Genomic DNA, 119,826 nt, shown 5'->3' on the forward strand with positions numbered 1-119,826 from the left:
AATTTTCTGCAGACAGGATCAACATCTGCAGGTTCTATGGACAATATGCTGTTTGTAAGCTGTGGAGTTATTTTATGTTTTGGTAAGTCATTGTAGAAATAGCACAGGAATAACAGGAATCCAACCTGTGACCTATAGGACCTTGGACAACAGCATACATCAAAAGCATGTGTTTAAATTCCAAGAAGCATTGATAACATCTGCATTGGTGTTACAGACTCCTAAAGCTGCTGCAGGCTTTTTACTGCTCTCTCTGTCTAATAAAACTACCATACTTGAGTCTGGTTGCAGACAGAATGTGGAATGACCGCAATACGTCCAGAATTTATTAACATACTATGCATGTACTGTTTTCTTTCAGCTCTGTCTAAACTATTAGATGAGCTGAGTCCTACATAAATGCCTGAAATCCTGGACAACATTTCTTGATGAAAAAAAGAGATGAGGTTCAAGCAAGACCACACACATCGCTCTTAACAGTTTATTTACCTAAATGAACATCAAGCTGCAACATATTCCTCTTTTCCCCTGTCTTCATAGTATTTATTATAACAGGTTTCTGCTCTATTACTAGCAAACAAGGTATTCACCATCATCATATAGCCCTTGTGGTTGAGAATGACTGTGCAGGGCTTCTGGTGAGCTAAACCCATGCCGTCAGTTACACCGCCCAGCGTGACCATTACTGTTGCTTTGGTGCTGGTCATGATTTCCCACCCTATTCGTGCCCCAGGTCTGACCACTGCTGATCCGAAATGCCAACAGCTTTCCTCATCAGGGAACTCTGTACTACTGCCTGTAACTAAGCACTGCAAAGATTCGGCTAGTACATTATATGCAAATATGTCCCTCACATATCCTGAGGCCCTTAATCAAATTCATTACGAGATGATATATAATGAATGCGTAATGAATTATTGTAGGCTTTTGACTAAACTGAAGTCTTAGGCATGACTGTTTGAATATTTCAATCCGCATTTGATCCACATGTTCTTATGATTGGCCATTAAACAAAATGTCTAGCAGCAGGTATCATTACTTAATCTTACTGTTTCATTATTATTGTTCTTGATTCTTCCAAAATTCTGGGCAAAGGCTGATTTTTTACATGTACACCTTTGTGATAACTCTGGAGTATTCTGACAGCATTTAAGCTTCATTCGTGTCTTTCCTACAGTGGCAAACACAAGTGAAGTTCAGCTATAAGGCATCTGAAAGGGACTCACCTCCATCTGTGGGAGCTTCCTTGGAGCATTGTGTTTTGCCTCTAAGGCAGGATGGATGCTGCAGACCTGCTCAGCTGTCAACACAGCCTAGAAATCTAAAGCAACAGTGGGGCCAAGGAATTTATTTCTTTAGTGCAATGTACAGATTTGAGTGCTTTCAATGGGGACGTAGAAGACACAAAACATTGTGAATTGTACAAAAAATTGAAGTCACCACATGTTCATTTTAAAAGCTTACTCACAGTGGTGGCCAGGATTGACAGCTTGTTTCATTTGCTGCACCCATTGCTCATAGATTTCGAGATGCCTATCACAAAAGAGGCACACGAATTTCCTTGTGGGTGGAAAAGAGCATTTTTCAAACTGTTTTTCCAAGCTGAATCTCCCCTGGCAGCTCAGCAGCAACGATGCCTTCATCAGACACACTTCACTGCATACTAGCATCTCAGTGCGAGATTTCTTCAAATCTCAGTGAAGCAAGCTAGTTTCTGGAAAGAACAAAGAAAGCATTGTTCATATGTGCTGCTTGTTGCCAGACAGGTGCACATCCAGTGTGCAATAAATCAACTTGGCAAAAGAGATGCAAGAGTGATTCTTTTTCTACAATGATGTCCAACGAAGGTTTCTTTTATACCTCCTGGCTGGAGCCCCTGAGACCTCCGAATGGTCTGCACTGCCATGCACTGCTCAGACAGTGCCCATTATTTGTTGTTTCCTGTGCACCAGCAGTACGTGTGTTTAGTGATTTAGTACTGTATCATGAAATGGCACACAGTAAAAAGAGCACCACACATCCTCCATCAAAGCTCTGAAGCATAATTCATCTACCTCTAACTCATCAGCTGAAGGATCAAATCCGAAGACTCCCAGATTTCATGAAGGTATATTTCCTTATGCCATTCTAAGTTCAGAGGTTAAGTTTTAGACCCTATTTATTGACTTATGAGGACCAGAGGCATTTGGAAACTTATCACTCCCAGTAAGGGAGAGAAAATAGGACCATAAGATTGTCTAGACTCAGAAATGTTTCTAGCAAACAACAGATATGTTGTAGTCTCTTGCTCGCCTGGAATTGGTAGATGAAATCTGAGGTGACTATGACGAGCAGTAACTCATCAGAGCCGGTTGCAGTAACAAGAACATTTAAACTAGCAGGAACATGCCCCCAAAAAATATTTCAAGAGCTACTACAAACAATGAAATTTGTTTCTTTCCGTACTTAAATTATGAATGATATTGTAACAGCAGCCATTGGATGAGACTATTGCTCACTACCAATGATCAGTCTGAGCTCTGGGCTGCAAGAGAATGGCAACCCTAAGAACTTTCTATCATCAATAACAATCAGGAGCCTGCCCAAAATTAGAGTAACACTCCATGGTAACTGGATGTCCCAGTCATAAAACCAGGCAGAATGAAAACACTTCAATCCTTTTAGGCACACGACCATTTTACATAGTGTATATGGTTTATGTAAGCATGTAATTTTAAGCTGCCTTTTTCCATACATTTCTATTCATGTGTCTGGTTATACAATCTAACAAAAATGTTTTCAAGATGCCCAGAATTTTAAGTTGATTTATTTTGCTTATAAATTAAACTGTTCAGTTGATTTAGTAACAGATTGTCCACTAGACTGATAGTTTTAACAGGGCAGTTGGAGTAAGTTTATAGAATGGCTTTGCATTATGTATCAGTTCTTCCAGAATCTAGAAACTGGTTGGATTCCCACTTCATGATTGTTCATATTCCTTCTATTCAGCCATACACCCTCAGAAACACTGAGAGAAGCCGATGGAAGTGTTGACATTTTGAATTCTTGGAGAGTGTAGGTGCAGGTGGAAGTCATCCAGGATTTACATGTGTCATTGAGACAGGCTGATCAGAAGTTACAGTGAAATTGCCAGCTGCTGGCCTCTTGGCATCATGGTGTTCCCGAGTGCCATTCTGTGGTGGCCTCAAGAAATGAACACTAAATCAGTAAATTCTGAAGCCAAATTAATACTTAATATAAGTCCTAGGTCAGGTTGCTCATTCTGAGGGTCTTATGACTCATTGAGCTGTGCCTTTTCTTGTTTCCCTGCACAAAGCTGGATTTCTCTCCATATGAATGGAAATCTTTGGTATCCTGTTATTTCTTTTGCTCCCCGATGACTTTGATTAATAATAGTAATGCAGAAGAAAGATTTATTACAGCACCTGGCCAGCATCCTGCATATGTATGAAATGTGGCTAGGTTTTGTTTAGCATGTTCTAAGAAAGTGAATCTCCCTGTGATACGTAGCAGAACATACTCCAGCTGTACAGAAATCACGAGAGACAATTATCTTTAGAACTGCCAAAGACACTTACAGACAGATGATGTCTTCATCTGCTTTGCAGGGTTTTGATCTTTTTGTTGGTTAGGTCACACCCAGAAGAGCTTTCAACTTTTCCAAAAACTGTAGATCAGTAATCAGAAAACATGAAAAAGAGAATATTGGTCAGTTCTATTGAGTTTGAATTCTGCACCCCTATAGCCCGTAAACTGTTCCCATTGTCCAAACTTGAGCAATAGAGAAGTTTCTATCATTCCTTCAGCAATGCCCATTTTGTTTTTCTCCTTTCATCTTACTATTCGAATTCTTAAAGACAGAGCTTCTACCTTTCTCTAAAATTTCCTCACATGTATATTGCCAGGGTGTCCTGGGTTCAGCAGTAGCAGTCATTTTTCTCCTTCTTAGTAGCTGTTGCAGTGCTGTGTTTTGACTTTCAGCCTGGGAACAGAGCTGAGACGTGTGTTGGTACACGTGAGGAGCTGGATAAATCAGATAGATTGTCCCTCAATTGTTTGAGATCCTGGGACAGACGTGCTGTGGTATGGAATACCTCTTTGGTCAGTTTGGGTCAAGTGCCCTATCTCTGCTTCCTCCTGGCTTCCCCTCCTCCCTGAGACTGCCTGGGACTCCCAGGTGCTGTAGGCTTTTAGGCTGGGAAAACCTCTGGATGATAGGAAAGTCTGAACATGGGGCAATAGTTCCCATTGCTAAGTCTCATCCTTTCCATCATCTCAGCTCTGTTCCCAGGCTGAAAGTCAAAACACAGCTCTGCACCAGCTACTAAGAAGGAGAAAAATGACTGTTACTGCTGAACCGAGGACACAGGGAAAGTAACAGTGTGCTGTTTATCTGGGCAGAACAAAGCTGGTGACTCCACAAATGTCATTCTCAATTAATTCTACAGGCTGTCTGAATGAAGAGCTGGTAACAACTCCTTGAGTCACACAGTTACCTAACAAGGCAACATTAGGAAGTCAATATTATGTTCTACATGGACTAGCTGTTCTCTCAAACCAGGTATTTCAGGCAAATATAAGAGAGAAAGGTATGATCAAAACGAATCATCAATTGATACCCCATTATCAAAGTAGAAGATTTATTACTTAGAAGCACTGCTCAGTATGCTGGCAGCCACCATGAATGGGCTTGAGCTACATGTTCCTGGAAACTGAAGAACTTCCATATCCACCAGGTCAGATACATATCCACTAGGTACTGCTGAGATCATATTCACTGGAGTGTTTGCTGAACTTGCATTCAGCACTTGTACTCATGAAGAAGCCTAAAAGACATGGCCTAAAAGACATGACCTAAAAGAGTGTAGAAAGAAAGAGCTGTTGGTAGATGTTGTTTGTGCTACTTTCTCCTTTGGGACTGCTTTCAGTTGTTCAATTAATTCTATTTGGAAGCAGTTAATTACTTGGCCACCTCTGACTTACTGGTCGATAGTAAATTACTGTAGCTATTTCAAAGAATAAAATTAATCCTAACTAGAGGCCAAATTTACTTCTTAGTCGTACCTAAGTAAGTCCAGAGGAGCTCCATTAGTATTGAACAGACATGTCATGAGAGTGCTGTTCTTGTATAAATAGGAGGACCTGAGGAGGAAAACACTCAATGAATAAAAATACATAGTTTTCAAATGCCAAATTCAACATTCATTTGGCAAGAGATCGAAGGGTGATATGAAAACTGGTGCTTGGTAGGAAGATGAGTTAGTTTTCATCTCTAAGTAAATCTTGTCTTGATTCCAGAGACTAAAGCCAATATACTAGCAAATATATTAGCTATACTTTTGCCAGGAGGAAGCAGAGGGCATATTCAGGTAAGTCATTCAGACATGACCCAGTATAATCAGCTCCAAACAGAGGTCTAAATTCAGACATTAAGGTAACATTAGTGCTGCAATAACAGGTATAAAATAATAAATAATAATTAAAAAAGAATGCCCAGTTTTTAAGGAAAGGGCTCAAAAAGCAAACAGCATCTGCCAGTTGATGAGTTTGTAATGATTCACCAAACACCACTAAATCTGCTTTAATACAATTCTGGTTTAGGGGGTTTGTTTCATTTTGGTTTGGTTGGTACAGGTTGTTTTTTTTTCATATGCCCCTGACTCATACTTCATCTGTTCTTCCAGAGGAAGGAGACATAAACCTGTGTGTTGTGCTTCTGGAGTGATCCTGGTTTACATCCATCTTCTGTTCTTCCATTGCCACAAAGACCTGTAAAACAAATTAGTGCTTGAATATCCTCCTGAAGAGCAATGTCACAAAAGAAATACGCAAGATAGCAGAGGCACCCAGCTAAACACTAGCAGCTTTTGAAAAGTGGAACTTTGCTTGGAAATATACTCCAGCTAGATGAGGAAAAACTGCATACTCAGGTTCTGAGAAGACTTTTTCAATACAATGGTAGGTCTTTGTTTTACTTTTGGTAATAAAATTACTCTGTTAAAATAGGTCTTTCCTCTATTTTTTTTTCTTTTTCTGCATAACCGTATAATCACAGAATGGTTTGGTTTGAAAGGGACATTAAAAACCATCTACTTCCAAGCCCTCTGACGTGGACAGGGACACCTTCCACTGGACCAGGTTGTTCCAAGCCACATCCAACCTGGCCTTGAACACTGCCACGGATGGGGCAGCCACAACTTCTCTGGGCAACCTGTGCCAGGGACTCACTACCCTCATAGTGAAGAATTTCTTCCTAGTATCTAATCTAAATGTCCCTCTTTCAGTTTAAACACTATAGGCTGTCACACACATAGAGCAAAGACTACGTTCATGCCTGCAGGAAAAAGAGGCAAGACACAAAATTCCCTGGAAGCTTTCACTGCAGGGAAGAATCATAGAATCAGCTACGCTGGAAAAGACCTTTCAGGTCATCAGGTCCAAAATATCCCACTAAACCATTTAACTAAGGACCTCATCAGCATTTTTTTTGAACACTTCCGCAGCAGCCATCCTTTGGAAAACCCTTTTACAAGGAAGAAGGCTGCCATAGCATATACATCTGTAGGGATCTGGCTGCTGTGCAGTATCCTGAAAACAGTCCCAGCTATTCTGGGAATCACACCACCTCTAGAGTGACTCTAGAAACCGTATCTCCTTCAGGCAACAGATGTAAAGGTAACTCACATGATTTAAGTAATATTCTGTTATCCAAACACACTCATTACATATAATTATTGTACGTATTATGGATGTATAGAGTACATTCCTGCTACAGATAATATTGTAATTCCTGGATTTTAAAATTCATCTTCACATCAAACGTTCTGGCTGACTGGAACAACCCTCCTCGTCTTTGGCACACACAAACCACCACAGAGTGCTTATATGGCCACACTCACAGACAGTTTCGAACATGCTGCAGGCTCTCGTTATACAACAAAGCCCCTTTCATGTGTCTGACTGTTGCTTGGAAATCAGTGTGAGACTTTCATGGTCCATTGGGAGCTTCAGGTGAATTAAGTGTACCATTTCTACACAGGGCCTGCTATGATCAGTGGCTGAGGCAGCAACTGATGGGAAGAAGCAACTTGATAGCAAGTCTTCGCAGTTCTTCCACTTGGTCATTATCACTTATTTGTCTTAAAACAGCTATTCCTAGTGGCATCGATAAGCAACTTTGGAAGTTCTAGTAGCTGAATACAACACATACTTTACGTGGATAGTGACATGTTTCTGGAGAAGTCTGTTCCATGTATCCTTGTTAAAGAGATAAGGATCCTAACACATCCTTTTCTTCTAGTAGAAACTAACAGTTAAAAAGCCCTGTAACATGGCCAGTCTTTATGTGTGACCCTGCATTGTCTCACTGCGGTAATGGCAATGGAAGGAGCAAGTGAGGCACCTGGATATCAGTTCAAAACCTCTAGGTATTCAGTGCCTGGTGGCTCTAACCTTACTAGGATTCATGCACTTTGCCTTCTCTTTTTTAACTCTTTCAAGAGAGGTGATGACTGCAGCTGAGGTTCAAAGTTCTGCTGCTCTTTCAAGAAAGGGAGCAGAGAGAAGCTCAAAGATGTTGGAACATGGGTACCAACAGCAGTCTTGAGACCCACAGGATTAGTTATGCCATTTGTGGTGCTAACAGGCAGGAGCCATGCATGCTGCAGCCGGTGACTATATTGCAAGGAACCTCTGCAAGCTGGAACCTGCTGAATTTCCCATCCTTGAAGCCGTTTTTTTCCATTTGATCAATTCCCAGTGTTGTATCACTCTTGGAAATAACCTACAGGAACAAACAATGTAATACATTGAAATGGAATGAAAACCAGGCAAAGGCATGGGTGAGGTGCGGCAGCTACCAGCAAGTACTGAGCTGCCTTGCTCAGGGCAGCATCTGAAAAAACTAAGGTAAAGGTGGAAAGGGGAGTGGAATTTATTATCCAGGTTCAGCTATGTCTACATAGATTGAGCACAGCAGTGTAAAATGTGTTGTCTCAACACAGTCTCAGCTATGGTTGGTCAAATTCAGATGAGGTGATATCAGGCGGTAGGTACTCATTGGTCCCCTTGGGGGAGAAAAGAAAGGTGGAGCACTCATGGAGCTTCCTCAAGTTGAAAGATTGAGTCACTCAGCTCTATTCTGCTACAAGTAGTCATGCAGTGAATGAGATTAGATATGTAATCTGTACTGATGCTGAAGTGGTAGATGAATAAAGGAGGTTGCAAAAGGAACAGAAATTTATTAAAATGAAATTGTGTCTGAAAGTGAGTAGAAAACACACTGCATAAAATAATAAAAGCTCTGAAGTTAAAGGAGCTGAAATGTTGCGGACTCAGTACTTCATTGCCAGAGCTGTTTGGTGGGCATTAACAATGTCTCCCCATTTTTGAGTGAATAGGAAGATACATGTAACATTTTCTAGGTAAGACTGACATATATTAGGAGATAACTTTGGAAAAGCTCTTAGCTTCCAAATTTTTCTCTCCTCTTTAAAAAAAAAATAAAAAAAAAAATCATTTTCTTTCTTGACTTTTCAAATTTTGGTGAAAATTCGAGAATTTGTGGGAATTTTTGGAGGTTGAGTCCTCTCAAAAAGTTCATCCATAGTATAAAGCAGGTACCAAAAGTACAAATATTCCATACTACAAGAGTAGGGAAACTCTGAAAATTCCTTATCTCTGAAGCTAGACCAAGCTTCCTATCTTCAAAAGCCCTATGCTTCTTTCCAAATAAATATTCAAATTACAATACCCATGGTATTGTTATGTCTGAAGAAACAAACTGTATTTCCTAGAAAGCGAGATACTTTTTTCCAGAGGTATTCCCAATAATTTTAAAATACATAGAAGTTAGCAGGATATTTTTAAAAAACCCTACTGTAGTTCTTGTGCAGAATGATTTAATCAAGAGGCATCAGAAGGGGACTGCTGGAAATCTGAAGATTTCTATTTGGTTCCTGGTTCAGTCACTGATTTTCTCATTTGCCCAGGTGTGAAATGGGGCTGATTTTTCCTCATCTCAGGTTGACAGTAAGAAAGCTGAGATCCTTACATTTTCAGCATGGGAGGACACAGGACTTGGGCTGCACAGACATAATTTAAACCCATTCACTGTTGTCCTTCACTATGCTCCTGCTTGCTCTGCTACAGAAGGTGTCAGAAAAGCCACTACCATCTTTACTCTGAGTTATTCAAACATGAAGTTCTGACACAATGACAACTGGTGCATTGCGGGAAAAGAGACGCAGAATAGAGCTCAGCTTTTTCATAATGACTACAGCTCCTAAAATGAAGAATACCAGGAAATGTTTTATTTTTCCTACTTAGCTTGACTCCAGAAGCACCAAAGTTGTACTGACCTAATTGACTCTAACTGCCCTGAAGAAAGCAATTCATAGGTAACTTCTGTCCAGTGAATGCTCTGTAGATATAGGACTGAAACACAAGGCTTAGTAAGTGCAATGAGAACTTGGATGCACTTCACCATAGACTTGTGGTTTCTGAAATTATGGAAAAGGCTGTGCATGAAATTAGACTCCAGATACATTTGCCTCAGAACCCGGTATTCCAAAATGTGCCTTTCTGGAGAACAGCCAAAATGACATAACCATGGAAATTAAAAGTCCCACCCTTTGGCTGAGACAGCTTTGAGATCTGCACTCTCACATTAGCCCACCTTCCAATGAGAAAGGCTTCACAGAGATATCCTTTCTCTCCTGATGCTCCACACTGTCCTGTAAGAGACCGGCACAATTGCATGCATTGCAGGAGAAAGGCACCCAGGAACTGATGAGATGAAGCATGCTTCCTTACAGCAAAGAGGCACACGTGAAGATAAAAGTTCGTCCTGAAAGAAAACAAGACAACGATGCAGCAGAAATCTAATGCAACCCTAGAGAGAAGGATGCAGCTCCAACACATGGGTCCAAGCGCTGACAGTCCTGCACTCAGAGATGTAACTCACAGCTCTGGAATTCTGGGCTGGAATTTGCTCTGGGCTATGTCACTGGCTCGCTGTGCCTGGCTGGACGGCAGCCACAGGAAGAGCAATGCCTCCCGGCAGCTCAGAGCGGCCAGATCAGCTTCCGGAAACAAGGTACTTAGGATTGGACATTTTCCAAGACATCTGGAGCAACTGGGCCTCTTACGCCAGGCCTCATAGTGATCTGGGACTGTTATACTGGTGTCCATATATTCATAACTAATTGCTGCAGCGCATGACTGCTTGGGACAAATGTGTGCTCCTAATTCCTCCTTTGCATCTTTTGACTTTCTTATCCCAATGAGCTCCTAATGGGAAGTGGTGTAGGCCAGCACACAAGAGGTCCAGTAGCTGGAACTCACCTGCACTTGTAGCATTCATGTATCTACCTTATTATTAAGGAGCTGGTAGGTGGTTTTCCACCCTGCTTGGCACCAGAATGTCTCCGTCTTCCAGCCTCCACAGGAGTTAGTATTGATTCCCCTTTTTACTGGAATGAATTTATTCTGCACAGCCCGGTGTTTCCACAGGACGTGCAGAGGCTGGAACTTCAGTATGAAGAACCTGATTCAGTTTTGCCATTCAGACTGGGTAAAATAAGGCTGAATCCTTCTCAAACACAGCTTGCCTGACTAATAGCAGCATCCCACACTCAGGATATTACATAGAGATCACAGTATTGTAAGTAGAAAAATAATGTAAATGAATATGCTATGAAGTACTTATGAGAGCCGTCTGAATACTGTCCACTTTGAAATATTGTGTTTAATGCCTGAGCTGATGCCACGCCTTCTTCCTGACTGCTAAAATCATTTAAACCCTGTGTAAGAAGACTTGGCCACTACTGACAAGCAAAAAATAGAAAAGCTATGCGTTAGGTGGCACTTTCCTCACTTATTGAGGGCTTCCATCTACATTTAAGCATTTTTGGTAAGTTAATTCTTCATTGCAAAGAAAATACTACGTGATATTAGATAATGGCAAGGGTCTATTGCTGTAACAACAAGAGAGAGTAACGCTAGAATGCCCTCCCCAAACATGCTCATTTAAATAAAGAGTACATATGAGAGTGACGGAAAAGCAAAAAGAGGCATTAGGGGAGTTACTCATAAAATATTCTCTCAAATATTCCAGCAATGAGATAATTACAAAGGGAACTGGCTATGTTTTCTCCAGGAACAGAACTATTGGTTTAATTTGCTAGAAATGCCTGGAGAAACTATAATTCATGAAAGTTCAAGTTTCTTCAAGTGGAACACCATGATAGAAAACCATCCTTCCTAGCCCAGAGCCACTGGAAAAGCGCATCTTGTGTATTCCATTTCCTCCAGCTTGAGTTTCAAAAACCAGCAAAGGTCAGTTGTCATTAGTTAGCTTTATGTTTTCTGAAATCTCTATTGTTGTAGAGTTTGGATTTCTCCTTTTCAAAAATACAGATGAAGTTTAATGAATAGGAAAGTATTTATTAGTGTTGTCCGTACATAAAAATATGTACGAGTTTGGCATTTCCAAAGAACACAGGAGCAATGCTGAGCGCAAGTGCTTTAGCTGCTTGAGTAAAGGCTTCGATCCTGGGCCTATGTACAAGCTTTAAGTGATTTTATCTCTGCAGCTCCGTTTACCTGACAGAAAATGTGTAATATGTGCTTCATACTATAGGAGAAAAGAGAGAACCAAAGTTTGCAAAGTTTTCTGACAGCCTTTGATGATATTGGAAAGCTGAAGCTCTCTAAAATTATGGAAAAAATCTGGAAATCTTGTCTCCCTTCTTTATCACAATGACAAAAACCTAACGATAATGTAGATCACTAGCAAAATGTTGCTTGCACTGCCTGAGAAAGCTGAAGGCCACAAAGCTGTGGAAGTCTTTTTAAAACTACTTTATAAGCAACACTTTGCCTGCATCCTGTGGGAGATCAATCTTTGACAAAAGCTTCTTAACACTTACAGAGAAACCAAGTTAGAGAGAGAGAATGTTTTGAAGTTTATTTTTCTTAACAATTTTTACATCAAAAATACGGTACATAACCAGGAAGTGCATAGCACTGAATTCATCACTTTGGCTAGCACAGCTCAAAGAGGGGCAAGGAGGTTACTTGTATGCTTGTGGGCAGCATGTGTAACATCTGTTGGTAACGCTTGTGTAGCAATCTATGCGCAAATAATATCCATAACATCTTCAACTATGTGTATATACAAAATCAGAAAAATATATTCATTTTTTTCTTATATACACTATATAACATGAGAATAAAATCTGTAGTTTGCAGTAACTTATATGATACCGGGCTTCCATGGCTCAGAGCTTTATAAACACTTCCTCAGCACTTTTTGTCTTGGACCATTGTGATAAAAAAGCTACAGAGAGAAAGAAAGCCTTCTGGACAGTATTCCTCAGCCACCTTTTTCTGATCAATATAATCTATGTCTTCTACACAGTCTTCAGGGCTGTGTTCTGGCTTTTTTTCAGTCACAGAGACAGCTGGTGGAGTCTGAACAACTTCTTTTGCATGATGCATTGTGTTCCTATTTGCAGGACCTGCTGATGTTAGTAGGCTTGAGCGGGTCAGCTTGAGATGAGCACTTCGTGGGCCTTTTCTGCATACTTTAGATTTTAGGACAGTTTTGGGGTCTTGGCAGATCTGCTTCTGCTTCCTTAGGGATCGGGAGACTTGCTTCCAATAGGATTTCTGGCTTGCTGCATACTGTGCACAGCTGGAAGGGTCTCCAGAGAATTCGCACCAGAACTCACCATCACCATGCTTGCATTCCACACGCACAGTAGAAGCATTCACGTCGGTCACTGCCCAGGTGCATTCAGCATTTTCTTTGGTTTTAAACTTGCCTTTAGGAGATGATTTCCCTCTTGATTTTTGCCCTTTTTCATTCTCTTGCTTAGATTCAGCTCGTTTTTTTCCACTGCCTTCTATGCCTTGTCTTCTCTTTTTTCCTTCCTTCTCTCTTTCACAGTTGGTCAGTAGCATCTGGGAGACCAGAATCAACGCACAAAGAAGTCCAAAGCTTTTGATCCTCATGGTCTCTGTGTTGCTTGTTACTGGCCTTCAAAACAAAAAAAGAAACTCCCTTAATGCTGGACTCCATTTGGCAGTTGCAGTATTTCAGACATGGTATTACACTGCTCTTTACACCCATTAAAAAGATGTTACCAGCAAAATCCTCTGTCCTTTGTTTAAATAATACCTGGTTTCTACAAGCATTACGTATTATCTTTGAGAACTGTAGATGGCTGTGGAGTAAGTCCTTCTGTCCCAGTTACTTAATTATCTATGCAATGTGGAACAAAAGGTAGTCACTCCCAGGACGTGTTACAGCCCAGTGACTAAGGTACCTTGATTAAAATCTCTTCTGCAGTCAGAGAAGGAATTTGAACCTGGGCTTTGTCAGTCATCTCAGATGGATATCTTAAGTTACAGAATACAAAGCAGTTGTGGTTTCCATGATCTCCCATTTTATAAGTGGCACATAAGTGATTTTGACTTCAACCTCTGGCTATTTTTCAAAAATATGTCACACAGAAAGGAAACCATTTGGTTCAAGTTAGGCAAAATTATATCTTAGGCATCTTGAAAATTGCTTCAATTCCCTGGTTATGCCAGCACTTCAGTTTAGTGGTAGAAAAAACAAGGTGGTAGTCTTTCCAGACACCAAAAAGTACCTGTTGATGTATTCTTTGCTGCCTTGACTGTTAAACAGAGTTACCTTTTGCTTTTGAAGCACCTGCAGTGTCTAAATCTCCAAAATTCAAGGGATAAATATGCAACACCAGTTTTGAAATGCAGCTGGTTAGCAAATAATTATCAAGCTGATCCCTGTGTCTGCACGGAGCGCATTTGTTTCTGTAGGTGTTTATGAAGCAGCTTTCAGGATCAGAGCATAACATAAGGGGGGGGGGGGGGGGGATGGGAGTGGAGTAAGGGGTGGGTTAAATTTGGCATTTAGTTGGTTAAATCTGTAAATGTATGTTTCAGATATTTCCATCATAGCCGTTTCTGTGGCCAAGTTTCTCTGTTAGAAAGCAGAAAATCGTGTGAAGGCATGCTAATAAGGAACCTGTTTCAGCACTCAACTATCTGCAAATACCTTTAGTTAGAAATTTAGAATCTAGGGTACATAGATAGCAGCAGATGTGAGCAGGTCCTACTCTTGCATTGCTTTTACTTGACTTGCTTCATGCCTTACACTGCACAGAGATTTTCACTCCATAAAGATCCTCTTTAGAGAACATCATGTAGTATTTACAGTTCTGTTGCTATTACAGCAATTAATACCATTAAAATAAATAATGATGTAACAGTAGCCTTCTGTTGCAAGCGGAACAGTGCAGAAGTAAGATAACTAAAAGACGTACCTTGCACAGGGCTTGGAGATATCCAAACGCAACTCCTGATACAACTGGTCTTCAAAAGACTCAAGAGCTAGTTGTAAAAGCAGCGTGGTATTTATAAAGGCAGAGGCACACCTTCAGGTCTCCAACAAGTCTATTACAACACAGTAGGATACTCCAGTGCAGCGTTCGTTTGCCTCTGACACACCTTCTTGGGAAAGTGCCAGTTCTTAGCATAAAAAAGGCAGAAAACCAGAAGAGCCCTGGTGGAGTACAAGGTATGCTTGCGTAATTTGGATGTTGCTTTGGCCAAGTCCTTCCCTCTTCATGAGCAATGATAAGAACTTTATCACATCCTGGGCTTCTCTACAAGAGCTTTTCCCAGCCACTGAGGGATGTATCTTGCAACGCCCTCAAGTTGCACCACAATGTGTTTAGCAGAGTTTGGGTAGTAGAGTTCAGTGGTTCTTTGTGAAATTAAAACAATTCCACAATGCGTTTCAAAACTACCTTTTGAACATTTTGTTACCTCCTGTCACAGCAACGTATTGGAGAACATTTAAAAATCAATATAAGTATGAAGTATTCTGCATTAAGGACAGCATTCATTATGGTGAGATGGTTATGAGTGCAAAGCTCAGAAACAAATTCAAGCTACCTGAAAATTAGTGACTCTCTGGGGTCTAAGAGCTGGGATCAACTGCACAGCACTGATTGATCTATGCTCCTCCCTCTCTCTGCCAGCTTTTGCATATGGAAACAAGCATGAGATTTCATTATGGGACTATATCTAATGCATATTAACCTGAAAAAGGTGGTGACAGTGAAAGAACAAGCATTAGAGAAGTTGGGAATAGGTATCCCTTAAAGAACTGATGGAGCAGCTAGTGCCTTTGTAGCTCAATTGCTTAAGGTGGTTTTACTGGCGAAAAGTAAGTGGGACATTTGCTACATATGCTTGGGAAATACAAGATTAAAAGGTGGAATGCCAGAATCAATAAAAGTAGAAATTGGTGTAAGATACAGGCAGGTCTTCCTCTTTGACTCTTTCCCATCAGACAGAAATAGAATGTGAGACAAAGGACAAAGCTATAGGCAAGGCATTGTCTAAACTGTTAACTTTCTGTAAAAAAAACCCAGAAACCAAAAAAGGAAGAAAAAGTGTAATTATGCAGTGAGTGCAGGACAGGGATGTGGGGTCTGATCTGTATGCTGGGATTATCTCCTTATCTATGTGTGTTCAGCTACCTTTGATGCTTTCCAGTTGAGTTCAGCCATCAGATCTGTCTTGTGCCCCTTTAATTGGCATGACTTAGTATGAAAATATTCACAACAGTCCCCTAAGTGGGAAAGATTTGTGATTAGCACTGGCAAAGGCTAATGAACAAGGGTAAAATGATTCAATGATCAGAAAATATTTAACTGTGTGTCAGGCCGGATGGGAACAGAGAATGAGGACAAGGTAAGAGATAAGCAAGGGAGGGACTATCTTGCTCAGGAATCCTGAACTAACATGACATAGTATGCAGAATATCATCTGAAATATCAGCATTTAGCAGGGATCCTCAAAACTGTGCAGCTGCCCTAACCTGGCTATGTGCCCTAGTTAATCAGGGCTATTACTTTGGGGACAAAGTGATGGCTACACTACCTCAGATTCTGGATCTAATTCAGGTAGGGCTTTATTATGCCCTATTGCCCTGTGTAAGCACATAAAAATAGACTTTTTTTGTGACATTAGGAGGGTAGTTCAGACATATCACAAAAGAGCCCCAGAAAACCAACACCAAACCACCAGCACACACCTACCTCTCTACTGTGGCTGAACAATATCTACAAGTAAGGAAGAGAGGACGGTTGCAATGTAGGGAAACAGGGTTACAGTGAGGAATTATGCATTCCTGTCCCAGCTCTGCCACAGACTTTTTCAGACATTCACTAGGAGATGCCAGATGTTCTTTACCTAGAAAGGCAATGTTCTTGTAGATAATGTTGCCATGATTTTTTGTTGGTGTTTACAAAATACCATTTACTGGTGAAACTAATCACAATGTATGGAAAATATTTAAGCCCTCCATCATTCATCACTTCTAAAATCACCTGTTTTGACAGTTTTGTGAAGCAAAATCGGTTTTGATGTCAGTCTTGGTTCAGGTGCTGATGCTCAGTTCAGCATTATTGGTGAGACATATCAGCCTAGCTTTCCTACTTCATAAAAATGAGGGAGGACAGGGAGAGAAAAGGCTGCACGAGAGAAGACTTGCCTTTCAGCTGCTTTGATATTCCTTCTATGAGGCCATGGCAGACTGGGCAAACATCAACTCTTCCTGTCTTTAGCATGCAGAAAACTCTATAGAGAATTCTGCAGTCAAATGGTTATTGATATGGGTGATTACATCTTTGAAATGATCCACCTTAGCTCAGCTAGAATTCTTGCTTACTCTACTTAGATTAGTTCAAAATCACAGTAAACCAGGATTTACTTATTTGGGTAAGTAAAGTATAGTCTCAGAAGAAGGAGGCTGACCTGGATACCCTGCAGGTTTTTTGCTATGTACCCAGAATATCTTTCTGGGGTTTTGTCAGTTAAACATGAACTGCTGTTTTAAGGATGTGCTTCACCTACCTGGGCACAAAGTATATATTCATACTGTACCCCAATAATTAATGCTGGGAGTTGCCTCATCAGATGATCAGAAGGTTTGTTTTCTTCATCGTGAAAAGGAAGTACACACAGTTAAAGTAGGACCTGCGTTTCATAGGTGCTTAATTAGCACTTAAGCATCACCAAATAATTGCTCCAAAACCAAAATGAACACTTCTCCTTCATACAGTAGTTATGTATGAGTGAAACTAACAGTTTAATCATCTTATTCATCATTTGTAGCCCTAGTTTGACTGATTACTTTCTTCATCTACAAATTCAGTAGTTTTTACTTGCAGTGTTATTCTTAATTTACTTGTTGGCATTATGTTGGCAATGTTTTAGTTAAAATAACCTGAAATTCATTGCTGCCCATGTGTTCTTTATCTTTACCAGATGAAGAAAAATCATGTAACACAGAGGGATGCTACACTGAAGTGCGTGTTTCATATTGATTTTTCCAATAACAGGAAGTACTTAACCTCAAAATCAGAGTTTTATGTATTTTCATTTAATTTTGGCTCTAATGGAAGTTATCATTTGTCTGCCTCAGTAACAGCTACAGACTGTACAAGCATAATCATTTCTTTGTCCTGTGGTTTTATTTGAGCAGGCTGCCTGCTTGATTTATTAGCATAGATATTCCCTATATTCAGGACGTATCAAGTTGTTTTGGCAGCCAGGGGAAGCAACTAATTGCTGTCTTAGCCTGCTAAAAATTCTATAGCTTAGAGCAATGCAAGAGTCTGTCTGTCTGACCAGAAAAGCTTCAGAAACACAACCACACAAAGGATTCCTCTCTTACAGAGAGACAAAATGAGTAAGATAATAAAAAGATGTTATTGTACATTACTGCCTGCCATTACACTAGAATCTACTCAGGGTAACAGCGAGTCATGCATATCTATAAGAAGGAAGAATTTGACACATGACATGAAATCGTCAGACACATTGCTAAAACACAAGGGACTCTCTTATGGGCAGTGCTGTTTACCAAAAAATTCTTTCAGTTGTCATGGATGCCTGATCTCTCTTGAAAGCATTGCAGTAAAAAATTCCCCATATGCTTATTCAGAGGAGTAGCTGAAAAAAGTCCTTGCATTAAGGCAATTCTGGTAGATTTGCTACAGGCAAACAGAGGTAAAAAATGAGATTGAACCCTCTTCAAATTCTACTCCACCTTCTCACAAAGGTAAGATATCTTTTCCTAGTGGGAACTTTAAAAGACTGAGGCACTTGCTCTAGGGATTTTTCTGGTGTATACGCAGTGCTCTCCACTGAATTACTTCCTCTATAAGTGACAAAGATGCTAACTGATCCTGGGAACCAAGATCAGCTGAGGCTATAGTGCGGTTTGGAACATCTATAATATTGCCTAGATCAGTGGTGCAATTCTGCTGCACCTTGGCGTGGTTGCAGACTGATACAGGATGAACATGAATGGAGTTGAAGACAGAGAATGGAGCTGAAGACAGAGTTTGCACGGGTAAAGATGTGGTATATTAGAAAGTCAATCTTTCCTAGCTGCTGACCACATTTTTGAGGTTGTGTCTGGGCTTCTGTAAACCACACCTGATCTGAACCAATATGATCAACAGTATTTTTCCCAAGGAAGATGCAGCAATTGTCTTTCCAAATTTACTTTAAGAAATCAATTCAACTTAGACTTCTTTTCAAGTTTTTCTCCAATGTAGACATGGTCAGAATAGATGGACTTTCAAAAGTCTGGTTTTAATATCAGTGATAGCTCTGGTCTTTGCCTGTTCTCATGAAGTTTAAAGCTCTCTGTAAATAAATTAAGCTGTACTAATAAACATACATGTGCATATATACACAGATATATACAAAACAGAATAAGCATTGAATAGCTTTCTCCCTTCCATTATAGTTGGATGGATCTGCCCTAAGAAAGTATGCTGTGTGAAGTCTTACGAGTTTACCAGTGCCTGGTAATTCTGTGGGGTTTAGCACTAGTTCCAAGCACAGCAAGATGTTTCTAGCACTTGCTATGAAATAAACACTCATTTCACGTACACTTTTTAAATATAGCGGGAAAATGGAAACCTGAACCAAGAAATTGTTCCAGGAAAACTGGGAACCCGGAATGGAAAACCACAGACTTTATGGTGTAGGAGACTGTGCTGGGTCTGGCTGGGATGGAATTCATTTTTCATATCAGCCCATACGGTGTTATGGTTTACATTTGTGACTAGGACAGTGCTAATAACACACTGATGTTTTAGCTATTGCTAAACAGTATCAAGGCCTTCTCTGATCCTCAGTCTGCCCCCTCTCCAGAGAGAAGGCTGCTGGTGGGCAAGAGACTGGAAGGAGACAGAGCCAGGACAGATGACCCCAGCTGACCAAAGGGACCTATGGGATATTCCTTACCAGATGATGTTGCATGCAGCAACTGGGGGTAGACTTTCCAGAATAGCTGTTACTTGGAGACTGTCTGGGCATCAGCCTTCTTGTGAGAGGTGTAGAGGATGTCTCTGCATCACTTAGCATTTTTTTCCCCCGTCCTCACTTATGAAGCTTTCTTTATCTTGAACCACATTTCTTTCTCTCTTCTGCTCTTCTGATTCTCTCCTCCATCCCACTGAAAAGGAGGGGTGAGTGGCTGTCAGGTGCTCCATTGCTGTTTTGGGCCAGCCACCTCAGAGACTTCAATCTTGCAAATAACTAACAGAAATCTTTATTTTTGTGGATTCCAGTTGGAAAGAAACCAACAGGGAGTTCAGTCCATGGGTAGAACTTCCCCTTTGCTAAAAATACTGATGGCCAAGCTACAGGAACAGTGCCTTGCTCCATGCCTCTAAGCCACAACAGTTTTCACAGCATGGACAAGAAGGCACAGTCACAGTTGTGACACCTCATTTGTTGATTTAGATTACTGTCTTTAGAAGAAACTATTCCAGCTACATGGAAAAGGTAATCTTGGGCTAACACAAGCTATTCCTCTCCAAGACATGTCAGCCATCATGGGCTGACTTATGCACTGACATGATTAGCCATAATGTCTATCCTCCATCATTTTATGGGTTATCCTTGAAACATAGTATAAGCATCATTTAAATGCACTTGGGCTGTAAGGCTCAAGAGCTCATATATGGAAGAGGCTCTGAAGAGTCCTGCTGAAAACTCAACAAGTCAGAAGAATGACTATATAGGTGTGCATTTCACAGCTATGCTGTGAACTGGCAGCTCTCAGCATTTTCACATCTGACATAGGTCTCTGAAGGCACAGAGAAAGGACAAAGAAAATGGACAAATCTTATCTACCATTTTCATTTTACCGAGATCAGCGTGTTTGGATATATAGTGAATAGAAGACATTAACAAAGAAGAAAGGTTTTTTGGCCTTTCCAGGTTCTAGTGCAACTTGTTATGGTTACCAAAAGCTGAAAGGACACGCATCCTTCAGCATTTATGATAGACTTGGGGTTTGACTAGTTAAGCAAGAGAAGATCTGCTGTCTCTGATTACATTGTTTTTTCAAAGCTTGGTGTTTTTCTTGGATCATTTCTAACTCTACAGCTCCTCCATGTGGAGATTGGTAACAAATAAGAAATCAGTGATCCTAAACACCAGGTATTAATACTCTCCTTACTTTTTAATGGGTTTGCAGAGGACTAGCAGTATTCTAATTGTTTAGTACATTCTTTAGAGGCATTCAACCCTGTTTAGCCAGAAACCCCATTTTCTGTAACGAGATGAAAAGTAATGCAGTAGTTCTGTAGATCATGATGCTACTGCTAATGCTATGGTGTTGCAATTCCAGTTCTGGTTTAAGTCATCATTTTTCCTCTGTTACCACATAAATTACACAAGCTAGCTTTTTACTCGTGTTTAATTCCATTTGTTCCTGTGTGCCTGTATAAGAATCTCACACCTATGTCCTACTTCATGCTATTGGGGAATTTGGGGATTTTCTCCAGTACTTTGGAAAGAGGACCTAAACCCTGGTTAACTAACCTGCTGGTTGCGAACAGAGCTGAAGGCTGTACTGAGTAAAGAACAGCCTTCCCATACCCCTTCCCACACTGTCTGTCCACAGCCTCTGGAAACCGAGTCCTAGATTATTCAGTATCTCGTATTATCTGTGTACTGATGATCACACAGTCCATAGGACTTCATTAAACAATAATAAGAACTAGGCTTGGGGCAAACTGTTGTTGTTCAGTAGTGTTGCATTAAGAGCATAGTCAGTCGCCAGTCACTATCAATAAGAACTGCCATGATTCTGGATTCATGGATAGTGCAGTTTATTGAAGCAACAGAAGCACAGATTCGAATTGCTGTTGACACATTCACTAACTGCGTTAGTGCTAAAATCCAAAGCTTGCCAACGACTGAGCTCATCTAGATGAAGAAAGCAATTGGTCATTCATTAAAATTAGTTCCCACCTAGTCAGAGGCACAAATTTTGCCAGAGGCATCCCTGCTTTGCGGAGGAGAGAGGAGCGAGCCCATCCACTTGTCTGCAGAGTGGGGCAGTATTCTCATCCACTCCCGTGGAGGAGTTCAAATGCCTAATTTATACTTCTGAGAGAAGTGGAGATAAGGCTGCAGTCGAATTACCTATTGGTGCCACCACAAATGGGGAGGTAAGGAGAGGTAAGGGGAAGGGGGGCAGCCACTGCCTCACTTGGTGTATTTATTATCTGTAAATGAGAGCTAAGAAGAGTTTCAATTACCTTTGGTCAGGCTGCTCCTGGGCTGTGGGACTTGTGAATAGAACCATGAAATATTCACATCACTCTCTCTTCCACCCCACTGAGCAGCCCATCATCCCCATGAGGGGTTTGCAACTAACACACCTCGTTAATCCCTTCACCACGTATCTCAGGACCTCAGGTCTCATTCCTACAAGCAGCACTCACCTTAATCAAGGACATTTGTGTGTCTCAAGCTCTGCCAGTGAGGAGGGGCACAAGGAGCCAAGAGAGAGCAGAAACAGGACGCCTGACCCGAACTAGCTGAAGGCATATCCACAGCATATCGGGCCCAGTATATAAACCAGGGGGAGTTACCCAGAAGGGACAGGCTGGTCATTGTGTCAGCAGGTGGTGAGCAATTGTATTATGCATCACTGCTGTTCATTGTTGCGTTTTTTTCTTACCCCCTTTTAGTTTTATATATATCTTTTATTTCCCTTTTTAGGAGTAGTAGAGTTATACTAAAATCTAATTATTAAACTCTTCTTATCTCAACCTGTGAGTTTTACATTCTTCTGATTCTTCTCCCCATCCTACCCAGGGGGGGAAAAGGGGGTGAGCAGCTGTCCAAGGAGCTGGCAAGAGGAGCCTGGAGCAGCTTCATGTGAAGTTCACTTTGGGCTTGGACTTGAGGTTCAAGCTTTAATCCAAAAGAACCATTTTCTGGACCACAGCTTCACTTCTGCCTGGCTTGTGAGGGACAGCAGCACAGCACCCACAGGCTCCATCGTTGTCTTGGCTGCATCCTTGCATATCTCATGATGGAGATGGTCTGAACTGCCAGGGATGCGACCCGGAGGTTGTCTCTTAGCAAAAGCCGTAGGGCTGCCACAGAAGGGAAGAGAACAGAGCTGCAGAGAGCCCAGGCGAGGGGGGACGGGTGTTCTGCGGGTACGGCAGGCTCCGAGACAGATTCCTCAGCTCTGCTCCTGTCCTGCTGGAGAGAGCACAAGGGCACAGGGATGGTACAGACCCACCCCGGTTGCCCGGACTGGTCTCTTCTCCCAGCACCCCACAGCCCCATTGCTCCGTAGGCCATTTCCATCTCCCAGCCAGGGGCTCTGTGGGGCTGAGGTTCAGAGACAGCCACAGGAAAAGTGGGGTCTGAAGGTCCTGCAGGGGCTGTCTGAGAGCCCCCCATGGATGCTCAAGGTCAAAGGGTGGGGCATGTGAGGGGTAGACTTTGTTCCCATGTGTGTACTCATCCAGTAGAGTTACAAAAATGTGTCAAATTATTGGTTTTGTTAAATACACACCTAGCACTGTTTAACAGAGCAGCTTCTGTCAAAACACCTGTGTCAGGGGTCCCCTCCACTCTTTCCTTACCTTTTTAAGGTGGATCATGACAGTCTATGTCAGAGAGATGCAAGAAAGTTACCTTTATATTTCTTTCGTAAACATCCTGAAATCATAAAATCATAGAATCGTTAGGGTTGGAAAGGACCTTAAGATCACTGAGTTCCAACCCTCCTGCCATGGGCAAGGTCACCTCACACTAAACCATGTCACCCAAGGTTCTGTCCAACCCGGTCTTGAACACTGCCAGGGATGGAGCATTCACAGCTTCCCCGGGCAATCCATTCCAGTGCCTCACCACCCTTACAGCAAAGAACTTCCTCCTTATATCCAGTCTAAACTTCCCCTGTTTAAGTTTTAACCCATTACCCCTTGTCCTATCACTACAGTCCCTAATGAAGAGTCCCTCCCCAGCATCCCTATAGGCCCCCTTCAGATACTGAAAGGCTGCTATGAGGTCTGCTATGAGGAAATGTACAAATAGAAGGCGATATGGAAACAAAATGTCTTGTAATATTAAACAACTACAACTGAGAAGCTAACTTCTAGCTGAGCACAATATTGCTGTTGTATTCAGTTTTCCTTTCCAGCTTTACAGGCTGACAAGTGTGATGCACTTACACAAAGCTGTTGTAGAAAGCACACTAGCAATTACATTGTTATATGTCTTTTTAAATAGCAAGGATTATTTTGGATTACATTAACTTCCAGATTAACACAAGAGAAAACAAAGACATGATGATGATGTGCAAATTAATTACCCAGGGGTTCCCTTCTCAGGTGGATTTCTTCCTCTTTCTTACACATTTGCAAAGTGCTTTTCTTTTCACAGATGCTGAAGGCAGTTTTGTACACCACTTTCTAGTGCTTGACAATTTCCTTTGCTCATGCAAATATTGCTGAGTCTGCAAAGGAGTCCTACACTGCTCTTTGCTACTGGAGTTCAGCAAACACGTAGATGTTTAAAAAGGGGCATGATATACCCAATAGAATAATTTGTCTGGTGGTAAGGATTTAAGGTACTATTTAATTTTGGATACTGGGCTCCTTCCAAGTAATAAACACTTCTAACACAATCCTCCCCCCAAGAACAGGAAGATTAATAGTGAGGAAGAAAAAACAAGTTTGCCTGTTCCATCAGATCCCTGTGATATATTTATTGGATTTCATTTGAAGTATGTTCCTGCTGAAGGACACTGCTGCTGCTGCTGTGAAGTATTTAGTGTTCAAGAAAAAGTTTTATAGTTCCCTAAGCTGAAGGAAAAATGTTTCTGATTTCTTTCAGTTGTTAACTCACCCTGAGCCAAGAAGATGTCCAGATGCCATGTGATCAGTATGAAGCAAAACCAAAGGTTATTGAATTGATTCCAACTGCACAAAAGACTTCAGGCCCCAAAAGGCAAGGGGAAGCAGATGGCTACAGGTGATGTTCCTTGTTGATGCTACTCCATGGCTCTTACCTCTTCTGGTCTGGTATCCTGTGAAAAACATCTCCTGCCATCCCGGTGCAGCCTACCTTCATGGCGGACAAAATACAGATTTCTATGGACAGATTTTAACAACAGCTCTTGGAACATCTTCCTGATAAAATGAAGTGGAGCAGGACAGGTTATGTGGATAGCAGTGCTCGAGGCAGGTGTTGGGGAAAGATGGAGATCTTGTCTGATGAACCATGTCTCCAGAGCCTGCTCCGGCATCCACCCCTGGGCAAACCCACCATCCCATGGCCTGAGTCCATCAGCATGACTTGAAAGACATTGGTGTCCATCCCACTCTGGCTGCAACCCCTGGCAGGGTCCTGCCAGCTACACCTCCCTGAGCACTGCTGCTCCCAGCTGGACTGGGACCCAGAATGCCGGCATTCTGCAGAGCAGTCAAAATGCCTGTATCTATCTGCAAACCACCCTCCTCAGCACTGCCCAGAGCCCCAGCCCAACCCCAGCATTGCTACATGGCCCCATCACACAGGAGCATGCACTGGGGCCACAGGCATCTCACTCAGGAGATGACCCTCACAGGGGCCATGCGACTTTTTCCCCATGGAAAAAACAGGCACTGCTCAAAAACTTGACCTCCAGCTTCTATGATGCTCATCTGAGGCATCAAAGACCTTGGTGGACTCAAGCAATACCTCTGGCACACAGACATGGAAACTCTTCTCCATGCTTCCTCCAGTCACCTTCCCTCACAGACCAGGTCTTCCACATTATTGCAAGGGCACTAGATAACCTTCCCCACCCGCACACATGAATTTGTGGATTCTCATGTTAAAATCATAGAATAGTTAGGGTTGGAAAGGACCTTAAGATCATCAAGTTCCAACCCCCCTGCCATGGGCAGGGACACCTCACACTAAACCATGTCACCCCAGGTTCTGTCCACCCTGGACTTGAACACTGCCAGGGATGGAGCATTCACAACTTCCCTGGGCAACCCATTCCAATGCCTCACCATCGTTACAGTAAAGAACTTCCTCCTTATATCCAGTCTAAACTTCCCCTGTTTTTTAACCCGTTACCCCTTGTCCTACCACTACAATCCCTAATGACGAGTCCCTCTTTGATACACTTGTAGGTCCCCTTCAGATACTGGAAGGCTGCTATGAGGTCTTCACACAGCTTCTCTTCTCCAGGCTGAACAGCCCCAACTTTTTTGCCCTGACATCATATAGGAGGTGCTCCAGCCTCCTTATCATCCTCCTGGCCTCCTCTGGACTTGCTCCAACAGCTCCGCGTCCTTAGGTTAAAGTGTTAACTTTCTGGAGTACAGAAGACAGGATCATCTTAGTGCCTTGGTGACAGCACCCATACAGCCTGTGCCTGCCTTGAAGGGGGTTGAGAGGGAAGAATGGTGGGCAGCACTCCTGCCTGTCTGCTGATAAGGATTTAGGCAGAGGAAGTGGTGAGGCCCCTCTGGCATAGTTTGAGCCAAATTCTGCTCACCATTTCCTTCGGTGGGAAGTCTCTGTCCCTCTTAAGCTCCTAGGCAAGTTCTTCATTTTATTCCTGCCGCATTTGTGGGGAGGGCCCCCTCACACACCACATTACGCTGGTATGACAAATACAGGGGCAACCTATTTCACCATTTGCACATTAATTTTTATGGATGGTGGCAGTAGCGACAGAGCCATGCAATTTTCTACATCTGCAGCCAGCAGACCTGAAAGCACACCTCTGTTTCCCCTCATGACTATGAGCATTGTAAGGCTGGAGGCAGCTGCATACCACGGGATGGATGCCTATAGTGAGCTGCTGGTTATGCAAACAGCTTTTGAGGGAGGTGAGGAGGGGAAAGTGGACTTCTACTCTGCATCAGGCATCAGCTTTGTTTTTCTTGCTCTATTCATACTGTATTATAGCTACTTTGGAAATTCAGCACCTGGCCTCCTGCCTAATGTTTATGCAGTTAACTTTGTATACAAGATGTGAAAGTGAAATAAACACATTCTCAGTACATTTAATACGAAGTGTCCATGAGATAACACTGATGTCCTGTCATCATACTAACTGCATCTCTTCCACTTTGCTTTCTTATTCCTGTTTTTGTATATATATCACATATTGTAATTCTAATATGATCTGTGAAGTCTCATGAGATCAATTCTCTTGTTTGAGAGCTAAAAGAAACCTCCTGTGCTGCATCTGACTCCTTTCAAGAGAAGAAAGCAGAGACTGGGAAAAGTAACAGCAAGAGAAACAGAAAAAAGAAAACAGCAGTCATAAAGTTCCTGAAAAAGAAGGAATGGCAATGGGCAACTTTGGGAAATTTTAGCTTTTCCTTTGTCTCTTATTTTTGTGGAAGATCTCTGTCCCTATAATCCAATCCATCTATCAACTACAACACCTACTAAAATTAAGAATGCAAAACCTAAGACTGCAAACTATGCAAAAATAACCAGATAACACACCTGAACAATTCTCTCAGAAAACACCAGAGTGCACTACTGCATAGTTGAGATGATTTACGGGCAGACTAAATGTTATTGACATGTGCATTTGGTCTACTTCACATACTGCAAAGGGTGATTTTCTTAGTTTTGGGTATTTGATTTTAAGGCAAAGAGACCTGATGCTCAGTGGTCCTTCACACCTGAACTTCTTGTTGTTTTTCTCTGCTGTCAAAACCAGGCTAAATGAAAATAGGTACAGTGGTACTGAACATGAAGTTATCCAAGATGATGCACTCAACTTAATGATGAGATCTGCCATCAGAAGATTCTTAAGAAAATTGTCTCTCATTTTTGATAGATCATCCAAGAGCATTTTTCATACTGTAAGGAGACATGGCAGCTAACAGAGATGTTCATTATTAAATAACCAGAACTTTTGGTTATACAAAATTAACCATAGAATTATACAAATTAAACATAGAAGAACCTTTCTTCTATGTTTCCATTGTAAACTATATAATCGTTCAGGCCAGAAGGCATCTTGTGAGGTTTGTAGTCCAACCTTCTGTTTAAAGCAGGGTCACAGTGAATTCAGACTATGCTGCTTAAACTATGTCTAGTTGGTCCTGAAAAACTCCACAGACAGAGATTTCAGAGCCACTCTGGAGAGCCCATTCATGTATTTATCCTCCTCACAATGAATGTTTTTTCTCACACCAAATCAGAACCCCACCTGTATCAAGTTGCAACCATGATTTCTTTTTCTCCTATCACAAAAGCCAGTGAAGAGGCTATAGAGATTTATTCTCTATAGCCTCCTCATACATATTAGGGGTTAGCTATAAGGTCCCCCCTAAAGCCTTCTCCAGGCTGAACAAGAGCCATTCCCTTGGCCTTTCCTCACAGGAGTGTGCTCCAGTCCTGACTGTTCTGGTGGCTTTCCACTTACACTCACTCCAGTCTTTCCTGGATCTTAACTATGCGTGTTACACACACATCCTTTTATGCACAGGTTCTCCAAATGCATAATCCTACTTTTCTTTGAGGCTTACCTTGTCAAAGTGGTCAATATTCATGATGCCTCTGTGGGAACCTAAACGTGAGGCTCTTGAAGGAGGTGGACTACCTCACATTGCACCAAATTAGCAGCAGAAGCAGCAGGCCTGGGTATTGGGGCTCCCTGGTTGCAGGAATCCAGACAAATGTTTTTGCCTGCTGTTCCTGTCAAATAAATAAAGACAAATTCTACCTCCAACTTGAGCAGATTTCCTGAGGTGCTTACGTATATGGGGACTAACAGGTTAAACTAAAATGAATGGAACAGCAGGTTTCATTCATGCATGAGGTACTTGAAGGTTGCATTAGACTCACCACAAACACCTCTCAATTCATCCTTTCATTAATGAACAGCACTTTCATACCTAGGTTACTTGAAATGTTGTAACTGTATGTTTCTAGTGCTAAACACAATTAAATAGTAATGTAGCTGATACAGTCACAGCACTGTTACAACTAAGGTGGGGGACTTCCCATACCATCCAGATTTTAAGCATTTTTAAAGCAAGATCATTAAACTGATTTGCTGAGGGTGCATAGTATTGCCCAATGAAATGCAGTCCAAGTCATGCATCATTATGGTACCAAAACCTTAATCTATCTGAAAAATTTAGTGCTTACATTTTGGCCACTGAATGTTCTACAAAAAGTATTTAATGAAAGAGGGGCCTTTGGTGCAAGTCTGTTCGATTTCTGGTTTCAGCAGTGAAGCTTCAGGTGGTCATTTCAGACTAGAGAGTGCCAAGTGCAGAGCCCTGTGCAGCAGAGCTCTGCTCCAGTGAAATAAGAGTTCCCCAGGAAATAGTGCACTAGCAGTGCACCTCTACTAAGTGGAATCAACAATGGCCACATATTAAAGACTGTATCATCACGAGTTCTACAAGTGTCAGACAACTTTGCTGCTTTCTATGCTCCATGCATATACATAAGAGTCTTCTGCTAGTAAATCAATGAAACCTCTTTGCTGCTGCTATCAGTACAGTGGGCGACTTACTCTGCCAGACTTCTCTAAATGCAAAGCACCGTCTCATTTTTGAGGGCATTACTGTTGTAGTGGATACTATGGCAAAACAGTCACTCTCCAGTCGATAAGCATCATACAAGAAACGTTTTAAAATGTTTTTGAAAGCACATCTCAAGGAAATCCTCAACCTCCCCTTAGTGTTTCCAAATAGTCCCCGTTGTAGTTGATGAATGCAATTGATGTTTGCAAATGGATTACATTATTTTCTATGACAAATAAGTGAATAGGTGTACTGCGACATTTTTTATATACCCACTGCACAAGAGCCTGGCAAGGCTTATCACTGAAGTTATAAATGAAGATTAACCACATTAGATTTAAGGCTGACAAAAATACAGACTTGAGTGTGCATGTTACCAGCAGCCAAGCTCTATTTCTCCAATGATCCCGTGTTCACTGCTTACTGTTCCTTTCCATATCTTTTCAAGAGGCTTGGGAACAGAAAATTATTCCAGTTTTGGTATAAGGTACAAAGTTTAATGATTAGACAATTACAATCTGGAATTATCAAGTGAGAATTACAAATCTGTGAGTAAAACTGGAGAAGTACTGAAGTGTAACACCCTGCAGAAACTGTTAACAGTAACTATAGAGCACCACTAATTTCTGTGGTATGAAGTTTTCCCAGTTATATCCCTGCTGTGAAGCTCCCTTGGGAATAGAAGGGATTACTCTTAAAAAATAAACTGAATATAAATCTCTGACAACAGGCTATTAGGTCTGCTTTGTGTTTTGATGAGATTTATGCAAGTGCCCAAGTGAAGAGATGCAAATTACCTTTCAGAATATTTACTGAACCCAAACAGTACTATTTCCACTAACAGATGCTAGTAACAGTGAACTCTGCAGATGCATCACAGACAAACACTTCTGATCCTCTTGTGTTTGGAAATGTATTCTTACATTTCTCTTCTACTTCTCCAATCCTTCCTCCCTGCTCTCTGTAACTTATCATTGCAATATAAATGTAATAACACTGAAAATATTAATATTAATGAAAACACATTCACAGTGGGAAAGTAATGACTCAGGCTTGTAACTTCTCTTACACATTCCACCAATAATCTCTTAAGAAACAAGCATCAAATACCATGACCTTATACAAGTAGCACCATTTAAAATTGTAAGAAAGCACACTGAATATGTTTTTATACATTTTATTGCTTGTAATAACTGTAGCATCATTTACAGCTTTCATTTCCAACACATCAAAGAGAATCAGCACAAACAAAAACCTATCCAAGCTCAGCACTGCTGAAGTGGAACCTTGGTTATATAAGCGCTGTACACCTTGGTGTGTAACAGACCTAAGAACAGTCAGTTCATCCAAACACTTTAAGTACAGTCACTCCAGCTTCATGCATTTTTCAGGGCTGTCCCAAGTTTCATTTTAGGGGTGCAAAAAGAAGATTAAGCTACAAGATTTACAGAGATGACTCACTTTTAAAACAAAATTCTTACGTCTAAATTATTAAACTACAGCAAGGGCCCTTCTTCAGCTGTAAAAATTTTGCTCTGCAAAACAAAGAAGAAAACAAGATTAGACACATTGCTGCATCAAGCACAAGAAAGATCAGCAGCAGCCTAAAGACTTGCTGGTTCATGCTGCATCTATTCTCATTTCTGTCAAAATTGTGCCAGATTCAGTCACCAGCTCCTGAGCTGAAATGGAAGTAGATATAAAACCAATCACTTCCGCAAGGGCTTTGTCTTTTTAAATCCTCGCTGAAAACCTGAGACTTGCCTGACAAGCGCCTGCATGCAATCCCCTACTATCTGCACAGAAACTTGCAGAGTCTCAAACCAAGACAGTCCATTTGGTTTTACTCATTTCTTTTAGTTGTTTATGAACTACTTCTTAAAATGAAAGTTATTATTAACTAGCCATTGTGATGAACAAGCTTTATCCTCTGATTTCTTAATGTAGGTATAAATCGTTCTAGCTGATGCATTTGTTATTTAGCTTACCTCACTGGCTTAAATACGAAAGTCAGCACAAGAAGGAAGGAGTAACAGAAGGCAGAAAACAAGCCCAATTCAAACAGGTAGAACTGAAATACCATAGAATTAATAATAGATAGAACAAACATCTCAGTACGCACTGAAGACCCCACAGGAGGCTGTGAGGTAGTCCTTAACTAGCAACATCACTGAAGTTTAAGTTGTCCAGCCACTCAGAAGCCACAGTACAGACTTTGCCATGTTAGATTTCAGTAAATGAGCCTAGAACCTCCCTCCCCCACCTCTAAAAGACCCCCAGGATCAAAATTAAACAAAATTACAACAGGATTACGCTTAGGTATATTCTGCTGTGCTTCAAGGTGGGAGTTTTACCTGAAGTGAACCCTTAACCTCTGAAGATTCCAATAATGTAGGAGCAGAAACCATGCAGGGATTCCCAGCAATGTTCCCGGGCCAGCTTCATTGCTTCTGTTTCATTTTCAGACCCTTGACTATGTTGGGTTGGTTTTGTAAGTGGTAGTATTGGAGGTTTTAATATTTTCTTAATAGAGCTTTTCCCTGCTCCCCTTCCAGAAGTGGAAGTTTTCTGGACTGATCTGACTTGGTTTGCTGCATCTCCTGGTTCCATACCAGCAGCTATTTGCTTCATGAGAGCTTCTGAGGGAGCCTTTTGGCACATGGTGATCTTCAACACTTGTGTGGATTCGCAGGCATGCGGGAGCTTTCTAAGTTCCATGGCGATCTGGTTCCAGTAAATCTTTGGGTTGTTTGTGAAAGCACGACAGACTGATGGCTTGCCAGTGAATTCACACCAGTAGGTCAGGCCTTGGCTTTTGCATTCAATTCTAAGTTTCATCTCCTCATCCCCACTCATGCTCATTGTGCAAACATCTTTGGTTTTAGTCCGAAAATTGATTACTTCACCGTTGCTTCTTTTCTTTGGCTTCAACTTCTGTCCCAATCCTCCCATGCCACAGATCACTACTAGGAAAAGAAGAGCAAAACTCTTCATGGTGAGAGGAGATGACTGAGATCCTTGGGCAACACGATCCAAAATACGTGAAAGCAGTAAGTGGCTGCTCACAATTTAAAGGCTTGGTGCACAAAGGAGCCTCTTACCAGTGGAACATGGGACGGAAGGTTTATTTTTTTTTTAATAAAAATAATAAATCACACTTCAGTAAGCATGTGCCATAATTTATAGCCTGAGGGAGTGTCAAATAACCTGTGAACCCCCAAGAAGGTAACAGGACAAACCTTGTAAATGCAGTTAAATATAGAGTGATAGTTGTATAACTGAGAAGCACATTCCTATCCAGGATGAACATGTCATATTTGATTTGAACAGATATTTTCCCTTCTCCAGCTGCTTTATAGCCAGCTATCTTCATGCCAGAGCTTGTAAGACCATACTGAAGTAAAAACAGATGAAAGTGCCAAAGCAATCTATGCCGCTACATCTAGGTGATTAAAATGTGTCTTACTAATAAAGGCTGATTTGTGGAATGGGTTTTCTGTGGATTTGTACAGTAAGGATCCAACGTTAACACTTCATCAGCACATGACACATGTCAGCACAGTGGGGACACGTTGAAGAATCAAGTGCACATTCTTTGAGCTGTGAAAGATTTTTAGACTTGCAGTTTTCAAGCATGTTAAGAAATAAAGGTTTAGCAAAATAAGGTATTACAGGCCTAAATATAAACCAAACATTTGGAAGTGTATCACCATTGTCACACCATGGGTTGTTTACAGCCAAAGGAGCAAGACAACAGAGTTAGCTTATCATGGCTTTCAGCAGCAGGGAAGAGACCCCAGAGTATGTCAGATATTTGTGTTTTATCACCTTCCACTTTTTTTCTAAATAGGTATTTTCCTGTTCATAATAAATGAGCTGTAAAACTGAAACTGCCGTAAAACTGCCATAAAACAAAGGCAAGAGAACAGAAATGTATTACTGCAGAGTCCTGTACTAGCAGTTTCTGCTACAGCAAGTAAAAGCAGAGCTAAGGAAAATCATGGTAACTTTCTTGGCATCCAGGAGGTCATGAGAAGAATCCCTTCCAAAATTCTGCAAGCCACAGTACATTTCTGGCTAATAAGACCCCAGCAGACATGTATGATACACCAAGTCTGACCTGAACAGCTTCTGGAATAGTGAGCATATAATTTAAGTATGCTTGAATAACTGGGGTGCTAGAAACCCTGGGTATAAGAATGGCCATACACAATGGAATAGAACACTATTTTGTATACCTAGCAGTTCAATACGTATTGATAAAGAAAATAACAAGGTAAAACCATTCATTGAACACAGACAGTGAAGCAGAACAGAAAACTAAAATTGCAAAAGGTGCTTCTCTAATACTTGACACTAGAGTCCCTGGCTGATGTGGCATCCCAGCTTGTCCGGGAGTTGTCTGCTTCAAGATGCAACCACTTGGAACAGCCATTTTGGGTAGCCTGAACCTCATTCTTCCAGTCATTCTTCCAGCCATGAAGTTCCCCATGACTAAACACCATTTGTTAGAGAGAACAGCATAGCTTTCTTTCCATCTCCTCTCTAAGGCAATTTTAATCACATTTTTAGTAGAGGTCTCATTTCTATCTTTTTGCCATTTGCTCCCCCCAACTGTCTCTTTCAAAGGACAGCCTTAGGAGTCTCAAGTTTTAGGAGAAACAGCAATGGTACAAACCTACTTCAGATTCACAATTCACTCTTCTATTGTTTTCTGGAGGTCTTCTTGCCCAACATCCAGCCAGCCAGAAGAATCTTGTTGCCTACCTCACACTTCATTTCACCGCACCTTCATTTCAAGAATTTAAAATCCCTACTGCAAACAGTCAAATAACTATTAATATTTGACAAACAAATGTATTATTTACACTTGGTTATGCATAACAGCACTGACAGTTCCTAGGTTAGAAACTAAAGCCATTCATCTCTCTTGTTCTAATAGTTGTTAAAAAGTTCAAAACTACTTAAAAGTTACTTTATACCAGTTTCAGACCTATTGTTCTGAAAGTTTTTAAAGTGCAATCATGGAAACAAAACAGACTACAAGGACCAATACCAAAGTTTGGACTCAAGAGCACTGGTATATTTATGTATTACAGTTAATATGTTAATGATCAGTGTTTGTCTTGCTCCCATCTGGCATGTGTGCCCCGTCTGCCTGTGCATCACATGAAACAGCTCCTGGTCTGTTGTACCAGTGGAAAACAACTGTCCTTTTACAAGTTAAGTCAGGATGCCAGCAGTGAACTACAGGAGCAGAAGAACCGGCAAATATTTAATTCTGCTGTCACTGCTGCAGCACCACCACCAACAGGCAAGTGGTAACACCTTGAGCACTTGCAGGTTATGTGGGTATCCTCTACAACTCATTAGCTCAAATCCTTCCATCTCTGCATAATCTCTACAGAAGATGGAAGCTCCCCCACTCAATATTCTTTCAGTTCTTCCTGCTTCAATTCTTAGTCTCTTATGTTGCTTAAGCTAAAGTCATTAACAGAAGTCAAATATAGCAGAAATACTTAATCATGGTAAAAAAAATTATTTTCATAAGAAGTTAACTCAGTTCATATCTTCTGAGACAGGTCTACGCAACAAAACAACTGAGAATCAAACATCAGGTAGTTAAGCAACTTCTTTTTTATTTAAATGAACTGGGAAACTGGGAATTTTCTCAAATTAAAAATAGAAACTTTTAAAAATCTGCAGTTCTGAACATTACATATACACATATGCTACACACTGGCAATTAGAAATGTTTTCATTTATGACCTAAAAATGAAAAATTTAAGGTTATTCCAGGTTAAAGACTGGGATCGCTTTTCAGCATGTCTTAACAATTACATGACTGTTTGACAGAATTACCCCTACTTCAAGCCAACGAAACTTGTTGGAAACAAAGTTAACAATACTGACATATGAAGAGACAATATTTTAGATCGATATACACAATTAATTCACCCACCTTAATGTTTTACTCTAGTAATAGAGATACTTTTGGGCCTTGTTGATGAATTCTGGTGTTAATTCAGCAATGCAACTGTATGCCTAAATTCAAGGCAGTAACTCTAGTAGTAGAAATGTTAACTCCAATTGTAAAACACATTTGAGTTTCAGTATTAGAAATCATATTTTTAAAATATTTAGCAAAAATAATATTGCTGCCCCCTGAAAGAGTCACAGCTTAACAGTGGTGTTATTAAGAACATCACAGAAGTGAGTGTGAATGAGGAAAAGGGAGGCAGAAAACGTAAAGCATTCTAAAAATCACCCACATATGGCATTTCTCATGCTCTTTTTGAGTACTACTGAACTCTAGAAAGCTTAGCTTTTGCACTATATTATGCATCACGGACACTCCCAACCCTCCCACCCAAAGAGTTGCAAAACAAACTTCTCCCAAAAAAATTCCCTTTTAGGTCTACACTGCGAAACCCACTAAATACTAAATATTTTTTTTTAAAAAAGAGGGAGCAAAACGAAACTGCAACTGAAGTTTTCAGAGACACAAAGAGACACTGTGGATCCCATTACACTTCAAATTTAGTCCAAAGTGACCATTCAAGAGCACCAAATAGCAACACTGATCATGCTGGTAAATTTGTGAAGAGCACTATACAAGATTAAAATCTTAACTAAACACTCAAGTCTTAAGAAAAATGTATATACAAAAGTCTCTGTATACAAAATGCATTTTTATGTAAACGTGTATGCACTGTTTTTAACACAAATCAACAATTTAAGAACTTGACCAGTTGTCAGAGGATTGCTAGGCAAAGACTGTTAATCTAATTAATTTATATACTGTGATGTAAGGTAAAAAGCCCAGTGTAAAAAAGTAAAAAACAAAAACCATTTTAATTCAAGCTTTGAACAGTGGTATTTAAGAGGCAGTGCCCTGATTGCAAGATATTCTGTACAGTAGTTTATGGCATAACATTCAACAGTACAATTGGGATTTACAGTATGGGCGACATAAAATGAGTGGCTCAGGATTTAGAAGATGAATGCAAATGCCAATACACTTGGAAGAATAATGATATATTCCCACAGAAGAATCTCGAGCCTCATTTATATAGCCTGGAAATAAACACAAAACCAATTCAGGGAATCTTTATGAAGACAGAATTATAATGTAATTTAAGTAGAATTAGGCATAGATTTTCACATGGGTATCAATATGGTTCAATAAGTAGGTTATTTTTTACTTTTACAACTTAAAACACTCATGTTATGGAAAGCAGAGCAGCCTTCTTAAAAATAGTACAGTAGTAATAACCTAGAATTGACTTTAAAAGCTCATCACTTACCCCTTCGTGTTTCCAGTATGTGTTACCACTGTTCCACAGAGCTATACGAGAAAAAAAACACAAACCAAAACCATCATTTTTTTTTGCCCATGAGTGGAACAGAAATACCGCGTCTGAGTAAGGTGAGACAAGCTCAGTTGGCATGAACTATTCTCAAACTTGTACCCACTTAAGCAAGAATTTTTCCAAAGAGGAGGAAATAGATTCATGGTTTTCTCCACCAACCTTTCTTTATTATCTTTTTTATCTTTGTTTCATGATAGGAAGAAATGTTTGGATTACTATTCACCACCACTCCTTTGAGAACATAACCTAGCCTCCCATTTTGCTCTCATAAAAGCAGTGGCTGTATTTGAGGCTACTTGTATCTTTGGCACACACATAAAAACACTTGTGTGAGATACCTAGAGATATCGTATTTAGATATTTCATACTTATAAAGAAAAATATTGGCTTCTCCTTCCAGCAAAATAATCCATCTGATTCTGAAGGACAAAAAATCCCTGTGGGATTCTTCACACGTGCAAAAGTGCAGGTGTACAGAAATCTATTTGAATTCATGTCTCAAAGTGTCTTCCAAAATAATTTATAGGAAACGAGAAAAAGGAAGGATAGCGTAAGAGTGAAGAGTTTGCCAAAATGAAAATTAGAAACAAGACTCTATGTGCTGCAGGAATCCCAGAATGAGAAATTCAAAAAGCATGTCTCACTCAATTAGCAGTTTTTCAAATTATGTCAACATACAGAAGTCAGCACTGCTGAACCTCTACATTTTATTATGGCAGCCCATTTTGAGTAACTTAAAACTTAAGATTTAAGAAAATAAAGTCAAGACTGAACTAGTGGGTCTTTGTTTAAATGATTCTTTTAGGTTAGTAATTTTTAGCTTATTCAGGAGCACTGTATTAATCACTATTCATCCATCACCGAAATATCACAGAAAACATGCTATGAATGTCAAGAATATTAACATTCATATTAAAGATTCAAAGATCAGAAAGGTGCTTCTAAGGCCTGAACAATTATTAGTTTCCTTTTATGTAAAATATCAAAAGACCTTAGCACTGAAAGTCCTTAGATATGCCAGAAGAAAGTATTTTTGAATTAAACACATAGTAGGTTTTAATATTCAGAGAGTACCCTTAAGTTGCAGAACATATCATGACAATTGTAACTGTAAGTATCCCTAAAAGTATTGTTATATATAAAAATTTCCTTCAGAAGGAATCAAGATTTGGTTAGCAAATTAATTATTGTTAAATAGAGTTCTAATGAATAATAACATACACCTGATTCAGCCACAAAATCTGGCATGACTTCCAAACTGTGAGTTCTCTTGCTATTTACCCATTATGAAAGGAATTTCTCTACTAATACTCAACCTGTACTTTCAGTCATGAGGTCGCAAGTTAAGGCACAGTGAGCATAGATTTCAATTTTAAGTTAGATCCTTCCTTAAGCAACTCAGATATTTTGCAACCCTAACTATCAAAACTGTGGGACACTCTATGGTGTCCCTATGGAAACTGAAAGTCTCACAGTAGCTAAGGTTTTACAGCACAGAAGTTGGAGATACAGAAAAGAACTCCAATCCCCTTCTTTGTAAACAAAACTTGACTTTCTTATTTTGTGACATTACACTAGTTCTACCCATGCAGAAACACCCACTTTCTCTGTTTGTGTTTTCTGCATGTCCTGCATCACCTGCCTTTTCCACAGGAAAAACTACTCTTGTCACAATCCAAGAAATGAAACAATTTGGGATTAAGAATGCATTCCATCCTATCACTTTCAATGACTATCAGAGTATTTTAACGTGTTTATCAATTTAGGACCACCCACTGGCCTAGATGAATACCTAATCACCTGGATTTTAAGATCTAATTTTGGCAATTACTGTGTTAAGTTGCTGGAAATGACGACAATATCTGCTGCTACGTAAAGAATATTGGAGAAATATAAATCATACAAATTTTCTATAGTGAGTAACCATGCAAAAAAAAAAAAAACAAACACCCCACATATATAAGTGATTCTCTTTAAAACGTGCAGAAAAGTGGATAGGTGACTAATATAGTAGATTAAGTAAGGACACATGAAGGCATGCAGTTTCAGACTTGGTTTACCTTGTAAAAACAGGATTGTGTATACCATATAAATGCTCTTTATGATAACCATTATTACCATTTTCCATACTGTAATAAAATAAATACACCAAGAAAGACCATGTTAACTATAAAATGTGCTATGTACAGTATGGCTTCTAAGACATGTACATGGATGTCAGTATTATGTGCAAAGATAAACTGTATCTGTACAACAGAACATACTTTTCCTTTATAACATTCAGGAGTTGTGGTATAATTATAATTTAATATTTTTTAAATACTTTTATATATTCTCCAAAAATTAAGTATTTTGGTATTCTTGAATTGGATATTCTAATATAACCTATATTGTCTGGTGAAACAGAACACGTTACCTCATTTGAGGCAACAAGTTACATGAAAAAATATAAACCCTCCCACCAGAATAATTGTAACAAATACCAGCAAAAATGTCTTACATTTTCATGGGTATGGTTTCACCACTAAAAAACACAGAAAAGGAGGAGTAATTAACTAGACACTAATAAGTGAGTAATTTTAGCTGTACATGCCTGTTTCTGCTCCACTGACTAGTGAATGTGTTTCATTACACAGTGTATGATGTGTGATGACCAGTGTGAAAACTGAGAAATGCAGTGCACAGGCTAACTGAACAATGAGCAAAACCAAAGAGTAGAAAACAGTGAAAACAAAACTGATGGGAAAATGTGCAAGAACAGTTATCATAAAGTAAAATGCCAAGTCCCTGAGACAGAGGAACTGCAATTGAAAAAGGAAAGACTTGTTAGGAATAACTAAGACAGAAAGAAAGCAAAAAATTCATTCAAGAAGATTACAAAGCAGGCATAATTCACCTTAACAGGTTACTTAGCAAAGCTAATCACTTGTACATTTAGAATACATTTATATAATCACTGTACATGAAGCTCTGAAAACCTCATTCTGAAATAAGTTTCTCTCAAAGTCAGGGCTGACACTATCTGCACAGAGTCACAGCAAGTCAAGGCAACCACATCCCACCTGCACAAAGCACTGTGCAGGCACCAACCCAAACCTGCAATACTTTACAAGAACATACAGTTCTAATCTGAAAGTGCAGAAGATCTCAGGATTATAGTGCCTTCATGTGAGATACTACAAAAATATTTCAATCCATGTGCCATTTAGCTTACTTAGGAGTATATACTTACTCATCATATACATCCTCTGTATCCATTCTACGATAGTATTTGGAGAGTTTCACAGCAAAAATTATGGCAGGAATTAAAAATATTGAAGAGCCTCCCAAACCAAACCAGAAGGTATTCTGAAACAGAGCAGAATCCAGGAAAAAGACACTGACATTCTAATCATTTTACTGGAAGAACACAGCCAAAATTAGTGGCACTGGCCTCATGGATTATCTGAAGCTCCTTATACTACATGGGGTAGGGCATGTTAGGTATTCTCTACTGTCAATGTGAACTAAAGTAAGAACAGCACTGTCCTCAAATGTAACCAAATAGAAATGTGTCTGAAGTTGCTCAAAGCTACACAGCCATAGTGCCCTAACTTATTTCAATGTACTCAGCCTTGGGCGAGAAAGTAATTTTGCATCTCAGCATTAATTTACCAGTCACATTTTTTCTTTCTCCTTTCTTGGTATTTTAAAGTTTTCATCTTTCTCATGGTTCTTTCTCAAAATCCAAGTTTCCAGCACTTTTTCAAGGTACTTTTAAACTTGCTAACTGCAGCCTGTTTGTGTAACTGATTTCATTATCATACAGTTGAACTGAGTTATCACCAGATGTTAAAAAGATCATTTTTCAAATTTGATTTGTATTGGCTGGAGGCATTGTGACTTTCAAGTGACTCTGCTAAGTTCTATCATCAGGAAAATCATGGTCCATCTCCCACCAGATGGTTAGTGGCTACACAAAGGAGAACAGAAGCTCTGTAACATGCGAGATAATCGATGATTCTGCCAGGTTAGGAGGTTTATGGGGTTAAGCATTATCAAGATTGAGCATTTGTGGTTAAAGCACTATCAGGGTTCGAATGCTTTGGCTTTGATTGATTATACACATTTACTCTTGATATAATTAGGACCCTGCTACAAGTGCCATAAAGCTAAGCAATAGCTAGGAGATATTTTAGGCAGTTTCCAGACATGGTTTCTTATGCTCTTTTTAATACATACTGCCCTCTTTCCAAGCTCTTTTGGCAAGATGAAAAACCAATACTGCCCTTATCTATTGCAACCAGTCATGTTCCAAGTCTCCACTGTATAGGAATGTATCAAGGTCTGCTACAAGTCAAATGATAAAACCTCATTCAGGTTTTCTAGATTCCAGGGAAGATACCTGAGAAAGCTTTTCCTTCCCATTTCTCACTCGCTTCCTTCCCCCACTCCCTCTCCTTAAGTCAGAAACATTTACAGCTGAAACTTCAGATCTTTATGCTTTTCCATTTCAAGGTCATTCAGAACCAAGTAATCAAACAGAAAACCAGCTATTTTTTCCAAGATCTTTTATTCCAAACCAGTAGTACTGTATTTACTTTGCAATTCAAGTGGTAAGAAATTTAATAAGAATAGTTAATTTTACAACATTCTTGCTAATAGAAGCCTAAGTTTACAGGGAAGATAAAACAAGTCCAGAACTGGTTTGGCTTTGGATTTGATCCAGATCTGAACTTTTTTTTTTCCCCTGCATAACTTTGAACGTGACACTTTATTGTCATACTTCAGAACAGCCTAGCCAGAATAATTAAATGCAGATGTACATTCAAAGAATTTCCCACTGCCCCAGTTCTGAATAACAGAAAATATTCCTTACCACAGAATCAATTATATAGCTGCATAGAAAAATATCTACTGCTGTATCTATCACATTGGCAATAGGCTTGCATGCTGCTACCTCCATGGCAATCTGAAAGACATTAAGAAAATAAGCATATAGTTCAAAGTATGTAACAGAATAAAATAAGAATCTCAAAACTTGCTACAGATTATAGCTACAGATGCTATTAAATTGTTTTCTCTCACCCTATCAAATTCCAATGAGGGTATGCTATCAACTGAACAACTCTAAAACCTCAGCTTACTTTCTTAAAGGCAGCAGCTGAAGAAAGAAAAATCAAAAAAGATGCTAATGACATCAATTTGAACTGTGCAGTATTAGCACAAATGCTAATGGCAGATTTCAATCTAGCCCTGGGAAAAAAAAAACGTAGTTTTTACATCTTATTCCAATCAACACAACTCATCATTTCTGTTCTATTTCAAAAACAACAGAACTATTTACAGAAGACAAGTTTTCCCCTTCATAGTAAGTACAAATCTCTTACAAACTGAAACTATAAAACATACTATCAAAGCAACATGATCATTATTATCATCTAGATTTTTCACATTCTTTTCAAACACAGCTTCTCTCATGAAGTTAATGCATCTTACCGACTCCTTGACCCACTCAATGTATTGCTCAAAGTAGCCAACAATGGTATCCATGTACTTTTTCGTCTCCTAGGAACAGAAAACAGTGAAGTGAATAAAAGTAAATGAAACTTTATCTCCATGAAATCATAAATTAATGTACTTTAATTAACTAAAGCTCACCTGTACAATAACTAGAGAAGCGTTGTTATTTATGAGAAGCTGGGCAGCATTAACAGCGCTTATGACATTTTTCACCTTAACCTGGAGAGGAAGAGACAGCATTTAATATAAATAAGTAACTTTCACGCTGTTACAATGGCTCTGCAGTCATTTTTGGGACCCTATTCTCTTTAAAACCAATGTTACTGTCCTGTCAAAACATGCAAATCCAGACAGAACATGAGCCAGCCTATAGATTCAAGATCACCTGACAAAATTCTCTCACTACTAAGAAAGGAGGACATTAATAATTATAAACAGTATCTTTTCCTGAATCCTATTACCGATTTATATACTAGATCAGCTTTCTCTTCCATTCTCTTTCCTTTCTGTAAAAGTAGAAATACATTCATCAATGTAGTATATAATGTTACAGACACATACAGTGCACAGCAAGAATACCGTGCCTGTATTACTATTACAACTCTTACTTACTAGAGTATGATTCTATACAGCTGAAACATGCTGCTAATCAACATGCAAAAGGACTGAGACACTTCTTCAATGCATGTGCAACCCTATTAAGTCTCTCAAAGAACACACACAAAGGATAACGTACATACAGCTTGAAACTGTAGAGGTGTTTCCCAAATACACTTACAGGTCAAACACTGTTATCAGCACCTGATTTCATGACTTCTTAGCCCCACCTTCCAGGTTCAAATCACAGATTCTAAAGGAAACCTAGCTCATCTGCTGCTGTGGACAGGTGAAAACCATAATGGGAAGAACTGGGTTAGGTATAGCCCATCAAGCTGTTGCGACTATGACTCTTAAGTGCTACCTAGTGTGGCTGGATTCTTGCTAGCAGAGCCAAGGGAGGCTGGTGGCAACAGAAAGCTTTGCTGCAGAAAAGTAACCATCCTGCTGCTTATTCTCCCAAGTCCAGCAGGCTGTGAAGGCAGCAGTCCCATTGTGTGGACATGAGCTGCTACTTCGAGAGGAAACACGGCTGTCCTGGGGAAGCCTCTACACAGGTCCAGACTCCCACAGCAAGGCTGAAGCTGCAGAAGCAGGAAGGTAACAAGTTCTATGCTAAAGAAACAGGCCCCTGGGAGCTGGATGTTGGACAAGATGTAGTTGGACAAGACATGTTAAGCTCTCTTTTCTCAGCTGAATTTTTGTAGTTTACTTCTTGGTTGTCTTCCCCCCCAACTCCCCAAGTTTTGCATTCAAGGATTCTAGAAAAAACAACTACAGTTTTAGGAGAATGAGTAACACACCACATGGAACTGAAGTCTAGTTTTCCACGTGACAATTCAGTTTAAAAATCACGTTTAAAAAAAAAAAAAAAATCCCAACTTTTTCTTTTCTTTTTTTCTTTTCCCCTCTGTAAGGAAGGGAAAGCCAGGGTAGAAAATAGAAAAAGCTGTACACAAGAAATATCCGAATCCCTGCTACTACTTCAATGCACTCCCAATAACAGAACAGCTAGAAATAGCTGTACTGAAAATATATGCCCTGCATATGCGGTGAATGGACTTAAAACACATAAAAATGTTCCTGTTGCCAGAAAGAAAAGTTTACCATAAGTTCAGATGATGTCCTCTTCAGTAACCGGATGCTCTGATTTAAAGTGCTCTATTAGAAAGGAGGGGAGAAAAAAAACATTCAAGTCACTGCTACAGGTAAGAGCCCATCTCTTTTAATATTATATACATACTTCGATCTTCTCTAGATTACTTCATATAATACAATATATAACACTATATATAGTAACAACAGTTGTATTAAAATGAATATGACTTTTTATAAGAGCAAGTAGTGATAGGACAAGAGGTAATGGCTTTAAATTGAAAGAGGGTAGATTTAGATTAGACATAAGGAAGAAGTTCTTCCCTGTGAGGGTGGTGAGGCACTGGCACAGGTTGCCCAGAGAAGCTGCGGCTGCTCCATCCCTGGAAGTGTTCAAGGCCAGGTTGGATGGGGCTTTGAGCAACCTGGTCTAGTGGAAGCTGTCCCTGCCTCTAGCAGGGGGTTGGAACTATATTATCTCTAATAATCCCTTCCAAACCAAACCATTCTATGACTCTTACGCACTGTGTACTGGAAGACTTTAGATTTAACTAAGATTTATTTGGAGTGAAGAGAGAACGGTTAAAATCAGAACCAAGCATTCAGAAAATTCTATAACGTGCAATTTCAGAAGGGAAAAAGCACTTACCCTAGCTTTAACATATTTCTTGACAGTCGGTTTTGTAAAAGGAAAAAGAGATGAGAATAATTAGGAGTTAATTAGGAAGAACAGCATAGAATTAGACTGGAAGAGAAGACTTTACGTTTTTCTACCAGAGGGCTTTGATAGGGCAGGAACACTGTATCAGATGATAGAATAAACTAAAAGTCATCATGTTACCTAGAAGAAAAAGCAACACCTAGCATATACACAGCTTGATACTTATAAGCTTGGCAAAATCAGGCAGAAGCAGCTCTTTCATATCTTTTATGGCATCAATAAAAAATACTTTTCTTTGGTTCTAAATACTCCTGTCAGGAGTTTCCAATTCTAATTAACACTGTTAGGTGATTGCTAATTCCAAGAAATAAAGTGTGAAAATGGTAACTGCTTTTAGTAATGAAGACAAATGCTAAGTAAAAAAAGAAAATGAGTGAATTAGGGTTAAGATTTTGTAAATTTCTCCCATTTCCTACTTTATTCATATATAATCAAAAATAGATATAGAAAAAAATACGGGGAGGAAAAAGGTCATGATTTTAGAAAGCTTTATAAAGTAGTAGTATTACAAGTAGGAAAACTATTTATTAAACACGTACTTTAACCAGATTACTCTTCAGTGATACAGTGAAAATGCAATCTGTGCTTATGTACTAGCAAAAGTCCAGCTTTCTGTATTTAAGATATTTAAAGATTCATATTTTCTGTAACTACATTTTAGTATTGCTTTAATATTTTACCATAGCTTGCTCTAGTGGAATGACTTGCTGGTTATGAATCATTCGAATGTTGTTTGCATGTCCTTTTAAGGCATTTTCCAGTGCTCCTTTTGGCTGTAAAAAACACAATTACGCAGTATTGTTCAGCAGTCTCAAAGCTTTCCAACAAAGCAAGAAACAGTGAAAGTTGCACATTATCCTCATCCATTGCAGAACAGCTGATGCTAACAACGGGATTTGGCAAATTGAATTCTTCAACACAAAGAGAGGAAAAATCACCATATTAGTAATTCAAACCTCAATAACCGAACCAGATACATTATACTGCTTTTCTGGCTATAACATTATCAGCACATATTTAACTGGAGAGAATTTTCACGTAGTGAACTAAGTCATTTTAAATACAGAGGAGCTAGCACATCCCCTCTAACTCGCTGCAAGAACCCTGCAGCATGGCACCACAGCTGGGATGAGCATTGTCCAGGCACAGTTTTGGGCACTGTGGTCATCACCCTGAGACACACTCTGCTTTCTGAGGGGCACAGAAGTTTCCCAGATGGTAACTTGGAAATGTGTTTGTGGAAGTTACTCTTCATTTCTGCAGCTCCTGCTTTTCAGTCAGAAGATACAAGTTTGTGCCCTGATTTTCAAGACTGACTGCCTGTCTGGAGATCACACTTGTAGCAAAATACCATGGAATTTGATTTTATTCTCAGAAATACATTTCTCTTCCATTTACTTTTGATGGCAAAATCACTTGGCTCCCTGCATACACTCTTGAATACATGCTGCTTATTGTTTTGAAAGTGTACTAACGGCATACCTCAGAGATGTGTTTGCTTCATGTAAGTGGTCAGCTGTGGCACTGAGCTTCAGGATGCTTCATGTACTGCACTGACAAGCTGAATTCCCTCACCTAACAACACCTGTGGGTGGTAGCTCCCTCTTCCATACCCTGACCCAGTGTTTTGATACAAGTTTTATTCCATTTACTCCTTCCAGTATAAAAACATCCATTCAATTTCACGTAAGGTATCAGAAAATACAAACTATAACCCCATGGTTAAACAGAAAATATAAACTATTACCCCATGGGTAAACTATAACCCCATGGTTAATTAATTCCAAACAGTTTTAGTTTATTCTTTAATTGATGGTTCTTGTAAACTTTAAGAGTTAACACTAATAATAAAGCGGGATTACAAAATATTCTTGGAAATCAGTACCAGTTTTGAAACAATCTAATTTTGTACTATGTCATGCTGTTGTGGGGTTTTGGAGGGCTTTTTTTTTTTCTTTTTTTAAGGCATTTCATAGATTACACTAAGGAAGAAATAAAAACATACACTGTGACAGTGAGCACATTTAATACTGTGGTTTTCTTTATCTTCTATATGAAGAAATTACTCTGCCTAATTATTCTCAATTTGAATACTTCTTTTAGATTCTATTACTAAAAATAAAGAAAAAAAAAAAACTATCTACCAGCACAATAAATTTTCCTTTATGGAGCTGTGTAGAATATACCTTTAAAAAGACACCTCAGGCAATTCTATGTAAAGCATAACACATTTGAAGAACCTCAGCTTTCACTCGGAAAATAACCCAAAACATCAGCAAAACCTCCCCACCTGTATAAGGTTCAAAATGGCACAGTAAAAATTGAAAATTGAAGTGAACTCTGGCCGAAGCTACTGGTATCTGTCAAATTTAGCAAACTACATGACTAAACAGGCAACATGTGGCTCACTCGTGGTACTTGGAGAGGATGCTAGCTACAATACAAGAAAAGCTCTGAGCAGCCTAAACCTGACGTGAGTGCACATGTGGCAGAAAAAAGCATTAAGATGTGTGATCCAATTATACGGAGTAAGCACACCAGCGGCCTCTACTGTGCCTTCTTCTCCCTAGAGGAGGGATGGATATCTGATAAATTCCAGACACCATGGTCTCACTCTGCTCTCTGTGTCCCTTAGTGATCCAAGCAACAGTAGCACATATGCAGCATAACTCTTTCTCATACACCACAATGCAGGCATTTCTCTTAGGCCAGTCTCCAACCTCGTGGCCAAACTATGACCCTCATTTTGAAAAACAAATATGAAGCGACCTTGACATTCATACAAACATATTAGCCGAATATTCACTAACTTAACACAGCTGTGTCATTCTGCAGATTCATCTGCAAGCAATGCCGTAGCTGCACCCTCTGACCATTGTCCACATGCCTGCAGGCAAAAAAGCCCTTCAGAGCAAGACAGGATCTCTTTTGCGTGTTCTCCCGTCACACTGGAGCCCAAGTCCTCATTAGAGCTCTTATGAGCTGCCACAGTATTAATTTTATTGCTAATTGCAAAACATTCTGCTCAGTAACTGAAACAAAATTAATTCAAATCATCATCTGCATCACAGTCTAACCTATTTTCTTTTTCCAACTGGGACCCTAAAACATAAACAGCATAAACAGGAAATACTCAGAGTATTCCCCTCATTTCTTAAGCAAACAGTGGAATTCAAGAAATTATACTTCCAAAGCAGAAAATATACTTCCAAAGCACAAACTCTACAACAGAACAGAAAAATCAGTAATTAGCAATATTTAAAATACAGTTAATATCCAATATTGTTCTTGAAAGCTTTTCCTTATGTGACAATGCATCATGTATATAAGTGTCTGAAGTGCAAGAATACTCCCACAGGAAGTCTAAATGCTTGTCTATGTATTTATACTTACAAAGTATATAAACGATACATTTTATGTATTACTGCATTAGTGAATTAAACTTACCAGCTGGTCTGCTCTTGCTTCTAAGTCATTAGCAAACGACAGAAGATCAACTTTGGTAACACTTTTATTGATCTGAAACAAGATGTGAACAGCAGAAGAAAGAGTGTATGTTGTTACTGCATACAAACTTTGTCTACCCTTTATTTCTTTAAATGTTTGCTGAGCTTAACTTCTGAAGCACTTTTGCTCCATGTTTTGTGATTCTCCAAAACACACCCCTTCACACAAAAGAAGATTTTTCTGTTTTGCCCACTGTTAAAAGAAACATTTCAGTTTATGCTTTGTCCCAGTCAAATCTCGGTTGACTACAGTCTCACCTCTGCCAAATACGCTGCAAAGTTTATTCCTTCTATTCCTGAAGAGCTGAAATTCAAAAGATTCTCCTTCCCAATTTCATCCAGCAGGATGATTTTGCTGAGGTTTATCTGAATATGCTCAATTTTAAGAGCTACATCTTCTGTATACTGAGAGGAAAACAAAATAAAGCATATAAGTGGTTTGTGCCCAGTGTATATTAGTCTATAGATGCCCCTCCCCAAGCATCTTGTTTTTGCTGACTCATCACTTTCATGAAGAAGCACACACTGATTCTTGCTTACATCAGTTGAATTCAATTAACTTTGATGGAATCCACCAGGTAACATTCTTACCTTCCCTGCAATATCCACAGTTTAGTCATGCCATGTTGTAACCTAGCCATGCATCTTTCATACCAATGAATTACTCGCCTTTCATGACATCCATTTAAGCAGGCTTCTCTGAATAGATGTTAGTCCCTCCCAAGTGGAGACCAAGATAAAAGAGAATTCTCTTTCCTCTTCAGGAAATGTTATGTTTAAATATTTAATTTTTAAATTTTATTAAATTAAATTTAAATTTATTTTTTAAAATTTAATATTTATGTTTAAATATTTAATATTTAACCAAGGAAACCTAGAGAATTCGGTATCTCCGCTGTGGCCAGACTGTCCACTCTGTTGGCCATAGGACTAAATGAGACTCCTCTAAATATGTTTAGTGGGAACTAAAGATGACCTGCTTATCATTACCTGAAGTCTTCCTGCATGGCATCCGAATCTAATATGTCACCTTTCCTGCACAGGCCACAGAGCAAAAGATGAGGAATCTGGAAACCTGACTTCCTTTATAGCCTCTACCGCCTTCCCAGTCTGCTGTGGACACTCAAAATGATCTTCCCTGTTCATTTGGTGTATTATTTGAGGCAGGGTCTGTATCTATCAAGTCTGTGTACAGTGCCTGGCAGAACAGAATATGAATCCCCTAGGGGTTGCTGTAATGAAGATCAGTATTATAGGCAATCCCAGAATTAGTACAGTCATGTGATTATAGAATCATAGAATGATTTGGGTTGGAAGGGACCTTAAAGCTCATCCAGTTCCAGCTGGGCAGGGACACCTTCCACTAGACCAGACTGCTCAAAGAGCCGTCCAATCTGGTCTTAAACACTTCCAGGGATGGGGCAGCCGCAACTTCTTTGGGCAGTCTGTTCTGGTAATTCACTACCCTCACAGTGAATAATATCTGATCTACAGCTACCCCTCTTTCAGCTTAAAACCATTCCCCTTTTTTCTGTCACTACATGCCCTTGTAAAAGTAATGACAATGAAGTCGTGTAATAACACAGACTTTCAAACTGAAAAGATTTTATTTTATCCCAACCCCTTCCCACTGAAATTGGGAACCATTCTTAGGAGCACAGTATATCGTATCCTGGATCAATATAAATCTGACCGAAATCAGAAGAGAACACACTAAGACAGACATTTAACTAAAGAGCAAGACTCTCATTACACACCATAAGTAGTCTTTGGAAGATGCTAGACTTGAACCTTCTGTGCAAGTTTCAAAATTAAAATCAACTATATTTTTATTATCATAAAAAAGCATATCAGAGAACCTTCTGTGGTCTACTGAGATGGGCAAAGGACATCTTGTTCGTAAACAGATTCCTTTCTTTCAAATTATCTTGGCCATTTTTTGCCTCCTTACAGGATAAATTGCGTATAAAACCCAAAAACCCACAAACCCCAGACATGCCATACTGTGTTCAAACACTTCTCCAGCCTTCAGAAGTAATCATGCACTTCCTCATACTTTCTTTACTTACCATACTAATATTTAGGAATTCATTGATATTGAACAGGTGTTCTAGGTGAAGGGAGGTATAAATTCCTTTGTTTTCCTTACAATCACTGTAAAAATAAAAATATATCAGCCTAAAAATCACTTTGAGGACTAAGTGTTAAGAGAATGACTCACAATGTTTTCATATTCTAAGAGAATCCACCCGATGCAAAATATTTTATCAAAGAGTTCAACTAATATCGTTATACATACTGCACTAATACTACCCCTAATAACTCATGCTTTTGCTACTGATTCACTGGAAAATCAGAACGTCTTCTGGAACGTGTACCATTTTTGCATGTGCTTTAAATATCAAGCATGGAAGATATCACAAAACTAATATGCATAAATTGAATTAAATCTTGACCATAACTTTAGTACCTGTACACATTTTCGAAAGTCAAGTTAATATTTGGATTTTTAAACAGTATGCCAGAAAGATAGTTTTTCCAGTGCTGATTTAGTAAGTAGGGAGTATCCAAAACCTAGAAGACAAAATTCAGTAATGTCACTATAATTCTGAGTTTTCAATTAATGAATTTATTCATATGCAATCTTTTGACACATACGTATAAGCTTATCACCCACTAATGGGAACACAAGCAAACCAGCAAATTCAACCTCTCTGGTGCAGAAAATGAACATTAAAGCTGAACTTCACCAAGAAATGCTGAATTCACCAAAAAAAAAAGTATCTCCACAAGACAACAAACATGCAGTATTTATACTGCAAAGCAAATTAAACAAAGAAAGGATGAATGTCTCTATTCAGTGTGTAACGGGAAATTAAAACCAGATCCAAACTCACTTAAAGTATCCCATAAAAAAATAGTATGTCATACATAACTGACAAAACCATCAGGACTCATGATGATTCCAGTCATTGTTTAATAATGCAAATAATTTTACCTTGAATAAAGTTTTATCTTCAAAGGGTTCACAGACCAGTTTTTCTACATTTCCACCTGTGACAAAAGTGAGCACGACTACAGTCATCAGCACCCAGGAGAAAAGAAAACTGAATCCAACACCACTGAAAGAAAGTAAGTTGAGTAAGTTTTTGCTTTTGAAGAACAAAGTATATATACTTTGGGCAACAGTGAAGCTAACAGTTAGCAGCTACAATATAACAAGTGGTAGACCTTGAAATACTTCTGTTTTCCATATAGGTTTTTGCCCTCTGAAACAACTTAGATGTTTCAGCTCTGTAAAGTCTTCAGCTAAATAACATTTAAAATGCCCGCATCTGCACCAGGTGTGCAAACCCTTTTAAGAATTAAATTTAAAAGCCACAAAAGCATACAATTTTCTTTTTAAAATTCAACTTTCTAGCCTTGTGCTCTCAAAAAAATTTTAGACAAATTTCAGATGCAAGCTTCTCTTGCACCTAGCAGAAACCACTACTAGGAACTTCCAACAGCAACCTCCAAACTCCTAAAGTGGCCAGAGAAAGTCAAGTGTTTCTTGACTCCTTGCATGGCTTTTTTTCTTTTAAGCAATTGCTCAAGTGTACTAAAAGGCTATGAAACCCTCTTTATATTTTCAATTACCTGTTCCCAGTTTTTGCAGTTTCCAAATGGGCTGTGCTTGTTTTAGCTGGATTAGAGATTAATTTTATTCTAAGTAGCTGGTACAGTGCTGTGTTTTGGATTTAGTATGGGAATAAAGTTGATAACACACTGATGTTTTATGTTGTTGCTAAGTAATGCTTACCCTGAATCAAGGACTTTTCAGTTTTCCATGCTCTGCAGTGAGGACGGGCACAAGAAGCCAGGAGGGAGTAGAGACAGGACACCTGATCCAAACTAGCCAAAGGGGTATTCCATACCACAGCACATCATGCCCAGTATATAGACCAGAGGGAGTTGACTGGGAGCCACTGATCGCTGCTCAGGGACAGGCTGGGCATTGGTCAATGGGTGGTGAACAATTGTATTGTGCATCATTTGTTTTCTTTCCTTGGGTTTTATTCCTCTCTATGCCTCTTTTTCATTATAATTGTTATTGTTAGCATTATTTATATACCCCGCCAGTATTAAACTCTCCTGATTCCCCTCCCCCTGCCACCAGGGGCCAGGGGGCATGAGTGAGCTGTTTTGTGGTACTTAGTTGCTGCCTGGGGTTAAAAAACAACATTACACAGAAATATTATCAGCTACAGCACTCGCCTTAGAACAGCAGATTCAGAGATTTTGTCCTTCAGCTATAATCCTTAATGAAAGAGAACCCAAAATTCCCAAGACCCTCAGTGGAAGTACATGAGATCAGTACTTATTTTTGTGCTGATTTTTTTCCAGCACATACACATAGAAAGCATCAATTCTTTTCATGCACATGCCCTTCAAAAAAAAAAAAAAATAGTAAAAACAACCTTCTACAGGTACCTTCCTTTTATCTTTCACCAATAAGTGAAACTTACGCCATGAGGAAGTTTCCTCCAGTGTTGGAGATGCAGCCTCTGGTTGTTGGAGAAGCATGTTTATCATAACCACAGGTGCCACACAGCAATCCAAGACAATAGAAGATCAGAATCAGGACCACCATGCAGCACAGGATGAGACAACCCAGCCACCTAAGGAATAAAACCCAAAGCGTTTGGTTATTAGCATGCAAAGAATACACCAAAGACCTGCAGAATATGTAAGGCAATACTATATTCCCAACTGGCCCACTCATAGTTCTGTTTGAGCAACAAATATTAGCAAAAATGGTTTTCCTGTACTTGCATATATTTTGGGACAGAACATGATTACTGTTGGATAATAGACAGCTGTTCCCGAAGGACTGGGGAACAAACATCACAGGAACATGGTGCTCCCATCCCATTACTGCAGGTGAACTGTACTGCTCTAAAGTGCGCCAAGTGGAGCAAATAATGAGTCGGAGGAGGCAGATGCTCAAACAGTAATTTATTCAAGAAACAATGGAGAGGTTTATGACTGTGCACTCACCATTGGTCATGAAGTACATAACTCTTACTGTAAGGCTTACTACTTTTTGCACACAGTGTGACAGGACTGTAATAGTACGTAAGAGTATTTAAGGCTATTAATACCTAGCTTTATGTTGTCAGTGCTGGAATGCTTTCACTGTATGGAGCATTTAACAGAACTTGATCAGAAGGGAGATACTGAATAGGAATTAAACCTTCATTTTTATTAATTAAATCCCATAATAGTTCTATCTGCCCACATATTTGGAGCACACCCATTTATTCACACATTTTGTATTTCATTCTAGCCTTTCAACTCCTCCCAATTCCCTCTGCTGCTCCTTTCCCCTTTTGTTCCCTTTTTCCTAGCTTATATTTCTTAAGTTCCCTTTTCTCTTCCCTGTACCTCTGTAGAGGGAAAGTGGGAACCAGAAAAAGGAATATCATAATGAATATGCGCAGTCAAAACAGAAAGAAAAACATTAATGCTGACAGGCACATTTGTAAAGGAATACTTATTAAGAACAATTCATCTGTAATTAAGGAAGAGACAGACAGAAAACAATCTGGACAGCAACAAGCTTTGGTTTCACTTGTACTTGGAAATACTACTAGGTCAGGTTCAACAAGAATGGGTATTTAAGTGCCATGCAAATAAGATATTTCTCCACTTCTTTGAATCCAAATACAAGATTCACAGAGGCATACTGCAGCAGAACAAAGCAATGCATTTATTTGGTTAAATGTAATTTGAGCTTCAAAGAAAATACTAATAAATTTGACACATCAAGGCTCACCACAAAAAATTGCCTGACAAAGAATGGGTTAAAGATTATAGATTGCAATTAAGGTTCAGTCTGCTTATTTTGATTTAAAATTGCATTAATGCCATCAGCACGCATTCTGCAGCAGTGGAACTGATTATGACACAAAGATAGAAACAATCATTGATTACGGGAACAACTGAAGTTTCAAAATGTATGGAGAACTTGATGAGCTTGAGGACTGAAATGACTAGATCTGGACAAAGTTAAATAGTATGAAATAAAAAGCTTTATGCTTCAAACTGTGAGATTATTAATTATAGGAGTCGCACAAGTCTCAAATAAGAAGCATATGGAATATGCTTTTTTCTCAAGGTACAATTAACCTAAGCATTCACAAGGACAAGTACTACACCAGCAGGAACAACCACGGGTGCATGAAGATTTGTAAGGTGTGCAGCAGAATCCCTACTACTCTCTAGAGTAGAAAGGGTGAAATAAAAACAGATTAGCAAGGCCTCTACATTCCCATGCTCTTACAATTTAGCTGCAAACTCAGCAAAACTAAGCCCTAAATAAGAAATCACCCTGGCATTATGAAAAAATCCCTTCTTTTATGTATTATACCTTTGACATCTACCTACATCTATCCTTCCTGAAAAAGACCTGAAGGCCTACACAGTAGGAACTACCTCTTGCTCTGTAGTGAAACAGCACCAGTTGTTGATTAGCTGCAGTTTTGATTTTTACCAAAATGCCAGTAACAAACAAATGCCTCATATCATCTTTGTTTTGAGGTGTTCATCGTTAATATTTTAATTGCTTTTACAGAACATTAAAATATTACAAAGTATTACCAACAGGTAGCAATTCACTCTTGATTTACTTCCCGCACATACCTGTAGAAATCGTACTGCTCCACTACTGGAAAATAATCTTGAACGTATGCTTCACTTTGTGTAAGATAAATTGTCAGATCTGCCAAAATCTTCTGAACAGGGAGGGTTTTTGCGAAGGTAGTGATATTTGAACCAATGGATTCCAGCACGTTTTTGATATCTAAAAGAACATAGTGTGCTATTACAGATTTCATAGAAGAAATTTTCTTTCCATATATGCATTATAAAAAGCTATTAAGCCATTTGCCACATGAAACAAGCAAGTCAGGAAAACAAGCATGAGGAAGAGACAAGCAGCAACAAAAAACATTGAGCTTCAAAGTAACACAATGGCATTTTAAAACACACATTTTATTTTTAGCATTTAATTTAATGATGAAAGATGTAGATGTCAAGCCAGAGTTCTCTCTTTCTTTTTGTTATAATTACTGTGTCACTTCTAATCTAGCCATCTTAAATATTGCTTTTCATGCAATATTGCATACGGTAACACTGAGCAAGACAATTAGCCGCTAAGTTTACAGAGGACATGATCGAGATCTATTTAAATTCCATCCCTTGGGAATACATCAGTGAGAAAGAAATTAGACTGCCTATATTGAGAATCTATATTGGTTATTTTCAACCTTCTTAACAAAGATTACATAAATAAATTCATTCTAATTAGTTAGCAACACTCTTGAGATAATGATCAACTAAGCCACTTTCCCCCCTCAAATTAAGAATGAATATGCTACCCTAAGCTTACAGTTTCGGTACACACTATTTAGATACACAAAGCCATGATTAATTTACTTATTATACATATTTTCTATTTGTAAAATGCAGTTTCTATTCACTTTTCCCCATCCTTCAACTTGGAGCGTACTTGAAACAGCAGGACCTATAAACTATAGGTTGCTATTTGGCAGTAGGCAACAGTCTCTCTCAAACAACTGGACAAATTTTTGGCTGTTTGTTCAGATGCTTACTCTTCTAAATTCAACCGGATTCCATAACACTCTTATTTTGAAAGTCTACAAATAAATGCCTTTTTTTTTTTTTTTTCCCCTAGCAAGCCTAGGTTATTTGCTTTGTAATTCAAACTCAGTTTTTATAAAACCAAACTCCCAGCAATTTATAAATAGATAAATCAAGATGGCTTGTCTGTGTTTATGTATCAGCAGATACTGACAATGAGTAAGTCTGCACTGTATTTCCTAATGAAAAGCATAATACAACTTTTAGCTGGGTTCAGGCAAGTTCACACAGTATCCTCTGGTTGTATATATACTGTGTTTCATTTTGCCCAGGAGGGGGAAAAATAGAAAGAAAAACTTACAAGGAACAGCTGTTTATATATGCAGAACAGGTCCACAATGCAAGAACAAAAATTAAAACAGATTAGTATACACACACTATACTACATTTTATTCAAATGTCAAGTGTCCAGGTACCATCAGAGAGTAACAATGTGTCATGGTTTAAAAACCAGGAACATAGTGTAAACCCAAGTACCAAAATAATTAAAAGAGACATTTAAATTATCCGTAAGGCTTAATTTTACCTCCCCTTTGCCATCCACTACATTTTAATACAGCAGCACGCAGGTTCAGTTTTTTTAACACCACACTCCTAAGTATGTTACAGGCACACTGGTCAAGGAAAATGAGCTCTTCAACCAAAAAAAGATAAAGCTTCAGTGTGACTTTGAACAGTAAAAAGCCTAACAAATAAAACTCCTCCATAAAATACCATATGCTCTATTTTTAGATTTAATTTTTGATCCTCATTAACACATAGTGGCTTTCTATGGGATTTTTGTGTTGCCAAATTAAAAAAAATACCCCAAATTTTACATTTCCATTTTCATGCTCTTTAGCTCAGAAGATATATTATCGGTAAAACAAAACAAAAACATCAGTAAGTTTCATTGACATTAAACAATCAAAATTAAAAGACAGTTTGTCCTCACCTGATAAAATATTCCGCGTTTGATTCACCACTAAGTCTGGAGTATCATTAAATGCCGCATAACCCTAAAAGTTGAAAAAACTGTAATAAATTTCTCACTGTTAAATTATTTACTGCATTATTGCTTTTCTACAAGAAGTAAAACTATACACATTCTAAAATGTTTGTGGTGATACCATCAAAAATACGTTTTTACTGCTGCCCATTATAAAAGGTCAAAGCAAAACAGGAACTTAATTCTATTGCAGATTCAGTTTGCTCTCCAAGATATTCCTTGGGAAAAAATATCTGAATTTAAATATACATGCATCAGTCACATCTCAGACTTTATAGCACTGTTGCCTGTCAGATCTATCTGCTATAAAACTGAGAATGCACATATGATGACGCATTAAGTGAAAGGAGCTGCTGTGCACCAGTCAGTGCCTCCTCTTTGCAAGCGTGTGTCTTCTTAAAATGAAATGCATGTTACAAACAACAAAATCCAACTGACTTTGAAGACTCTGTTAATGCTTTCTTTAGTGAGAAAGGGAAAGAAAGAGTCTAAACCATACAGACCAAGCTCAGTAGCTCATCTGGACAGAAAGAAGCTGCCACTGCAGTGGATATTTGAAGTTTTACTTCCCGCAGACCTGATCAACTTCAGAAGCAGGCAAGGTTCTAAGTCCCCTTTACATAGCCTTTGATTTCAGAAAGTGCCTGCTATTCCTAGAAAACATTTTCAGATTGCTAGATTTTTAAATTGCTCAAACTAAGCCATTTTTTATAGGTGAAAATCATTATGTTTTGCAACACAAACAGTAATCCTATTAGGTCCATTGCACCAGATTTAATACCAAATATTTACATGAAGAATTTGGAAGACATACTTCAAAATAGCTGGAATACAATAAAAATAATTAGGAAAGTGTGGACTTTTCTTGAGTTCGAAGCAAAAACTACAGAGCACACCAGCAGATCCATGTTTCTGCCTTTTTGTTTCTTAAGGATTGTTCTGTCAAGCATTAAATTAGCAATACATTTTTGATCTATAGTACGCTTGAGATATAAAGCACTACATTCATACTTTCAAATCTTGGCCAAACAGTGGAATAATGAGAAATATCCACCATGAGGCAGGATGAGGCAGGAACAAGAGAATTCTGCATGAGAAAGCCTAGGAAAAACAAGTGATATGCAAGTAACCCAGTTCATTAATTAACAGTTTACTAGCCTGTCAAGAAACATACCTTTTGAACCAGACTAGAAAGGTCTATTTTAAGGACATCATTGACCTTCGCAAGCTGTGAGCTCACTCCCGGCAACTAGAAAGCAAAAAGCATTCTTGACTCACATCAAAATAGTAAACTCATTAATTTAGTAAACATCACAAAGGTAGGAGAGACGGTAAAGAAACTAGAAACTTTATTTGTAGAATTTTTGTAGCACACTCCCAAAACCTTTGCTGTACAGCAGCAAAGCTTAACCTTAGCATTTTTGGGAGGACATACTATTTCACTGCCCAGAGCAGCACTTTAATGTAACTGCTTGACACACATTTTATCCTCTTCTACACAGAAGAGGAAAACAGTGACTAGAATTACCTAGAAACACAGAATATGGGAAGGTCATTTATCTCACCAGTGACAGCACATACCAAGCCATTAACATGCAGAGATACTATTGGGCTTATTCAAGGCAATCACACTGTAGGACTCTGAAAAACATTCTCTTACCCCACTAAAATTGGCGTTGATGTTCAGTTGATTTAGTGAATTCCTGATGATATTGCAAGTTGAGGCAGCCTGAGTTGCAGAGCATGCAGAATCATTGAGGGTGTTGCTTAGGTGCATTTTAACATCTGTCAAGTTTGCATGGAGCCTCTCTGTTCCCTCCTGCAAAACCTCTACAGAGACGCTCACATTTTCCAGTGCTTCCTTTGTTTCTCTGATGGCTGCAAGGATATGAAATTTCAAAAAATCCCTCTAGTCAGAAACCATGCTATAGATACAGATATGAAGAGGAAGCGCACATGCATGAATGCTTTATTCTTAATAATATTGATTCAAATAACTCTGACTCCCTCCCAGAAAAACCCTCTAGCATATAATATGTATTTATTGCACATAAAAATGCATCACTTGTATCTTCTTACAAACAAATATGCTCAGGCTACTTTTATTGAGATTCCCAGATTACACTCTTCTACCCTTTCCCTACCTCTCCTTACTCAGTGGTTTCAACAAAAAACTCTAACACTTAGTCACTAGAAATTAGAAGAAAGCCCATACCCACAAAACAGTATTTTCAGTATTTTGTTTATAATCCAACTCACAAAATATAGAGTTGCAAGACAAAAAGGAAAGAGTTTGTGTTGCATCAACCAAGCATTAATGAATGTTCAACACTGTCTGAGCTTTAGATTTCATCCCAATCATCCAATCAGATGAAGTAACCCAAAAAACAAAACACTGAACAGGTGTTTAGTAGACAAAAAAACCACACACATATAACTAAAAATACACAAGTTACAAAAATAGTGCACTTCACACAACACAAGGTTTTATTGGGTTTTTTACCTTTGATAGCCCTTTCCACTTTGACTTCAAGACAAACAAAAGAAATAAATCAAAAAAGGACAATGACGACAAGCAAATGGGAAAGAATTCATGGGTAAAAAAACCCAAAAGTAACTCAGATTCATGGATGCCTTTTTCTCTATAAGCTGTGCCTGACTCCTGAAAAAAAGCCTTAGATAGAAAAAGGAGTAAAGGAATATCTTCTTTGAAAGGAGACAGAACTAAGCATGAGGAATGCTAAACACAAAGACACAATGAAGAAATTACAGACAGCATCTCATAATAAGCTTGGCAGTGTACAGGATGAGGCCATCACATGTTCCTGACCTATTAAAAACTAACCTGCTGACCTACGGACACTCTTAAAGCACAGCTTTCCTAGTCCCCCTTACATTCAATGGAAAAGAATAACAACCTAAAGCAGGGGATTTGGATTTCATCTCTTCAATGACTGCTGAAACTAGGTTATCAACAATAGCACATAAATCTTGATTTAATTTTAAAATGCATTTATAAACCTTAAAATACCAGAAATCCTCAGTTTAAAAGAAGCTTCAAGGCATATAGAAAAATGGTAAGCTGAACCATGGTACTGCATAAAGTCATCCCATACTTCTGCACTAGAAAGACGATGCCTGTTTTACCATGGCAACAGAATATGAATATAACAACATGTACATCTTTACCTCCTGCCATTGTCAGAGCTGCATCAAGTGCGGGACGTACTTCCTTTCCCAGCTGTTCTTGAACTCTGCTTCCAAGCAAAGGTCCAACATCTGTAGCATGGAGAGATTAAAAAACAAACAAACAAAACATTATACATTAGTTCAATTCAAAATACCTCTTAGTATAGGTGCTGTCAGACTTAAAGTATAAATAGATAATTAAAATTTCTCTAAGGCCTGACAATCAGAACTTAGTGACAGAAGATACTGCAGGAACACAGTTCTCCTTTAGCTAGCTATAGACCTAAGAACAAAAGCAGCAAATCAAAATATGGCAGAGAATATTCACTAGCACTTGACCGTACAGATAAAAACACAATCATTTCAAACTCAAGATTTCATTGCATTTACTACTTTTTTTTGGACATTTTTCCCCACGATCTAGTCCAACATCTGGACAGGAATTTTATGGCATATTCTTTTGCTACACGCTGTATCTTTGTAGCGTAAGAGAAAACGGATTCTTTTCCTTTCTCCTGCTCCTCGTGTACTCAGCAATGCCAAGGTCACCTGCAACACAGATCTGCCAAGTCACCTCCACTGAAATCCCTTAAGCGTGTTAAGCACGCATCTCTAGTCCCTGTGCCCTCATACAGTGCATGCAGCACTGATGCTCACAGTGCTGGCTGCATGCTTACCCATAGCTATCCCCACCTCCAAACCCTCCTGCTCACAAACAGAAATGAAGCTTAAATGACAAATAAACACCAAGTAGAGTTTGGTGAAGCATCTTAATTTTACACATCGTTTCGGTAGTTGCTGGGTGCCCTCCATTTCCAGATCATGGTAAACAGCTCTTGAGTTTTTTGCTGTTGATGAGATGGGAATACTGTGTGGTACAGAACCATCCATTACTGTCAGCACTGTCATATCTGGCTCGGGATGAGAATTTTTATCAAGCAGAAAACACTTTTCAGCACTTCCTTACGGTGGGCAAACCAAAATCATCTACATTTCTCTTGAGATTTATGCTACTGTTGATTCCCTTAGAATGAAATCCTTTTGTCCCCAGGTATCACACACTTAATTCTGCTATTTCACAAAAATAAAAGCTAACTTTATTTATTGATGAGACTCTCATCACAGATCCCCCTAAGTCGCTATTAGCTACTGTATTAAACTGGCACTGAGAATGAATAAATATTTGAAATTTCAGTTTAGAATAGCTGAGAAGTTACAAGCTCCTGGAAATGCAGATGTCAATTTATTAGTTTTATAGAACTAAAGATGACACACCCTTTTTTTCAGACCAGGGTGTTCCTGCCTAGGATTAAGTAAGAAGACTGGTTAGCTACAACTGCTATTAATACTTTTTAAAGCACATTCAGTGGGCTTCAGTAGCTTCAAATAAGACACACTGGCCTCAGGGTATGCCTGAGGTAGGCTGGCTGCCTTGAAAACTGCCTTTAAAACACATTTTAAGACTAGACAGAAGCACGGATTCTTGGCATGATAAACCAATTTAGGATAAGTGGCACGCTGCCACAATTGCATACTCTGATCCCAGTAACAATCCTGTTAAAAATTGGTTTTGGCATTCCTGTATTTCACTTCAGTTTGAAATGCAGACACATTTATTAATGCCCACTAACAACGTATCTTGAATTCTAACCTGCACTGCATGTGGTCAGCCCTTTCTGTATCAGTTCTGGAAAGTGATGTTTAGGTTGAAAAAGTAAAAATAAAGAAATCAATTGTTTGGTTGCTTCTGTTTTGCCAAAAGCTTTAAAAGGTAACACCTTGTACTGTAACTGCACTGAAGGGGAAAGTGTAGTTGTCCTATTTCAAGTGCTACCTCCTGCTCTTCAACTGCTCATTCTGAAATGGTAAATACGTTAAGCAGCTTTAAAAAGAAGATAAGCTTATACCTCAGCTTCTAACTGAGTAGAGGACAAAGATATAACAACAAAATAAACAGAGATCTCTCACACCACTAAAAGGGCTAGTAGCTCTGTTCCTTGACATTTGGCTCCACAGTTAAAAACTGGTGACTAATAGTCTAAAAAAGCATTAAGTCTATGTGGTTATGTAACTATAAAAATGGAAAATAAAATAGTAGCCTGACTTACTGTATAAGCAATTTAATAAAATACTATTATTTCAGGAAGTAATAGGCATTATATCAGCTCCAAGACATTTTATGTGAAAAGAATTTTCAGCTTTAGTCTCATTTATCACTGAGACTAGTGCTTCTGTCTGAAAACCCCATTCTCATAAACAAATTTCACTTTGCATTATGAGGTATTTGCATCATCTTACTGAAGTCTTTAAATACACATCGCTAACCCCTTTTAATTCAAAGTACTTACTATTTAGGTCAGAGAGTGCTTTATCCTTAGTTGTGTTGTACTGGCTCACCAAGTAGTCAATTTGCTGAAAAGATGTTAAAAAACATGTTGAAAGAGCTGGAAAAAAGTAATTCTTTTAAATAATGAGTCAAACTGCTCTTCTGAAACAATCAAAATATTTGTGCAAACCCTCAAAATCCTGGCACTCTACTGTTTTCTACCTTTCTTGGCAGAGCTACACATTATAAAAGATGTATTTAATTGGAAAATCTATTGGAACATCTCTGGGGTAAACGATTCAGCTTATAAGTGTTCAGTAGCAGGAACCATGTTCTTATGAAGTCAGTCAGCCCAATGAAGTTTTGCATGTCTTCACCTCTGTCATTTTATTTTCTAGTGTCATTAGGTCCTCCTTCATGGAGACACGTGGCAAGTTAACGGGGTGGCAATTTTTAGGCAATTCACCAACCAAACTGACTTTTATCTGGGCAGCCTCTCAGAGCTTAACTTGCAGAAAGGAGCTGGCTGCTCTCTCTCAGTACAAATGGTTTTCCTAACTCCCAGTTGGCCCAGTTCAGTCACAACTTCAGGTCTACCAAGACACCTTAACAATAGAAACCAGCAACTTAGTTACCACCAGACCCTGGCTTTGGACAAGAGGCTATAAAAGAACCATCTCAAATGATTCTTTTGAAACAACATTAAATAACCTTCAACTGATTTCTGCATGTTTAAAATAACGTATTACAAATCCTACCCCAAATGAGTTAAAATAATGTAAAGTAACACCTTGACAAATGGGTTTACAATTTTAAATGTGGACCAATCTGGCAGTCTCATGTTTTCTGTGGAGTAAAGAAAAAAAAAAACAATACAAAACAACAGACAATAAAGCACCCTTAACCAACCTATTGATCATACAGCAGTGGATGTAATTAAAATACAAACTGTGAGTCAGACCTCCTTTCCCTAAAAAGGAGAAAAAAAACCTTACTACTAAGGCTGTAAGTATATTTTTATTTGTTTGTCTTCCTAGGGTAACCTAAGGACTAAGAGTTTGCAGGGCTAGAGGTTTTTCATTGTTTCCAGCAGTGTCACAGATTAAAGGTAATTCTGTATAACTAATGGTGTTATCACTCAATACTCATAGTCCGCAAATCTTCTATGACATGAACTCTTAACATGGGACTTCTTTTTCCAAATCCTCTTATATGCTGTACACCTCATACCAATGAGTCAAGAACATCAGTCAGGATTTCAGAGCTTTACAGCCAATTAGTTGGATTCCACAACTTTTTGCAAGAAGCTGAAGTCCTTCTCCTATCCGCAAGAAATTCTTACGTGTGTGTGTGTGAGATATTTATGTACCTTGTCTGAGAAAGTGACTTAGGCAGATGTCTCCTGTTCTCGTACAGTTCTGTCAGCAGAAAACCAGCCCAGAGTTACTGTCACTGGGATACTATCATACTCATGAATCCCTCATAATTGTGGGGATGCCAGCTACTTCCAATTTATCAGCCATGTGGGATTAAAACAGATCAATTAAATTTAATTCATTAAAATGAATGAAAGCCAAGGTAATAGGACTGTTAGACTTTTTTCTTCCTAACCAATAAAGAACTGGAATTTGCACATGAGAAAGTTTACAAGTCTTCCTTGCTAGAATTTAATTTTTGCTTTCAGTGCAAAAAGGATATGCAGAGGACTGCTTCTGGGGCTCTAAGGAAAGCCTGAATGCAGAAAAGAGGCAGTATTTCCTGTTTGGTATGGCATAGTATGACACTGCTTTAAAGAAAAAGCAGTCAAAAATACTTCTGGAAAAGAAATTACTGTAGCTCAGTCCCAGAGCACATATAAGTCAGCCCTTAATACAAGGAAACAGGAAAGAGCAACAAGAAATCCAAGTTTTCACACAGTATCTTTTTTATACGTATTCCTTTTAAAACCGTATTTTCCCAAATGAGTCACCTTCTGTTAGTGATCTACACTAGTTCAGTAGGAGGAAAAGGGCCTACAAGCATCATCACTGCATATCCCAGGAATACAGCTCAGAAGCTGCTCAAAGAATGCTAATCCATCAGGATAACTCCCAAACATTTACTGCTGTGTGAAAACATCTTACCTTGCATCATTTACTCTACTTCATGAGACTGACACACAAAGAATAAGCAAAATACTGCAGGTGTGATTTATACTGTATAGAAAGAAACAATTATTTTCTGCAGCACTTCTTTCTTACACCTCTTCCCTCCCATCCCCATTCCCCATAGAGAAAAAATTCCTTACCGCTGGAGTGTCGTTAAGGAAAATTTTCAGATCTTTGAAATTACTGTTAACCAGTTTCTTTGCTCCTCGGACTTGGTTAGTTAAATGCTGGTTGGCAGCATATGCACAGAGCACTCCAACACTACAAAAAATACAGATAATGGGTATTTATTATTGTACAGAACAAAAAAATCACAGCAAATAAAAGGTAAACATTATCAAAATAAAGGGCTTCATAAATTTACATATTCTCTTTTTCTTCTCACATGCACCATGAGGCAGGAGTAGAAGAATTTGCCATAAGGGCTGATATTGTACTACTGATAAAAAAAAAAAAACAGAAAGGAAAAAAGCAAAGTTAACCCAAAGTCTTCCGAAGTCAGTTACTTATCCATTTGCACTGATTCTGTCAGAAAACAGCCTAGGCAAATTAGAGGGGACTTTGAAATGTTAGGCTCTTTTACAAGTACCATTAACCCTCATACAGCTACAAGAAAATGCTCCTAGTTAACTGTGAAAAGGAATATTTTACACTTGAGAACTTCAGCAACATTTACTCATAATGGCCCAAATTATTTACACAACTGCATAGATCTTTTAAAAGCACTTGAATAGTCACTAAAATAATATATGAGGATTTCCCGATGGAAAGTGCGCTAGACATCCAGTCAGCACTGCTGATTATTTTCTATTTGATCACTCCCCACTGTGAAATTCTAATTACAGCCCAGAAGATCTGCACAAACAGTAAGTAAAAAGGCAATTAAAAGTCCCATAAGTGGCTTCAAAAGCTCTCTTAGTGTACATGATCCTTAAGTTTTTGTTTAGTTCAGGTGTAAAACAGACTTAAACAGAAGAATGACTTTTTGTTTTTAAACATCTCACACTAACAGCTAACCTTTCAGATAGCACCGGAAAAATTAAGAGAGACCATCAGAGTGGCAATATCCTCAAAAGCAGGCTGTGCCCAGCACTGACTTCCCACAGATTTAACTTGTGAGCAGCACAGATCCACTCAACACACAGGCACGAAATATCCCCAAAGGGCAGAGACTGACTAGAAGCTGCAGTCAGGTGCATCACAGGCAATTCCTGGATGGAACATTTATTCAGCCTCTTACTTTGCATTGGAGCTCAGTACTAGAGAGGCAGCACTCTGAGAAGCCATCACAAAAATCCAAGCCAAAGGAGAAGGGAGTCACTAATGAAACTGTACTCTTCCCAGACTGATAATTTTCCTGAGTTGGAGTGTGAAGACCACTAGTAGTAAATACTACTGTTTTTAAATAAGGCTTAAAGAAAAACCCATACCAGGCTCCATACAGGACAAAATACATATGGTAAGTATAATTCTTGATCCAAATGTATGTTCAAAGAAAGCCATAATACAGCCACACAAATGAGAAATGAGATGGTGGAAAGCAAATGGGGACATAAAATGACACAATTTATGTATTTTACCAGGGCAAGACAGGTGAAAGCACCCTGATGATGCTTGTCTCCTCTTACCAGTGATCAAAAAACCAAATCTTCATCTTTACTTTGCCTACTTTAGCTTCCTAAAGACTTGTTCTCCCTGTAAAACTGGTCAAGTACAAGAATTTTTGCTGCTCTGAGAAATAAATACTCTCAGTTGGAAAACTGAGTTCAAAGCACGAGACAGGGAAAGATGGCAAGGCCATATGCTACAGGTGCTGGTCTACTAGGGTTTTTTCACTAACGTTTTTCTCAACATCCAAAAACATTCAGAACAGGATGACAGAGTTGGAGATAAAGAGATTGCTCCTCTACCCAAGATTTCAATTACATATTCAGAACTGGCTATTAACTGCCTTCCCAGAAGTCACTAATGAATGAAGGGACACCAACATTTTTCTTGCTACTTATTTAACTAACAGCAAATGGCATAGTTTAATTTTCACTATGACCAACATTCAAGCAGCCAATCATTGGCTACTGTCCATGGAATGAGAACTCTGAATGCACCCAAGAAACTGAGTAACTTTCAACCCAAACCACTGTACGATTCCATGATAAGCAGAAGTAAGCAGTTTCATTTTAGACACATGCAATAGACTATTTCTTCTACAGTTATAAATGGTAATTGTTTTTAAAACTTTTTTTTTTTTAATATCAGAAGACAAACTGTTTCAAGCTATCAAGAAAAGTAAACATTTTTCTATTGCTCTGAGGTTTGGAGTCTGTAACAACATCCTTGTTCTTCGGCCAGCCAGCATTTTTATGTCCTTTCAATGTTATGCTCACAGAGCAGAAAGGTCAATTGGAAGCTAACAAAACAGTACTTTGTAAGACTTGAGCACGATCATTTTTCTTTTCAGTCTTCTAAATGGAAGGAGTGGGAAGAAACAAGACAGCAGAGATGCTTTAAGCAGACAATTGCAGCTACATTCCAAATATAACTAAACAAACACACAATGTGAGAAAGGAAGAAATCTATTATGTAGCTGAGGCTTCAGCCAACATTCAGTAAGCAGCTACAAGGAGAAAGTCATAAAGCAGTAATAAAAAGGACATGCTTTTTTTTTGTAACAGATTAGAGAACTGTTGAAACAGTCTCTTCAGGAGTCAGATATTCCACCCTCAATTTCTTGTCAGGTTTCACAGGCTGATACAAATGTTACTAAACCAGTTGCAGGAAGGGGACCCAAGCTTTCCCTTTAGCTGTGCTTGCAAAAAATTTCAAGTCACAGAATAGAAACAGATTTACGTTGAAAAAATGTCACCTCCTCACTGCTAGCTAATGAATTCAAGACAATAATGGTCCACAGATTTCTGTACCAACTTTTTCACCAATTCTTTCACATAACGTTGATTCCCAGTTTCTGAAAAAGCATTACCAATCTCACAAAGCCAAGAGGACTCCTATGAAGCCTGCATGAGGTACTTACCACAATAACAAGTATAATTCCCTTCCTTCAGACTTGGCTTTCCCTAGCTTCATATATAACAACATTCACAATTCCAAGAAAGAGCTTTTAACACAAGCTCTCTTGGGAAGGACAAAAAACTTGGCTATGTGCCAAGTCTATCCAATAGCCATGACAGTTTCTACCACCACTATTAAATTTGGTATTTTTGGTATTCAGTGTACACTTTCTTAAAAATCAAATGTCCCTTCCTTGCCTCTACAATATAGAGGAATTGATGAAATTATATTTCTTTCCCATTTCTCTGCCCCTAAACTCTTAACCTTTGAAGAAAAACATGTAATTGTTTTAATAATAAATATGGAATGTCAAACTTACCCAGCTATCTATTTGATACATTATATACATTATTTCTACATCCTGTGCTCTTCAGCAATAGAATCCTACTTTGTTGGACAACATTCACGTATAAAAGCTGTGAATTACCAAAGACTCTGAATGTATTTTTGACTCTATCGAAAGAAATATTTCAAGCACAAAATAGGTGTACTGGATAATGACACACTTAAGGCCTATTTACTTTAAGATGAACAACTGTGCATGTTATAACAAGTCTTCTGACTTGTTTCTTATACCTCTGCCTTGAGGAAAGCATAATTCCCATGTATACCTCACCTTCACAGAGCAGATCTAAGATCTAGCAGATCTTTTAATAAAAAAATATGCCATCTTTATATATTATTTACACATCATTCCAGTAAACTTGGTATTAAAACCTCATCCTAATTACCAGAGCACTATATCACTGGAAAAGTAAGAAGAAAAGTTCTTTGTGATTATATCTAGTAGCTGAAATCTTCCAAAATCTACATTAACAGCATACATATGTAAGTCAGTTCGAATCTGCATGCTGGCACACAGAAAAGTCACTCATAACATACATTTAGATGATAAACCTGAAGAAGTACATCCCCTAGAAAACCTTCCCATTCCTTCCAGCACCTTCCTTGTTTTGCTGGGGCAATGGCTACCAACAAGACTGTCCTTTCAAGTTTAAGCATAGTTGTTAGAAAGCTGATATGGGCTTAAACAGATCCAAGCACAGCATCTTCTTTCCCTTGTGAAAGAAGATCCAGGAAGGACAGCAGAATCCTGCTTTATACAGAGGTGTACTGGAGACCAAGAGCACTCAATCAGACTGAGGTCGGTAATACTAGCTTTTAAAGCCCTATCTTGCCTTACACAGCACTCACAGCATTAGAGACTTAGCCAAGGAGTCATATGAGATTATCTTCACCTGTGAAACCTGCAGACAGAGCTCAGGCCAACACCTCCCTTTGGGTAAGCATCTGATACTCCTGATGTCTTACACAAGAAGGAAAAGAAAGGGTGAGTTAAAGAGGCAGTTTCCCTGCTCCTGGAAAGCATGTTACTATGGATCACTGATCTGCCAGTCATGACCTGAGAAGGAACATTTGCCAGTGCTGGGATATGGTTAATATCACTAGAATAGCTGGCAGCAAACACACAAGTTAGAGAGAACAACTGGGAGGACAATCTCTTAGTTTCTCAGCTGGCATGCAACATTCCTCAGCCATTATAACCAGGTTAGCATTCTACAAACTGGTGTAAAGATAGCTGGCAAGCTCTGTGAGCCAACTTCAGTTTTGGCATGCCAAGAGGTAATTTAATAACTTACTCTGACTTCATTGTCCTATGAAGAACTTTTGTCCCATCATCATAGCAGGAATGCACTATCACCCACAACACCATTTGGCTTCCTGTTCTTTAGAATACTGAAGTGTCATGTTTGTTAATGATGGCTGGGAGAAGAGAATGTATTCTCATCTCATATCAGCACGGCCTACATTTGAGCATAGGCAAGGTCTCAATTTGTCAGGACAAACAGTAGTAAAAAGAAAAAAAATCTAGATTACACTGAAGTGACAAAGTAAATCCCATCTGACTGAACAGTCATACAGTATAGAGCAAAACTCGATTTTTTAATATATAAAAAAGTCATGAAATAAGGAGAGGAGGCAAGTGAAAATATGAAGAAGTTGAAGGAAAATAAAAAGCTTGAAGCAAACAATGTATTTTGAAAACATCTAAAGGAAAAAGAAAAGTCTTGACTGCAGTCCCTCATCACCCGTTAACACACCCAGCTCAGGAGTATGTATGCTCTTAACACCAATAATGGAAAAAGAGCTCCAGACTCCACAAATTTACAGTGAGTGCATGCATGGTTTAAACAACTCAGTGTCCCAAAGTAAACTGTTGTTTTGAACTAATGAAAAAATCTCAAGTACGACAAATAGTAAAGGAAGTCCCACAATTGCTTTTCTCACCCCTACTACTCTATCAACAGCAAAGCATTATGTTGTACCTCAGATTCTCAACAGGATGGTAACTGAACATAGGACATAGTATCTTATGTTCATAAATTCAATGTAACATTCTGAAATTGCCATTTTAAGACTGGCAAAAACTTCATTTGCCAAATTCAAGCTTAAATTTTGTTTGGTTTCATACCTATATTCCTCTCGAGTATACAATGACCTGTGGATAGCAATGGTATCGGCATTTTCATAATGCAGTTTTATTTTCTTTAATAAGCAATGTATTACTTTGTCTAATAAAATCATTTCTGCACCCATAGGGTAATACAGTAACATTATTTGTCATATGAAACTGCAAAGTTAGTGCTATACCAAGCTTCGCATTGTTCTCTTTATTACACTTGCCTTATTATTAAAGAAGCAACAAAAAGAAATGTTGCAAAACAGCTCCTCTGACAGTCAGCATTTTTCTTCTGTCTTTGATGCATTTCCCCACCACAGTTGTCACAGCAACGACACATACAGAAGCAAAGTCCCACAAGAGGCAGTAACAAAATAAATACGAATCCCAAGGCTGCGGAGACTATAAAACCGATTTCATAGTAGATGGCCTGTAATTCAGACAAAGATAGTGGTAACAGCAGATATCACAAAGTAACTGCAATCAATATAGAGCAAATAATTAAAGATCAAACTACAGACTAAACCATCTACTAAGTTACTCAGGTTATGGAGTTGGTATATTTTGTCAATTGACTACTTTTCTAACAAAAAGATACATAACATCAAATACTGATAGCTAATAATTATTTATCTAGAATATTAGCTAGGTAAACTACAGGAGTGAGTACTAGGAGAAAAATACACTCACAAGAGACAAATGTGAATCAGTGCAATTGAAATGGGTTAAAGATGGACACATTTGATTTCCCAGACCACAGATTTACTGTTTCTCACATCTGTTTCCAAAAAGGCTCCACATATGCCAGAAAGGCTGACCAGATCAACACTTCATCTGGGAGGGGGGAAGGAGGCTTAGCTTGTTCTCCATTTTAATCAGTTACGAGGAGAAAGATTTGTATGTATGACCACAAAGGGAAGTACTCCACTGGGTGATGGATTGCAATGGCAGAGGTTGCTCCAAAGTGCTGAAGTTAAAAGTGCTTAGGGATTGGAAAACATGAAGGAGTGGATTTTAAGCTCTCCCAGGTAAAGACATTTGTTCTGCTGCCAAACAGCAAAGCAGCAGCAACTACAAGGATGCTTTTAAAAGCTGGAAAGAGTGAAAGGGAACAATGCAGTGCAATACCCTAACTAGCTTTTACACTGGAAACAGTGCAAGTGCTCCAGGACAGAGAAGCTGGGGCAGGCAGCCCTGGCACAGTCCTACACGAGGCAATGTGGCCTCAAGGGGACAAGCTGTGAGCTGGCCATGCATTTTTCCCTCTGCTGCAGACACAAGCTAGCACATCCCACAAGCTAGCACATCCCGAACAAGATCAGGCAAGTGTCCGCACACAGAGCTAAACAGTGCAGTCTGGGCACACCCCGGTGGTCTTTCTTCCCTGATAAAGATCTCTTTTCCTTTCTCAATTTTATGAGAACCAATTCTCACTCTAGTACTTAAGAGTCTGCTTCCATTTTACAAATCTACCAGCACAAGGGTAACTCGGCAGTAAAAGGATGAAATGCAGGCTCTGTGTTGCCCTGCAAAATAAGTTACAATTTCTCACAAGCTATCAGTCATGCTCCAGTTCCAGCTTTGCTGATGCCCTTCCTCACAATCCTTAATTACCAACTGATCCACATACAGCAACCATCACCATTAGCAGAGTTGGAAATTTCTGACCCAATTACCAATTCTAGTTTGAAATCGGGGGGGGGGGGGGGGGGGGGGGGGGGCTGTGTATTATTATTATTGTTATTAACTGCTGGTTAAAAGCTGTTATCCCTTCTGAAGAATATGAAATAGATGCTTGGAAGACTAGACCTTGCAAAAGAATTACTGTTGTTTTTTTTTTTCTAGTTAACTGAGCACCTCAGAAATTATTTGAAAACATACATTATTTTAATATAGGTTAGATAGAAAAATGCTACTTAAAAATAGCACTGAAAATAGTTATTGATGTTTTAATAGAAGTAGTGCATACAGACATGGTTAGTTTCTTTTCAAAGCTGCACCTCTACCATAAGACATTACCTGAAGAGTCAGGACAACATTCTCTGGCTGTGGAAGTCAAAACAAATGGAGAATGTGTATAATACACAGGCAGCATGCACAAAAACAAATCACATGAATAATGAATAATTAACCATGACCAAAACAACTGACATAGAAACAGTAACAAAAAGCCACTGAAGTAAAACAATGCACAGAAACACCAATAAATAATTATGGAAAAATATTTACGATAAAATACACAACAGATAATTTCTGGTTTTCTTGGTAAATGAAAGGAATCTAAGATTTATCCAACAAATATTTCCATCTTAAACCAATATTTCCACACTGAGCATCTGTTTCATATCGATCCAAACACATCTCTTAAAAGAGAAGGCCAGAGATCGCATTACTTTCTGGTTTAGCAATTTCTTCATAAATTCCACCTGTCCTAACAGATATGATATTCCTGACTAACTTTTTCTTTTCAACACTTATTTTAAGCAGCTTCCATAGCAGTTTTAGGTTCTTAACGCATTACAGACAAAATTCACCCTCACTTTTAACTAATTATGTAGAGAGTAATTTTAAATTATTCAAAGGTAAAAAAAGAACAGGCATTCAAGAACAACTGAAGAAGTCTATTTAACAGGTTCTTAATTGTCTTCTCACCTGTAATTTCAGAAGAACACTGAAAACTAAATATTCAATGACAGGAATTTCAGAAGAACCCAACTTCCCCTTTGTTTCCAAAATGGAAATAGAATTTCTTGTATTTTTCCCCTTCATCTCTGTATGACAAGTTCACAGCTGATAACACTTTCACTTTTCTCATAAGTGGAAGGGAAAAAGGAAACAGACAAGCTAAAGACAGCAAGACCACTCAGCCCAAGGTCTGACGTGTGCAAATCAGAAATGTTCTCAAGTCCTGGGAAATTTTCTTTAGTATTGCACACATCTTTATGAAATATCTACTGTACAATATACTTAAAATGTTTAAAATCAGAACTGTATTTTTAATGGGAGGAAAACTAGTGCTTACTCTCCCTTATAAACCTGGTTCCAAGTACAATTTTGGACGTTTCAAGCAACACATCTCCCAGCAGAGGTAAAGCGACAGCAGCAACCACGAGCTGGCTCTCCCTGAGCAGGCACGGCAGCTGGGCTGGCCTGCCAGACTGCACACCGTGGCAGGGGATGGGGACATGTCATTGGTAAAGAGTCCAACTGGGAACACTAGGGGACACAGCACAGAAGTGGGAAGAGCCTCCTGGGCCACTGACACATTCTACATATAGATTAAAAACAAGCATTAAAAAAGATAGGAAGGAATGACAGCAGACGCAGGTCTGTTCTTGCTATTGAAGGTCTGTTCCTAATGCTTGGTGAATGAGTCTTCTCACATGGCCCATTTCTGTCCCTTTGCTTCTGTGATAGCACCATCTTTTGCCCAAACAAGAGTGCTTTCTTCCTGGTGTTTCCTCTCCAGATATATTTTAAAAGGCAAATCACACCCCTTATCAATTCTTTTCCTAAGCAAAGCAAACTCTTCCAGTCTCCTCTGAAGACCTGCATGCTTCCCAAATCACCCTACTAGACACTTTCTGAACTCATCATAGTCCGAGTTAACTCTCCCCGAATTTGAGTCTTCAAAACCACAGACATTTCTAACTACTTACCCACACCCTTCAGTGACATTCGCAATTCCATATTCCCACTGGAAATTCATCTGTGGTACATTCTACAGCCACACTGACCTCTGCACAGCTATCTCTCACTGATGCTTCTGAGGGACCCTCTATTTGCCCTGATATAGTCTCCTTTTCCAAATTTGTTTTGAAGTTTTGCACTGTAGTCAGGTCACATTTAGGATCCATATCTGTTTTGCTTTTTAAGCACACCTAATATTATATTTGCCACCCTATAATCACACTGTATTTTAACAAGTGCCTCCACCACACAAAATTACAGCTGTCATTCATCTTAAATTTCTCATGACGTAGGTGCTAGTTACAAAATACTATACTTGTGCTTATGTATACCACCTATGGTCTAACGGTTTTGTCCATAGACTGCCAATCAAATCCACCCTACATTCCTTCATGGGTGTGCAGGCACTGTCTGTGATGCAGCACTCTCACAGAGCCCCACCAAACAAGCACATGGGATCTGCAAGAGTCACTTCATGCATCATAACAATACCCACACTCTTCAATGTCACGAAGAGGTTATTACTGGAGCAATAGGCTCATTGTGAGGAAGACATGGAAGCACATGACTTTTCCCCTTCAAATCCCAGAATCATTCAGGTCATCCTGATTTACAGCTGAGTGCCTGTATGCCAAGCGCCATACTCATCTTCCTGACAGGTACACCACACTGCAGGGACTATAAGCTAATCCATACAAAGTAACTTGTCCATTGCATGGTTCCTACTGCAGGAACTCAACCAGTGATACTGCTTCAAAAATGAGCTACTCTCCTTGGGAACAGCCTGAATCAGATGGACGTTACGTTCTATCTTCTCTTGCTACCAAATACCCTATGAATTTCAACTGTTACAGGACAATCACAAACCAAAAAGACAGAATGAAAAATATCCTTGACGTGATTAGCATGCTACATAAAATAAAACATACTTTATAACTAGGAAACTTACATGGAAACTTCATGCTGCACAAGAACCAGCATATAAATTTAGCTTAAGGACAACAGCTGAAGCTAAAATGAGAGCTGAGCAGTAATGGTTCCCTCTAAGTGTTTTTAAATAAAATCAGTATTTTTCAGCACAAAGAGCCTTTAATCTTTGTGCAACAGACACCATAATCACATTACAGCTGGAATTTATAAGTAAGCCTTAACTATGCTTAGCTTCTTTATAGTATTTTACAAACTTTTCTTTGTAATATTTTTTGAAAGGATTTTGTCCCATATTTTCTATGAAACCATCAGACTTGTTATTCACAAATTTGATTCTTGCATCCTGTTGTTAAAGCTTTAAATTCTCTGCTTTAGAAACAAAACTAAATTTCAAAGTCAGTTTTCATTGTTTTAGGCAGAGATAAATAAACAATTTACCTTTTGATAATCGCCCTGTGCATTTCCAAACTTCTGCTGTGCCAGTTTTCTGACAAGATCTGAAAATAAGCAAGCATATGCAAGTTTTAAACAACATATATTATAAAAATGGGGGAAGAGAGGAAGGCATAACTTCTATTATTAAGATAGGCACAACAAAATTAAGAACAGACATCAGCAGGATAGTGAAGCACATAACTGTTTTCATAAGCCTGTCTACTAAAAAGATTTTTAATTAACTCTGAGTGCACAGGAAGATAACCAGGTGATCTGTCAATGAATCAATTCCCACCGAAATACAGTGAAGGTTTTTCTGCAGTCATCCTCTGTATCATAAAATCATTATTAAAAGTTAATCACAAACTTATCAATTATTTGGACAATGTTCAGCTCTGCTTCAGGTTATGCCAAGTATATACATGAATACATTATAGATACATGTAAAGCATTCAATACAAAATGTATAAAACAAGCATGTAAACAATGACTTCTTGACTGAATGGTAGAAGGAAGAAGGCCCTTATCTTGCCAGCATTATCTCAACCATTTGGTCTTTGCTCCTTCATACCCCTCATTTCTTTTGGTCTCTGGACCAACAGACTTTGCATGAGAGTACACAACACCACCAACAAATCAGAAAGCCTAACAGATGACAACTTCCTGTGCTTGCAGCTCCATCTAACACACTCATCTTTAACTTAGTCACAGTATGGACAAAATACAGCAACCACAAAGAAAAAAAACCAAACAACAACTCCCCCCCCCCTCAAAAAAAAACCAAAATAAAACAAACCAACAATCAAAACTACAAAGTAGGAATATAATACAAACAGCACCACTTCACATTGTAAATATCATTTCACCACGCCAGTTTCTTTCAATATACCCCAGCAGCTGCAATGAATGGATCTCCTTTTGGGGACATCACTAGCCCACTCTTATCAAGGTTTTGACAAACCTATGGGAACTATGCTGGGAACTGTGGCTTTTCATTTCTGTAATGCCCTGCACTTGAAGAGGGGCACCACCAGCTCTGCAGACCCTCTGGTTGTGTAAAAGCAGCAATGTTTGGATGTTTGGGAGAAATGACTGACCTTCTGTTCTCTGATGAAGAGGAAGCACATTAAGAAGGAGCACACTACACCTCAAGGAAGAGCACTCTGCCCCCCATGCTCATACAGAGCTGGACTTCATGGTATTACTACTGCCCTGTCATTAGTGGCCCCATACGGAAATTAACATACTTGATAAAACCCTCCAGTAAGTTAGCTATCCTGGGGATCAGTAAAGGACCTGAAGGTTCAAAACTGACTGCTGACCTCCCAAAAATCCAAGCCCTCTCAGAAATTATTGTAGCACTCATGAAATACATTCAGTGAGCTCACAGAGGCTGTGATCTCACTCCTCTCTAACCCTGCATGTGGCTCAGAAAACTACCACCTGACAAAACAGCACCCATCGCCCTCCCTCCCCGATACCCTGCAGAGGGAAATATGGACTCAACTGATCTGCAACTTGCAGAGATCCTGAGGAGCTCCTCACAGAAAACTGTGTCCAAGGAAAGAAAACAGACAATGGCGAGGCCACAACTGCTGTTTTAGGGAAGACACTCCCAGCAAGGAAGCTGCAGCCAGCAGGACTTCCAACTGAAAAATGAAAACCTGTTAACGGATCACAGGAGTGTCAAGCCACAAATCATACACAGATGGGAAGCATATTCTGTAACACAGAAAGAGTGCTAGCTGTAGATGATGATCAAGGACTTTCCACGGTGAGGCAACCTCATTTTGGAAAGACCATACATAAGGTAGAAGATAAAGCTGAATCCCACAGTAACAGAAGTAAACCAAAACCACATAGAATAATAACCCAGGAAGAACAAAAGAGTTACGATCCCTGCAAATCCTTTCAAGCTCTGCATCTTGAGAGTTACGAGACCACTGAAGGGCATACGCCACAGTATAGGCAACACACAACTGATCCACTGCTACAGCTCTGAGACATCTTGCACCCTATGATCAACAGTCTTCCCTGTATCAAGATCACCCCAGGCAGCATCTGTGCTTCTCTGGGAATTTCAGCAGCAAGAAGGTTTACAGCCAACTGAGGCAGAACTACACAAAACCCAAAGATGTTGTCAGACAATTCTTCCTCAGTAGAAGTAACATTTCATTCTTCTTGCTTATATACCTACCATGTAAATAAGAAATATTGGTGCACAAAATACAAGCGCAGTGAACTTTCTCTACAGCAATATGTCTGTCAGCAAGCAGGAAGAGAAAAGAGCTAAACCAGCACTCTTGTTTACGTATTTATTCAACCATTTTGCATTGTTGACAACACACTGAAGAAGAGCCACTGAAGAGAAACTTCTACCAACCTAAATGAGAGTGCGATGGAATGGAAGAAAAAGTGATAACTTCTGTGATCCTTAGTGGCATGAGGCAGTACAGACCATGGGTGTGCAAGTGGTCAAATGACAGATGTGACTGCCCAGGATGCTGTGGCATCACCCTCCTTGTTGCTACTTTGACGCAAACCCAGGAAGACCCCCCCAAGCAACCTCACTTCCAGACTGCTCCTAACTTGGAGGTTCCTCTTGCTCTGGAAAAAGGTTGGACCTGATGACCTCCGGAGGTCCCATCCGATCTGAATTACTCCAAAGTTATCCTATAATCATCATGACTTTTTATTATAAACTATTTAATGGAGGAGTGAAGGCACTGTCAGGAAGCATTTTAAGAAAGCTGAACTCCCAACCACTGGGAACTAGTATAAGATAAAATTTCAAAAGCATTAGCCTTTCCTGTTAAATAAAAGTTGAAAGTTTTTAACCATTTTTCTAGCTGAGTGAGTCTCACTCATAAATTAAAATAAAAAATCCCCAACACTTTACATAAAGCTTTACATACATCTATACAAACATATATTTAAAGACATTTGTATGGATATGTACAGCTACTCAAGAAAAACAAAGGATTGTTGAGGATGGAAAGAACTCTCCTAAGATCATCCAGTTCAACCCGCCAGCTCAGTGCACACTCACCCATCTCAGGTTACCAAGGACCACATCCAGTCAGGCTTTAAAAGTATCTCCAAGGAGAACAGACAATACTTTATAAACAAACAAACGAAAACATCAACCAAAACTGTTGCGATTACTTGCAAGTTTAAATTGCTCAGAATGTTCCTGATTCAGTTGTTTATTTATATTGTTCCGGTAATTTATAGCATGCCAGTCAAAAAAAATGACAGAAATCAACCTGAATACACTATGACAAACTGATGGAAAAAACAGCATTTTCAGCGTGTTTTTGAAATTTAGAGGTTCTAAATCCTGCTCATCAGAACCTAATAACTTTTAGATTTATTGAAATAAGAAAGCCTGAAAATAGGTACATAAAGTTCCCACATGGATTGAATAAGTCAAATTGCGAGAACAATATAGGTTTCATTCACAGCACAGTGGCCACTATTATACAGCCCATTTTTCCCCTTAATTTCCCAGAATTTGAGAGTTCCCTGATGAATAAAGATTTACTACTTATATTACTCTGCAATGATTTTTCAGACGTAACGTGATGCTTCAGGGTGTTTTTCTCAGTAGGCAGCACACAGTGATTGACCAGTCATTGCCATAAATTTACTATTTCAATAGCCTTCAGTATCAAATGGATTAGACATATTCCCAGTTAATTCCTTTCAAATGAAATGTGGCAGTCATATTTCTCATAAAAAAATTTGGGCTATAACTGAATCACAGAATAGTTAGGGTTGGAAAGGACCTTAAGATCATCTAGTACCAACCCCCCTGCCATGGGTAGGGACACCTCACACTAAACCATGCCACCCAAGGCTCTGTCCAACCTGGCCTTGAACACCGCCAGGGATGGAGCATTCACAACTTCCCTGGGCAATCCATCCCATTGCCTCACCACCCTTACAGTAAAGAACTTCCTCCTTATATCCAATCTAAACTTCCCCTGTTTAAGTTTTAACCCATTACCCCTTGTCCTATCACTACAATCCCTGATGAAGAGTCCCTCTCCAGCATCCTTGTAAGGCCACCTTCAGATACTGGAAGGCTGCTATGAGGTCTCCACGCAGCCTTCTCCAGGCTGAACACCCCCAACTTTCTCAGCCTAGAATGCAAGAGTACCTGCAGTTACTCACCCACACATTTGCAAGTGCAAACATGCCTTAGTGGTTTTGCAGCATCAAGAATCTCCCCTTCTCATTGCAGAGGGCATTGGACTTTAAAGAGATCTTTAAAGGTCTCTTCCAAGCCAAACTATTCTATGATCCTACTATGATGCACATTCATAGCAATCACAGCTACTACTGCAACACATAAGGGTTAAGCTAGGGAATGTTCTGTGCCAGGTACTCTGCAAACAGAAGCACCATGTTTTCAGGTATGGCTACACTGCTCTCACTGTAGCTCAGTGAAAAGACACCTCTGCTCACATTTAATTCAGCCTGTGATTTTGGTTTGCTTTTATGAAGCATCTTTCCTCCCTAGCTAGTACATCTCCTGTCTAGCTAGTATTGGAATAAGATTTTATTTAAAAATCAAACTAAGGTGACTCCACACAACTCTTCCGCATTATTGGTAGAACACCACCTTGAGGATGATTTCCGTTTGAAACACAAAAGTGCTAGGAAGGTGTGGTAAACACCAGTGTCCTCTATTTTCAAATTAACAGGATTACTTCTGAAATCTCAGCTTGACCAACTGCACACACTGTTTCACAGGACCAGTAATCCAAGGCTTTAGCACAGAACACATTTTATTACTGGGGTTAAAGCGATTTACTTTGTGAGGCTCATTTACACAGCTAATTACATTACTGTTTTCTCTATATCCTCCCTGTTCTCATCACACATGCAAAATGCCATCTGCCCTAGTAAATCTAACTAGCCAGATGAACTGTTAATTTACCAATGTGATTTGTGATGAAATATTAAGCACCTCTGAGGAATCCCAGTTAAGAAAACATAATCACTGACTCCTGCACTGCATGAGTATTGTGTACATACATTCAGTATCTCATTACCCAAGCGAGAAAATGAGGTTATCACTAGGCTTGCCTCTCAGAACTGCTCTACAAAAAGGGATAGCAAAAATAATAAGAGATTTAAAAATAAGCTGGCTGGCTATTAAGTACCAACATAAATTAGTTACAAATTCTTCTTCCAAGAAAGCTTTTCAAATCTAGGTGACAGGAAAATAGTTGGAGTAAAACCTTTGGGAATGCTACACTTCCTCTTCACTCAAACAATTCCACTGAGCCAGTTCAGTTATAGTGCAACTCTAGCATTAATCACATTATGCCAGAAATTAATTTATCTTTTTATGCGTAATATAAAATACTGAGCTTCTATTCTGACAAGGACTTCAAACAAACCAGTAAGAACCATCGCTGAAGCATTCATGTCACACTGAATGGAGATTTCTCAGAGCAACAAGGGAGAATTACATAGATAATATGCATGATAAATTAATAACTGTTTTAATGATATCTCATTCTAATGCATAAAACAGTATTTCATCCCATTCCCTTTCATCTATAATAAATAGACTCAATGGACTACACACATACAGAAGAGTTCAGCATCTCTCTGAATAAGGGTCACTTTGACCACACTTAGTGTAATAAATAAGTACCGAGAATTAGACTGAAATTTATGAATTAAAATTACTTTGAGCTTGTTTTTTTCCTCTGTAATTATGACTCAGACTAACAAATAACTCTTGCAAGTCCAAGAAAACCAGGAAATCTGTATTAGCCTTTCAGACTTATCAGAGATAAAAACTTTTCAGGTAAGTTTTACTGCAAGTTCAGTTTATTGTCATTTCACAATACTTGCTTTGCCTTGAGTGGGGACTTGGTTACTTCCCCAAAGTTAGACAGCCACGAGCCATTAGCCTTTACTATGGTCAGATCCACCTGCCATTGACAAGGTCTCCTTCAGCAGGTATTCCAAGCCCACCTTTGGTCCCCTTCACTGCCACCACCTACCTAATGGCTCTGCTCACTCTCAGTGTCCCTAATCCCACAGGGATCACTTGGCTGTGGTTCCACAGAGGCAAGAATTCAGTGATACTGATGGCCACAGCATCCACCATGCTCATTGGTGCAGAGACTGCAGAAAGGGTCCTGCCACACTGCTCACCCTAAGCAGTCTGTCCTCTTTCCGCAGATCATCAAGAGGACTCACTCTGTAGGCCAATGCAAAGTCTCACAGATGAAATCTTCCCACTTCCCACACAGTAAGTACAAAGATGAGGAATCTAATCCATGTGTTCACTCATAGCCTAGACTGTTCATTTCCAACTCCAGAGTTGGAAAGTTGAGGAGCACCTATGAGCAGTATTGGAACTGTAGAAGTAGTCTAAACAGGGTGAGCTTTAATCACAGTACAGGTAGGACTAGGCATGTTGGAACAGCTGAAGACAAGGCACTGCACAGCAGCCACAGCTGCTGAAGGAGCCAGGCCATGAAATTAAGGAGACCCCCTTTGACGCTTCCTGACAGAAACATCCCTGATCCACTGAAGAAACTAAACAGCAGAGGATCAGATAATAGTAACAGTCCATGAACTTCATTCATGCATGCAAAAAGTTCCCTAATTTTCAAAATATATGGATAAGACAATGGAAGTTTTCCAAGTTTAGCTTTCTCAGGATTGTTGTTAGTCATAAAGATCAAACGGGCAATTTAAGTTTTCCACAGAAAATCCTCACACCTTATAGCTGCCTAAATGTGAGGTTCTTCCATTAGTGCAGTCACACTTTCTGTTTAGGCACATTCTGCTTTCCATCAGCATGCACAGGCAACATTAAAGAGCCTGGTCAGAAAAAGGTTTGGAGAAAAAAAGAAAGAGCCACAATATTGACTGTTACAGGACACTTAGAATGAAAGCTTTCTCCTTTGAAAATAACCTTTGCAGGGGCTTTCTAGCTGTTCTTTGCTACAAAGAAAGTTCTGTTCTTGCTGAAGTTCTGGAAAAAGAACAAAAAGAGAGAAGCCTTTAGAAAAATCTTTGCTTAGGAGGCTGTAATAAATTTGCATGTATCACGCAGACACAAAGTAGAAAGCTTTGAAGAAGTATTCCACACAGAAACTGCATTCTCTCATTTTGTGAGGGCAACAAAACTTCTGTAGCACACTGTGCCATGGCAGCTATTTTTTGCCACTTACTATGCCTGCAGTAGCTACCTGAAGTTCTCCCTAGGCCACCATCTGGTAAGGATTTACAACAGATTACAGGCAATGATTTAACTTGGTGCACTGTTTTAGCACACTGCAGAGACTGAGCAACTTCTTGATAGCGTGGACATTGTAGACATATTGGACTTGTAACTTTGATCAAAGTAGTAAATATTTAGACTGTATGAACAACATTTTTCCTACCCCCTTCTCTCCTCAGAAGTTGCTGTAAACTGAGGGAAGCATATAAAATCCTCTTACATTGCGTAACTTGAATTATTTGAAATACGAACAGAGATAATTGGGAATGACACACTGAAGCCCTGCTGCTACCAGCTTTTAATTACCTCAGTGACTGGTGTTCTGGGAGCTTCATTGAGATTCCTTAGCATTCCTTCTCTCCGTTTTCCCATTTCTGCAAGATTCGCAGTTTTCCACATATGTTCAGTATCTGTGCCGTGCATACAGGTTTAAAGTATTACAGAGATCACGACTTCACTCAAAAATCAAAGCAAAAGTAAAGGTCGCTACTTTGAAGTTAATTAGGCATCAAGTTTGTGTTTGTTCTATATAGGTACACCCAGGCATCTTTCAGCTGAGTTAAACAGCTAAAGCGATACTTAGTAAGATATCCACATTCACAACTGTAATCACTGTTAAAAGTACAAAAAATAAACTAATTTGATGTATTTTCAGAGAAAAGTAAGATCTGGACACAATACAGATCATAGTTTAATCTTAGAACTGTCCATAGATGAGAAAAAAAGAAAAAAAAAAGCTACTATTGGGAAAAAAAAAAAAGTGTCAAAACTGTTGGGTTTTTTTGTGGGTGTGGTTTTTTTTGTAACTGGTAGGCTTACACTACAATTATAGACTGACAGATTAGTCATCTTAAACTACAATAGCTGACACTTGTGGCAGCTGGTTTCCCTTCTAACAAGGTAACTTGCTTGTTGAAAAGGAAGAACTAGACTCAAAAGCTTTCATATCAATTTGAAAGGATTTAATACTGTTAAAAGGATGACAAAACCCACTAAAACTAATATTTACACATTTTTCTCCAGCAACTTTTGAACAGTGCATATTCACTTAGGAAACAAAAGCATAACTTTTGTTGAGATCTAAGAGTTATGCAAAGCATCTTGAGAAGCAAAATGTGAGAAAAAGGGAGACAAAATATTCTAATTCTCAATCTTCACTGTAATTAAACACTGAATATGAGGACAGTGGGAAGAAGATTTGTTGTGAAGATCTATCAAATTCTTATTACTTCAGCTGATATCATTCAAGAAAAAGCCATCATTGTACGGAACATAGGAGTTTGTTGTTCTGTAAAAGACAACAAACCAAATAGACAAAAAATGAGAAGGCTGGGCTAATGTTATCTAATTATGATGGTCTGTAATAAAAAAAAAAGAAGTCAAATGACTGCTTTTCCAATAACAGGCAGTATCTGTAAGTATCTCACAAAATACTCCAAATGCTTCATAACAGCCAAGACAAATGAAGTAACTGAGAGGACCCTTAGAGGCCTGTGAAAACATTATTCCAGTAAATTCAGAGACATCCCCCATCAGTTCCATGAACTACAAAAGTTGCAAAAGAGAATGAAGTACAACGCTATGCAGATAGATGAGATTGTAAAAGTTAAATGGAGAGGGAGGATTGATAGCAGAGCAGGTGCCATTGTTAAGCTAGGAAACTCATGAAGCCTCAGCAGAGTGGCCTGAAAACCCATAAGATGTCTGCAGTCACAGATAATTTTCAAAGAGGTTCACACACAATGTAAGTTACCAGAAAGTGTGGCTGACCCAAAACTTATTTAAATCCCACTTCTCACCATACAGATGTTGCAGGTATGTTCTGAAGTCTCAAATAATCTTTCATGCTTACAGAGGGAGGGACACAAAGAACTGTTTTCTTCACATCATTATAATCTGACTCACTGGCATCCAAAAGACAAAACTTAGGCTTTGAACAAGGGTTGATGCCCAAGGTGCTTATCTCTTTGCTACAAGATACTAAATGGGATGGGCAATCTTTTAGAAAAGAAAAATGAATGCACAAAGAACTTAATTCAATGTTTTGCTGTAATTGCTGACACACAGACACCACACCACATTCAAACATATCCAACATTATCACTCCCACCCCCAATACACACACCACACAGTAGTACCAATTATCTAGATATATGGATTTTTAGGACATGGTGCCTTTGCTTTTTTCTTTAAATATACAAACCCTATCAACAAAGCTTCTTTATCTAGAATAATAAATGAACAACAGGGACACCTTCTGTCAAAATACTACTGTGTACCTCCCTCCCTTCTGCTCCTTGCAGGCAGCACCCCTGGATTTAGCTGTGCCCAGAACTCGTCCCCTGCACAATGAGGCAGGAAATGCTGATCAACTCTTTGTGTCTGAGACCTTGTGTCTCCCAGTAATGTCCACAGACAAACAGAACAGGGCTGGGACAGTTTCAAGCACTGGCCTGGCACTGCCATGCTGTAACTATTGCAGGTTTCCTCAGTACCTCACCCAGAAAATGCCCAACCTGCTTGCCAGTAAACGTTCCAAACAGACTGAAAGGACTGGAAGGGGTGGAAGGCAGGTTAGGTTTGAGAAATATGAGCTGAGTCTCAATACCACATAACTGTAGGACCATTTTATTTACTAGTACAAGCTAGCCTACAAAAAGCACTACTGTTTGAGGCACCCTCCAGTCTATTACCACAGACATCTGTGGTAAAGCCACTTCTGAACACCCTCCCCACAGAAAGTAACTCAATTCCCTCAAACTCTGCTTGAGGTTGATTTTCATTAGTTTCTCCCTTCTGAACTAATAGTGTTGAAATTGCAAAGCTGGACTGTCATTTTCCAATTGCTGTCAAGGCATGTTTTTTCCCATAGGCACAGCTGGCAGGCAATACTAAACCAGATTAGGGCAAGCACTGTGGGCACTGTAGATTCCAGATGTGTGTACAGTGGAAGAATTTCAAATGACCAGCTATACTGCACTGATTAAAAAATTACTTGCATATTTTCCACATCATACTTGACTGCAAAAGAGATTCCTTGTTTACATAATCCAAACGAATGTTCCAAGAAGTGGCAATGACTGCAACTGCAGTTTTCCAGCACTCTCTAGTAGATAATGGGTATAAACCTCCCCTCCCCAAAACCTCTGTCTCCTCCCTGCCCACAGAAAATCCCTTTGACACACAATCTGTTAGATAGAGTGCAGTTTGGAGCAGTTAAGGGAAAGAGGCATCACTCTTCTGACACTTAAGAAAGCAAAAAAAAAATCAGACCTTAAAACTGCTTCAGAAACATTCTCAGCATGCTCCTTGTTTACATGGGTATGCCATCAAGTAGAGCATCTCTTAACTTCCGAACATGAAACGAGCAGTGATTTTTTATAAACTATTTCCTTAAATGTATATGAGTGGGCAGAGAAAAGAGGCTAATTTATCTTGTATCTTTCTGCTGCTCCATCTTCCCCAGTATTTCCAACATTAGATACAAGAAATTTCTTTCAGTGTGTACACCATACTACCAAATAAAGGAGCGCTTTAAGTTCCCCTTCTTATCCCAGTTCTACCCAAATGACACCACCACTACTTGCTACATACAACTCTTGTCACTGAAATCTGTATTTTTATTGTACACACTTTAGCTACTACTGTACATTTATGCCACAGCTCTAGCTACACCACTAAAAAAAAAAAAAAGGGGGAAAACAGAGATTTCAGAGATAGGACAAGGGGTAATGGGTACAAACTTAAACAGGGGAAGTTCAGGTTAGATACAAGGAAGAAGTTCTTTACTGTGAAGGTGGTGAGGCACTGAAGGAGGCTGCCCAAAGAATTGGTAAATGCTCCATCCCTGGCAGTGTTCAAGGCCAGGTTGAACAGAGCCTTGGGCCACATGGTCTAGTGGGAGGTGCCCCTGTCCATGGCAGGGGGGTTGGAACTAGACAATCTTAAGGTCCTTTCCAACCCTAACAATCATATGTGGTAAAGGCACTGATTCTATAGCTCACCGAAATTGTCATTTCACAATACAACTTAGCCAGTCTAACAGCTAACTTACTGAAGGACAGGTCTTGCTCCTCTTCCCTTCTCAGTTCCTGCACCAGCTACTACATCTGTGCTCCCAACCCAGCATCAGCATAGAAGCTTTAAGAAGATCAATGCCTAAGCACAGGGGGGCAGCTGTCAAACACAAGCAGTCTGTCACATCAGTGCTGTTTCACACTGAAACTGCACACAAGAGAAAGGTCATTGCAATTTATGTTTTTACAAAAGGTCATAATTGCTTTGGGGGCCGGACTGTAGCATCTGCACGCAAGTCAAAGCCCAAGTCAGAGCCAGAGCACAGTCGTTTCACCACATGCTAGTGTGGTTATACCCAAAGTTCCTGGGAAAGCCTCAAGTTTAAAAACAAAGAGCATTACCAACTATGAATTGCTGAGTTTAGCTCCAATGCTGCAACATCCAGACACATGCACTTTTTTATGTAGGGGAGCTGTGGAAAATTTATTATTAACAGGAAGCAAAACTAGAAATCAAGCAGCCAAGAACTAAATGGTTACAAAAGGCAAATAAATCAGTTTTACATTAAAAAAAAAAAGATTTAAAAAAATCTGAGTTTTTAACTGAGGGGGTGATAAAGCATTTTGATTATTTGCTTTAGAAGCTCACATCCAACACAGCTAATATATTAAAAATCAATATTCTAGGAGCTCATCAAACCAACCTTCAACAGGCCTTTACATATGCATTTTCTGTTACAGCTACACCAGCTACAGACACAGTTTTATTCTCACCTAAAGTGATTATTTTTTACTGTAAAAATGTTTTAATTGCTGAACACACTTCAGGTATTAATTACAGAGATAGTGAACACAGGATAAACTTGCTGAACTACACAATTTGCAGCTACTTTAAAGGCTGGCAAGGTGAGGAGAAAGACAACCAAAATGGTCAGAGATAGGACTTTGCATTAAAATAGTCAAGTTCTGATCCTCAGTCTTATGCTCTTCAACAAGTGAGGCTCCACAAACAGAAAGAGTGCAGTCCAGGTGTGAAAAACAGCCTGTTCTTGTTCCCCATAGGCCAACAGTATATTTAACTCTTCATCTTATATTCTACCCAGGAAGTACCTGCATTCAACAGTTGATTTTTACATTAAAGTTTTACTCCCACTACAGAGGAAACAGGTTTATCCAGGATAAAAACCAGAAGCTAGAAAAAAGCAGTTATAACTCAACCTAAGTGGCACAGTTCTGCAGTACGTTCAGCAACAGCAGTGTACAGTAAACAGGCCTGTAGTCTTTGTCTTACTTCACCTAAAAACAGGAGCTTTAACCCCAGCTTTTTTGCTTTGTAAACTCTTCACATTCTCATTACAAGGCACAAGCTGGGAAGCTGAAGATTTGCCATGCACATCCTGCTGGCAAGTGGAATCTCGGATTAATATTGTCTTACTGCAACTAACAACTAGTTTCCACGGGAACAAAGACAAAACCATGATAAGATATTCACAGCAGGCAGGGGAGCATACTGACCATGCCCTGTTTACACCACAATCACTTCTGAAGGTCTCCAACACAAGAGGTGACATGCATCATGTCACAGCCATGAACTGACTTCACTTTATTAATAAGCGAATGCTTCAGTTTATGACACATTCTAAGTAAAAAACTGACAATTTGCTTTGCTAGATGTCCTCTTAGCTGACAGATGGAAGCAACTAATAATTTTCTTATTACCATCTATTTATTCTAAGTGGTGCTATTAACAGGAAAGAATAACGATGCTCTACTACACAGTCCTCAACAAAAGGAGTAGTAGAACCACCGTTTCCATCTTATAGATGCAGAAACCAAGGCACAGTAAGATTAAAGTGACCTACTGAGCCTCAGGTAGCAAACCAGTGACCAAACACAGTCTTTTGCACTCCAGTGTATCATCACTCTAAGTGGAGGCTGCTTCCCAGCATAACAGTTCATGCTTGGGAGTAAATTCACTCCCATTCACACCAGTAAATAATCTAGTGAGGTCAAAAGTATTTGACTGGTGGAGTAAAAACGAGAATCTACTTATGCTCACTGAAGCATTGTAATCAGATATCCTAGCACACTTTTTTAAACTAGTTTCTTGCCATATCCAAAGAGCACAGTGTTGGTCCGAAAGATTCAGCAATGTAAAAAAACTTCCTTGCCCTGGTTCTGTTACTGTGCTTTACATGAGCACTATATTTAATCTCATTAACATCTTACCTATTAAATCCAAACTTAGATTAAGTTGTATGCCCACGAACTGGATGGCACGGAAAATTTTTACTCGTATTGAACTCAAAACAAGCCTTGAAAATTTTTTCTTTTTTTTTCCTTTAAATTAAATGTTCCCTTTCAACTTTTAAGTAGCATATAAGAATTTTTAAATACACAGTAAGGCTTAGCAGCATGCAAATACTTTAAGAACAATGTCTCCCAAAGACTGTGACGTACTTCATATTCTGACTTATCGTAACAGTAGAAAGCTCATACTGGCTTTCTTCCTAAAAGGCATACATGGGACTGAAGGGGTATGAATGTTATATTGTATATATTCTGCTCCATCAGAGTGCTACTGTAAGCATAAGGACGATTTGGAGAGGCTGGAATATCTACATGCACTTAGACAACCCTGAGACTTTTTTCCTCCCAGCTAAGAGTACTAGCAGTAGATTGGAAAACCAAACATCCAGTACTCCCAAATATTATGAAAGAAAATATAAGACTACTAAGATTAGAGGTCTAAGTGACTGATGCCAAGTCCTGCACACAAATCACACTTCTCCTCTGTTATGGTTATATGCAATACACTGGGGCATCAATCTGGAGCTAACTCTTCTGAAGCACCAGCTCAATCACAATGACAAAGTTTTGAGCTAGAAGCATCAAAAGGTCTGCTTTCTGTGCACATTTGTGATTACATTTGTTTTCACCCCTGAAGCAGAATTAACTCCATGTCAACTTGGCAGTACAAAAAAAAACAAAAAAACAACCCACTATTTTCAATATGTAGCTACATCATTAATACACTTGATGTGAAAATAGAACAGCATATGGCAAAAGAGATTATGGGGATTAACCAATTAAATGGTATGACTCAAACCAACACAATCCATCGGATCCGTATTTTGCAGTGAGGAAAGCGGGGCCATGGGAAAAGGACTTCACCCGATGCAAATAATGAAAGCCAAACTTCTAAAAAATAACTGATTTGGCAAAAAGTATCTGCCAGGAAGGAAGGAGAGATAAGAAATGCTAACAAGCAAAGAACAAACTTTGAACTCTTCTGGATGTGTCCTTTTCTCCTTAAGGCTGAATTTCACAGCACCTGCTTGACGCAGAATTTACTACAGGAGGTCCCACAGTAGTATAATCGTGATGATAAACTTGATACTCAAGAATTATTTACATGCTTAGGACACATAATATTATATTTGACATACAAGGTTATAGACCAAATTCCTGTTAATATAAAGACACAGCAAATATCTCTTTGAAATCAAGTTTCCACAAACCTAAAAGAATAAAATATTCCAGCAGGGCTTCAGGTAGAATGAAGGCCTGTTCCTAAGAGTTGAATGCAGATGACAATCCTAACACAGCAGGTCTCACAGAAAAGCAAATCATCTTCATCTACATACTTACGTAGTATGTTCATCTAGATGTATGTATGTTTGTTTATATATTTAATGGAAGGTAAAAGGCACAAAAGCAGAGGTATCTGGAAACAGTTCCTCCAAAAGGTGACATTACTGTCAGCTTCATGAAATTGCCCTCATTACACCTCCTGTAATCCTGCAGGAAACAGGCCAGGGTTTTGCCCTCCTCAACACCTGGGACACTGGGCACTTGTCTGAATAGAATTCATTCATTCAAGTTCATTTGAGCTCATTCTTCTACAGCTATTGAAGAAATTTCAAAAATACAAGCAAATAATAATTCACAGGTATCATACTGGTACATGACCAAAGGATTTAAGACTTTAAAATACTCAAGGGTTTAATATACAAATTGAAAGACACGCTACAAAATATAAACACCCATTATATACATTTATGGCTAAACAAAAGGAAATGGTAACAAACCAAAGCCCTTAGATTTTATCAAAGTTTCACCTTAATATAATTTAAAATGTCAGTATTATACAAACACATTAGCATTTTAAGAGCTAAATGAAACAAAAAGCATGTTGGAAAGTTAAATTCTTACAACTTAACTTTCACATCCACAGAGAGTTCCCAAAAGCACTTTTTAATCAATGCAACCTCAATAAGCACACATTTCTGTATCTTAACTTTTCCTTTGAAAAAAGGACAACTTAGTCGGAAAGGAGTGGAAAAAAGAAAGTTTCAATAAAACAGCTGTAGTTTCAAGTCTTGACCACTTACAAAGGAATAAGAAGTTATGCACAGCTGTGTAAAGGAACTGCCCTTATATAAAACCTCACTGTGGGTGCACAGATACGGAAGCAAATGAAATTTATTTCAAGTTGCTGAGTTTCCATTTCCTAACCTAAATTATACCATATTATAACCACCTGACTATCATAACATAAAAATCTAAGAGTTGTCCCTTACGAATTTAATATTAAACACGAAACAGTTTATGCTTTACTCCTATCTCATACTTCTGAGCAAATGTAAAAAAAAAAAAGTCAGTTAAAGGAAAAAAAATGGCCTCAAATGCATCAGTGACAGCTTTGTGATATGTAACCAAATTGAAGAAATTTCATTAACAACCTTCCCCCCACTATGCTTAGCAGAAAAATTTTATTTTATACAGAACTGTACACATTTCCAGGCCATAACATGTGCTTCTAAGAAAGCCCTTCATATAATTTACTTCCAGATTATGGTCTCGGTATCTACAACACGATGAATGCATCAATTTAATAAAAACAAAAATAAAAATAAATAGTAATTTATCTGCTTACCTTGTGGAAAAGAATTTGGTTGCACTAAGTACAGATATGCATGTACTATTTTAAACAAAATTCCTATTGGCCCAGGTTCGTGGTATGCACCTGTATCATATGTCTTGGCTGGTACAAATCCAAAATCCAAAGTCCCAGGAGGCGGTTTGTATATAGGCTGTACCTCTGAAACAGTACTTCCACAAAATAGTAGCAGCAGCAAACAGAGTTCCACAGCCATAGCTAGCAGTATTCATAAATTGGAGGTAGAGATATTTGTCCCACCAAGTCTAGAAATCTTCAATACATTCACCTGGGAGTTAGCCTTCCAGCCAGGAATACACTGCTGTGTCCTCACACAAGGTTCTTTAATATATTCTTGCTTTACAGGGGTGCAGAAGCCTCTTGTGGAAATCACTCAGCACACCATCTCTGGCAAAAACAAGAAAGAGCTTGATAAGGTGCATGCAAGCAAATATTAAAGTGCAAGATAACCTGCAATCTTCTGTGAAAACTGAACACACTGACAGCTGCAAAAGCAAGCCAGATCGGACAGAAAAGGAAAAAAATAAAATCAAGATTTGGTAACAATATGGTCTAATACACACACTGTACTTGAAAGAGGGGCAAAAACCAATTATGCATAGTTCCAGGTCAGTGAGTTTTCAAATACAAACAAAGCAGAGCACTGGGACAGCTCCAAGGGAAACAAAACTAAAGGAACCACATCTGAATTGCACTTCCAACTAAGTACAGTATGTCATATCACAACAGTTACACAACGCATTTAATCAGCCACCTGACATTACCATAGTTTATGGCAATTATTACAAGTCATATCCCGTAGCTTCTTTAATCTCAGCCTTTCAGTAAAACCTTCCAGATGCCAGCTAATCATCCTCTAAGACTGAGGAAAGAAATTATGACTGAAAAGTTAACACCATAACATATAAACTTCACCTTCCTGACAGGTGACAATAATTACTTTCTATTAACTCAAGCTATCTCAATTCTCCCCTCAGGAACTGGAGAAGTCAACTCAAAAATTTTTATCCATGGCTTGCTAAAGCCGAGTGTCATTAAGGTGAGTTTGGATGCTTACACATTTAAGAAGGCTCTGAAACTACAAAATCACAGTAGTCTAATCATCCACCACCCTCATGTGGTGGATGAAATGTAAACAGAACATACATACACACACCCTCGGGTTCCAACAAAACGACTGACCACATCTCCATCTGCTTGGGGCTAGGCAAGATTTCTTCACCTCAGCATGGCCCATGGTGGCCTCCAAGGAAACAGGTCAAGAAAAAACCCATTAAGTAAAAAGGAACAGAAAACTTCTGCCACTTTTTGACTTCGGAAAGCTGCATGTACTTGAAGAGCATGCAAATGATCACACTGACTTTCTCACCCATCAGACTGGCTTATCTTTGATATGGCTTCAGTGATTTACCAGAGTGCTGCTGCTGGGAATACCTGGGAACACGGTTTTCATGACAAGCCACCCACTTCAAACTGAGGAGCACCAAGCACAAACTGCCTTTGCTTAGCATAGTTCTGCCTCCATTGCCTTTTTCAGCAGCACTACCCAACAGCAATGTTTTAATCTCCACCGTATTGTTCAGACTATTCACTTACAAGAATGACAGCAAAATAACACAAACACCTCACAGCCTCAGTCAGAGCAATCCTACACCAACACCTTGACTTCCGAGGTGCCTCCAGGTCAAAGAGATGCTGAAGACAAAAGACCTAAAAAAATCAGTAACAAGGTAGGATGTCTCTCCCATGCTTTACAGTCTCTGTTAAAACAAAGGCTACCTTTCTGAAAACCAACAAGAACCCATGTTGCAGGCTTGTTTAGCAGTCTGTGCTGCACTCAAAGGATAGCTCAAGATCATGAAAACACGGAACAGAGGAATACAAGACTACATCAAAGAACTAGAGACAGTTTTGTTTCCCTGAAGTCCAACTGAGTGAAGAAGAAAAATTCAAATCTACTTTTCACCCTCATGGATAGTGAAAATCAGGAAGAATGAACAGTAATAATGCTACAAATAGCAGAAATATCCAAGCCTTATTCAGAAGGTGATGTCAGTAATCACTCTGTAATATGACGCTCAACACAGGAACATAAGAATTTAGAACATACCAAACTGAGTATTTTCCTATCTGGAAAAGAATGTTTTGTTAAACAATGGGGGGGGGGAAGGTAAAGCTCAAAAATATTTTTCCTCCTTTCATTTTTTCTTGAGATATAGTTTTTCAGCCTAAAAGATATTTTTCAGTGAATTTTTCCTTTATGTGCCTATTACTGTAGGGCTGAACACAGACATGGTAAAAAACTGAAAACTGCTTATGCTGCAGTTTATTATCAAATCTACAGAAGCTCTATGGGACAAAATATCACAAGATCAGAACTGTGTAAAAAACCAAAGTATTTTGTGTTAATGACAGAACAGTGAAGACTGGGCACGTTCAATACTTACAGTTCAACTTGGCTTTCTTAAAGAAAAAGGTTTAAAGACTTTTCTAAATAAATTTAAGCTTTCTAGGGATTTCTCAAGTACACTTGCAACACTTCAGTGAGTCAGGAAAAAAGCTCACGCACAGTGACTGAGCCTTGCTTCCAAGAGTTAAGGAAGTAGAAACAAAAGCATACAATACAGGGAAACATTAGGTGCCTCTGAGAAAGATGAAATTGAAAGGAAAGTGGCCTCCCTAACCGGTGTCTTAAGGCAAAGCTAGAAGACAGGGCATGTTCTCTGTAGTGAGTTCTGTTATACTAGAGAGATGGCATTAGAACAGAAAGCACATACAACTTCTTCATTGCTGTTAGACTTTAGGTTAAGGACAATTTAAATTGGACCTAATTGTACAAACAGACAAATAAAGCAACATCAAAACATCCTCACAATCCAGGGAAACAATCACTATGTCTGCTAGAAATGGGAACTTATGTATTAACCAAGCCAGAAACTTGGCAGTTTTAAGACAAGGACATTACTGAAAGTGCAAGGACACTACCTATACTGCAGATACAAAAAAATACCCTGCTAAGCGGAGGTACATAACCAGCTGAATTCTCCAACTCTACATAATTTTCAGTTAAGCTTTTATAAAATTCAGATTTTTTTCAACAGAGCAGTGAGTTTCTCGCAAATGAAAGAATCTGCATAATTCCAACCATACTTTCTTCCTCTCCCTTTGTTGGCAAATATATCATGATAAACACGCTATATATAATCTTACGGGGCAACTTCTCCAGGCTGACACCAGATCTTCTCTATATTACATAAAAACCTAATACATTTTCAAGGTTACATTAATAATGATCAGGAACTCACAGAAACACTACTACCTCCAAGCATTCAATACATATTCAACCTACCTAAAGTAACTCAGATATAAAAAGCTCTCAGCAGTTATCCTTATCTTGATAGCTGAAAGAAACTTAGGTGAGGGCATATTAGTAGCTGAACATGCTAGACAAACAACATTAAAGAGGAAAAAAAAAATCTATCCATGAAATTTGTAATTGTGAGAACTGCAAAATGACACACCCAAGTGTCACAGAGAGAAACACATAACAGTTTATGGTGCTCTTAGCTGCAGCATGTGGCCATCGCATTTCCTCAAAAACAGCATGGCATCACTGCAGTCAGTGAGCTACAGCAACTGCCAGCACAACTCTCCCCAAGTTCAAATAAATAGTGAATGAAAAGAAGTTGCGTGCATCTTTGAAGATGCATTAATCATCAAGATAGCCATTTTATTAGTATGCTTCAATTAAAAAAAAAAAAAAAAAACACACAAAACAACACAAACCTGGAATACTTCATAATAATGAAAGTGTTTATTTTCTGTGTGGTTTCCCAGGGTCCACCTCTAAAATACTAAAGCTTTTGCTTTTTATTCTGTGGTTGTCGCTAATACTCCACATGTACAAGCCACTGAACATAATTCCTGGGGTTTTAAACACTATCTGTGGAGAACACCATCACCCTTTTACCAAATATGCTGCACTATTATCGTATCTCTGATATACCCTGTTATTAAAAAGATTGTAATATTTTCCAAATCAAATAAAGCCTCAGGAACTCCACTGTAAGTTTCAGAGGGGGAGAGGAGACAGAGCAAGAAATGCATTAGTTCAGGAACTGCTTCCATGATACATCAACTCTAAAACAACCAAGCTCAGGAACAGCATGGTGTCCAGCTCTTTGTTTCAAAAGGGCTGGCCTCCTTCTGTTTAACACTGCAATCCATGCAAATACAACACTGCAGTGCAGTGATGCAACGATGATTAACCCTGTGAACTGAAATTCAATCAGCCAAAGGCTTGATTGTTAAAGCTCAATATGGGAGCCTGCTGGCCATGAAGCACGATAGGATGGAATACTGGAAGATGCAGTTGTACATAAGAACACAAAGGATCTGGCTATGTTGGTTACATCTTTTAATTAGTCATCTGAAGAACCCAACTCCATAATCCCCCTTGATGCTGCTCCAGTGGGAGCAACTACCAGAAGAATGAAATGAATTAAAACATTCAAACAGGTAGTTACAGTACACTAAAATTCCCAAGCAGCTATCAAAAAAAACCCACACCACCACCTTCCCATTCAAGAGACATGATGAGCAAGCCAAGTTGGATACCAGCAAGCTAAAAATGCAGAGTTTTCTGTTACAAGTCTGTCCCAAGCCTACCAACAATTACATCCTGTTGCCACAGGAGTAGTAGGAAGCAAATAAACCTAATAAGCACGAGGGACTGCAGAACAGAGTGGCAGCACTGACAAAACCCAAACAAACAGAATCTTCCACACAAGATAGCCTCAGTATGCATCTGACGTGCTTGCTACATCTCAAAACAAGCAAATGTTCAAGTCAGGAAAAGCTGGATATTCAGAAGCCAGTTCTCTTTGAGCAGCTACTTACTAATTAGAAAATAAATAAATAAACAAGCCAACACCAAAAAAAAAAAACCAAAAACCACTGTTTTACAAGTCATAACCATTTGCAAACAACAGAAACAGATCTGTAATAATTCCAAGTGAGATATCTTCCCCAGAGCATGAGAAGGTCTGATTTTTAGCCGACTACTTAGATGTTTAAAGCATATTTTCACTAGCTGAACAATTAAAAAACATACTTAACTTGATTTTAAGTGGTGCATTTACCCTAGCATTCACAGAGCATTCCTTGTGAGTGCACTTTTCAGCATCACATAGAAAATGCTGAAACACAGTAAAGCCAACACATAAACAGGCAGGGTTTTTTTGCTAACGCGAAGTGATGAGGGCTGGGTACGTGTCCCAATACCAACGTACGGCAACAACAGACCGCACATACTCGCACTGGCAGCTGAGACCAAGTCTTTCCTCCGTCATCTTTCCAATTACTAGAACTGTAGAGATCTCTTCCTCTAACATTGTGCTTAGTCCTCGATCTGCAAACTGCATACTAACACGGTACCGCAACTCTGCCCTGCTGGAACACCGACCGCTTTAGTAGTTTCTTCAGTTACTCCCCTGCATACGCGTGCAGAGGGAGACACAGCCCATCCTGACTGCCACAACTGCCCCTTCTCCCCCGCTCCCGGATGAGGTCCCCAGCTCACCGCAGAGCTCACCCCTGCCAACATAAAGGTTTGACCACCTGGGGTGAGCTGTCGCGATGTGCCCAGGTACACACAGCGCAGCAGCCACCAGCACCACCGCCTCTATTAACTCCCCCGGGGCGGCACCACCGCAGCGATCTGCCGTAGCGAGTAGGGACCCCCGGCGGCGGGCGGGTCCCGTCCCCGCTCACATCCACAGCACCACCGCAAAACCAAGGCAGTAGAGGCTTTGCCTCCTGCCTCCTCCACCCCCGACGAGCCTATTTCGAGGCCAGCACCATGTCCCAGTCCCCCTGCCCCTCCCGGGCTGCTCAGGCCCCACCACTCGCCTGGCCCGCTCCTCGCCCCGGGCAGGTGCCCTCAGCGAGCACCTCCTCCCCGAGGAGCGATTCCCCTCTGCTGGAGATCTCCGGGGCTCTCCCCGCCCCGCTCCCGCCTTTCCTCTCTTCAGCGGGCAAACACTCACAGCCGAACCCGACCCCTCCGAACCGAACCCGCCAGACAGGGCCCCCCGGGCAGCAAATCCGCTTCCCCCGTACCGCCTCCCGCCCCGCTCTCGTCAGCGGGCGGGTCCGCCCTCGCTCCCCGCGGACCGGCACACACCGCCCCGCCATGCCGCAGACCCTTCCCCCCAGCCAAACGCGTCCCTCCCGCAGAGCCCCTGCCCGCAAGCCCGCTTCCCCGGCTCCGCTCAGCACAAACCCGCCGGCCGGCCCCTCTGTCCCCACCTCAACCCGCGCTTTCAGGGCTCCCTCCTTCAGCGCTTCCATCCCGCCACTCCCCGCTCCCACAGGTCGTTCTCCGCAGCCCCGACTGAGCCCGCCGGGACCCACAGCGACCCCCTTCCCACAAGCACCCCGCTCCCTCGGGCACCCGCTTCCTTCGACGGTCACTCACACCCCCCCGATCCCCCTCACCCGGCTTCTCACAGCAGCCCCGGGCCCGCTCTCCTCCCATGGAGAAGGGTCCCTCCTCTCCCGGCCAGGACCTTCCGCCGCCCGCAGCGGGAGCGGCCGGGAAGGCGGGGGAGCCCCACCCCCACCTGCTGCCGGCCCCGCCGCGGGCAGAGCGGTACCGGGGCAGCGCTGCCCCCAGGATGCCTCCTCGGGTCCCCCCCGGCCGCAGCACTCACCGGCCAAGCGGGAAACGCGAGACAGAGGCGGCGGGGCGCGGAGGGCCACTGCGCGGCGCGGTACTGCCCGCTCCGCCTGCCGCCTCAGAGCGCCGGGCAGGTGGTGCTGGTGCTGCCGCCCGCGCATGGATTATGGAGGGCGGGCTCTGCCCCGGGTCGGGGCTGCGGGACCACCCCGGCAGGCTGGGGCTGAGGAAGAGGAGGAGCGTGAGGGGTTTAACCCCGGAGGGACCCGGGAGCCGGGGAGGGGGCAGGTTTCGTGTCGCTGATGTTGAAGTGCTGCCGAGAGGATCAGGCTGAACCTGTACTCGGGCCGGCGGGAGCATGCAGCGATCGGCGACCTGTTGCTCCGAGGCAGGACCTGTCTCCTGCCCTCGTCCTACCGAGAAGGTGTCTGGGAAAGCCGGGACCAAGGGCTGGCCTCTGCCGAGGCGCACCCGTCCTTTCCATCCCAAGTGTGGCCGTACCTCACACCCTTTTTGGTGCTTCTAGGGCTTGGTGTGAGTTCAGGCGGGTTTGTTTTCACATCAAGGTGACTTACCCCATTAGCTTTTGGAAAAAAATCTTGTTTTACCATTCCCGAGGGGTGTCCTTAGTTTCTAATGGGGTTATCATTCTGTGTCGGGTGGGTATCCATGTTTCATTTTCCTAAGTGGTTTTGTTTGTTTGTTTGTTTCTGAGGGCGTGTGATTTATAGGTAAAACGAGAAGCAGCACCTTTCCTATATGTTACAGTAACATACACTTCTAAAGGCTCCTGTGCTTTCCTCCTCCTGCCCTTTGCAGGTTTTATTTGCAGCTTTGGTATTTTAATATGGTCTCCCCCATTGCAATGTTAAAACAACCATGGTTCTTATCTGTTACTAGACCCTTTATTTTTCAGCGTCACAAATAAGGCAAAGCAAGAATTTGCGCTGGATATCAAAGGTCATGCTGGTTCCTTGGAAGTACTTAAAACACTGATGGAGAAGGTGTTCAGTCTCGCTCTTGGCAGGCAGAAAGAAATCAAGGCTGTGGCAGCAGTCTGTATTGCTAACATGCGTTTGGCCAAACACTGAACAGCTTTCCCATAGATGTTATTTGGTGTTGCTGAACTCTACCTGGATTTCAGCTCAGGAGATTTGCCAGTGATACACATCAAAGAACAAGTTGACACATTGGCTGCCCATAGAAAGAACAGTTATTCTGACTCCAGCTAATCCTGGATTTGTTCAGCAGGAGGACATAGTGGCACAACCCAAAACGGAGTGACACAGAGCTCAAAGAAAGGATCTTGACCTACTTCTTTTTATAGTTCTCCTATGCACCCTAAGCCATGTGTCAAAGAGGGGCAATGCTGTAGTCTTGGGGAAAACACAGAACAGCTTGACAAAAGGACAAATGTGTTAATTAGCAATGTAGTCCCCAAATCCATTGTACAGGTCCTGTCTTAAGCTTTAGATGAAAATTGTTCTAAATACATGAGAATTTCCTTTCCAATAATGGCATGTGAGTGCCCAACACCCTCAATCGTAGAATCACATGATCAACTAGATTGGAAAAGACCTTTAAGATCAAGTCCGACAGTTACCCCAGGACTGCCAGGACCACCTCTACACCATGTCACTAAGGGCCTTGTTTACATATTTTTTGAACACTCTCAACGGACTGTGACTCCACCACTTCCCTGGGCAGCCTGTTCCAATGCCTGATCACCCTTCTGGTGAAGACATTTTTCCTAATATCCAATCTCAACCTCCCCTGGTGCAGCTTGAGAATGTTTGCTCTTGTCCTATCGCTTGTTACTTAGGAGAAGAGACTGACCCCCACCTCTCCATCCTCGTTTCAGGTAGTTATAGAGAGTGATAATGTCCACCCTGAGTTGTTTGGATTTTTTCAGCTCAAAGACTGTAAACTTGCGGAAAGGAATATATCTCTCTTATTAAGCAGAGATACCTGAAGACCTTACATAGAACTGAGATGACCTGGTGAATTTTATTCTCTTGCTTCCACATAGGGTTAAAACAAAAGGGCCAAATCAAAATGGCCTCATTGACAGAGGCAGTGTCAAGTTTAAACTGCAGTGTGAAGGCATACAGCTACAGTGATAAATAACTGCAAGGGTGGAATAGTCTGAAGGAACTTGAAGAGAATCTGGAAATGTGGAAGAGAATAGCATGGAGTGAAGTTTTAGGAAATCTTGCCTTGTTTGAGCCAGAGATATTAAGATTTTCTTTTGGATTGTTAATTTATATAAGTTATAGGTTTACTACCATTTATGGTAGTTTGCATCAACAAGAGCATACAAATGGAGTTACAGAAAAAGGATATTATCTTTTGGAGAAGAACTGAAACTAAATCAAGGCAAACACTATTAACAGAGGCATTTCTTCAGCAGACTAAGCCAACACCTAGTTTCTGATTAGTATTATCCGTGTGTAACAGCTTTCCTGTTTTTTTATGGATGATGCCATTATTACAAGAAAGCTTTCCAGTCACATCTGAAGTTTCTTTGTACTACTGGTATCTAGCCTGATACAAGGAGTTTGCCTCGGATCTCTGGAAGTGACCGAGTTAAGATAATTTATATTGTATTAGGTACTGCAAATGTGCTCTCCGAGTAGCACATAGTTGAAATGTCAGAGCTTGTCACTGTGAGATGGTAAATGGAAGCATGACCTCTTCAGCTGCCTCCTACTACGTTGCTGGCAACTCCAAGTAAATGTCTGACCTGAAAGTGCTCTGAGCAGCTGTTGACCTTTCCTTGATGCTTCTTCTCCACTAACTGCATGTCAGGTAGAGGCGAACAATGGTGAAGTGGGAAATACTGCACCAGTTAGCATCCCTTTCCCTCACTCCCTATCTCCCTGCCATCCAAATTACAACTGAGCCAGGGCTTGCTTAGCTGCACTTACTTGCTTGGAGTTTTGCTGTATGTTCTGCAAACGATGTGCTGCTGGTAGGTGGTTTGCATGCACAGTGTAACGCAGGCACATTAGAGAAGCAGAATGTGTAAAAATGGTGTAGTCTTGGCAGGCTCAGAGAGCATCAAGAAAACTTGTCCTCCAGGGACTGCAGCATCTTTTATATGTGGTCCTTTGTGCCTCAGGGCAATTGGGCTAAAATTAATCAAGATGCCTCCTAGCTTTATTCTTTGTGGCACAAACTTTTAAATGATCGCAGCACTCAGAGCTGCGGTCAGGTTAGTGAGACAGCTAAACCCCTAATTGCTCACATAAATGAGGAAGCAGTCTTTCAAACCACAGCACAGTAGGTGCTAATGCCTTTGAAAACCTGCTTTATAAGCATCCAAAATAGGAACAGCTGGATGATAAAACCTGGCCCGTACTCTCTGGTGAGCATTTGAAAATCTGTCTGTGTATCAGTCATCTCTGTTATCTCAGAGGAAAATCCTCAGATAACAGGAAGATACATGAGATTTAGAGCTTAACTGTAATGGTTGTATCACGTAATTGATTTTTAAGTAGAGCTTGTGATTAAAGGTCTATTAGATAAATAGCCTTTTTCATTAGTTGGAGTTAAGCGAAGCATAGTGTTGCCTGAAGAGTTCTAAAATCATAACTCCAACCCTTACCACCTCCCCAAAAGAAAAAGGTTGAAGTAGAAAACCTCTTACATTGTGTTTAGTTTTCCTCTGCCTATCCCCTGATCATGTGTTCAGAGAAAGAAGGGTGCATGGAAGTGGCAGAGAGGAGCAGCATGCCTTCACTGCACCAGGGCTATGGAGAAAAAGTGATTTACACCTTTGTCAAGAGCACACTGAAGAGTGAATTCTGCCAACACTCCAAAATGCAACTTGTCCCTCTTGTCAGCTTTAGAGTTTAGCCTGATGCCTGTCTGGTTTGCCCAGCTTCCTGTGGGCTATGCCTCCCAGTCCTTCCATGCCCTCTGTTTAGCAGTGCCCTCCTTCCTGCCACCTGATGCCCACCTTCCCTCCAGGTCTGGCTTAGCCCTTTGGATTCTGCCAGCCCTCCCAGTTAGCTAATGCTGCCCAGCAGCACACACCAGCTACTCACATACCTCATATCCTCCTTCTTCTCAGCTCCCTATTGACACTGTTTCTCTGACATCCACAGCTGCATCCCTCCTTATCCTTAATTCTCCCGTGGGATGCAAGGCTTAAGGGATTATGGGCTGTGTGAGTTCACGGCCTGAACTCCAATCCTTCCAGGCTAGAGCCAAGGCTAGTCCAGGCTCTGCAGGCTCTGGGAGAGCAGGGAACTAGGGTTACAGCAGGCAGGAGTTGCTGTGTTAGACATAAAATACATAAAATTTGAAAGAATGATTAGGATCCATAAAATAGTGGGAAACATTACAATTGCTCTGTGCAATTGCCTGCCATGTATTTGCCTAATTTCTTACTCCTGAGGGAAGATAAAAGAAGGAAATGGACAATCTTACTCACATTCATTCTCAAACCTAGAAAACAACACGACATTTCATTGTAGACCTTTGATTCATGACAGTTTAGGGTATGATTTCAGTGAGCCTTGCCTTCGTTTGAACAGAAGATTTATGCTGCTGTATATCACTTTAGGATGCCTTCAGAGAGTTGATGTTTTGTTAGCTACACATGTCTTGCCATTATGCTATGCTGTGCCCCCTTCTAGTGACTGTGATAGATCTGTATGACAACTCATCAAGGAAGTTAAAAATTGCATTCATTGCTTTTCATCAGAGGAAACCACTAGTAGCTGCTATAACATGTTTTACAGCTAAACAAAGATACAAAATGACAGGGATTACATGATGCATGTACTTGGAACTTGTAGCTTCTTTTATGAGCTCCTCCCAACTCCATTTTTCTATCATCGTCTCTATGTTTTATTTCTGCTCACAAGCTTTGACACTTGCCATCCTGATAAATTACCATGTCAGGAATGCTTGAAATTAAAATGGGAAAGGCACATGTCTTTTTGACACTGGAACCAAAGGAGCATTACTTGTTTCTTATGCTATTTGATAGCAGCTTGAGGAGCAATGGCCATCTACCTCCCCAGATTTTGGTTCCAGTTCTAGCACTTTACACTTGTGAATAAAGGTACTGAACAGCAGCTCCCAGGTTCTCTCTGTGGGAGCTGTATGTAATGAGCTGCCTGACAGAGGGCTGAGAGAGTTGAGCTTCTTCAGTGAGTTGAGCTTCTTCAGCCTGCAGAAGAGAAAGCTCAGGGAGACCTTGGGGAAGCTTCCGGTGCCTAAAGGGGCCTACAAGAAATCTGGGGACGGACTTTTTACAAGGGCAGGTAGTGACAGGACAGGGGGGAATGTCTTTAAACTGAAAGAAGGTAAATTTAGATGCACTATTAGGAAGAAATGCTTCACTATGAGGGTGGTGAGACACTGGCACAGGTTGCCCAGAGAAGTTGTGGGTGCCCTACCCCTAGAAGTGTTCAGAGTCAGGTTGAACAGGGCTTTGAGCAACCTGGTCTAGTGGAAAGTGTCCCTGCCTATGACAGGAGGCTGGAACTAGATGATCTTTGAAGTCATTTCCAACCCAAACCATTCTGCAGTTCTGTCATTCGGTGACATGGCCATGTCATCAAGGGCATTTTGGTTTGTTAGAAAGCAACTTGTAACCTTAAATAAAAGCTTTCAAATGAAGTCATGAAACCCTCCTGCACAATTATAATGTCACCTTATAGAAAAATGGATTTTAAGTAAGGTTGTTCCTGTTTACCAAACTCACACACATGGTTTGGTGCCTTTTTCCCTCAGAAATGAGGGTATGTCCATGGAGCACGTCTGTTCTAAACTACTGGTAATTCCTTGCTTGTGACCAGTTAATCACTGACTACCACTACAGCTGTTTCTTGTGGTATACTGGTATCTTGTGGCTGGATTTCACAAGTATAGTCATGAAGTTGAGTCCCGACTAACAAAGCCACTCACACACATGATGCAAGTGTCCAGGAGCTGTATGTGGTACAGCACTGAGCCTAGCCTGCTGCCTCACCTCAGGCTACAGTAGGGGACACCTGGTGATCAGGACTGATAGATTCTTCGTTCTCTCTTGTGACTTATTTATTTGGTTTGATGTTGTTTTAAGGAATGCATTTATTCATCTGTTCTTAAAGGTAGGACCTAAGCTGTACTGCTTGGACAGAGGCAAGAGAGGCTGTGAGAAGTGCTTTAAATAAGCTATGCATCTAATAGGAGTATCTGGATGTCAGTAAGAACAAAACATTGTAGACAAACCAAGTAGAGTCATAAAAACTAGCACAGAAGCAAAGTCATTGATCTTGGCAGTCAGTTGTCAGGAGAAAAAAAGATCAGTTTTCATCTGTTTTTTTTGACCCTATGATAAACAAAAATCCCCTTAGCACAGGGCAACTATCCCATGCTTCCCACAAAATGTAATCCTACCTTAGAAGCTTAGCTGCTGCAGTGACCTTCCTTTGTCTGCTTGCTCTGGAGTAAATTCTGTCTGATGTGAGTGAAGAAGATTGGAAGAAGGTTATTTTTAATATCAGTATAAAATAATCTGTAGCACAACAAAATACAAGAAAGGAAGTCATCCGTTCATTATGTTTTCAGGGAGAGTGACACCACCACCTACAACATCTTGCGGGAAGCACATAAACAACCCACATTGCAGGATTAACCTGACAGGGCCCCTTCGCTCTAGTTTCTATTATTAACTTTACACCTAGTGCAAGTCTCCTCACATGAACTGTATGAGGTATAACGATTTATCTTACACAGACTGTACCTCAGCTGAAAATTTATTACCAGGATGGTAAGAGGCCTGGCTTTTATATGCCCTTCACAGAGGTGTGCCAGTTATGTGATCCCTAAGTTTCTTGTAGTGTAGATACAGTTCTTATTGTTACCTTGTCTAGGATTCTGGTTTAGGTGGTGAACTTCTCCTCATGTTAAAATGCATGCTTAAAAAAAAACCACTTCTGTTCCTTCCTAACGAAGCCCCCACTTTCCACTGGATGACTGGGACAGAAGCCTACTACCCACAAACTGTTACCATGCAAAACAGAAGTGCAGCTTCTCCCCTTTGCCACCTCACAGCTCCAGCTCCCTCCTCGGTCTTCTCTGGTTTGGTACAAAAATGTTCATTATGGCTGAGCAAAAGATCGCAGCCCCAGTGATAACATGCCCCAAGTAAATGTCATTTTACCCTCTGTAATATAAGGGGGGTGAACCAGGTGTTGCTGATTTGTTTGTTTGGTTTTTGTCAAGAAAGGTTTTTTTCAGAATTTTATGGAGGAGATTTACTTTTTCTTCTCCTAATGGTCTCATTAATTTATTATCTCCCATGTTCTACCTCCCACCTCATTAAACTATGACAGACCAAGTAAGGGAAAAGTATTTCAGTTGTTGAAGCCTGCAAGATATAAAAAGAGAAGCTGACCTTTAACTCTGCTCTCTTGGTTTTTTGCACATCTGAATGTTCAGTGATTTTCCATATTATCCCATGGCAACACTAAGCATTTGAGAACAGGGAACATTTACACTCAGAGGACACCAGAGGTTGGTCACTTCACAGTTAAACTGTAGGCTTAAAATCTAGCCTGAGTAAGAGGTAGCACATAGCTATATTTGTGCAGGCAGCAGAGCAAGAATCACTCTCATGCTTCAAGAGCCAAAGTGTGCCTCTTGGTTCTGCCCTGCTGCAGGCTACATCTTCCCTTCCTCTGTGCCTGAGTTCACAATCAAGCTGATGAGTACAGCAGGGGTTCTGCCATGTCATCATGCTGGCTTGTTCTTTGCTCAGGTTTCCAGTCTCTGGCTGCACAAGTGTTAGTTCATGTGTAGTCTCCAGACTGGCACAGTTTAAGGAGTAGTGAAGTCTGGGGTGCGGGTCATTCACTTAAGCACATCCCTGCTGCATCCTTTGGCCTGGGAATAGAGGACCACACAGGCACAGAAAAAAGAAATGTTGCACACAAGAGCTAAGCAAAACAAAGAAGACTAACTTTCATCATCATATTTAACTCATCACATACTTTCATGAAAGGGACTGCAGTAAGTTATGCACTCTTTGGTCTGCATTGCATCGGATGAAGAAATAAATGATCGAGTGTTGTTTCATAAGTTCCTTGATTCGTAAGGTTTTTCTTTTAAGTCAGATAGAACTGCTAGGATTACTCTGCATGTGATTTATATGCAAAACATGCATGAAGCCATGAAAAGTCACATGCTAGTTTCAACATCAAGTTCATTAGTATGGCAGACTTCTGGAGTACCTAGGTTTCAGATGACAGCAGACCTTGGTTGCTTTGTGAACTGTTTGAATGACCATCTTCTCTCATATTAAAGATTAACATTTTAGCCTTGATTTGAGGTATCTAGTTTCAGTTTCCAGTTTCTTTTCTACTCTTTTGAACAGCCTTGTGATAGTGATAAACAGTGCAGTGGCTCCACAGTACCAAGCAATACCGAATAATTAGGCGTGGTACCACACTGTGGAGATACTAGTCTTCAAGCCTAACCTCTGTTGGCCCAACACTGGTGCCATTTGAACAAAAGAATCTCCTTTTAGTCTTTTCCATTGACAAACTAAAGCTGTTATGACAGTGTAGCACTGTTCTAGAAGACAATCTTGCAAAGTAGAACTTTGATGCTTTTCTCTCACTTTCTGAAAAAAAGTATTAGTAAAAGCCGTGTTAAATAATATGTTTTAACACCCACCAGCACTGGTATTGCCTGGTCACTTGATTAAATTGGTGCCTGTGATGGATATGGTACAATCTATATAGCATAGGAAAAGAGGATCTGTGCTTTGAAGAGGCAGCAGTCCAAAGTGGACATGACAGACAAAAGATTGGGATTTTGATGGCAATTCCAACTAGAAAGCAGCAGTATTCTCTTCGGCATATAAAATCTGCAAGTTCTACACTGTTGCTAAGGTAGAAAAGGTCTTTTGACAAATCTGGAAGCCATTGTTTGTTACTCTAATGCTTTATCCATAAATCTGAGCCTGACGCATATTGTGGCATTCTTTCTGCTCTTCAATTCCCTGAATATTGAATTACCAACATTTGAAGAGCTGGAGGTCTAATAGACTGAGCTTAGATAGCAAACTCCTTTTCCCTCTCCTCTCGCTAAATGGACACTTCATTTAACTCCTCTGCATTTCATCCTGCCTGTCTGAAGAGGCAGTCACAGAAAGGCGGTGCAGGACAATCAAGGGCAGCTCCCTACCAGGCAGATCATTCCCATAATCTTAATGACTTTGTGCTTGTTGTTTTGTCATATTTGACTTTACAAGTCCTAACAAGTCCATGGTAATTTTCACCATATTCACCCAGTCCACCAGTTCTCTGTTTCTGTCACACCTTGCTCATCCAATCATTTACCTCGGTACAGGCTTGAATATTTGCTTTTGCAGATTTGTAGTTTTTACCCTCTGCTATTTGTAGTAAGGAAAAGAAATAAATTCCCAAATCATGCTGTAGTGATAGAAGCAATCATCCCATAAAAAGTAACCCACAATTCCCTGCAGTAAAACATGCTAGTTTATATATTCTATAGGAGCAATCTGAGAGTTGGTACAGTAAATGCATGCAATTAAAAAGTGCACATCAGATGTATTTTGAGCTTTCTTTAGCAGCTGTTTCATATTGCCAAACATGCACATTGCAGTGGTTTTGTAATTGGATTTAAGTAGCTGGCAGAATATCTCAATACTCAGAGCAAAACCCAGCAAAACATTATAAAGAAGTGTGCATGGTAATTTCACCCAGGAGCTGCCAAAGCAAGAGCAGAGAGATCACATGCAAAATATTTCCTGCCTGTGTGAAATCTGTGAAAATTCCCGGAAAGACTAGGAAACAAAGCCTGCCCTGAGATGGGAATACAGTTTACATTGAACCCAACAAGAGGAGATATATGTGTGTGTAGCTGTCAGCCAAATCTGAATTCTGGCATACATCAAATGTCATTAGTTTGTACTTAGTGGCAAAGCATACCACATACACTTGAGAAAGCCTTCCAGCTGAATTTCCACCCCAAGTTTCTGCGTATTATAACCATTCTGATATTTATGTTCTGCAGTCACTTGGCAATAGCTGAAAGACAGTAAAATCCCATCTTTTGCTTTTGACTGAGAAGCCCAATTTCTTTTTTAATGTTAAAGTTCTGCCATGGGGGTGGGTGGGGGGGATATATTATTTTTCTAATTGGGTTCTTAAATCATAGAATACCAGGTTGGAAAGGACTTCAAGGATCATCTGGACCAAACTTTCTTGGCAAAATCACTAAAAGATTTTAATATACATTTTCTTGCTGATTTTAGAGGGGAGGGTGGAAAAAACCCTGGTTTTGCTGCTGAAGCAGGATTTGCAATACTACCAGCAACTGCAGTTCTGTTTGTGAGCTAGGATTTCTCTCAGTGAAATAAATGGCTCAGCTCCCCAAGGTTATCAAAATTCCCATTATGCCTTTGCCAGATTCACAATAGTCTCATATTTGTTATTTCCACTATATTATATTTTTTCCATTATATTTCCACTAAAAGGAAAAAAAGGAAAAGCATATGCATGCCTGAAAAGCTTCAAAAGCATCTCTGTAGAGCACCTATGTGCTGAAGAGCATTGCTGTTTAACCAGAAGCTGTGTATCCCAGGGCTTGGAACAAAAACCTAGGGGATGGACATTGTAAAGCTAAAACCTCTCTCTATGAATCTGTTTGTCCCACTTTCTCTCACCTTGAGAAACACAGTATACTTGCTGCAGTTCACTTTGCTGGCTGGCAAAAGCAAAATGGTTACAATAAAACCTGCCTTTTTTCACAGCTTTCTGTCAGCATGTATTTCATAAGTGCCTCTGGAGCCCTGTTTGAAGAGCACTGTATTGTACAGTACAGTGTCTTGGGAAATCAGGCAGATGTATGCCATGTTTAGAAATGATTTGTCTGTAAAATGAGATCATAATTGGTTAAATTGCAGGGTAATTAAGGAATTTTTGCTCTTCTTATTAGATAAACAGACTTCTAATTGCAAGCAGTTCTCGTCTTTCTAAATCAGTTCCAGGAAACCCTATAATGTCAGTCACTATTAGCATTTGGAATAGCATTAAGAGCTTTATATGAGCTCATATTAATCTGTCTAGGTTAACCTTTGTATCCAGGCTGCCTCAGTTGCTGTATTTCAAATCTGCAGAATGTCAGTTCTTCTCAGTGGGCAGGAAGAGGTTTAGCACAGATTTAGCAGTGCTTTGATCGTAGTATGAAGTCATTTTGAACTATTTGTGACCAAGAAATTTTCTCTGGAGCATTTTCATTCAGTCTTATCAATTGAGTTGTTTTATCAGGTGAAGCAAACTTTTAGCTCTAGAAACTGCTATGAAGACCAGATGAACGTTAAGACAAATAGTAACGTCAGGAATATTATATTTCGTTCGGGCACCGCATCTCAGAACTTCACAAATACCACTTAGACATAGAAGCAGAGCAAGAAGGGTCACCAGTTCTTCTCACAGCTGCAAAGTCTGCCCAGACCATCCTTGCCCAACCTGCACTCCAGCACCTCCTGTGAAGGCAAAATCCCTCAGGCAGTCTGGTCCAGCACTTAATTATGCTTATAATTAGAAAGTTTTCCTAATATCTTACATAAATACTCTTTTGTATTTATGTTTGCTTCTGCTCACCCTTCCCTCAGTGGACAGGGAAAGCAGTTGTCATTGTTTCTATAACAGCATTTGAAATACTGGAACATAGAATCATAGAATCGTTAGGGTTGGAAAGGACCTTAAGATCATCTAGTTCCAACCCCCCTGCCATGGGCAGGGACACCTCACGCTAAATCATATCACCCAAGGCCTCGTCCAACCTGGCCTTGAACACTGCCAAGGATGGAGCATTCACAACCTCCCTGGGCAACCCATTCCAGTGCCTCACCACCCTAACAGGAAAGAATTTCCTTCTTATATCCAACCTAAACTTCCCCTGTTTAACTTTTAGCCCGTTACCCCTTGTCCTATCACTACAGTCTCTAATGAAGAGTCCCTCCCCAGCATCCCTATAGGCCTCCTTCAGATACTGGAAGGCTGCTATGAGGTCTCCACGCAGCCTTCTCTTCTCCAGGCTGAACAGCCCCAACTTTCTCAGCCTGTCTTCATACAGGAGGTGCTCCAGTCCCCTGATCATCCTCGTGGCCCTCCTCTGGACTTGTTCCAACAGTTCCATGTCCTTTTTATGTTGAGGACACCAGAACTGCACACAATACTCACACTGGGACAAGTTACCATGTCCTTCTCCCAGTCTTTTGTTTTCTGGATTGAAGACCAGATCTTCAAAGCTATCCTAAAAGTCACGTTTTCGTTTCTGTCTTGTGACCTGTCTCCAATTTGTGTACGTCTTTTAAAACATATAGCTCTCCTGTGTAAACATGCAACTCCAGCTGAGGTCTCCCTTCCTCAGGAAAGCAATTTGATGACATCCCATACCATACATAGCCTCTTCTTTGTACACTGCTGAATCTGCCTTCTTGGTAAGAACATCCTGTCTTTGGTGCATTATCAGTGTGTGTGCTCGTCCCTGCAATATCCAGAATCTCTTATGCAGTACTGCTGCCTAGGCAAGTAATTCTGGGGGTTTCTGTGTGTGTTTGATTTTCCCTCCTTTTTACTTTGCTTTCTTTAACTTCATATAGTTGATCTAGGACTTTCTCAGTTTATAAAGATTATTTTGAATAATCCTGGCTCCATAGTGCTTGCTGTGTCTCAAATTGGCATCAGTTGCATATTTTATAAGGACACACTCCACTCCTGCTGTACCATTGAGGAAAGTATTGTGAGGCACAGAACTGTGTCCCAAAAAGACCCCACTTCAAATGCCTTCAGAGGTTGGCACTGAGCCACTGAAACCTAAGTGCCCTGTTGCATACAATGAAAAGAGTGACATGCCATCGGTTTGCTTGTTTGCATGTGGTGCAGGGTTAAGGGAGGTTTTATCGTAATAGCACAAAACTAGGAGTCAGACAGAGAGTTTTAACTTTTTTTGTCATTTTCCCCCCAACTTTTAATACATATATAAAAAGTTATTATAACCTCTCTTTTCATTGATTTCTTGTCCGTAAAAGGGAAATGAAGATTCTTGTGAAGTGCTTGGCTTCTTGGGAGAGGATGGTATTGAAATGCACAATATAAATGGTTGTGTATCCAGCACTGGCATCACTCATGCTAGTGGAAACTGATGTTGATGAAGCCAGTGAATCTGTAGTACTTACACTCTTGGTATCAGAACCTAGGTCTATACCATGCTGGGGTCTTGTCAGGACACTTTGCTTTGATTTGCTCTTCTAACATTGGTCAGCAGGATGTGCATTTGTGCTTGGCTGGCACCAGGGCTGTGTGAAACACAGCTGGAAACAAATTCTAATTACAATTCCCTGCGTTCACCTGGCACAAACCTTCTCACCATTAAAATGCACCAGTCACCAGTAGAAATGGGATGTGGGATGAGGTTATGTTAGTGGCTGTTGCTATGATTTTGTCATTCATATTAAAATAGCTGACTTCTTTCCTTTCTGCTTTTAATCTTTCTGGCAACGATGCAAACCAGTTTTCCAAAGCTTATTTGCAGCAAAAGGTTATAATAATCAACAGCGTGAAGCTGCAGTGAGGTTTGGAATCGCATGGGTAAACAAAACTCATTCCAAATAAAAATGTGACAAAATGCCTGCTCAGTGCCACAAACAGCACCGAGTAACCCATTGAAGTGGCTGAGCCCAGCACCAGCCCTGCAGCTTGGGTGAAGGGGATCTGCTGCTATGCCAGGGACTTGAGTTTCAGCCCCAAGGCAGGGTCCCAGGCTTTGTCTCAGCTCCCACACAGCCTATCAGACCCTGCCTGGCTTGTCCCCGTGCTGTGGGACTAAAGTGACCATGATGCTGAGCCTTTGAGGGGAAAAGAAGAAATGTAGATGATCCTGGAGGGGTGGTAAAAAGCCATGTTGATGTTTATGACAGGCTGCTTGCTTGCTATTTAAACATGCAGGGAGACAGCTGATAAATATTTAAGCAGCACAAATTCATTTAGTGCTGTACATGTTTAACAAGATGAATGCTAAAAAGGCTAAACAAATTAAGATTTGCCAAATGTGTCTTTTTTCTTCAGGCTTCTGTGTATCAAGGATGTTTCCACCAGAGTATTAATATATTAATAAATCTTGTGCTTTGAAACCTCAGCAAACATCCTGCACCAAGGTAACCACCCTGACTTAAGCAGTATTGTGTGCCACTGCCACACATCCTTGATGCGTTTGTACCAACAAAACATCTGCAGGTCAGACAAGGCTGGGGCTTCTGCGCCTCTGCTCTGGCTGTCACCTCGAACGTCTTTGTTCTCACCTTGAAATGCTTTGCTTTTGCATAAAGATGGTTTAAACATTTACTATTGCCCTTGCACACTTGCACAATAGGCTCACCAAACTCACAAGTAAATATACATGTATATACATGAAATATGTGACCCCCATGTATTTGTCTCAGTCACATGTGATGGGGAGTAAATCTGAGTGTGGAAGAAGACATATAAACCCTCAGTGAATCTCACCTGATCACTTCTCCTGTCCTGACCCCAATACAGAGGTAAAAATATTGAACGACCTGTACTAAATTAAGTAACACGAAACCATGACTCAAGTATGTATGACTAAATCTAATTTAGTGATTCTGTGCTTGAAGTGTGTCACCAAGCTATCCCCAGAAGAGAATGGCTGAGGTAAATTCACCATGGGATCTGCTTGCAAAGGAAGAATCACTTTTGAATACTTGTTTATATTAGACACAACCATACAAAAGCCCTCTGGCAGTGCTGAGCTTTTGTTTCAGATAGTAGAATACCCATTAGAAATTAAATTACGGCATTGGCATTGTTGAGTGCTTTTTCCTTTTGTCATATTTGATTGAGAAAAAGCCTGCCTTCAGCATGACATCCTGCAGCTCTCATGGCCATTGACATCAGTGCAGAAGACTCAAAATATATCTTAGCCACCATTTCATGCTTTTATTTGCTCTCCCTGCAACACTGATCTCAGCTGAGATCAGAGTGCTGTGCTACAAACACAGGTGTGGATGGGACAAAACCAATGCAAGTCTTCTTGATGGAGTAGACGAAGCTGAACTTCTGTTTCTTTGCTGTGAACGTCTCCTCAATACAGCTCCCACCAAAGAATGGAGGCAGAGCTGCCTCTGCCCCACCACTGGCACAGCCTTGCCTCAGACAGCCAAAACCCTCAGCACCAGCATCAGTTCCCTTTCTAGCAGGCAAAGGAGGCAGTGGCTGCCTGTTAACAGGGGTTTGGCTGTCCCTGTCAGGCTTCTGGCTTCAGCAGCTGCTTCAGCAACTGCCTGGCTTACCCATGTGTTAAACCACTTACAGTAGGGGGAGAGTTTCCACACAGTCTGGTGACTTCTCTTTTAAGCAGAACTGGAGCTATAAAAACCTTAAAAATGCTTTAGGAGTTACACTATTATGTACGAGAAGTATAGCCTATGTGTCCATATATAAAACAGCATTTCATATTAAATACATTTATCCTCATTCTGTCACCCATGCAAAGTTATTTGCACCATTAAAATTATGCATGACAACTTGTTTACCCGTTCTGACTGCACCGGACGGGAGCTAGCTTTCCATTCCAGAGCAGAACATACATCACCTCCACACACAAATATCACATCTATTTAAAATGCTTACTGGAAGATTTAATTCCTTTATCAATTTTGTTAGACAGTATTTCAGACAGGGATAAAGTTTACTGTGGAAAGATCTTCCTTCAGTCTTATTAGCATGCAGTAAGAGGCTGTTGAAGCTCTTTCAACAAACAGCAAGGAAAGGACACTTTGCCAGTGAGTCAATAAAAAGCCTAATGGGAGGCTACCAAAGCCACAACATTGTTTTATTTGGGAGAGGTTTGCCAGGACAGCAGGAGTGCTGGTGCCTCAGAGGAGGGAGGCTGGAATAAAGACCAGAACATTGCTGTCAACTGGAGGAAGACCCAAACCTTCAGCTAAGTCCTCTGGGTTAATCTAGGAGATCAAGGGCAAGGTTTTCTTGTCCTGTGTAATTCAGAGGAGTTATTTTCTCTGGATTTCACAAGACTTGGTTATTTTTACTTACCAAAACATGTTGGGATGTTCTGAAGGAAGACTTCCCAGCATGTGGCCCTGCTTTGAGAAGGCACTCACTAGTGCCTTCATGCTCCCACTGGGCAGGGTTGCCTGAGGCTCCTTCTACTGCCAAGACCACTGCATCTACCAGAACAGAAAGGCAGTAAATATCAGGATATACAAAAGCTAGTTGCCCTCTGCCTTCTCTATTTACAATCATTTTGCCCCAAATATGAACACTGACCTCTTATTGCAAAGAGCCACTTAGGGATGTGAAAGCAGAGGAAGAGCTCAAGGTAAATTTGTGCTGCTTCTGAGTGAAGGTTTCAGTGGCACACAAACACTTGCAGTGCTTGGTCTCTTGCTGTGAGTATCTTTTTTTCCCTAGTCCTGGGGTGAATTGCTGTATGAGATACAGCCTTTAGAAAAACATTAATTAGTATTTCCAACCCACAGCATCTAGCTTGAGCCAGCTGTTCTTTCAGATTTGTCTACACATCACATGTCTGTTGTAAGAACACGTCCGTTACAATTTTATAAACAAATTAGACCGCATGCACTTGTTTTCAGCAGCACACAGAGAGGGCACACGATTTATGTGAATTTACCCTCTAGCAGCTGGAAAGTTCAGTATTTGAACAAGCTATGTGTTGGAAGCCCCCTTTCATATAGTTGCAACAAAATCCTTGTGATGAATGGGGGCAGGAGGGGAGAAGGAATCATGAAATACAGTTCCCAAATTGACAGTCTGCCTGGGTGCTGGGAACTGTATGCATCTATGTGATTTAGAGGTTTATTTTGAGCATTATTGTCAGGCTCCTCCTGGTGCATTCTCCTCTGTTTTAGAAGTAACTGGTCAGAGCTACAAAGCGTGAGTGCATTATTTACACATCAGTGCTGCAAAATTTCCATCATCCACCTACAGAAAATACCCAAATTCAAGAGCACACTTACCAATTCATTACACATAGCTTCCCAAGCCTCAGACACACACTTCAGGCCATGCTTTCCTACATAAAATGCACTTTTTTTTTTTTTGCTAATTTACTCCTTCTTTGCCCTACAAATATCTGTAATTCATTTTGAATATTTTATGCAAAATGCAATACTAATGGGATTTGAGTCTTGTTGATAAGGTTTCAGTTCCTTAACCGGTATTCATACAAAACTTAGTCTCTGGGTTTCAAAACAGATGTGATTCACAGTGCAAAGCTGCTTAAAGGCATAGAAATAATGCGTAAAAAGGGAGTTAAAAAAAGGAGTAAGGAAAAATTTCTTCTTCACCAAGCAAATGACAGTGCTGAAACCTCTCCCATTACCTGTTTGGAAGAGCCTGAATAAAGAAAATATCCATCCTTAAGCTGGCAGCTGGGTCACGCTGCAATAGAGTCTTTGTTTTCAGTGTTTGTGGTTCTCACTGTCCAGTCCGCAGCCAGCTGAAAGGGGGAAGATGTCATCCTCCCTCCTGCAGTTTGGAGCAACATGCATCCTGAAAGCATAAAAAAAAAAAAACAGTTATTTTAATTCCCAGTTGCAGAGAAACAGAGATATTTTTGTTCAACCTGGAGCATTCTCTCAGTAGTTTCCAGGTGCATCCAGTTATGCCTTGAGGGGAAATAAAAAGTATTTGAACTATTGGAAATCTCATCCTCTTGAGCTGTTTCTTTCTCTCTATCTGCAATTTGGTTGACTACAGACATATGAGTTTTATTTGCCCTCATGCGATATTTCCACTCATGCAATGGTCCATATCATATCCTGCCTGCATCACTCAATATCCCTCTATTCTCCATAAAGGGTGAATATTGCCTTCCTTATGGCGTTTATTGGTCATGGAGAGCTCCTTCACGCTCTCAAAATCAAAGGAACCCCTTCTTTTTATACAGTTGTGCTCTACACAACATTTTTGGATCAAGCTCTCCAAAACTATTCATGCTAATAGCCAAAGCAAAAGTAAGGACACATCTAAGCAAGACTGGCAAATGAAGCAGTGTCGACACCAGTGTTAGCCTGCCACATTGTGCTGCCAGCATTCATCATGAAGGAATGTCTGACGTCCAAAAACTGTCAGCCCAGTGCTCCATCAGTACTGACAAGCACCTAAGAGACAGGCAGAGCTTGAGCAGCCTTTTCCTGTGCAGGGCTGTTGCTTGATGGAGTCCAAGACCCTCATTCAGACAGTTGTGGCTGTGTGGACTTACACTGGAATCACCGATAGGGCAACTGTAGCTTGAAAACAGACAAGTTACCTGGCAGAAAATTATACATCCCAGATGCAAAGAGTTAATTTTTTTCAGGTCAGAATACGTATAAAACCATTGGGAATTACTGGGTTTATTTTCAAAATAATATGCAAGAGGTTTGCTTTGCTTTCTTTTTAAATAGCAGCCTCAGAGGAAATAGTGACCGCACTAGAAATAATTCTCAGATACTCATCAGAAGAATTTCGGGTGACAATAGGTTTTACATTTCCGAGCTGGGCATCAAACTGGACAGAGCAGCACGTAATGCTGGAAAATGTCTCCCTGGAGTCCATTACGGGTACCAGATTCCAGTTCAGTCTCTCAATTGTTGAAGATCTGTGTGTGCAAGAGTCTTCCCTGATAATCAGAACTATCAGGAATATGACAGGATCTGGGAAACACAGAGACAAATCCAGCAGGATGGGTCTGGAGCAGCCTCCCCTGGCAGAGCTCCAGCAGCTCCGTTCAAACGCTGTGACAGCTTGTGCAGCGCTGACTGAGTCTCCCTGCAGAGTTCAGGTTTCCAGCATATGGTGGCCGTGAAAAGGCACAAACAACTTGCACTAACTGTGCGAGAGAGAAATAAGCAGTAGAGAAGTGGGAAGATCAGAGAGGGAGAGATTATTGTATCAACACCAGATATTATGGAAAAAGTGGTCCTAAGTGACTGGAAATGAGAAATTCTTGACAACCCTCTTTGTGCACTAGTTCATAACTGCATTTATCTCCATTTCTTCACTATTGCCAGTGAAAAAGGGTCTTCTTTGGAAAGGCAGCTGCTGTTCAGTGTGCTTGGACACTCTCTGATGATCATTGTGCTCTGCTGTGGTTAGCTCTCCTGTAAGCCCACAGTGGGAACCACTGAGTTAAATAAGACATCATTAGGTTAAATGAGATTATTCAAGTGTTGAAAGGCCTTGTAACAGGAAACAAACACATTGAAACTAGAAGATGGTTGTTAAAAGGAGGGTCATTGTTTAGGAAGGAAAGCGTGGTGTGAAACCCCACAATAAGCCTTGGCAGTCTAATTCAAACTCATTTCTTTCCATCAGTCACCAGGATTTACCCCATTTAAACCATAATCAACAAGGGAACAGGACTGCTATAATAACGTGGATGTGTTTTCAGAAGTGGTATCTGTTTAAAGAGGAAACCCTCCATGAATCTTATTAAGGACAAGGCTAAGCCACAAAGTTCACTTGGGTTTTGCTTAAATAGGCATAGATATGTGCACAAGAGAAGGAAAAAGAACTCAGAGAGGAAGCCAGGGGGGACTGCCAGGGGTACAGCTGCAAAAGCGCGTGTAGCAGGACATTAAAAGAAAGCCTGTGAAGACAAGGCTCTGGGCCAAGGTGCTGGTTGCAAGGCTGATGAGATGTTAGAAAGGAAGCACCGTCCTGTTTGATCTTTCTCAGGCTCTTCTAACCACCACCACAGTCTTTGTCAACAAGCAGCATCACATTAATGATGCATCCCACGTTCAGTTTCCTCCTGCAGTTAAACAGTTTGAAAGACCTTTCAGGGCTTTCGCTGTCTTGGTTCAGTTGTGTAGCAACCCAGAGTGAAGATGGTGTGTAATTCCCATATGAATTTTGCACAGTAACCTCTGCTGTTCTAGGGCTTCTCATTGCATTATCACGAACAAGACAATGAAGATGAGCGTTAACTCCACTTGCAGACTCTCTTAAGAAAGTCTCCTAATAAAGCCCTCTGAAATTAATGGAACACATAGTGTGTTTGCATTGAGGAACGTTTACGAAACAGCATTTGTTTTGAACAGTGCTACTATGTCTTTGGTCAGTTCTATATGCTAGAACTATCCACACTTATTATGTTTGGATTTTGAAACAGAACAGTTTGATTTAAATTTTGTGATTTGGTTTGGAAACAGATAAATTTGAACTACAAGTTTGAGCTTTACAACTGAAAGAGTTCATTGAAGAGAACCATTCTATCACAAACTCCAACCTGAAGCTGAGTTAGATAGTTTCAATTTATTTTTCAATAGAGTCATGAACAGATGAAAACTGCCCGGTTTAGCACAAGAGACATTGCTGTGTTGTTTTATTTTCATGCTCCCATTCAGCTTCTGCAGGGGAATACTGCCAGAAGAAATGGTACTCACTCAAGTCAAATTAACAGATCATCAGTTAATATCCTCAACTGTCTACACAGTGATGGCCATTCCCTACATGTTTGTAGCTCCTCTAACACAATGTGACCTGAACTATAGCACGGTGGTTGTTCTTGACACAGTAGTTATAGCTGTCAAACAGCAAATACTCCTGCTGGTGAGGGAAATATATACAGAGCACATCCTCCACACATGTGAGCATAGTGAATGTCATCACATTCTTAAGAACGATTTATAGGCCAGGATTCGGCAAAGGCACACAGATTGATGAGCTTTGGAGGATGTTGCTTCAATGGAATGAAAATAGAGAAAAGATATTTTTTTAGCACTTATCCAATCCAGATCCCACTGTTAGCTTTCTACTATAGCCAATGCCACTTCTGCCAGATGAACCGAGAAGCTCCAGTAGGGTATTGCTGCCACAGTCACAACTTAGCTAGTAGATGTGATTGATATATGTGTTACCTCAGTGAAACAGTACAATCATTTTTAGATTGCCATACTAAAAATTTGGTGCAGTGGTACATCAGATCTGGAGCAGACCTGCCTTCTCACCTCTCATTGTACCATTCAAAGATACTGAGAAATCATGAGGTCAGGAAAGAGGAAGACACATTCTATCTCAGACATAGATTAAAGAAGGAAAAAGTGTTCACTGTGTTATCAGAATATTATTAGATCAAGAGCTGTATGTGACTGCAAACTCAACAACTTCTGACAGCTTTTCAGTCAAATTACATTGTTCTGCAAGCCAAATATCAGCTAACCCTGTTCCTAAAAGAGTCTGCTGTAATTGCTGCCTTGAAATGAAGCTGCACACACAGCCAAGGCAATACTCACTAGTGTGCTCATGACAGAGATGGGAATTAGGACTTGTTCAGTTCTTACTATGATTGCTCTTAATAAGCCCATATAATTATATGGTAATACAATGCAAAACTTCTTTGGTGGGTTCTCTGCAGTGGAGGAGCATTTTCCCCAGGGAGAAAATGTTTAGTTAAGGTGGCAAGCCTCATTTGTGCGCTGCAGTCCTGCCAGTCTTGCAGTACTTGCACTTACTGTATTTCCTAATGCTGGAACTCCTGGGGTCTTCTGATTGTCTGACAATCTGCAATTTATGTATTTAGTTTAGAGAAAAAGCCTCCAGCTCTCAGAGTTACAGACAAAAGCTTCAAAAAAATAAAGAATAATGGTAATATAAAACATGTCCTGGAGGTCCAGGGAAAGAAAGTGGTACCCAAACCTTTGTGTTTTCCACATCTCCTGGTGTGTTTCAGTCAAGGTGCTTCAGAGCAGGGTGAACCTGCTCAGAATTTTATCCACTAAGAATGGATAATCCTGAAGCCTAGGCTTGAAACACCCTTACACATTCCCTTAATGAAGCCCCATGCAATGACAGTAAAACAAACAGTTTCCTTTGCTTCAGGGCAGTGCTGCCTTTACCATGGACCAGTGCTATAGAACCTTCTGGCCTTGTTCCTTACGATAACAGATTTTGGGTCAGCAAGCTAGATTCCCTGTACTTCGTGTCATTAATTTCTTAAGCAGAAATAGTCTCTTATGTCCCACTGTGGGAGAACGTGCTGCTGTGAAGCTTAATAGAGATTTATTGGTTTTGAGATTATGGGCTGAAATGTGGAAGCATGATGCTATATTTGCACAGGGATTTATTGTACATTTCAAAAAGCAGAAAGGATTCTGACTTAAGTGAAAGCCATTATAAGAAGCTGAGGTATACCTTTTAATATGTATATCACATTCAAGCAG

At 40.0% G+C, this 119,826-nt stretch overlaps 3 protein-coding genes across 12 annotated transcripts; all 3 read right to left on the bottom strand.

The window, feature by feature from the left end:
- Positions 1–11,955: 11,955 nt before the first annotated feature.
- FGFBP1 (fibroblast growth factor binding protein 1) lies at positions 11,956–18,134 on the bottom strand. The gene is made up of 3 exons (XM_061464977.1): positions 18,131–18,134; positions 14,352–14,400; positions 11,956–13,042 (listed from the first exon to the last, which is right to left on the bottom strand). Exon 3 carries the CDS (start codon positions 13,015–13,017, stop codon positions 12,304–12,306), a length of 714 nt encoding a protein of 237 aa, XP_061320961.1. The 5' UTR covers positions 13,018–13,042; positions 14,352–14,400; positions 18,131–18,134; the 3' UTR covers positions 11,956–12,303.
- Positions 18,135–30,098: 11,964 nt separating this feature from the next.
- FGFBP2 (fibroblast growth factor binding protein 2) lies at positions 30,099–33,565 on the bottom strand. Its single transcript, XM_061469621.1, has 2 exons — positions 31,292–33,565; positions 30,099–30,472 (listed from the first exon to the last, which is right to left on the bottom strand). The coding sequence occupies exon 1, from the start codon at positions 31,929–31,931 to the stop codon at positions 31,305–31,307; it is 627 nt and encodes a 208-aa protein (XP_061325605.1). The 5' UTR covers positions 31,932–33,565; the 3' UTR covers positions 30,099–30,472; positions 31,292–31,304.
- Positions 33,566–34,556: 991 nt separating this feature from the next.
- On the bottom strand, positions 34,557–97,654 carry PROM1 (prominin 1). Of its 10 annotated transcripts, none has more exons than XM_061469540.1 (28): positions 97,618–97,654; positions 90,881–91,291; positions 74,671–74,729; positions 71,632–71,658; positions 69,837–70,042; positions 64,226–64,346; positions 61,961–62,024; positions 59,613–59,702; positions 58,084–58,301; positions 57,598–57,672; positions 56,370–56,433; positions 54,416–54,575; positions 52,240–52,392; positions 50,730–50,853; positions 50,202–50,305; positions 49,801–49,885; positions 47,990–48,136; positions 47,673–47,744; positions 44,906–44,998; positions 44,154–44,171; positions 43,517–43,570; positions 41,951–42,031; positions 41,789–41,857; positions 41,169–41,261; positions 39,543–39,658; positions 38,371–38,439; positions 36,245–36,285; positions 34,557–36,014 (listed from the first exon to the last, which is right to left on the bottom strand). In XM_061469540.1, the coding sequence occupies exons 2-27, from the start codon at positions 91,098–91,100 to the stop codon at positions 36,267–36,269; spliced, it is 2,601 nt and encodes an 866-aa protein (XP_061325524.1). In that variant the 5' UTR covers positions 91,101–91,291; positions 97,618–97,654; the 3' UTR covers positions 34,557–36,014; positions 36,245–36,266. The 10 variants fall into 10 exon arrangements, with proteins under 10 accessions (XP_061325524.1, XP_061325515.1, XP_061325569.1 ...); XM_061469531.1 differs by lacking the exon at positions 97,618–97,654 and adding an exon at positions 92,061–92,147; XM_061469585.1 differs by lacking the exons at positions 38,371–38,439; positions 97,618–97,654 and adding an exon at positions 92,061–92,151.
- Between the last annotated feature and the right edge of the window lie 22,172 nt (positions 97,655–119,826).

This window comes from Pezoporus flaviventris, unplaced genomic scaffold (assembly GCF_033815535.1).
Source record: "Pezoporus flaviventris isolate CSIRO_AGI_PZ_B2104156 unplaced genomic scaffold, CSIRO_AGI_Pfla_v1 ptg000002l, whole genome shotgun sequence".
Classification (NCBI taxonomy): domain Eukaryota; kingdom Metazoa; phylum Chordata; class Aves; order Psittaciformes; family Psittacidae; genus Pezoporus; species Pezoporus flaviventris.

Bases quoted from the DNA above. Each gene is read 5' to 3' on its own strand.
- FGFBP1 (XM_061464977.1), bottom strand. From the start codon at position 13,017: ATGAGGATCAAAAGCTTTGGACTTCTTTGTGCGTTGATTCTGGTCTCC.
- FGFBP2 (XM_061469621.1), bottom strand. From the start codon at position 31,931: ATGAAGAGTTTTGCTCTTCTTTTCCTAGTAGTGATCTGTGGCATGGGA.
- PROM1 (XM_061469540.1), bottom strand. From the start codon at position 91,100: ATGGCTGTGGAACTCTGTTTGCTGCTGCTACTATTTTGTGGAAGTACT. The intron at 64,347-69,836 runs GCAAGTGTAATA...TATTTTTTGTAG, and splicing joins GTTGCTTCTTTAATAATAAG to TGTTGGAGTGCTCTGTGCAT. The intron at 48,137-49,800 runs GTAAGTAAAGAA...TTTTCCTCTCAG, and splicing joins AATTCCTAAATATTAGTATG to TATACAGAAGATGTAGCTCT.